The following is a 140,821-nucleotide window of genomic DNA, read 5'->3' on the forward strand; positions in this document are numbered from 1 at the left end:
AATTGCATTGAGTATGTAATGGCAATATACGAGGTGCATTGACTATGTTATGGCAATATACGAGGTGCATTGACTATGTAATGGCAATATACGAGGTGCATTGAGTATGTAATGGCAATATACGAGATGCATTTAGTATGTACTGGCAATATACGAGGTGCATTGAGTATGTTATGGCAATATACGAATTGCATTGACTATGTAATGGCAATATACGAGGTGCATTGAGTATGTAATGGCAATATACGAATTGCATTCAGTATGTAATGGCAATATACGAGGTGCATTGACTATGTAATGGCAATATACGAGGTGCATTGAGTATGTAATGGCAATATACGAATTGCATTCAGTATGTAATGGCAATATACGAGGTGCATTGACTATGTAATGGCAATATACGAGGTGCATTGAGTATATAATGGCAATATACGAATTGCATTGACTATGTAATGGTAATATACGAGGTGCATTGACTATGTAAAGGCAATATACGAGGTGCATTGAGTATGTAATGACAATAAACGAATTGCATTAAATATTTGATGACACTATACGAATTGCATTCAAAACATAATGGCAATATGCGAATTGCATTCAGTATGTAATGGCAATATACGAGGTGCATTGACAATGTACTGGCAATATACAAATTGCATTCAGTATGTCATGGCAATATACGAGGTGCATTGACTATGTAATGGCAATATACGAGGTGCATTGAGTATGTAATGGCAATATATGAGGTACATTAAATATTTGTTGACACTATACGAATTGCATTCAAAATGTAATGGCAATATGCGAATTGCATTCAGTATGCAATGGCAATATACGAGGTGCATTCAGTATGTTATGGCAATATACGAATTGAATTCAGTATGCCATGGCAATATACGAAATGAATTCAGTATGCCATGGCAATATACGAGGTGCATTCAGTATATAATAGCAATAGGTTTATGTATATTATTGTTATTACAGTAATATACAAGGTGCCATCAGTATCTTGTGTATTTTACTAACTGTGAACATGTACGTTGTAGAAGTTTCGTGGTGACATTTTCGCTGGTAATTATCGTGGTTCTGCAATATTTTTATTTAGCTCGGAGCATGTATGGTGAATCTGAAATACATAGAATTTTACCTCATATATTCACCTAAACTATCAGTTATTTAGAATACTAAATATTTACCGTATATATGAAGTTGTGCCTAAAATCATTAATGGCTATATATATTTATTGATATTGGTAACAATTTAAAAGCTTTATCCCCTTCCAGGTAGATTATCTACTTATTAAAGCCGATGTTCACATGGCTAATAAAATGCAGCATATGGCGCAGTAAGTTCTTGCAAAAAGATTCCAATAAATAATAAAACAGCTGCTCTGCGGTGCCCTGGAATTCTTAGGATTCATTTTGCGAAAATAGCTTATCTAGAACTAATGGGGATAAAATAAAATGTTTTTTATTGTCGAAGAAAGGTAGCATAAAGATTGTAGCTATTATCTGTTTTAACAATTATAGTATTCATAACATTTTATTACGACAGTTAAACAACGAAGTGATAACGGTCAGTAATAATTATTTCAAAATACTTGCATTAAGAGTAAATGAATAAATAAAAGATAGAAAAGCAATAAACACTATTCCAAAACTTATATATTACCAAATCATTAAATTATTGATGCATTTGCGTAATCCATACTAAGCTATGTAATAAGGCGACATGAAAAAAATATGATGTTATCTCATCCCAATGTTTGGGAATAAAACGTGCCATCCACATCTATCCTGCCGATCGAATTTCTTATATGGTAATTAAACGTAGTATTTACAACTATCCTGTCGATCAGAATACCCATTGATAATTGCATCGAAACTGCTAAATCCCATTCATAAATCATGGTTTGCCCTAGGTATTCGATGCCAACAATGTCTACGACCGAAACCCTCATATTAGATTCATAATATTAGTTATTATAGCTCTTAACTCGTTTTTATCTAATAAACCGACGCCTGTCTGTGCTGAAAACTTCCCGATATTTCTTAGGCATGATTATTCATGACGTATATTCTGTACTATTGCGCTATTGGTAAAGGATGAAAGGATGCTCTGGCCAACAACGTCTCTACGGTTGTGAACATTGAGGTGTCGGAGTCTGATAAGAATGGGAAAACACGATAACCAATGTTAAAGATTGAAACAGACGTAACGTGACCTAGTCGTAGGAGTAAAGTAACCACGTCTTGATGCGTATGCTATAACAGCATATTACGGAATTAACTAGAGAGAGAACAATGTGTTACTGTTGCTTTTTTACAAATTAGATTTTAAACTGTAAAATAATCAAAACGTGTGTGATAAAAGCGCCGTACGGAACGTTAAATGTTAAGTATAGCTTAAGTTCTTACGTTACTTGTCATAAATAAATGAACTGATGTAACGTTGGGGTTCGAGAGCGATTTTGTTTGAAGATAAAGTATTAACTTAATGTTAACATGTTGATATAATTGTGATCAAATTTGGATTAAGTTGTAAGATAACGAATATAATAAAGTTCAAAAGTGGATATTGGTGAATTTGAAATGAACCATATAATTATTAAAGCAAATTGTATATCTTGATTATTTCAATTAACCTTAAGGCGAAATATATCGGACGAATAAACTTATTCAATTATCCTAAAACTACATTAACGTTTACGGTGTCTCACTTTGTTATGAAAGACATCGGTCATAAGTCGGACAAATTACAAATTACTGTTTTCAAATACGTTTTCACCTAAAATAACAATCAGGGATAATATGCATATATTTTATTAAATCGCGTGTAAAATATCATGATACTTTAAAATAACTCATACTCGTTTGATGAGGGTTATGTTTCTGACCTTAGGATTTAAATTATACAATTTACATTCAAAAAGGACATATCAACGAAGTAGGATTCATACTGCGTTCGAAAGTTTGTCTTTTCAAGGGTATGTGATTTCAAGCAAGACGTTAGGACATGTTTAAGGTCATTTTTGTGTTCTTGCTGTTCGGATTACTCGGCGTGGCAATTACTCAAAAAACGGTGGTAACAACTACCGGAAGAAGCGGACTTACTATAGGATCACCGGAAGATGCCCACCTGCCGGCGGATATAGCGCAACTTGCCCGATGTCAGGCGCGGTGTTATAATGAGGTAAGAGACATACATAGAACTTTACATTTTATGGAAACTGGACACATGCGTCGCCTGTTAAAAATAAATCCAAGTGCGCATATACCACAGTTTAAACATCCACCGAACTTCTAGTATTTTATCATGATGTATCCTATTTGTAAAAGCACCTGTTATTTAGACAGGCATTTTATCGTTCTATAATGTGAAGTATAACTGCATATCTTCTAGTTTTCTCATCTCGTACATAGAGCAGATCGGTAATATTGGAAATTACCTGGTTAGAGCGGTGATACGTTATACTTATAGCCTTTCTCGAAAGTGGTGTACATGCATTTGTTCTAAATATAAAAATTCCTCTTAAAGACCAGTGAATCGTATCCAAGCCGTCCTAGTTCATTTAAATTATCGTTACCATGGTAGAAGAATTGCAAGTTGTATAATAATATGCATGCAATGCCGCAAGACCGTCCGTTTGTCATGCATTTCAACTTACCTTCTTACCGCGTGTAAACCATTTCTATCTCAACTCCTTTTACAATATACCATAAAACGTTTGTTTGTTCCCCTTGTAAGAGCGGATTTTTATTAGAATATGATGATTTAGAACTTCGGTCAAGATTCCAAACTAATCTTGAAAAAGGTAACTTGAAAATAACTCATTATTATTGAGCAATTACGCAAGTAGTTATCTTTGAGATATTGATACCTCTATGTAAAAGTCTTCAAAAATATCTCCATTTGATTTTTTATCTGCTGTAGGAATTTAATTCTTCATGCAGAAAACCAATATTTCATCTGAATTCTATTCCTAGGATTGTTAGCATCGACACCACGGAGTAAAATATTTTATTGACCTTTTTGATTGTACGATAAGGGCTTATTTCCTCATTTGTTCTAGTGAAGTATTCAAAAATAAAGGTAATTAAACAAGACCTTTTTCTTATAAAATGGCTTAAATTTCTGGAAAAGAAGCTTAAATAAAAAACAACAACAAAAAACATCATATTCATCTGCAAGCAAATTATCTGTCATAAAACCTTTCATCCACGAATGAATGTCAATTGAAGTCTATATTTAAGGAATGAATTGCAGGGTTGACGTCATTATCGGGGATATCCTTCGGACTCCACACACACTGACCAACCCAATTGCGTTCATATCCCCGATAATGACGTCAACCCCACAATTCATTCCTTATATTTACACCACTTGTTCATTATTTCATTCAAGAATTGTTAAAAAAATTTTTTATTTCATTTAAGAAAACCTTTCAGTAATCCGTTCCTACCCATTCTGTAAATAGAACGACCCGACTATAACCTGAAACATTTTTTTCAAATGACGTCACAATAACGTGGGAAAAGATCAACCACTTGAAATCACTTTGAAACGTAAAATTGAAACACTTCTGGTACCAATATATTTAAAGTATAATAAACTAACACTTTTAAAAATATTGATCTATATTTATGGGACCTGCAGACACAATACAATCAATAGCAAGATCATTAGTTTTCATGTATATTGTTATGCAATGAACTACGATCCGAACATATCCGAAGATGCTGCGTTCATCGATTGATGAACGCAATTGCCGAAAGGCAGTTCATTTAAGGAATGGAAGTTGAGGTGTAAATATTCTACATTTGAAGAAATGAGTAACAACAATAAATGTACCTTTACACAGTCATTAACAGTATCAGTTCTAGAGCATTTATTTTAAAGTAAAATGTATTTTAAACTTTTTTATCTGAACGTTTATATTTAATGAGTCTTAGCTAAAAGTCACATTTCAATTCAAGATTTTTTCGTATTGAAAGAAAATCTAAAAAAACGCCATTTTTGTCTAAGTGACCTGAATAACAATACAAAAGTGCGCTAAAAGTAATTTGTTTGATCAAGTTGATATCAACGATTAATCAGATGTTGTTTGCTATGGTATCAAACTTACAAAGATAAAACATCATGTTTGTGAAAAAAATATTATTTCAAGGGACATTCCGCGTTTCTGAAGTAAATTAAACAGTAGCACTTTCCTTTTGAATTTATTTTTGATTCTCTAAACAATGATTTATGAGATTGAATACACTGGAAAATACTTTTCTGTCAATTCTAAAGAAATGTCTAAACTTGATACATTTTTCGCATTGAATGGTTTCATTGGTTTCTATTATCAGCAAATCTAAAGCGGTTGCCTGTTTTGTATCACATTGTTTCCATTCATCCAAGAGAGCATGGTTTAAGACTTGTTCAATTCGAGATATTGCTCGATTATAGAAAGGACGTCAAGAAGGCATGGTTCAACATTTATTATTCTTTTTTTCTAATTTACCAGGCTATTTATCTTAATCAGATAAGAATAATTACTAAAAAAATTAAACAGACTGCCCTTTTCGGAAAAGGTATCAGTTTTTATGTATTGTTTTTTCTTCATCTAAGAGTTAATGCAAAGTTGCAAAATATAAAAGCATTTAATTTCAAATTCAATTAGATATCATGAAGTCGTTAAATCTGTTGCCGTTAAATTCTGTTTCCCACTGCCGTAAACCCCTCGATTTAATTGATAACGAATCAATTTATAAGAACACTATTACTACATCTGTTTTCATTATTTATATTTTGTTCTTGCAGTATGTACAATTCTTTTTCTACAAATTAATCTATTTAAATGATAACTGATAAAAAATGCATTCACAAATCGGAATAATTGTTCATTTAAGTATATTTTGTTTGCAAAATAGTTGGTGAGTTATGCCTCATTGCTTTTGCACGTGCTTTGCTTGCAGAATTAGATCGTTGCTTTAAACTAAAACTCTTTCTTTTAACGGACATCATTTTATCAAAACCCCAACGCATGACATTGAAATATAACTTTGAATATTTTTTCTTAGAAACCTTGAGGGTCACTAGAGCTGCACTAATTGCGAAAAACGTGAAAATGACTCAAAGCAAATGTCTAAGTTTTATGTCATTAATGGCTATTTTTCACTTAAATGTAAACATATTTGTGATAATCATAATTTCCTTTCCTTATTTTTCTGACAGCGTTAATGCATTTTTTTTAATAATGACACACTAATATTTCCTCTTACAGGACAGCGCTTATTCATATGAACGCTAGGCGAATTTCACCAAACAATATTGATATAAATCAAGCTTCGCACGATTGATTACTTTTTATTTGCGGTTGAAACAACATATAAATTAATTAAAATATATAAATTTAGCTTATGTGTTTAAAGAGTTGATACATTATTTGGTTGATACACACAAACACACTATCAAGTTTTTTTTTACATCACAACAGATACCTGCTTGATTTAACCTTTTAAGTCTATTTTTTGTTGATAAACCCATTAGCTATTGTTTGTATGTAATACACGTCTCCATTTTTTTTTATTTATAACTATGTTAATGTTGAAGGTTATGCCCCATAGATGCTTGGAGTTAGCTCCGGACAGATTGTATTAATACATTATGGTCAAGGGGAAATTAGTTCAATAAACAAAGAAAGTGGAATTATAGGTCTCAACTCACCCTTACCAAAACAAACACCGTTTATGCTGACGAGACTAGTTTATTTGTGGCAACAACAGATACAAAGGGGGTGACAACAACAAAAATCCAAACACAAAAATGTACTACAACTATTATTAACTTCTTTGCGTGTATATAAAACTATACTATCACTTTTACGTGTTTTCATACATAACGTTATAACGTTATAACATGTACATAAGTATACATATATCACCCCCAAACTGAGCATGTCACAATCCTATCGAAAAACATATGTTTCTGAATCAGTAACGTATGTAAAAAGATAAGATCGAATATTATTCTCTGGGATACTGGCCGTCCAGGAAAAACCTCGCTTATCTTTTTTAAATGTGCGAGGAAATCTGTATTCGTAACAATGCTCGAAACACGTTTAGTGTTTCTCAGACTAACCCTCCAAATATGAGACAACGAATATATCTCAACATGATCCATTATACCAATTCAAAAATATTATTTAATTGTACATACAATCTCATTGCGGTTATATTGTGAAATAATATAATTTTCACCAAATAGCATGTTCATCACGAAAATATAATTCAAGATTGATGTTGCCCGAACAGCAGTCTCGGTAGAAATGACCAAAGCCCACTTTACCCGCCTAACATTTGCCGCGCTTTATAGCGCCACCTACAAAACTGACCAAACCAGTTTTTAACAGGCTATTTTGAGACAATTGTTCTCCGCTATACGGTGTAACGCTGAGAACTATATGTCTCAACTCACCCTTACCAAAACAAACACCGTTTATGCTGACGAGACTAGTTTATAGATCTATTAGCAAATTTAGAAGAGTTTTTTTATATTTTCGTGATTCTTCATAACATATTATTACCATTTCATAACTTTAATGATTTTGTTATCAATAATTTCTTGTCAAATGAATCCTTTATATAACCGTCCTTTGCCTGGTCAGTTTTCCATCTACCGTGCCTCTTTATATATCTATCAGATATACCATCCGCGTTTGCTGCGGATGTAGCACCGCTAGCTCGTAAAGTATGCGTACCCAGCTTGAGATTTGGTGCTACCAATGATAATTTTGAAACAATACATTCCTTGGCCCTAGTGTAACTAATCTTTTTGTTTTTAGTTATTAATCGAAAAGAGGCCTTTGATTTTAAGACGGGTTTGAAAAAAAATTCATCTGAAGTTTCATCAAGTCCTGCCAAATTCATATAACGTTGTAACATGATATATGGACAAGTAATTGTGCTACCTTTAGCTATCAAAACCTCCCTTCCCTCCCTATAAATGTCAGTTTTACTTAATCTTATATTGAGCACTATATGATCAGTTTGAAAATTCACGTCCGAACAACGGAGGTTGCTCATTTCGTTATAACGAAAAAATCCAGCATAGCACAGTAATATCATAGCTAAATCTCTTACATTTGTTAATGACATGTCTTTCTCCATTAAAGTACACAAATCTATGAGCATTGTGGAATCTACAACATCTTTCTTATTCTTAGGTTTAGAACGTAGTCTTTTTTGCGGCATCACATACATGTTTCACAAAACTGCTATCCGTAGGATCTGCCAATCCGTGTATAGAATGAATCCATTTAATGGCATAAATTGCCGAAGAAATGACACTGTAAGATTTTCCATTATCAAGCATATGAGATATGTATGTTGCCACGGACATAGCATTCGCTGGTCGGCATGATAAATGCATTGAATCACAAAACTTTTCAAAACTTTTGAAACAACCACTATACTTCTCCATTGTAGACGGCGCCCTCGATTGTAAAACATAGCTTGCCATCTTTCCAGCGATATCATCCGATTTACTAATGTCTATGCCGACCTCTTTTATCTGTTGCAGAATTGTTGCTTTCAGACCAGGACCTGTCAAAATAATCAATGTATGAACATCTATCTTATACAAACTCTGTCTTAAGAACAATCATATGAAAAGGTAACGGATTCTTACTGAAAACCCCGTTATTACCCTTTCCGTTGCCAATCACTCCATGTTTTGGTAAAACCTTGTATTCTCATACATAACTTTTAAATATACCTTCTTTTGTAAAGGCCAAAATGGTGCCCACACCCAAAGCGGCACCACCAGCGTACATTCCGCATTCTCCTTTTCAATCTTTGAAATACACTTTACGGCCAATCTTGGGGGAGGCACAAGCCAATTGTTAGATCCTTTCCAAGATTGACTGAAGGCATCAATACCTTCCGTTCCAGGAACCCACCATCTTGAATTGAATCGCTTACATTGTTTATTGTAGGAAGAAGCAAATCTATCTACTTCGTATTTTCCCCAAAGATTGTCAAAATAACAGAGCCACGTTTTTGATAAAAACCAGTCGTCACAGTCTCCACATCTGCTTAAAAAATCTGCTTGACAATTATCATTCCTTGGAATCCATTCTGGTTCTATCGAAACATAATTTTTCTCACAAAAATGAAAAATATCAGATGCGATTAAATGTAAATCCTCTTTTTTGCTACCATTTTGCAAAATAGACTGTACGTTCTTATTATCTGAATAAACTTTTACAGTTGTATCCCTTATTATGTCCACTTGACTTACCATTACCCGTGAGCAACTTACTGCCCACTTCCGGGGTAGAGTAGATATTCCCTCACCACCCAATGACATAATATTGCTCGCGCCCAATGAAAACCTATTAGATGCAGTCTGCGTTCTAAGACTAACTTCTGTTTCTAAAATACCATTTACATGGGAATGTCCGCCTACTTCCGGACGCAATGGGCCCACTTCCGGGAGTCCTTTATTATCAAAACCCGTTCTCTCTATATAACCGCCGTATCCATCAGCGCTAGCATCACAAAATACTGCAAACTGAGATACAGTAACAGACGTCAAGCTTCGTCCCGAATCATTAAGGATACGCACGTTATCCTTCCAAAATATAAGCTCTTCAATGGCTTTTTGTGACACCAATACTGGCGAATTCTAGCTTGCCCTGGTGACTAAACAATTGTACATGAACATGAACTTTCTTGCCAACAACAAATTGCAAAGAATCTATTTGACCAATAACTGAAGCCAATAACCTGGCCTGTATCACACTACATTTATCTTTTAAGACAATGTCTAATACCTTTTGTAAAATATGTTCTAGTTTTTCAATCCTGTGCGTCTGTATATCCGAGCCACTCTGCCTTAAGACTAGGCAGCCAACTACATTTTTCGTTTGCCAACAAGAAACCAAAATCAATCAGATTGCTCAACATAATGGCTCAATTCTAGAGCTTCTGAGAATGTTTCCTTTCCGCCGATGCCGTCATCTAGAAACATAATGACCTTGTGTCCTTTTGACCTCAGAAAATTTACTACGACCCGTAAGACCTTAGTGAATATGTGACTAGCAACGGATACACCAAATGGCAAGGAACCATATGCAAAATATTTCGTTTTACCATTAATTTCCCAGGCGAACCCCAAAAACGACCTATGTGGTTCGAATATATCAATGTGATGGTAGGCACTTTTGAGGTCGTACGTGTACACATATGTTCCAGGTTTGAAAAGCTCATATGCTACATTTATGTCCTCGAACTTGACTCTAAACAAATGTAAATGAGGGTTTATATGTCTACAGTCTAGCACTAACCTGGGTTTTCCTGACTTCCCATGCGCTACAGTCAGTGGGTTTACGACCATAGGTTTTTCGTTTGTCTTAAACACCACCCCCTTGTCTAACAAACATTGTATTTCTTTGCTTACAAAATCTTTGTTTTCAAGTGCAGACTTATTGTTTTTTAATTCCGCCTCTTTAGGTAGGGTTTTGAATGGCAATTTGTAGCCTTGCTCTATGACATTTATTACGTAAGAATTATCAGAAACCTCTCGCCATTTCGAAACATGTGTTTTGAGCCTACCAGCAGGTGATTCCGCGGATTGAGTGTCAATCTTTTGAGAAATTACTTCTCTGACTTCTCGTGCCTTCTCATGCTGAGAGTAGTCCACCGTTACCTCGAGCGGTGTTATATCGACAGCTTCTTCGAGCTGTTGTGTATCTGCAGCTTCCTCGAACTGCTGCATTTCTACACTACTAAAACAACAATAACCAATACTCATCTTATTGTTAGAACTGCTAGGACACTCTGGCATCCAATGACCGGCCTTCCCACAGTTGAAGCACAACCCAGGCTTCGTTGATGTTGCTGAAGGTATGCTCGCAGGTTGAGCCCTTTGAACTGCTCTTCCGGCACCTCGTTGAAAGGGATGAAAACGCCCACGTGTCTTACGGCCCCTCTCCTCTGTCTTAAACTTCCGGGACGCGCAAGATTCGGCCTTCATGATCCTCTTTTCGTCCTCCGAATCCTCTTGCCAACGGATTAGACTCGTACTCATGAACTACGCGCCAACCAAGCTCGCTCGAATCAGCTAGCATCACCATTTTTTGACGATGCAATAGCATCTCCATGGCTAAAGAAAATAAATATAAGTGTACTTTCTTTATCTGTTCCAAAGATAATGCGCCTATTAGATTATACGATAATTAAACTATAATCCTTATTAAACACGTGCCCTGTAATTTCTGTTTCAATTATAAATAAACACTTCAATAATATTACTAAATGCACGTTTAATGTCTTACTTTGTATTTGTATTTTACACAATCCTAAACCTCTCACTGCCATGTACTTATTACTATAACGTGTCAAGCTGTTTAGCTCATGATTTCCACGAGTATTTTGAGCATGTTATTAGATCGTTTAACTGTAAACCTAAAATTCAAGATATCGGTAAAGAGATATAATACCTTCTTTGATGAAAGTTTTTGACTCTATCTGATCCTCTGTGTTAACTGCATTTTCTAGCGTCCTTAAAACCTTTCCATTAATCTTATATTGCTCCTCGTTCGATTTGCGTTTGAACTTTGGAGTTTCCGTAGAAATGATCCTACTGATTTTCGACAATTCTTGTGAATGAGAAGTGGTACTTAGCTTAAACATGTTCCCTATCTGCTCTAGCATATCGTTCTTATGCTGTGTCAGCCTGGCTTCTATCAAGTCATTTACATCAGAGCCGTCCAATGTAAGTAAAATACTTTCTACAAAAACAAAACAACGACTTCAAGTTTGATGTTGCCCGAACAGCAGTCTCCGTAGAAATGACCAAAGCCCACTTTACCCGCCTAACTACGTCATTTCCCGCGCTTTATAGCGCCACCTACAAAACTGACCAAATCAGTTTTTAACAGGCTATTTTGAGGCAATTGTTCTCCGCTATACGGTGTAACGCTGAGAACTATATCTCCTGCGCTATGCCATTAAATACATTTGACATATAGTCCGGATAAGCAACCTCCTTATTAATTTATACCATGACAATAAGCGTGGAGATGTTTCAGCAATTAATGTAAGGATAAGTAGGATAAGGGCTCTTTCGAATGCTCTTGTGCATATTTCCCTTTGTTTATATTAAGTTTTATTGAATTAGTATTTTTTATGTAAAATCTGAATAATGGCAGTATCACTTCGAGTGCAAACAAAGTAAACGTATCTTATCTGAAAGAATCATGTAAGTCGTAGCTAAACATTAACAGTTACAATCAAGACTTTACTCACATTGAACGAATTTCAAGGGTGATGTTTTGTGATTTAGGAAAACAATACAGAAGTGAGCTTATACCATGTTTCGGGATCAAGTTGATATCAATGTAAATAGCTCTTATCTCTAGACATACTTGTCTAGCATGATAAACAATTATTTTAACGCTAAATCAATAGTGGGATACATCTAAGAAAAAAGAAAGAAAATAGACACAAATGTTTGAGATATTCCTTTGTAGAACAAGTCACATTCCGTGTTTCAGTAGCTAGGTGAAACAATAAACAGCAACGCATTTAAATTTGCATTTAATTATTTTTGTCTAATCAATGATTCGCGGATCTGAATGCACTGGAAGATACGTAAAACACTCTCCTGCATGCTATTTCTAACCCAACGTCTAAACTTGTTTTGTGTTTGGCATTTTAGAAATAATTGATACTCAATGTTTGCAGTATTGTAAATTATATTATATAAAGGAATTCGTTGATGATAGTGTAAGATCATATTCTTTTTCATGAGTATTTGTCAGTAATCACGAATGAAAAAAATACGACCTTCAAACTGAAATCAGCAGCTTTTCTGTTTCTTAAATGCTTGTTTTTTGGAGATCTATTGGATTTTAGTTTATTTTCCCTGATTACCACTTTTTAGAAACCTCATATGCTACCCAGCTTACCCGTAATTAATTTATGCTCGACCTTATCTTTTTATGTAATGTTTTGTACGACAGGCAAATGTTTGGTCGTTAGGCTGTAAAAAAAGTCTCAACAATGTCATTTTCCTAACAAACGGACAGCTGTGTTAATTTCCAAAAAGGGTTATTTTAATATATTTTTTATTATGTGGGATCATTTCTTGAGATAAAATTATTCTTTTGACATTTTTGCTGGCAATAACATATCGGGGTCCTTCTATTTTTAGTTATGGTAGAGGATGTATGTTGAATCTGGAATATATAAATATTACCTTAAATATCCACTAAAAACTAGTATCAGTTCCTTTAACATATTGATTTTCCACCGTATACATGTGATCGTGCCTAAAATTTCAAAATTGCTCTATACTCAATTTTCAATTGATATGGGTAATAATTTTTAAAAGTTTTATCCCTTCCAGGTATAGTATCTGCCAATAAAAGCCATTGAACACACGGCTAATTAAATGGTACATAAAGCGCATCAAGGTCTTGCAAACAGATTCCAATACATAAGAAACAGCTGCTTGTTGGTGCCCTGGAGTTCTTACGAATTACTTTGCAAACTAAGTTGATGTTGCACTAATGGTTAAAACTAAAATGTTTCCTTTGTCGATAAATGGTTACGCAAAGATTGTAAAAATAATCTATTTAAGAGTATTATCCATACCTATTTATTACGACAGGTAAATAACGCAATGATATTGTTCAGTAATAACTTGATCAAAATGCGTACCTTTAGAATAAAAACAGAGACATGCAAGGATGAGTACTCTCAAACATACTACTACCTTAATTGATGACGCTTTAATTAATTTTTAGATATTATTAAATCATAATTAATCAAATAAGTTTGATGACGTATTATTTCATGTTAAAATTACAAAATCATTGAAATAAGGATGTATTTGCGTACACTGTACTTCAGTTATGTAAAGAAACAACATATTGGTATAATTATCTTATCCCAGTTTTTGGCAATAAAACGTACTAGCAAAATCTATCCTGAAGGTCATATTTCTCATTTTCCCGAAATTGCATCGAAATTGCTTAATCCTTTACATAAATCATGATTTGCCCTAGATATTCGATGCCAACAATTTGTACGACCAAAACCCTTATATTAAATTCATATTATTAGTTATTGAAGCTATTATCTCGTTTTTACCGACGCCTGTCTGTGCTGAAAACTTCCTGATATTTCTTAGACTTAGCATGATTATTTTTGACGTATATTCTGAACTATTGCATTATTGGCAAAGGATGAAGGATGCTCTGGCCAACAAAGTCTCTACGGTTGTGAACATTGAGGTGTCGGAGACTGATAGGAATGGGAAAACACGATAACCAATGTGATATATTGAAACAGACGTAACTTAACCTATTAGTAGGAGTAAAGTAACCTCGACTTGAAGGCGTATGGTATTTTGGAATAAACTAGAGAGAGAACAATGTGTTACTGTTGCTAATTCACAAATTAAATTATAAACTGTAAAATAATTAAGACGTGAGTGATAAAAGCGCCGTACGGAACGTTATATATCAAGTATAGCTTACGTTTTTACGTTACTTGTAATAAATTAATGGACTGATGTAAGGTTGGGATTCGAGAGCGATTATGTTTGTGGATAGAGAATTAACTAAATGTTAACACGCTGTTAAAAGAGTAATGAAATTAGGATCGTGTTGTTAGATAACAAATATAATAAATTCAAAAGCGGATATTGGTGAATTTGAAATGAACTTTATTTTAAAGCAAATGGTATATCTTAATTATTTAATTATTCTTCAGGCGAAATATATCGGAAGAATAAACTATTTCAATTATCTGAAAATTATGTAAACCTTTACGGTCTCTCACTTTGTTATGAAAGACATCGGTCATAAGTCGGACAAATTACAAATAACAATTTTCAAATAAGTATTCACTTAACATATTAATCAGTGATACCATGCATATATTAAGGTAAAACGCTATACTTGCTATTTTGAGGTGTAAAATATTATGATACTTTGAAAGAATTAATACTCGTAAATAACGCGGAACGGATATGAGGGTTTGGATTCTGACCTTATGATTTAGATTATATTACTGAACTTTTTATATACAAAAGGTACTTCATAGCTCATACTGCGTTTGATAGTTTGTCATTTCAAGTGTTTGTGAATTCAAGCAAGACGTGAGGACATGTTTAAGTTATTACTGGTGTTCATGCTGTGTGGATTACTCAACATAGCAGTTACTCAAAAAACGGAGGTTACAACTACAGGCAGTAGCGGATTAAATATAGGATCACCCGAAGACACCCCGATGCCGGCGGATATACTGAAACTTGCCCGATGTCAGGCCAGGTGTTATAATAAGGTATGAGATATTCATATTGTGAAGAACTTTACATTTTATAAACACTGGACACTTGCGTCGCCTGTTCAGTATAAATTCACGTGCTCATAAACCAATGATTAAACCTCCAGCAAAAATCTTGTATTTTATCATGATGTATCCTGTTCGTAGGATCACCTGTTAATAAGACAGGCATTTCCTTATTGTGAACTATATCAGATTCTGCATGTAGAGCAGATCGGTAGTATCGGAAATTACCTGATTTGAGCGGTTATTCGATTTTCTTACAACGTTTCTACAAAGTAGTGTACATACATTGGTTCTATTTTTCCAATTCCTCTCACAGATAAGTAGGTTGTATCAAATCCATTTTAGGTCATTTAAATAATCGTTTTCGTGGTAAAAGAGTTGCACTTCCCGATAGAATCATGCACGAAATATTGCATGACTGTCAATTAGTCTTCAGGTCAACTTACCTTCTTACTTTATCTAATTCCCTTCATTTCAGACGCATTTTTTTCTCAATTATTAAATGATTATATATAGAGAGATGTGTATAAAATAATTAATTCAATCAAAATATGTTCAACATGGCTATTCAAATAAAATAATTTAATTCAAATGTTACGCAATTCATTTTGCTTTCAGTGTTAATGCTCTAAACAATGATTTATGAGGTTAAATACACTGGAAAATACTCTAGTACACTCTAATTTTCTCCGACATGTCAATTACAAACAAATGTCTTGACTTGATACATTTTTCGCATTGAATGGTTTCATTGGTTTCCTCTTATCAACAAATCTAATGCGGTTGCCTGTTTAATTTCAACTGTTTTTCCATTCATCCTGGAGAGCAGGGTTTTAAACTTGATCTATTGGAGATATTGCTCGATTATAGAGAGGACGTGAAGAAGGCAGGGATTCAGCATTTATTATTCATTTCTTAAACTTTACCTGGCTATTTCCCCTATTCAGATTATAATAATTACTAAATACTTTACAAGTTTTCTCTTTTTGGAAAAGGTAACATTTTTTATGTATTGATTTCTTTGAGAATTAGTGCAAACTAGTAACATTCAATTAAAAGAATGAAGAAAATATCCTGAAGACGTTAAATTGGTTAACGTTGTGTTAAGTTCTGTTTAGTTTTCCACTTTCTTAATTCCAATGATTTAATTCATAATGCCTCAATATTATAGAACACTACATGTACATCCTTTGTCTATATTTTCACTTTGAGTTTGCATTATTGTAAATTTATTATTGATACATTAATCTACTTTTAATGGATACAAAATGAATGCAATGAGTTCACGAATGTGATGTATTGTTTAATAAAGTTCATTCTGTTTGCAAACTATTCTGTTATGTTCTTTTTATGTCTCATTAAGTTCGCACGTGCTTTGTTTGCAAAACTGATTCGTTGTTTTAAACCTTGAACTCTTTGTTGAACAAAAGTTATTTCAGCTAAAACCCTACGCACGCTTAAAGAGATATCACCTCGAATATTTATTTTTTCTTAGAAACCTTGAGAACCACTAGAGGTGCACTAATTGCGATAAACGTAAAAATGACAAAAGTAGTTGTCTAAATGGTATGGCTTTATTGCATTTTTTTATAAAAGATATTTGTGATAAACATACTTTCTTAACCTTCATTTACTGGCAGCAAATAATTCCTCTTATAGGACAGCGTTTATACATATGAAAGTAAGCCTAATTTCATTCATAAATGGATATACAATTACATCAATCTACACTAATGACCTGATTTAACGCTGCTTTACATCGGGTACATGTACATAAATTATCTGCAGCCTATTGTACACCACTGAGGATAATTTATCTAGAGGTTTACTGGAGCTTAGCTTGTATATTTAAATTCTCTTACAACTCATTCCGATGGTACATCAACATACAAACAACATATTGGTATAAGCCGTTGGGACTCCAACCGACCGCTTTATTTTGTATATAAAAATATAACGTTTGAAACCGTATGCATGATCATGATATAACAATACATGTGTAATACCATACGTACATCTATGAACTTAAATTTTCATATAGAAAGAAATCATATTTGATTATTATTAGTAAACATGTCAAAAATACATCTAGTAATTTAAGCTTAATACTATCTACTAACAAGACTTCAAAAACAAGTCTGCTCGACGGCCGGTCCCAAGGCTGAATGACCACTCAACTCTCAAAGCACGAAATTCTCGTGCAAAACTTATTCGCCAACTATCGGATTGACCGTAACAAGGGAAAATAATTTTCGTCTAATTCAATAATTTCAAACAACGAAAATTATATTTCCCTTACAACTCATTCCGATGGTACATCAACATACAAACAACATATTGGTATAAGCCGTTGGGACTCCAACCGACCGCTAAATATAAAAGAACGGGCTGTTAACCGCTGATATTAACAAATTATAAACCCAATGATTTTGATACTTTAAGCCTTTCATATACAGAATCTTTAACATAACCATCCTTTGCATTCTCAGTCGACCACCGACCATGCCGTTTAAATATTCTATCAGGGATACCCATGTTAGCAGCAGCAGTAGCCCCACCTGATCTCAATGAATGCAAACAATATTTACTAATGTTAGTAACATGTGGTTGAAATGCTTCTATGAACAATTTTCTCAAATAGCAATATGCTAAATGTTTACCATCTTCACGTAATTTATAGCCATGTTTGGTAGCCGTAAAATGAGAAAATATATAAATGTCAGAATTGCTATCTACGTTAGCCCAACTAAGATAACGTTCTAAATTCAAAACTGGGCACAACAATGACCCTGTTCTTGAAATCAATATCCAGGCACCATCTCGATATTTGTCAGTTTTACTATTTTCTATGAAAACACTAATATATGCTGGATTTATCAACACGTCACTTCTGCTTAAATTTAACAGTTCAGCACTTCTCATAAAGCCCGCAAATGCCAACAAACAAGCACATATAGTTCTTTGTTGCTTAACATCACCTTCTCTGTACAAAGATTTAAACATCTTGGATAAAAGTTCAATTGTCATTGGTTCTTTCTTTTTAACCGGCTTAGATAATTTACGCTAAGCAGCTTCTAAAACGTTAGCTATTAACTTCGAATCACATATCGTACTAAAATCGAATAAATCATGAAACCATTTAACACTGTAAAAAGCATTTATCACTGAGCTTGGCGAGTTTGCAGTTTGAATTAGAGACGATAGATATATAGCTATATGGAACGCCTTAGCAGGCAAGATATCCCTACTGGTAAGTCCATTACTCAAAGCCCATGCCGCCCAACGTCGGAATCCTCGTTTATAGGAATCACATTTGCAGGTACTTTTGGCTCGCGACTCTTCGAGTAATCCCGTCAGCAAGGAGACCTTGTCCACCAAGACGTCCGGCAGCTCCTCTATCTCTTCGCCATAACTACGAAAAAACACATGTAAAACAAATTACTCATTAGCATCAAGTCAACAGCAGCAAGCAAGTTTTACAAACATAAATCATAGTTGACATGCATAATTCAAAATGCTTACAAATGTGCATTTAAACGAATGTACAATAAATTTATACATTCCAAATGCATCCTATGCAAGAATACTCATGCACAGCACCAACTAGCCGCTACCGGCCTGTTGAAGGCAAACGCTACAGTAGTCACGCCCATACAGGCTTACTGTATACATCAATGTGATAAGCAAGAATTCGTATGCACGAATACTCCTGCACAGCACCAACTAGCCGATAGCAAACGCCACAGTAGTCACGACCTCACAGGCTTACTGTAAACTTCAATGTGATAAGCACGAACTATTATGCACGATTACTCATGCACAGCACCAATTAGCCGATGGCAAACTCCACAGTAGTCACGCCCACACAGGCTTACTGTAAACTTCAATGTGATGAGCTTTAAATGTTTGTACAATCAATGTACATTGCTAACATATTAAACTTTAAATCTTCGTTTCCAAACATACCAACGCCATTTTTGCATGGCGTGTAGGACTCCTTATTGGTGGGCAAATATATAACTTCACGAACAAACGGTCTTGTCTGACTATTCTCATTATACAATAATGGCCATTAACTAGCGGATTTCCACTCGGGAGCAACTAGTACACCCTTTGCCTTACATGTTACCATTTTTCTCAGCACCCTAGCTACTAACATAATTGGTGGTACAAACAAACCAATGTCCTTTGACCAATCAATCGTAAATGCATCTACACCAGAAGTGGTATAACACCAAAATCGGGAATAAAACACTGGTAATTTTGCATTATGTTCAGACGCAAAGTAGTCTACATCTAAATGACCCCAATTTGAATGTAACACTTCTAGGATATTGTCACCTATAGACCAATCGTCAACTTCGACTACCTTTGACAAATAATCCGCGCGACAATTGTCTCCGCGTGGAATCCACTCTGTCTCTAAGTGTATACAATGAGTGGAAGCAACATTGAAAATCGGCATAGCAACATCCTGTAAATCCTTTTTCATTGACCCTTTGTTTACTATACTACAAACGGCCTGGTTATCTGTAAACCATTTTACTCTGTTATGACTCAATATATGTACAATAGAGCGCATGACTCTAAACACAGCACACAACTCCCTCCACGTAGAGGACCGGCGAGCCTCCTGAGGCGACCACATACCATGAGATACCCCGTTAACACTGTTCACTTCATAACCCGCATACCCGACACCAGAGGCATCACTATACACAATCTTGATACATGCAGCGGATGAGGAAAGCTGCCGAATATTTAATGAATGTAATGTATTTTCCCAAAAATACAACTGGTGCCTACCCTCCTCTGAGACTCTACTATAGGAGTTCCATGTGAGAGCCTTTAAAACATCCATACGCAAATAACGAGTCATAATTTGAGCAACTGGACCATTCACTATTCCCATTGATATGATTTGACCAATAAAACTGGATAACGTACGCACAGGTACCCACTGAGTCACCTTCAAAAAATGAAGGGTAGAAAGAGCTTTCTCTAATCTTCGATCAGGAATGTATATAACATACTTTTTGCTATCTAAAACAGCCCCCAACCACTCTAGCACTTGTACAGGCTCCCACAATGATTTACCAGCTTTAGGGATTAAACCAGAATCAAGTAAATCCTGCTTGATGTCATGTGACAACTTTAATCTGCTCTGTAATGTACCATCAGTGCCAAAGCCATCATCTAGAAACATGATCACTTTCTTACCCTCACCACGCCATTTTCTAATGAGGGGACGAGTGAATTTTGTGTACAAATAAGGGGCTACCCCTAAACCGAAGGGAAGGACTAAAAATTTATAATAGAACACACTTCCCTCTTGATCTTGAAAAGAAAACCCTAAATACAGAGTATGATTATACCAAATATCCAAAAAATGATAAGCTGAGTGAATATCAAATTTGATCATATATCTATCTTTTTCAAGATACATTAGAGCAAGTCTCAGATCTTCATACTTGACGGACTGTTTCCATACGTGTATGTTTACATTTCTCAAATCCAAAATAAGGCGTTTTTTGCCACTATTTTGCACAGATACTGATAGTTTTTCACTACCGTTGGAATTAGCTCACATTTTTCTACCAACCCCTTATCTAAAAGATCACAAATAGCAGTTTGTACAAATTCGGGATCTTTCAATACCGATTGATTATTATGTAACAAGATTTTCTCAGGCAAGGAATAAAATGGAATTTTATAACCATCTTTAATTGTTTCTAAAATGAACTAACTGGCTCCAATTTTAGTCCAAAAATCTATGTGATTTTTTAACCGATCTTTTACGATAATTTCTTTTAAACTCTGTTCATAAATAGAAAAATTGTTTGTAAACCTATCAGTATCAAAATTAAAAGACAGGTTATCATCAAAATACTCATCTTTAACAGTCCAATCACCAGCATTATCTGTACTGCAATTTTCATTTTTTGCCGGGCTGCTCTGTCTGTTGCTGTCCCTGCTGAGCTCCCCCAAACCTTGTATACGGGCACGTGCGACGCACGTGGTTGTACTCGCCGCATCCGAAGCAGGGTCCAAGCTGCCCTCTGTTGCTGGGAAACCCCTGGTAGCCACGAAACGAATGTCCGCCTCCGGATTGCGCTTGCGACGTAGAGGAAGTACCAGCAAATCCGCGCGCCACAGCCATGCTGTCCGTATACCCCAAAGCTACAGCTGGTGATTTAGCCTTCGTTTTGGGTTTCTGCTGCTTACGTTTCCGCACTACTCGCGAGTCCGCCTTGAGAATGCGCGACTCGTCGTCAGAGTCACTCGCCAATGGGTTTGACTGATATTGGCGCACAGTCTCCCAGCCTCCTTCGGAAGTATCAGCAATACGTATGTGTTTGTTTCTTACGTGGAGCTTATCCGCAATGCCAGCCAGCATTTCCTTTGCGTAATCAATTTTCACATTTTCTATAGCCCACAAAATCTTCTTCACACTGTCCTCCAACTCGGAATTAAATTCAAACTGAAGCCGGTTTCCACTAAATTTCCAGGCAATGTCTTTAGTGGTTTTCAACTTTTTAACTTCATCTACAGCAAGTGACTGTCCGCGAACTTCGTCTTTCAGAGAGTTAATTTGCGACTTTTGTCCTCGCAACTCAAACAAAATTTCACGTAAACTATTTTGAATCTCAGGCTGCACAGTCTCCTGCTGAATATCAGCAGACGATAAAGTTTCCATCGTGTAGATAATTAGACAACAATAAAAACAAGTCTGCTCGACGGCCGGTCCCAAGGCTGAATGACCACTCAACTCTCAAAGCACGAAATCCTCGTGCAAAACTTATTCGCCACCTATCGGATTGACCGTAACAAGGGAAAATAATTTTCGTCTAATTCAATAATTTCAAACAACGAAAATTATATTGATACGATGGGTTAATAATACGTATTGTATAAATAATTACCAATCAATAGACAGTAGCGGCTTACTTTTACCAAACTTAAGAATTAAACAAGTTTGTTTTTCAGTTTGCAGCAGTAGTAGTTTATATAGACGATGCGGTATGACCTAACCAATCACAAAAATATCTTCTATCTGATACCGTGTTAAAAATAAGACTTTAATTCGTCACGAAATAAAATAACAGTAATATGATTGATTCATTTTGATTTCAAACATCTTATCTAGATTGTAATTGCTAAAATAATTATTTATTAATATTCGCTTCAAGATGCAATATTCTTTATTTAGAGCCAGGTATATAATTACAAAAATTAAACCTAAGAAAATTAAAGAATGAGTTTTGTTTACGATATTCACCAGTGATTTGGCAATGTAAATAATGCATTTTAATTTACAATAATCAGGTTGTTTTTTAATACATTCTTTGATTCATGTTTCTAAACAACAAGTGTAGAAGGTAAGGAATATATAGTATACGTATATTGTAACACTACCCTTTCTTAAATGATGTTGATACACGGGTTAAAGGTGAAAAGCTAAGGCTTACCATAAAATAAACGAGTCACACACAGCGTACAAGAAAAACATACAGTTCAGGTAATGTTTTGAAACCGATGTCGGGCATTTCCTTTTAAATATGCAGTTACTATGGCCCTTAGGTAACATATGAGGACGCCATGCATCGCCATATTATCATACAAATATATTTGATTGTTGAACAGTTAAAACAAATGTGAAATGTTGAACTTTACATTGAAAAAGTGAATCGTAATTTTATCACCTGGAGCAAACACCTGTTATAAGGTGTTTGTATAATTTAATATCAGAAACGTATTTGCAGTAACAATTAACACGGCTTATGCGACGAAACGACGTAACAAAATAGCACATCATATACAACAAAACAGCACACCAGACATACATTAACATACCGTTGATACAAGAAAGGCACACCGTATACGACACCATTGCAAAGGTAACGGCCGCCGTCTGTGAATGTGAATGTTTTTAGAACAATGATGAAAACACGAAATCACGAAACTTCGATAACGGAAACGCGGCAGTACGTTTTCATCATCGTACTTCCTTGTTGGCATCATCGTACCGTCGTGTTGGCATCATCGTACTTTCTTGTTGGTATCATCGTACCGTCATGTTATCATAATCGTATTGTCGTGTTATTATTATCGTACAGAAGCGTAATCATCAACGTACTGTAGCGATGTCATCACCATACTGTCGTGTTATCATCATCGATAAGTTATCATGATCGTACTGTCGTGTTATTATAATCGTACTCTCGTGTTATTATCATCGTACTGTCGCGTAATCATCATCGTACTGTTGCGATGTTATCATCATACTGTCGCGTTATCAGCATCGTACTGTCTTTTTATCATCATCGTACGATAACGGTATCATCATCTTTTTGTCGCATTATCATTATTCAACGGATATCATGTATATTGTTTACTTTCACGAATATCGTGATCAAACTTGTTTTGTGGAGAATATATTCAGGAAAAAGACTTTGAGCAGTGAAAGTTGAAATTAGATACATTATTTTAGGTGGTCAACATTATTGCATAATATTGCATTTAGTGATAATTGGGTTCATCATTGTTTTTAAATAACCTTAATGAACGCGCACGCTTTACATCAGTTGCATTGTGTCAATCTGTGTTGTACAGTAAAATAATATCACAAAACAATATTTGTACTTTTTCAGTTTCGCATAATTCATTACTATCTTAATTTGCAGTTGAAACACCATCTAAATTCATTTAGATATACGCTTATATTTTTAAAGATGTGATATATAATTCGGTTGATACACACAATTAACTATGTAATTGTTTTTTCATATCGAAACAGATAACTGCTTTAAACCTTTGAAGTACTCCGTATTACAGAAGCCGCTTATAAACAACCGCACAATACAATCCAGATGTCATTGTTTGTAAATTTACAGACCTTTATGGCTGCTTTTACTCTGAACAAAACATGCCTATAAATACAGGTAAACAGCGAAATGGAATGCTGTTTGCGGGATGTTAAATAGAAAATAAAGTCATATAGAAGACATATATCATTTTGTGAACAGTGTATGATGTAATAATACACCAAAGTAGCTAAATTTATTTTGTGGTTAGACCGCCTTTTGCAGTGGAAAGCAAGAATTGTTTTGATTGATTGTCTACTCAATTCAACTTATTAGTAACCCAAAACACTTTAAATGAACAAATGTTTGATTAAATTAAATTTAGCGATAATGTTAAACATAATAATACAAGTTGTATTAAAATGATATGAGTGACAATGACAAATGACAATGACAAAGTTTATTTGCTATAAGGCCACCGGCCCATTACAATATACAGACATACAGTATAAATTTACAATCTTGTGCAACAGTGCAATGAAACACATTGAAACAACTATACAGTAATATTGTTTTTATATAGGTATTGAATTTTAGAATTTCATTCTTCAAGTCGAACTTTTCTTTTATTAAACGCATGGTACAACTACGTAGATACACTTTTAACTATATTAACATTAGATGATACCATGAGTATTCTAAACTTGTTAATGCTAGGATTAACATAATATTTCTGTGGTATATATTGGGATCGCAGATCCTCGTAGAAATCACAAACAAGTAGAAAGTGGTATTCATTTTCAATACATTCAAAGTGGCATACTTTGCATAATCTTTGCTCCCTTGGGATATCAGTATAACGACCCTTTTCAATTTCTAAATCGTGAGAACTAGTTCTAAAAGATACATATATAAATCTAAATCTTCTGATATTTAAAATATCTAAATATTTTTCGTATCCAAATGATGACTTGAACCCGAAATATGAGCATAATATTCTACTATTACTAACTTTACTATGCCAATCTTGTTTAAACATGTCATGTAATCTATTTGTAAACGACTTAATAAAAAATATTTCCGAACAAACGTTTTGGTTGTTCCAAATGTAACCAAAACCTATTGATTGTAGACATACACGTAATTTTGTTACCCAGTTATTTCTACCATGTAGGTCATCATTACACATCATGATATAGCATTTCTTAACAAATCTATGATCAGGCATTTTTAGTATATTAAGCCAATATTTAACACAACGTTTATAAGATTATATAAACATTGGGTATCTACCACAATCCCCTAAAACAGTGTCATTTGTTGTATGTAACTTAGCACACATAAACCTTTTACATGCATAAATATGAACCCTTTCGAGGTCATCATATTTTCCGAGACCCCATACTTCTGCTCCATATAGGAATTTTGAGCATATTTTTGCATCAAAAAGTTTGAAGAATACTCCATTTGACATTTGACCACATATATATAAAGAACATAACAATGATACCAGCACACGTTTACCCTTTATGCAAAGTTCATGTACCATACAATTAAATGAAAGTTGTGGTGTAAATGTCAGTCCTACATAACAAAATTTATTGACCACTTCTAAAGGAGTAGTGTTGTAGAACCATTTCTCAGTTCTTGAGAGTCTTCCACCTTTTTTTAAAGACAACACTTTTGGTTTTATTTTCGTTTACCTTTAACTTGTATGTGACACAAAATTCTGAAAGTAAATATAACTGTTTTTCATCGGCAAACATAAGTAAAAACAGATTAACAGTCCCTGGATGAAACTGTATTCCATGGACATTATTACTTTCTAGAAAAGTAACTAATTCGTCAATAAAAAAAGAAAATAATATTGGACTTGCTAAACAGCCCTGTTTTAAACCAACAGAGCTTTGTATATAGTTACTACGACATCCATTACATCTTATACATGATTTTACAGAATTATACATACTAAGTAAAGACGTAAGTAATTTTCCTTTAACTCCTTTCCTATTTAGAACCTGCCATAGATAGTTTTTATCAATAGTATCAAAACATTTTTGAAAGTCAACAAAAGCAACATACAAAATATACCACAGTATATTTTACTCAATACATTTTGTAAGGAGATTCCTCTATAATTATCAGCGTTATTTATATCACCCTTTTTATGGATTGTTACAATTATTGACTCACACCAAGAGTTTGGGTATTCTCCGTTCTTAAAAAGTCTATTAAATAAATTAACAAGTATAACACATATTTCATCAATTGCATACATAAAAAACTCTGGTATAATGTCATCAGGTCCCGATGCTTTTCCGGCTTTTAGGTTTTTAATGGAAAGTCTTACTTCATCTTCACTAATGTCTGTATTAAATATAAATTCTTCTATCTCATCCAAGTGTTCATCTGTTTCAACACCTATCAAACGTTCATCTATGTCCGCCGCTATATTATTATTTAATAAATTACCAAAGTGCCTAACCCATTCTTCGGTTGATATGTTATTTTGGTTGTATCGACATTTGTTTGTAAGACGTTTAACTTTTGTCCAAAATGACTTAGAATCATTAAGGTTACTTGTTATGTTATCTAACTGTTCGCTATAATGCAACTGAGATTTATGTTTACACATATTTTTAAACGTTATTCGTGCATTTTTATATTTTTCTAAATTTCGCTCTGTTCTGTTCTGACGGTATTCGCGTAAGACTTTATATTTTTCCCTTTTCAAGTTATGGCATTCAGCGTCAAACCATGTTGGGTTAATAGAAGAACGTTCACTAAATCCTTTTTTGAAACTTTTCGCTACAGTTTTCAGATAGTCAGTTAGACAGTCTATTATATGATTTATATCCTGTGAAAAGTCGTTTATTAAATCACAAGTATTAGTTAATAATTCGGCAGTAAAGGTAGTGCGCATTCGATATTGAAACTTTACCTTATCATGTTTTGGTATATAGTACTTTTTACGTTCATCGGTCACAGTTTTGTTTATAGCTGTGTTTAGAAGTAGTCTACCTTTAATCTGCATAAATATCGGAAAATGTTGCGATTCACATCTCTCATTGATGTTAAAGTCCGTTATTAAGGATAAAGTCTAATCTTTACTTAATATATATAACTTTTCATAGAAAAACAACAAGCAAATTGCTTTTATCAGACGTGTAATTGTGATCTTAGCCGGCATGGTACCATATACAATGAATATGAATATAACAGTATTCATGAGAAATACAGAGCCAGTTACAGTACCCTACAAAATGATATTCAGCTGTGACTCGAATCGCCCACGAAAAACAAGAGATAAAACATAATGAAAAAATTCGCTCTGGAAACGTGTACCCATTTGTCCCTTTCTGCCGGTGAAAGGTTACGAGTCACAATGTCGGGCCTCATCTACTGAATATCTTAACAAAACCAAATAAAAATAATTTCAACAAATAAACATGATCAATTTCACATAAGACAAATCAATAACATTTTATAAAATATTTCTTGGAAAATTCGATATGAACGGTATGCAATCGTCAGGTAGAATGACCAAATTATCCAATATAATACTGCACGAAAATCTCGTGCATAAACCAATCAATATAAACCAGTACCGCATTAGACAATTTTTACTTCGCTATTCTACGAAACGCTCGTAAATACACGTCTAAACTTTACTTAATATATATAACTTTTCATAGAAAAACAACAAGCAAATTGCTTTTACCAGACGTGTAATTGTAGAAAATAAAAAGAACGGGCTGGGTGCGTTTATGATATAAGATTTACAAGTCCAAAGATCGAGAAACTTCCAGTCTCTTCTCAACAGAATCGGCAATATAACCATCTTTACTAGACTCGCATTTCCAGCGACCATGTCTCATCAGACAACGATCAGAGACTCCAGAATTTGCTGCCACTGTGGCACCACCTGAACGTAATGAATGCAAACCAAGCTCTAAGTTTCCTGCAACTTCTTTAAGCCTACTGACTAAACATTCTCGAGCTCTAGTGTAACTGAGCGGGTTGTCTTTGTATATCAATTTACAACTAGAATGAGATCGAAAACATGGTCGAAACAAATCTTTATCTAAAGATGTATTTTGCTCGGATAAATTAAGATATTTCTGTAACAAAATGTATGGACAAGCAACAGAGCTTCCTTTTGATATCAAAACTTCTTTACCAAATCTATATTGGTCTGTTTTACTCTTTCTCAAACTCAAAGAAAAATATGAATCGAAAAGCTTAACATCGTTACATCGCAAATTACTTAATTCATCATAACGTAAAAATCCAGCAAAAGACAAAACAATTATACACAAATCTCTTACAAAAAGCAAATCATTGTCGTTCAAATGGTTGTTGCACAATTGTATCGACATTTCTGACGAAACTGGCTCTTTTTTTAACTGTAGGTTTTGAACAGCAACGTTTAGCAGTCTCTAAAAAGTTTTTTATAAACATATTATCCGTAGGATCTGAATAGTTGCACAAATTATGCGCCCACTTAATAGCGTATACTGTTGCGGAAATTACACTGGCGGAAAGTCTTCTGTCAATTAAATCAGTCACATATAAAGCTACATACATGTATATTGGAGATGCTGGTAAAGCCGAACCGCCCTTCGGCATGATAAATTGTTCCCACTTTTTAAAATATGAATGGTATTTCACATTGGTATTGACACTTTTACTCCCCGTAATCATGGTGGCCATCTTCATCGGTAATTCCCCAAACTGGCTGCTGTCTACGTCACCACCGACAACTTTCGCCTCTATGGCCTGCTCGATGCGCAGCCCTGGAGATAGAACACATAAATCAGAATCTGCACTTTAATGCTACAAAACCGAACTTAAGCGGTCTTCTTGCTTCGTAAGTATTCCTGGCTGAAAAAATCTAATATCATTCACAAAGTGAACGCGATCCTGGTCACCTGCAAAAATCAATGGCCAAAAAGGCGCGCTACGCCATGCGGGCATAATTAATGTACATGTACATTTCTCTTTTTCAATCTTTCGAATACATTTACATATCAATGCGGGTGGCGGAACAAGCCAGCTATTTCCAATGGACCAATCCTGTACAAACGCATCAACACCGGACGTACCTGGGCACCAATATCTGGAATTAAAACATGCGCACTTTGCGTTATAATCTGTAGCGAACCTATCGCATGTGTGTGGACCCAAGGAAGCGTCCAATGACCTGAAAATCAAATCACAAACTGACCAATCGTCGCAATCGCCATTTCTGCTCAATTCGTCTGCCTGAACATTATCAGAACGTGGTATCCACATGGAAATAATATTGATATCATTTTCTAAACAAAAATCATTTATAATAATTGACAAAGCAACTTCTTGCAAGTAAGGCTTCTTACTACCGTGAGAAATGATCTGAACAACATTTTTATTGTCTGTGTTTACCATTACAGTGTTGCCTTCCAGCAAAGTGGATTCACTACGTACCACTCGGTGAATTGCCTCCAGCTCACGCCATGTAGAGCTCAAAAGAGCTTCCTCTACTGACCACAAACCCATTACCGTACTATCATCACAACCCTCAAGGTAACCACCGTAACCGGTAGAGCTAGCATCACAGTATACCTGAACACAGTCAGCTACTTTTGCTACTGCTAAACTAGAGCAATTTTCGGTTCTCAAATATTCCTTCCAGAATACAAGCTCATCTAGAGCTTTACTCGTCACTATGACAGGAGCATACCAGCTCGCCCTAGACAATATACAGCCTAACCACTGAGCCAACAGCGCTTTTCATCGACAATATCTGACCAACAATCTGTGCTAATCTACGGACCGGAACTAAAACGCCTCCAGCGACAACCCTACTTATAATTTCGCTCAGGCTCTTTAGAGCTCGTTCGATTCTATCCTCAGTAACATAAATCTCACCTGATCTCATATTCCAGCTATAACCCAGCCAAACAAGCGACAAGCATGGATCCCAGTGGGATTTTTCGTGAGCAATCAAAAACCCAAACTTTTCTAAATCTGATTTTACAAACTCACTAAGGGCTTTAGATCTGATGTAGTCTTGATCCCCTCCGAGCCCATCGTCTAGGAACATGATTACTTTGTAGCCTGCAGCTCTCCATTTGCATACAACTGCCCTCAGACATTTCGAAAATATATAACCTGCAGTGCAAAGCCCAAAAGCTAAAACATTGTAAACAAAATAACGGACTTTTCCATTGAAGTACCATGAAAACCCCCAAAACGTTTTGTGGTCCTCAACAATTTGAATATGATGGTATGCTGATTTTAAATCAAACGTAAAAATAAAATCTCCCTTTCCAAACATTGTCTTTGCAATTTCTTGGTTTTCAAAACAAAATTTGAATTTGTATAAATGCTTATTGATATGTCTGCAGTCCAATACAAGACGCGCCTTACCAGTTCTGCCAAACGCTACCGTCAGCGGGTTCACCACGTGCGGGACGTCAGTCACCTCACTAATGCACTGTTTAGCTAAAAGCTTACCTATCTCCTCATTGACAAAAGGCACGTTATCACGTGCGGACCTATTATTATTCAGTACTACTGTTTCTGGCATTTCCTTAAAAGGTATCTTATAACCATTTTTGACGACGTCTAAATTGTGAGAATTTGCCCAGCTTCAACCCATTGTGAATAACACGATTTTAACCTACCAACTGGGCTTTCAGCACTTACTTGTACAATTTCCTTGTCGTCTCCTTTACTCAAATTCGAACTACCAAAACTGTTATTTGATCTATCGACATCGCTTACAGCGTTTAGAGAGCATAACGAATGGCTACTCATCTGTTTGTTGTTATCCGGTACCGCTGCCCGCGCAACCCCGGGACGGGCCGCCACGTGGTCGCATCGCCAATGGCCGGGTTTGCCGCACTGGAAACAAGAGCCTGGGCGCCTGGTCGGGAACGGGACTGGATACGCTGATGACGCAGTAGAAGATACTGTATACGGCGCGAACCGCCTAGACTTCGCGCGACGCTCATCTTTGAACTTCCGGTCGGCCTTCAGCTGAGCTTTGTATATCTTCTTCTCATCGTCAGAGTCTTCGGCGAGAGGAAGCGCCTCGTACTCTTGTACAACCTGCCAACCGTGCTCAGAACTGTCTGCTATTTTTATCAACTTTTGTCTATGTTTAAGCAAGTCCATACCTTCCATAATTTTTTCCCGTGCCTTCGCGATAGCGTCATCCGGTTGAGCTGCGGTAACGTCCTGTAGACTGGAGCCCGCTTCCTGCAGCTTGTCGAGCACGTGTGCGTTGGCCTTGAACTGTGCTTCTTTGCCTTTCCTCTTGAATACATAATTATTGTTCGCTGACAAAGTATTCTGAATTTGCGAACTCAAATCCCTTTGCGTTAAATTTAAACGTTGCTCAAATTTATTGTCAATAAGTTTTTCAATGTTCGATAAAAGCACGTTTTCCGAATCCATGCCGGCAAAATGAACATGAACAAAATTCGATATGAACGGTATGCAATCGTCAGGTAGAATGACCAAATTATCCAATATAATACTGCACGAAAATCTCGTGCATAAACCAATCAATATAAACCAGTACCGCATTAGACAATTTTTACTTCGCTATTCTACGAAACGCTCGTAAATACACATATATGTTGAACATATGCAGTAGTCAATAACACTACATCCTATTTGAGATATAAACGTTTAGTTGCCAACACCTTTATCGCGACCAAACCGCTCATTTAATATGTACATGGAATATGTTTGACAGATTTCTATTAGTTGCCTTCCAGCTGTATTAATTGTGGTATCATTTGAGTGTCTATTATCAACAGGACTGTCGTAAAGATGGCTGAATTAATACAACTGTGGGATATTTCTAGTGACTCTACAATTATGTTCTTTATGAACAAAACATTAGGGGGCGGGGTGAATTTCATTTGAGTAATTAGAGAAATAAATAGTTATGTTTTCTTTCTGTTTATTCTTCGAAAACTTCCAACATGGATGGCTGTTTCTAGAAGCGATAGATGTTTCCCGAATACTAATTGGCCATGAATTGGCACCACATGTATGCGACTTTATTAAATCGGAAGGGGGTGAATGGTTGAAATATCATCATGGACAGGTTAATTTTGTTATGACATGCAAGTGTATTGTCCAATTTTGGCATCAGTAGATTTAAAAAATGGAAACACAAACACCAGTAGAATGGATACGATTGTATCATGAATATAGACATTTACGTTATGTATATCATGAAAATGTATTATGGAAAAATAAGATAATATAAATTGACAGCATATTTCAAAACATGAACAAATATGGTGACCACTTGAAGTTAGCAATGATCTCTAAATTGATGGACAAAAACCAGTTGCCGTGTTATGGTTCCTATGCATGGAATCCACCACGATAACATATTGCTGTAAATAAAGCTTGAAGTCAATACCACAGTTATGTTCGAGTTATACTTAAAACTTTAACAAAGGAGAAATACTCCAAAGCTATTGTTTGTTTGCAATACACATCTCCTCATATTTATATATATATATATATGTGTGTGTGTGTGTGTGTGTGTTAAGTCAATGCCTAAAAGATGGTTGGAGGAAGCTCCGTACAAAATGTATGAATAAAACACGGTCAATTGGAATACTTTGGTAAATATGCAAAGTAGAATTATAACTCTTGCGCCATGCACTTCATTAAAAAAAATCACCTATGGTCCGGACAAACAACTGCCTTATTAATTCATACCATAATAATGAACGTGTAGATATTTCAGCAATGACTGAATGTAGGAAAAGGGTCTTGCGCAATGCTCTTGAGCATACTTCCGCCTGTTACTATTTTTTAATCAAAAGTATTTATGTCAATTTCTGGACATTGACAGTATCACTTTGAGTACAAGCAAAGTAATCGTATTTTATCTGAAAGGTTCATTTTAGTCGTAGCTACAAGTTACCAAATACAATCTCTAGACATACATGTCTGGCATGTAAAGCAATATTTGAGCGCTACATCAGTAGGAAGTAGTGGGGTACTTCTTAGAAGAAGAAGTAAGACAATAGACACAAATGTTTGAGATATATCTGGGTATAAACAGTAAGCATGAACGGTTTTATTTTCGCTTTGTATTATTCTTCTCTAAGCAATGATTTGAGAGGCTGAAAACACTAGGAAAAACGTGAAACACTCTCCGGCATGTCAGTTCTAACCAAACGTCTGAACTTAATTTGTGTTTGATATTTGCGAAATGATTCATACTCAATGTTTGCACTTTTGTTAATTCATAATATTATAAAAGGTATTTGTTACTAGTAGTATAAGATCGTATTCTTTTTCATGAGTTGCATTCATTTTCTACAAACTCTTTTAGGAAAACCCCTCTGCTACCCTACGCTAAACCATTTATGTTTGTACCTTTCTTTTCATCTAATGTTTTGTCCGAAATCAATTGTTCGAGAATTAAGCTTTAAAAATCGTTTTAACAATGAGATTGTTATTTCACCAACAAACAAACAAATTAATTTAAACATCTGGGTTCTTTTCTAAAGATCAAATTATTCTTTTGACATAGGTTTCTGTGGCAAAAGTGAGAAATCAGTTCTGATCAAAGGGACGTAACTACAATTGATTTTCAAGAGCTTTTTTTAAAGTTGATATTTTCACTCCTTAGTTTACAGTTAAATATCACTGCTGTTATTTCAATTGTATAACTCCATATTATACCGAAAAACATAACATAAAAATAATATAATCACAATTGATATTAAATGCATTGTATACGTCCACAAATGTAGGTTATTTTTTACATAAGGACATACACTACACTGTTTTCAATATCGTTCGCGTGTTATGTTTCAATCCTTTTGCGCGTTTACGGAACCAGTTCGTTGTTTTTAATGTTAATACTATCTTTATTCAAAAGGTTTTTTTTACCAATAGTCCAACACACTATAATTAATATATCGATTTGAGATGTTTAAATGTTTGTTTTTAAACCTTGATTGGCAATATAGGTTGATGCAAAAGTGTTTTAATTTGATTGCATTTTCGTGTTCAACTTACTTGACTGTATTGATCAAAACAAAATAATGCATATGATTAGTGTAAAGATAAATCATTCTAGCACACCGGATAGGCATTTCCGGTGAATTCAGCCGTGCTGGAAATCTCCATCTGGCATTCCCCCATGCCAGATGAGTCACGCGCTGTGACGTAATAATTTCAATTTCTTTTATAATTCACTTTATGCAATCATTATTTTGAGATTTAAATAGATGAGTTCCATTAACATTAACTTTACTAAAATAAAATTTAAAAAAAAACAATACAAAATAACCCTTAAAAGACGTGATGTCGAAGGAACTTATTGACGTATGCAGTGAATACAAATTACTGCGCGTCATGACTTCAGTAAACATCATCGCACGCGCTTTTTGGTGATATGTACAAAAATGCGCTTTTTTATGTATTTTGTTCACAAAAAATGTAATTTAATGTAGGCTAGAAAAAATATCTGTCATGTGTTCCCGTTCCGGCTAGAAAAATCCGACCCTCGGGCACGCTGCGAAGCCGGTAACTCGGCAAGCCTCGTAACCTGGCAACGCAGGTGCCCTCGGGTCGGATTTTTCTAGCCGGAACGGGAACACATGACAGATATTATTAATATATTGATGTTTAGCGGCTTTTTACTGGGAAATTTTTTAAAACGTAGCTATTAAATAAACAAAACAATATAAAGCAACATCTGTTTTATCTGCGCCTAAAGCATACATAGTTTTTTTTTTTATTTTATCATTGAAGTTCAATGTGTTAAATATTATTATGCATTAACAATCTGTAAACAGGTCCGTTGCTGGTATATATCGGAGTCCTGCAATATGTATGTAAGGTGGAGAATGTTTGCTGAATCTGAAATAAATAAAACTTTACCTTAAATATTCACCAAGAACTAGCGTCAGTTGTTTGATATACTTGATTTCCATCGAATATTTGTGATTATGCCTACAATTAATTCAAATACATTATAAACAGCTGGTCTGTGGTGCCCTGGAATTCTTGGGACTTATTCTGCAAATTGAGTTGATTTGCGTTAATGGTTTAAACTATAATGTTTCCACTGTCGACGAATGGTTACTGAAAGATTGAAGATATCCTCTGTCTTAACAGTATAATTCATAACTGTTTATTACGACAAGTAAATAACGAAGTGATATTGTTCAGTAAGAATTGTTTCAATATACCTACAGTAAAGCAAAAATCAAACAGACACATGACAGAATGAGAACACCTTGTTTAATGGCGCTAAAATTTATTTTAACATAGCATTAAATAAAAATTAATTATATAGTATTGAGTATAGTAATACGTTTGATGATATATTATTGCTTGTTAATGTTATAAATTCATTGAAATAAAGATGTTTTTGCGTAATCTATACTTGAGTTATGTTAAGAAAAGAACTATTTGTAATTTTATCTTATCCCAGTGTTTGGCAATAAAAGTACCACCTATTTATCCTGTCGATCGAATTTCTCATTCATAATTGCATCGGAACTGCTAAATCCCATGCATAAATCATGATTTTCCCCAAGATGTTCGATGCCAACAGTTTGTACAAATGAAACCCTTATTCGATTCATAATATTAGTTATTGAAGCTCTTATTCTATATTATCTGATAAACCGAAGCCTGGCTGAGCTGTAACGTTCCCGATATTTCTTTGACTTAGCATGATTATTCTTGACGTATATTCTGTACTATTGCATTATTGGCAAGGGATGAAGGATGCGTTGGCCAACGACGTCTCTACGGTTGTAAACATTGAGGTGTCGGAGACTGAAAGGAATGGGGAAAAAAGATAACCAATGTGATATATTGAAACAGACGTAACTTAACCTTGTAGTAGGAGTAAACTAACCTCGACTGGAAGGCGTATGGTATAACAGCATATTACGGAATTAACTAGAGCGGGAACAATGAGTTACTATTGCTACTTCACAAATTGAATTAGAAACCGTAAAATAATTAAGACGTGAGTGATAAAAGCGCCGTACGGAACGTTAAGTGTCAAGTATAGCTTACGCTCTTACGTTACTTGTCATAAATTAATGGACTGATTTAAGGTTGGGATTCGAGAGCGATTATGTGTGAGGATAAAGAATAAACTAAATGTTAACACGCTGTTATAAGAGTAATAAAATTTGGATCAGGTTGTTTGATAACGAATATGATAAAGTTCAAAAGTGGATATTGTTGAATTTGAAATGGACCATGTATTAAAGTAAATGGTATATCTTGATGATATCAATTATCCTTTAGGCGAATTACATCGGAGAAATAAACTATATCAATTATCTGAAAATTACATTAACGTTTACGGTGTCTCACAAAAAACAACACTCTTTGTTATGAAAGACATCGGTCATAAGTCGGATAAATTACAAATAAAAGTTTTCAAATACGGTTTCAACTAACTTAACAAGCATGTGTATCATGTAAATATTTCAGTAAAGGTCTATACTTACCAAACTGAGGTGTAAAATATCATGATACTTTAAAGAAATCATACTCGTGTAAAAATCGAAACGGATATGAAGGTAATGTATCTGACCTCATGAATTAGATTATATTACTTAACTTTTTACATACGAAAAATCCTTAATACCTCATACTGCGTTCGAAAGTTTGTTCATTTCAAGGGTTTGTGATTTCAAACAAGACGTGAGGACATGTTTAAGTTATTACTGGTGTTTATGCTGTGTGGAGTATTCAGCACAGCAGATACTCAAAAAACGGAAGTAACAACTACAGAAAGTAGCGGACTGACTTTAGGTTCACTGGAGCTGCCGGCGGATATATCGAAACTTGCCCGATGCCAGGCCCGGTGTTATAATGAGGTGAGAGACATTAATATTTTAAACAACTTTACATTTTACGAACACTTGACACTTTCGTCGCCTGTTCAATTTAAATTCGCGTGCTCATGTACCAATATTTGAACCTCCAGCAAAGTTCTTGCTTTTTATTATGGGTTATCCTATTCGCAGGATCACCTGTTATTTAGACATGCATTTAAGCATTCTTTAATGTGAAATATAACTGCATATTTTCTAGTTTTCTCATCTCGTACATAGATCAGAATGGTAATATCGGAATTTACCTGATTTTGAGTGGTTATACGTTTTACATTTAACATTTCTCGGAAGAGGATTGTGTATATTTGTTCTAAATTTCCAATTCCTCTCATAGACTCGTAAGTTTTTTTAAACCCGATCTACTTAATTTGAATTATCGTTATCGTGGTAGAAGGGTTGTCCGTCGGCATAATAACATACATACTATGCTGCAAGGCAGTCCGTAAGTCTCCAGGCCATCGTACCGTCTTACTACATGTAATTCAATTCATTTCCGACGCACTGTAATAATATAAACATTTGAAGCATATGCAGTTTAAGGTGCGAGTAATAGAGAATATTGCTTAACATTTTATGAAATCCCTAGAAGGCCTGACCCCAATATTGCTTCAGTCACCGATTATAACTCATTTTATATCATAGCATCGAAAGGTTACTGAAACTCGCAATGTTTTTTATCCTTTTTAAACCTCCATTTTCTATTAGAAAATGTTATTTTTTTGTTAAGATTCCAAAGAAAAACTGTTTTACAGAATAGTATGTAATTGAGAAAAACTTACTGTATTAGAGCAATTACTCAAGTAGTTTTCTTATTGATACTTCTATGGACAAGACTTCAAATATATCTACATGCGATTGTTTCATCCCATCTGCTGTTGGAATTATAATCATTTAGCAGGAAACTAACATTGCCTCTAAATTATAGTCCCAAGTTTGTTAGAAACGACCCGACGAAGAGTATTTTGTCTTTGCCCTACTAACTGGTAACTGGTAATATATAATGATATAGGCAAAACACCATCTTCGCCTACAGGCAAATTATATATCATAAAATATTTCACCCACAAATGAATGACAATTAAGGTGAATATTAATCATTTGAAGAAATGAATAACAACAATTAATGAACCTTTACACAGCCAGAAATAGTATCAGTTCCAGAGCTATTAAATAAAAGTAAAACACATTTTAGCTTATTTTATCTGAAATATATTTAATTGGTCTTAGTTCAAGGTCACTAATGCCCATTCAATATTGTTTTTCTATTGAAAGGAACTTAAAACAACGCTAATCCCATCTAAAAAGACCATGACATTATAATCAATTGAATTTAAAGAGCTAAATCAGTTGGAAGCAGTTGTTTGGAATGGAATCAAGCATAAAAAATGAAAAGGAATGTTTGAGCTATTTCTGTTATAACAAGTGACATCCCGCGTTTCTGTTGCTAAATTAAACAGTAACGCATTTCATTTTGTATTGACTCTTGATGTTGTATACAATGATTAAGGAGACTGAATACACTGGAAAGTACGTTCATATGCTTTAATTGTCTCCGAAATGTGAATTCTAACCTAATGTCTTAACTTGATACATTCTTCTCATTGAGTGGTTTCATTGGTTTCGAGTTATCAGCAAATCTAATGCAGTTGCCTGTTTTATTTTATCTTTGAAAGTTTTCATTCAGCCGGGAGAGCAGTGTTTTTAACTTGATCAATTTCACATATTGTTCGATTATGGAGAAGACGTAAAGAAGGCATGGATTCAATATTTATCATTCGATTTTTTTTTTTACTTTTTTACTCACTATTCATCTTCATCATACATGTAAAATAAGTCATTGTATTACATTGATTTGATCACGGGTCATGTTGGCCTATTTCAAATATGTATTGTGTGATATATTTCTTTGAATAAACTTTCTTCGTATGAAAATTATTATTCAACACGTTACAAAGTGTGCCCTTTCCGGAAAAGGTAACATTTTTTATGTTTTGTGTCTTTTATTTTGTTTGTTTTAATGCAAGACAGTGAAGCATTCTATTCATCAAAATTGTAGTAAATATACTAAAGCCGTTAAAATTGTATCAGTTATGGTAAACCCTGTTTTTTACCACTTTTCTACACCCAAGGTTTTAACAATGGATGAACATCATTGAACACTACATGTACATACTTTTTCCAATTTCCACCTATGTTATAAGTATTGTAAATTTATTATTCTACACATTAATATATTTTAATGGATACAAACAGAGTGCAATGTGATCACAAATCTGATGTATTGTTTAATTAAGTACATTCTGTTTGCAAAATAGTTGGTGTGTTATTTTTAAATACGTTCGCACGTGCTTTGTTTGCAGAATTGAATCGTTGTTTTAAATCTTGAACTCTTTGTTGAACGGAAGTTAATTTAGATAAAACTCAAAACATGATAATTAAGATATCACCTCGAATATTTATTGTTTTTCTTAGACACCTTGAGGACCACTAGAGCTGCACTAATTGCGATAAATTTGAAAATGACTAAAGCAAATGTCTAAAAGTTATGAAATGAATGGCTTTATTGCACTTCAATGTAAAGAATATTTATGATAACCATACTTTCTTAAACTTCATTACTGACAGCGTTCATACATTACTATGTCCTGTGATAGGACAGCGTTTATTCAAATGAATGCTAGCCAAATTCCTTTCATAAAAGATATACAATTACATCAATCTACACTAATGCCCTGATTTAACGCTACTCTACATCGGGTGTATGTACATAAATTATCTGCAGCCTATTGTACAGTATATAATGAAGTCATCTAGAGATTTTTCATAGCTTAGCTTGTACATTTAAATCATACGATTGATTAATAAAACGTATTGGGTACGTATTAACCAATCAGTAAACGGTTTATTAACGGCTAGCTTTGAACAAATATAAGAATTTACAAGTTTGTATTACCTAATCAATCACATAAACGACTTCTATCTGTTTCCGTTTTTAAAACAAACATACTTTAATTCGTCACGAATGTCAAGTTTACGCTTAAAGTGACACTCTTATTCAAAGCCAATAAATATCCATGTAAAACAAACATAAATTTTACGTGATAAACCTTAAACTACTTCCTAAATAATGCATTTATGGAAAATATTAATTACTGATAACGAGTTTGTAATTGTGTATTAAATAGCTGAATACGCAAACAATATTAAATGATTGGTGAATGCTTAAACATTTACTGCGATTTGCTATTGTCTCATAAGGTAGAAATACCATGTTTTCTGCACATTTTTTTTTCAAATTAAACTCTCTATCCTTCATTAAAGCCATTGATTTCGACATTTATTCATCCTTTTTGATATATGAAAACAATTGTATTAATTGTGGTTACCATAAATTTGGGAGTAAGAGTGCATCTTTAAACTTTTGGCAACTGAACTTGACTCCGTAATTTTTTATATAAATAACGAAAATAAAACAACAACAAAGACATGTTATATACTATTAAGAGATTGATTTGGCCTTTTAGTACATTTGACCTATTGTCCGGACAAGCAACCCCATTATTGGTAGAGTTTAGAGTTTATTTCAGAATACAATAGGCAATACGCCTATGCGCACACAATCAATAAAATACGTTAATGTTTATAACATAGTCAATGGTCACTCAATCTTCAAATCATACAGTAGGTCTTGCATAATATATTTATCTATGTAAGCTTTACTTATATCAGAATACAATTAACATTCAAGAACAAGATTATATTCATCTTCCAGTAAATCACATAAATGGCATTTTCTTTCCGAATAAGGTACACAGCGTAATAATGAACGTGGAGATGTTTCAGCAATCACTGCAAGTATTATAAGTGTTCTTGCGCAATGCTCTTGTGCATATCATCATCCGTTTAATTACATCAGTAGTGTTTATGTCAATCTCCACTCAAGGGTGTGAAGCAAAGACGAAGACATTAGTGACCTCAAAAATGAATCATTTGACAGCATCACTTCGAGTGCAAATACAATAAACGTATTTTAACTTTTATCTGAAAGATTAAAGTTGGTCGCGACTAAAAGTAAGCAGTTAAAATAAATACTTTGTCCATGTTGAAAAGAAATCAACATTGACTTCAAGTTAGTGCTTTGTGTTTCAGGAACATGAAACAGAAGTGCGCTAATAGCAAATTTCGCCATCAAGTAAATATCAATGTAGTACCTCTTTTCTCTAGACATACCTGTCTGGCAGGAAAGCAATTCAATTTAAAACGCTAAATCAGTTGGAAGTAATGGGGTGCATCTTAGAAAAAGAAAGAAAAGAGACACAAATGTTTGAGATATCTCTGGGTAAGACTAGTCGCATTCCGCGATTTCTAGCTATGTTGAACAGTAACGCATAAATGTTGCACATTGAATTATGTTTATTTAAACAATTATTCGCGGGACTGAATACACTGGAAAATACGTCAGACACTCTTCGGCAAGTCAATTATAACCGCATGTCTAAAGTTTATTAGTATTTTGCATTTGCGAATGATTTATTTTGCAGTGTAAACATTTACTTCAATAAAGTTGAACACCGCTATTCCGAACATCGTTTATCCGAAATTATCGCTGTCTTTTATTTTCGATCCCGAAGTCATTCCTTATTTTAACTAAATGTTTAATCTCTTATCCGAATTCGCTGGTTCGAAATAATTGCACTCGGCCATCGGCATGAGGTGACGATGGAGCATAATTAGCACTTGTTAAAGGTTTACTTGTTGCTGGTTTACACAACCTGAATACCATTCGAAAATGTCTATCTCATTAGATTCGATCTCCTTATTGCCCACTCGACCCGCTACAGAACAAACCGGAGAAGGAATCAACAGAGAATATTGAGACATCACATCATTCTTTAACAAATAAGCCGAACGATACTGCGTAAAGAACGTTTGATTCAATTCTATTTAAACACGATTTTAAGAAACTGTGCTATGTTACAAGTGCATACATGTGCTGTCATTTAGTTTTAAATATTAAATGTTGTTTTAATAAAGAGGTATACTAACTAATAACTTGTCATTTATTAAATAATAATTCAACGAACATGTATACGAAAGATCCCTCAAACCGAATGTGTCGTATTGGTAATGTGTAACCGACATTGCAATTTTCACGACCTAATATTTTGTGCACGTCATCTATATTTCGCGAACGCTGTCTGAAAATTGTTATTTCGAAATATCGCTTTTTTGAAGTAATTTTTTGGTCCCTACGATTTTGGATTAACGGTGTTCAACTGTTTCGGCATATAAACTAAGGATATCTGTTGATTTCAGTGCAAGATCGTAATATGTCATAAAATATATGTGTCATATGAAAGCGACTAAAATCAAATACTATATAACACTGAGATCAACAAAATTAATATCATTTATATATATATATATCCGGATAATCAACACTTTCTGTTTCTTTAATTCTTATGTTCGGAAATTAATTGGACTTTAAGTGTTTCTTTATACATGTACCTCCGTTTCTGGATTTCCACTTCACTACTCTGTCACGGTGAATTAAAATGCGATCTAATAATGAAATGTTAGTGTTTCTTTAATGCTTACTCTCAGAGAGTTATTGGTAATTAATTTAGATAAGACTTCTCAATTACCCTCTTTATGTTATGCTCCAATGCTACCCGGCCTACTAAAAATAATATGTTTGAACAGAACCTAATGTTTTATACGGAAGTTAATGTTCGTGTATATCGCCGCTTTAAAACATTTGAAAAAGGGATTGTCATTTCCCTTAAAAACGGTCAGTTGTTTTTTATTTCTTATGCGCGCGTTTTTTTCAGAACCATTTCGTTGCTTTAAATCTTAAACGCTATGATTATACTGAAGGTTTTTTTACAAATAATCCAATGCATTTAATTGATATATCACCTTGAGCTTTTTAAATGTATTTAAGGAAACTTTGATAGGCCTTTAAAAGCGCTCAATATAGGTGGATGCAAAAATATTGGTTTAATTTTAATGAATAATCGTGCTTAACTCGCTATACTTTAATGATCAACACAAAATCATGCATATGATTGAGAAAGAAATATAAGAAAATTAGCGATGTTTTGGCGCGTTTTTAACAGGGGAATTTATAAATACGTAGCTATAAATTCAAAAATCCAGTTTGTATAGCTTAATATATTTATCTGCACCTATATCATATTTTTTTTGTCAATTAGGTCTAATGTATTTAATATGATAATGCATTAAAGTTTAAATTATTTCTTTTGACATCAAACTATATGTGCGCCTTTACAGCTGCTTTACTTGCGATAAACATGATATTGAGTTGAAGCAAATGTCCGAAAATTATTTCATTTATGGGTATATTTCACTTAAATGTAAATATCGTTAATAACCATACTTAAATAAGAGTCTTTAACTGATTAATATTAGTTTGTAATAATAACACCTTAATATTTCCTCTCCAGTGACATTTATTCATATGCAAACAAGGTAAATAATGCAATAGATATACAATTACATCATTCTATACCAACGACCTGATTTAACGTTGCTCTACATCAAGGATATGAGAGTACATAAATCTTCAGTCAATGGTATAACGCTTCGAATAAATTATCAAGATGTTATCATGAGCTTAGTCCGCACTTTTAAATGAAATGATTGGTTAAGATTGTTTTTAGATAAATATTGTCCAATCAAGAAAGAATTTGGTTGAGTTTGACCAAACCAAAAACTGTTAACTAATTTTATGCACTCGGCTGCAGTAGTTTATGTAAAGGAACCGGTATTATCTGATCAATTAAAGTCTTCTATCTGATGCTATGTTTCAAAACATCGGACTTATATTGTCTATTCAAGAAAAAAGCAATACATTATAACGTACATGGAGTTTTGATTGCATTAACCTGATGTGGATGGCAATTTTGCCAAACTAGCCATTCATTGTCTTATTCAATTTCTTTCCGCAATTTTCAAGGTTTATGTGTTAAAGAATATATTTAACATTCTCACTTTCATATCAACCATCATGCACGCTGATTTGTGTGTAACTTGGTTGATGTTTTCCTTTTTTTCTTTTGTTCTTTCCATTTTTGAGTAATTTCTGAAAAATCTGTCAATGATGCAAAAATCATTTAAAAAGTGTTATACATGAAACTATATATATTTTGACTGTTTATGTGTGTGTGCATTCTATATTTATGTTTATATTTGTGTAATGTGGCGATGAGCTGTATATGCTTAAGTCAAAAATAAATTTTCTGTTCTGTTCTGTTCTGTTATTGATAGTCGCTATACTGGTGATTAGACAATGCAAATATTGCATGTTAATTCACGTCAGACGGTTTCAATTACTAGAATTTAACGCCTTGATGTATGTCCATTAAGAACGACTGGAGAAGACAACGAAGATTTAATGTGCTTATACTTAAAGTGTAACAATGCTGTTTTCTTTATTGGTGTTATTACACAGGTTAAATACGCAATGCTAAGGCGAACAAACACTTAACGAGAGACACACCACGTACAAAACAACACAGACACCTCACCTAATTCATTTAAATACCTTATTGTTTTGAAAGAAACGAGTGTCGGGCATTGGATAGTATGTCGCTTTTATGGTCATACATTGACAGAAATCGTGAATCGTTATTTGGTCACATGAACCAGATACCAGATATGTTCTTTTTAGCAGCTGTTAGAATGAGAATATACAATCAGAATGTATAATCACCTGCAATTAACACACTTATACGACAAAGCAACACACCAGATTAAATATCGTAAACGCCAATTAGCACGTACCATATACAACAAAACTATACACCATTTACGACAGAAAATTACATCTATACGCCAAAACAGCACAACCTATACGCCTAAGAAACACATTTATATATATGCCAAATAACACACCATACAGGCCAAAACAACACACCATATATTCCAACATAATCCACAATATCCACACAGTAACACTCATTATGTTATGATAGAGAAAACAATTAACTCAATTATGTCGCAAAAAAGCAATCGGATCAAAACCAATGAAATTGTCTTAGATACTTGTCTAAAACCTGCCATAGTAGAGTTCTTCATTTGTCACAATATACATGATCCAAATTGATGGTAAATTCTTGGCGCGTATTAACTTTACTCTGCAAATTCCTCTCATTTCCCCACAAAAAAACACATCTCATCGCTCACAGTCAATTATATGGTCTGCACAAGAGGTCTGTTCCTTATCAAAAAATGACAAATAGCTTCGCAATGTGGGTCAGGACTGGATATTTCGCCATATTCTTAAATAACGGGAATAGATATCCCCATTATACAGAGATTCCATTGTATATGTCAGTTCAACTCAGTATCAAAATGATAATCTGAATGCATGTTTATGCTCATGTCTCCAAAAATGGGATCACCGGACAAACATAGAAAGTTATCGATGAGATCGACTGCCAATATTCCTTCAATACATCAACTTAGGTCATGATTATACTCTAATGAAAATGGGTGGAAGAAAAAAATACGAAGTGAGTTCAAATTTTGATAAAAGAAATTCGGAATCAACACTATTGTATTGTATCCAGTTAGTTGTAGTAACTTTATATTTTACTGACCGTTCCTAAGCGGTACCTTACAATCATTGATACACACATCTAGTTGTTATGTATAATATGTACTGTGTTGTTTGTTGAGTTTTGTGATGTTGTCCCATGTTTCGGGTTTGTGATTGTTTGTGTTTGTGTTCTATGTCTTTAGCGTTTAGCCATTAAGCGGGGTTTATATTTAAACTTTTGCCAACTGATCTTGTTTCTGCAGTTTTCATATAATGATATTTTTTTCATAAAGACCTTAATAAATCATGCACAAAACAATAAATATCACTTCAGTTTTGCACAATTAATTATTACCTTTCCTTGCGGTTGAAAAAGTATTTTAAATTCATTAAAACACACATAAGCCTAAACTTAATTGCTATAATAAATGCAAAGTGTTTAAAGATGTGATAGATTAATTGGTTGATAAAGACATTATATCATGTAGTTTGTACGTCACGTTACTTTAGGTTTGCAAAAGTTTGCATTGTATAAAGTAACAGATAGCTTCTTTAGCCTTTAAATTATTCCAAAATTCAGAACCTGCTTATTTACAATGGCACGTGAGGAAAGTGAGATGTCATATTCGGTTTTTGTGGATGTTTTCGTGAAAGTTTACAAATCTTTAAGGCTTTATAAAACATGGGCAAAGCATGCCTATAAATTAAGATAAACGGCGTAGTTGGAATGTTGTTTGCGGGATATTAAACAGAGAAAAACACGTCAAAACAACATAGCACGCAGTTATATCTGTGAATAATGTATTACAGTTGAAGGACACCAATTATAACTATTGATGTTAATTAACCAGTTGTAACCGGCCACCTTGAGTGAACTGATCTCAATTTAACTCAAAATACGTTTACTAAATGTTTGCATACAGTAAAACTGTTGTTAATACACGGAGGGACGTATCAATGTTAATGAAGCAATAAAATGTATAAAAGTCAATGTTCCCTAAAAGTCAAATACGCGATAATGTTAAACATTAAATTAAAAATTGTATTTAAAATTCACGATAGGCACTTAGTTGACGATTTTGAAATCTATATAAGAACGTGGTGAATCCTTTTAACAGGAATATCACAAGAAGCGATGGAATCCCCCCCAGATGCACTTGTTTTTTACATTACTATATCGATTAGAGATTAGAGATGGAGATAAAGTTTAGTTTTGCGAAAATAGCCGATGCCATCTCTTTTTGCGAATTATCCTTTGAAACTTTTTTTGTGCCAGAAAAGAACGCAACGGAGGTATCTTTCGACTACGATAAATTACTAAAAACCATTAGATATAAATGCCTTCAGTTTGCGGAACAAAAACCGACTAGTGTCATGTATCTAAAGTTTTTTTCTAGTATTCAGAGTTAATCTTGCCTAAGATAAGATATTATTATCTTTTCAAAATAACACCCATTTGACGCCTGTTCTTTTAAATTTAAACCTATGAAAAGTCTTATTGTATGTGGATTTAAACGCTGGAACGCGTAACTATAATAATAATACATTTTTCAAATGCAAATCTGACTTGGGATCGTACTAACCTAGCATTCCTTCAATAACAGTACTTCCGGTAGTTTTAAAATGATATCGTTGTAATAATGACCCATTAATAGCCCCTATTAGGTTACAAAATGAATTCATTAACATCTAATAAGTGTAATGTAGATATACAATTACATCATGTTATACAAAATACCTAGTGATTTGATGCTCTTATTCGTGATAAAGGTACACTAACATCATTCAATTTAAAAAGAAATGTAAAATCTAATGGTTTTTGTTTTTTATTTATAGTTTTAAATGTAGTTATTATTATCATTATTATTATTATTTTTATTATTATTATTATTATTATTATTATTATTATTATTATTATTATTATTATTATTATTATTAATATTATTATTATTATTACATTATTATTATTATTATTATTATTATTATTATTATTATTATTATTATTATTACTTCATTTTGTCGCCATTTTGTATTTTATGTAGATAAATGGGTTTATGACATTTGGGTTAATAAATGTTCTGTTTTCATACATGTAGACAATATTAAATGGCTTAGTTTTATTTCGTTTTTACACATGTTTATACTGATATAAGTTATAACTAGGCTTACTGTACTGAAAAAGCCACGAGAGTAATACAACAGCGGGAATTATGCACCAGTCAATTGTAACCACGCCCCCCCCCCCCGGACTTTCGGTCCAGCCAAGCCCGGGTGAAATCCCCGCCCTGCGGAGACAAACTGGAAGTAAAATCCCCGCTAATGCCCCCGCACCCCAGGGACCCTAGGTAAGGCTCATTCCCCGCTATATTTAGTGCGAAGACAAAAACACCGCATTCAACCGGTACTGCGGAGCCACCGGAAAGGTAAAAACACGGCCCATTTCCCCGGCTATCCCCGGTATACCCCCGGACCTGGGGCCGTGGTTACAATTGACTTGTGCATTACAGTCAGTGTATTGTTTGTTCTAAGCACCGTTCTGCTATCTTGATAATATATTTCCCAAACTATGGCTTATCACCTCAGATGAAGAAATATTCTGGACCATTAAATACCTTTTAAAGCATTTAACATTGAGATTTAAATCAAAATGTTGAACCGAGTTATACATAACTCTCGATATTTTATCATCCGCACCAGGGAATCAACCTCCACCATAATCATCACCAGTGAGATAACTTTAACAGATCGATGGGAATCGTTTCTTTCGGTCGTCTGCCTTCTAGGCGTTTCAAGAAAAGAAAAACAGGTTGATTTTTTGGGGGGTAGTTAAAGACATATACCACTAAACAGGCATATTCTTTTATTCATTTTATTTCTGTTTTGAACTTTAAATGTTGAGACATCCAGTCCCGCTAATAGATATTAGCTCATAAAGTGAAAGCTTTGAAAATTGAAGCGCCTATTTGACCGTAGTTACATCGGTAACATTGGTTTATTCTTAATAACCTGTTTGCTGTAAAATGTGTGCTACACTGGCAAAATTCCGGTTACTTGGACAATTCTCAAAGATCAAACTCAAAATTTGGGTTCCCGGCCGTCACCTGATCAGAGTAATGCGGTTACAATAGGAACAATGAGTAACAACAGTAATTCACAGTACATTTGTCTGTGTCTTCAACTTTTTACTAAATAAGCATCACAACGAACTATATCATAAGCAAAGAGAGAAAAAGTGTGTGGTTGAGGCTTTTCTGTTAAAGGCCTAGTTTTTTAAGGCCTTCTATAAGTGCCCAATCCCCCCAATCCGTAAACAGTACACATCTCCTGTGTATTGACCTTTATCTAACTGCCTTGTGCTGCTTATTAGATATCCGATCAGGGTGTCCAGTTGTGCACTTATAGAAGTTTCATTATAGAAATGGGCAATACATTTTGTCTTTTATTTGTTGTTATTGTTGTTTTAAATGATAATATTATTATTATTACAATGCCTTTTAATAAGAAGTTAGTTCACAAAAGTTTAAAAGTTAGTTTATATACATATATAGCCCAGGCCATAATTATGATTTAGCAGGATGCTTCACAATTGAGATATTACAATGATGACCAAGCATTTAACATGGATTTAAACATATATGTTATAGTATATCACTTTTAAAAACTTATCACTCTTATTTGTTAATTATTTATTTCCAGTCGTAGTAATTAATAGATACATTAGCTATGTATATTGTTTATATGTATTAGTGAAACAATGAGATAATCGACTCGAAAAGTGTCAACCGTAAATGTCCCTGAGCCAATAATCAAATGCACAGGAAATGGCCCCTACTGTGACACCAGTGCAATAAACAGGAGATGAACAGCAGGGGATTATCATGCCAAACATTCCTTAAACTAAGCCTTAAACTTACCACCTCCCAAGCCGATAATGTCAGTACATGTATATGTCCTTAAATGTTCGTGAATGATTTAATTCGATAACTATACAAACATTGAAAGACATTTCTATGGTATAATAATACTGGCAATTCCCACAAGAAGCTATATCGCATGTCGCTGTAATTTACTTATAACGCCGGCTGATCGATTAATAATTACGTTTAAACAATATAGTTTACCGTCTAGTCAATATGTTACTGCAAATAGCAACAGATAAATGAAGCAATCCGATTAAAACAAATCAAATAGAGAAGATATATATCATTCAAACTATAATAAAACGTTTGCTCATTATCTAAAGGTCAAAACAATTTCTTTTACGTAAGATGATTAAAAAGTATTTCCACTTTGGTCTCCTTGAAGGAGATTAATCAAAACCTGTTAGCTGACGTTGACATTTTAATTGTATTGATTAACTGAAAAGAATATTTTTCCAACACGTTCTATTAGTTTTTAAGTGGCATTTATTTCCATAGAAGCTGAGCCAACGCGATTCAGTTTGGAACTGTTTTCGGTCAGAAATTACTTCTTAAAATTCTCATGCTATAAGAGTATTTCGAACCCAGTCTGGTTATAGCACACATGGAGTCGTTAATTCCTGATACAAGTAGTAACTTGGTATTTTCAAATAGTATTGTTTTTTTTTGTTGTTGTTTTTGAATATATTTGCAACTTTTTAGCTGATCCCCTGTTTTGGCTTTTCTTCTATAGGTTGTGTGATCATCCGAATTGAGTAAATTGAAAAAGAGTTTCTATAAGTTTCTTTTTTATAAGTTATAAATAAATAAGGTTTCTTCGGCTAATTGGCGATAACCACCTTATTTAAAATCAGATAACCTCTATACTGAAGGAGCTGTCATGGCTCGTAACAATAGGTATTTCCATTACAGAAACGGCCAGGCAGTAACTGTAATCTAGATTCGAAATATAGAAGGTTAACTGGGCATTTCATGAAAAATCCCCGAATCTGTTCTAACACGATAATGTTCTCTATTTTGTAAATATCTGGCATTTATTAATTGAACTCCGCTTTCAACGCTGCAACATATACTGTTTGTTATGGTGTTTCCTTATTTTGAATTGAATGTTTTAAAGATAGTTGTTATATAAAAAATCAGTTCATGGTTTAACTCCTTCAATTTATATTTTGTTTATTTTATGCCTCATTCTTGAGTCATTTATGACAACCACTAATGCAGGATAGGGTTCGAAAAAGGATTCGCGTTTGCACATTTTATACAAAGTATCTTGTCTTGCATGCACTGAACTGGTTTCCTCTTTTGATTTTGTTTCTGTCCAATCGATTGTCTTGTTCGTATATTTATTGGACCCGTCACGAGTCGTCACGTGATACACAGTTGTATCCAACGAGTTCAGGAAATATGTTAGTAGGTTAGACTTTAGCTAGCTTACTGACATATTATCTGATCGAGTTGAAGACAATTGTGTATACTAATTATGATATGGACTGTCAGATTTCCTTTATCGAATGCTTTTCCGGTATACAAATAGCAAAAACGACCTACTTGTTTCTCCTGCTCTAGTGATGAGCCGAATACCACAATACAAGGCAGTATCCCGCTTTACATGCATTGCCGACATGTAGTACCCGGAAATATAAAATATGGTTATTAGTACTGCGTTTTATTCCGGGATGTTGTATTCGACTCGTGTGGATTTTTGCAGATCCTCGTGAAATCAAAATCTGTAAAAATCCACGAGAGTCGAATACGACATTCCGGATCAAAACCCAGTTCTAATAACCCTTTAAGTATATACATTACTGATTAAATCACTTAAAAGCCACATGTTTTCATAATAAATGTCATTTTAACGACGTACATTTTTGTTTTATGACGTCATTTTAACATCGCGCAACGTTACTTGTTATGACACAGATATATACGATCGTTTTGATATTGTTTATAAGTAGAATGAATATTAAGACGATATCCAATAATAATATCAACAAAACCGCGTCAAATTTTACGAAACTTGATTTGTTTTTAATTGTGTAATTGTATCCGTTAAGATGACTACATAACTTGTGATATTTTCATGGCATAAATTCAAGATCCAGTACATTAAATACCGACCGTCTTTGAAAATATTTTTTCATAAAATTAAGCAGAAATGCCATGCTTTTTCCTTAAGATTTAGATGAAAAATGTACTACTGTATTCAACTAAATACTGAATTGGCATGATTTTTCATTCGTGCGTTATCATTCAGTATTGCCAATGTATCGTCGTGATTCATTTCGTATCATTTTTATCAACAATACGTTCGGAAACATTGGCCTTTCCTTTAGTGCAGGGCCAAGTACAGGGCCAGTTTATGATTTTATGATTATCAAGAACCATAACTCTTATTCATGACATATTATCGTATTATCTGGTGTTGTTGAATTGAATCCTGGTCCAGTTATAGGCAACGCGGATTGTCTATCCATTGTACACCAAATATTTAGGGTATCAGTAATAAACTAGATGTTCTATAATGAACTAAACAGGATTCACGTCTGTCATAAGTATTCTCTTGCCTGAATATTTGCGGACTGAATAAGATAATAGTTATCGTTCCTACTTGCTGTATAATAAAGTTTATATTTACCTAGAAAAAGCACTAGAAGTTCAAATTTACCTTATTTTAGTAGGTGATAATAATGAGGACCTATTGAGCCCACTGAATCACAAATTAAGCTATATTGTAATATTGAATTATATGTTTAACACCACATCATTGAACCTACTCGCGTAACTCGAGATATAAATACATTACTGGATACAGTAGCAGTAACCAATGAACTATGCATCCTATATTCATGAACTCGTTTCGGGTTTTATGTGCACATATAAGTCAACGAACCACTGCATATAAGCAAAAGGTTTGGCATTCAAAAAAGATTTTTTCTGTAACGAATCTCAGGACAATTATTTGATAAAATGTTTTACCCTTTGATATCATAATTGTAAATATAAAACCAAAGTGTAAAAATAAATCGTGCCGGAGACCGGGTTCGAACCGGTGTCGCCAAAATTGCAGTCCAGTGTTGTATCCACTGTGCTACGAAGGCTTACCCTAAATGGTTGGAATATTTAAGCGATTTACCTAACTTGGTAATATCACGTGATAACATCGACTAGCCAATCACGCATAAGGAATGAATTCTTCTAGGTAGACATTACTAGAAATCTTTTTTAATGGAAAAATACGAAAAAACTGCGAAAAATAAATTAATTGTTAACTATGTGGTACTTCAGCTAGTAAGTTTTAATGCATTGTACACATCGATACCAAGTTTATGTCAGTTTTTGACAATTTTCTTTTTTTTTTCTATTTCATCATACGGAGTACAGCCCCTTTAATAAACTTAATTTATTAATAAGAGGAACGGGTTGGTCGCTTTTAAATACAGCACAGCAAAGAGCGACACAATCAAAACGTCTACGGATTGGAATGTATACAAGAAAATATATCAATCAAGACGCATGTCAAAGAATTATTCTTTAATAATCTGAAATTTCTTATTAAAATCCAAATAAAAAGACAACTGGAAAATTGTTAAGAAACATAAATTATACTCATGTATTCACAGATGACGAAAAAGCGAATATTGTAACGATAATTTCGTGTCTGATTTAAATAAGTCTTACCGTTCTCTTCCACCCTTCATTCCGAAAACAGACAATTACTTAGGTAACTTTCTTATCGGTGATCAAGAGGTTTAAGACAGTATTCAAATATACAAAACAACAAAGCAATTGTTCTAGATGGTATAAGACATAGGACATTGAAAACATCCAAAAGGGTTCGTCTATGTTTTCTGTTCAATAGATCAAGGGAAAAGGTTTGTTGGTAATGTTTCTGTAAAAAATATTGTTTTAACACATTTCTAATCATTTACATAGCAATTCTTTGATTACGAAACAAAAACACCCAGATTTTTGCGATATCGACTTTCCGAATTCGAGTGTTGTTTATAAATATTGCTCGAAGATATGGGTTGTTTAATTTGTGTGAGATTTGATGAATTAAATGCAACCAGTTATTAATAAAGTCATGAATTTATAGTTTGCAAGTTAAGGTAGTTTTATCTGCACATGGCTTGCTTGTAAATTCAGTTCTATTGATGATGGCATTGCTGTAGACAAGGACAAAAAGTGGACCAATGGTGTACTTTTGGAAAGGCAGCAGATATGGCAACGTTTTTTTTATTGTAATCCAGATAAAACAACTCCCTGTTTTATATTGGAAAAAAATAATCTTAAAGCCAAGTGAATAGCCAACAGAATACAACATTACTCTTGAGGTTTGAAATAAATCACGATGACATCAAGGGCTTGCAAGAATAAAACATACACAGATGTTCGATTGTTGACAATGTACTTTGGTGTCGTCTGAAACAAAACCAGATTGGAAACATTATATTGCATTGTGCTCCATATTTGCATTTGAAGGCATAATTGTGAATTTGCTTTAAAAATTAACAAAATAGTTGGTCTGGTTTGTACTCTATATACCGCGTGATCATGTAGTATTCTTGATAGGTTTGATGCCAACTTGACGAGTAAAAACTCGTGCTGCCAAAGATATGTCGATTGTGTTAACTCGTCAAACTGACTAGACTTCTTGACCACATCATAGGTTTATACAATGTTCGCTTCATAATATGTAACTAAAGTGGTTTCCATTTATTTCCATAAGCAAGGTTATTTTCGACTTCACCCCAACAGTAGAATTATAATTCTTATAATTTGAAACTTATAACATCTGTGGCTTTCTCGGCCTACTTATATAAACACCTTTACATTAAAGTGTTTTATTTCATTTATGGAACTACTAGTTTGAATTGAATTCGAGGGATGAAAGCGAAAAAGTTATACCTTCTTCTTTATTTAATGTTGCTTAGAACCTTTTCGCATTCAACCCTCGAATTCCTTGTGAAAACAAATGATGTTTTCGTCACAATAGCTCATTGAGTTGCCGAGAGAGAAACATCACTCAAAAAGCATTATTCTTAGAAAATGAGGTTACATCTCAGGTGTACCATAACACGAGAAATTGGCAAAACAAGAGTCCGTTTATACAAGTACATTATATCTACTTAAGCCTTTTCATGACAACATCAGATTTAGAAGTAGCAAGTTTTAACAAATAACAACAACAATAATGAACCATTTCCTTCCCTGTGATATTATGAGTTTGATAGCAATCAGATAAATCTTATTTACATATTTTATGTAAAAGGTTACAACTAGTTATAACAAAAGTTATCAGCTACTTATACAAATCCATGTTATAATATTAATTTCCAGTACAAATGATGCCGATTATTGCAATTTTGTTTTTCTTCCTATACCACTGATTTATTTTTTATTGCAGTGTATAATTATTTTCATTTAATGATAGTGGCTTCTTATCAACTATATTGCAGTTATTCAAGTTTCTTTCATAAATAAAGCTTAAAAACAACATGTTTTAGTTAACATACTGGATTCGAGACTTATCGATACTCCAGTAAGAACTGAAACAATGATTCCAGAACATGAAGTTTCCTGATCAAACAGATTTTATTTACAATCATTTTCATTTAATTAATTGTTTCAATTTCTTCTATTTGTTTACTAATAGCATAGAAATAACCCTTTTGCTATCTTTTGATGTGAATACAAAGGAATTCGTGTTTTGTAAAAAAAAGAACGATTGAATCAGATGATTAACAAGTAGAGTTGATAATGTTGACAATATATCATTTAATCAGTATCAAATCTCGAATTTAGACGACATTTCATACTGGTATTGGCTCCCATTGTGTCATATGACGTATTATTATACCTTCAATCCTGAACGAAAGCACGTGATTAACATCGAGTCGTTAAAAGTTCATCGACGCCATTTTTTTGGCATTACTACTCAGAAATAACCTTGTTATTATCATCAAAATTGTTGATGAATTTCGAGGCAAACGATCGTTTATATGAGATATCGTGTTATCAGATGCGATGTGTTATGTTATTTTTACAAAGTGGAGTAGCGGAACGCTAGCGATTTCAAATAATATTGTTCTTCAAGAATGCCTTACTTGTTAAATGCTAACTGCATCCGAAAATTGCAACAAATGCTTGCTTCATGGTTTTAGCGATTGAAACCTAAAGAAATAAAAATAAAGAAACACTTAAAATGGATTTTCATCACTTAACTCGACGTAAATCGAAACCCGGTCTGATGTATTGGGACAGTAAACAAGACAAATAAAAAACTAATCAAACGAGTAAGTGAATTAGGATTGTTTCATGATAGCATTCTCGAAAAAGTAAATTAACCTCTAAATCTAGGAAATAGCATGTCTAACTATATATGTTACAATCAAGTCTAAACAGGTAGTCTTAGTGCTATAAACTGTTTGTCATGTATCATATAATAACATGTCATGATGCATCACAAACTGACTGTCAGTCTAATGTAAAGTATCTCCGATTTCGCATTCAAATATCAAAGTAATGAACATACTGAAAGACGGATTTGTAGTTGCTTTGTCTTCAATGAATAAAACAAGCAAAACGATAACTAGTAAGGTACAGGTGCCTTGTTAGGTATCAAAAGAGATAAAATACAATAAACAAAACGATAACTAGTAAGGGACAGCTGTCACTTGAGGTATCAAGGGAGATGAAATACAATAATCAAAACGATAACTAGTAAGGTACAGGTGCCTTGTTAGGTATCAAAAGAGATGAAATACAATAAACAAAACGATAACTAGTAAGGTACAGGTGCCTTGTTAGGTATCAAAAGAGATGAAATACAATAAACAAAACGATAACTAGTAAGGGACAGCTGTCACTTGAGGTATCAAGGGAGATGAAATACAATAATCAAAACGATAACTAGTAAGGTACAGGTGCCTTGTTAGGTATCAAAAGAGATGAAATACAATAAACAAAACGATAACTAGTAAGGGACAGCTGTCACTTGAGGTATCAAGGGAGATGAAATACAATAATCAAAACGATAACTAGTAAGGTACAGGTGCCTTGTTAGGTATCAAAAGAGATGAGATACAATAAACAAAACGATAACTAGTAAGGGACAGCTGTCGCTTGAGGTATCAAGGGAGATGAAATACAATAATCAAAACGATAACTAGTAAGGTACAGGTGCCTTGTTAGGTATCAAAAGAGATGAAATACAATAAACAAAACGATAACTAGTAAGGGACAGCTGTCGCTTGAGGTATCAAGGGAGATGAAATACAATAATCAAAACGATAACTAGTAAGGGAGAGCTGTCACTTGAGGTATCAAGGGAGATGATATACAATAATCAAAACGATAACTAGTAAGGTACAGGTGCCTTGTTAGGTATCAAAATAGATGAAATACAATAAACAAAACGATAACTAGTAAGGTACAGCTGTCACTTGAGGTATCAAGGGAGATGAAATACAATAATCAAAACGATAACTAGTAAGGTACAGGTGCCTTGATAGGTATCAAAAGAGATGAGATACAATAAACAAAACGATAACTAGTAAGGGACAGCTGTCGCTTGAGGTATCAAGGGAGATGAAATACAATAATCAAAACGATAACTAGTAAGGGAGAGCTGTCACTTGAGGTATCAAGGGAGATGACATACAATAATCAAAACGATAACTAGTAAGGTACAGGTGCCTTGTTAGTTATCAAAAGAGATGAAATACAATAAACAAAACGATAACTAGTAAGGGACAGCTATCACTTGAGGTATCAAGGGAGATGAAATACAATAATCAAAGCGATAACTAGTAAGGTACGGGTGCCTTGTTAGGTATCAAAAGAGATGAAATACAATAAAGAAAACGATAACTAGTAAGGGACAGCTGTCACTTGAGGTATCAAATGAGATGAAATACAATAATCAAAATGATAACTAGTAAGGGACAGCTGTCACTTGAGGTATTAAGGGAGATGAAATACAATAATCAAAACGATAACTCGTAAGGAATAGCTGTCACTTGAGGTATCGAGGGAGATGGAATACAACAAGCAAAACGATAACTAGTAAGGGACAGCTGTCACTTGAGGTATTAAGGGAGATGAAATACAATAATCAAAACGATAACTCGTAAGGGATAGCTGTCACTTGAGGTATCGAGGGAGATGGAATACAACAAGCAAAACGATAACTAGTAAGGGATACTCGTCGTTTTAGGTATCAAGGTAGCTTGGTAAAAGTATAAGTAGAATGGTAGGAAGATTTTTGTTCAGGGTTGTCATAAAAATAGGAATATTAAAGAGAATATCACGTATTAATACTGTCAAAACCGTAGGATGTATATACATGTATTGTTCAGGAAAATGCGTGTTCGTCTCACTGATTTTCTGACATTTCATTTATGTTTCTTTATATTGAGCATGACCTTAAACTATTTCCATCTAAGACTGATTAATGTTTATTTGTACTGTTTAATTCTCCATTGAAAATGTGGACACTTATTTGCTTTTTTTTAGATCTATCACATTGGCTTAGTGGATGAACGAAGTATTGGCATATATGGATGACCCACACCTGCTTATCTTTCTTTCAACATATATCAATGCATGCATGTTTGGCTGTTTTTAAGTTAAGTGATTAAGGGCTTTTCTACTGAATCCAAACTTGTTTCAGGTTATCACTAGGGATAAGATTGAGGTTGTGCACACAAACGGTTTTAAACCCCCAGTAATTTTACATTTTACAGACCTTCCAAGGCGGTACCTATCAATCCTTGATAAACATACCTAGTTTTTTTATATAGTATGTATGCACTGTGCTGTTTGTGGAGTTTTGTGCTGTTCTTCCATGTTTCTTGTTTGTGATTTTATGTTCTTTGTCTTTGGCGTTTACCCAGTGCCAGAAAACCGGGTTAATGTTTAAACTTATTGCTACTGAGCTTGTTTCTGTAGATTTTCGCATGCATATTTGTATCAAGGGTTTCGGTTTGGAAACCTGTTTCGAAAGTTTTTGTTGAAGTAACAAATGAATGCTTTTGAGAGCAGCCTCAACAGAATGAAGGAGCTTCTGCATATAACCATTATTTCTTAATTTCTTCTAGTCAATGACACCGCAGATAGTCGTTTGTCAGTTTTAACTAACTGGTGTATCAACAATCATATTCGATCATTGTCTGTCATGTTGTTTTTATCAAAGTGAGCTAGTTTTCGGATCGAACGAACCGACAAAACCGCCGGAGAGAGTTTGAATAATTTCCAATTCAGTTTCAGTTTGTCTAAAACAAACAATGCCACTGGTTTCCATTTTATTTGAAACTTTCACAACAAATACAAAGCTTGTAAAACCAATATAGAACCAAACCTAATTTATTACCAAGACTAACACCCTCAGACAGTAAGCTCGACTCTCAGGAGAAATGAAAATAACAAAGTAACAACCTATTTGTTTAGCTATATACCTGCGCCATTAAAATCCAATCGAATTTTTGTTTTTGTCTCATTGAGGACATAGTATTGAGAAAGAATCCTCTCGTTTGTAGGAACGACTGACAAATCGACGGTAAAATCCTAGGAGCTCATTCAATTAGCTTTGTTTTAACGTCGGAAATGCGTTTCAGTTCCCAGAACTAAAAAGATCCCATCTTTCAATGACAATTCACTTAGTTTTGTTTCGACGTTTGAAATGAGTTTAGGTTCCCAGAACAGAAGAGATCCAATCTCTCATAGACAATTATATGATTGTCTGGACAACAGGCTTTGTTTTCTTATCACAAGTGACAAAAAGCTTAGCACTATTGTGAAAATAATGTGAATGCTGTAGCTCAATGTCCATATTTATATACAAATTATTTAAACTGGTCTTCTTACTGTTAGCATATGATTACGCATGACCCATTATGAGCTAAGAAACTTAAAGCCTATATTAATATCTGTATTAGTGGTAAGTTCTATCAGATATCAAATATGTTCAACCCAAACTGTCAGATATCTCATGTTGAATGCAGATGTGAAACGGTATAACAGACCCAGTATTTTTATCACCTTAATACTGCGATTTCGTTCATGTTTATCGGTGAAATATGGAGTTTTATCAGAGAAATAATAACAGTGAAAATATCAATTTGATATTGTTGCTGCGGTTCTTAGGAGTGAAATATCAACCTTAAAAATGGGATAGTTACTTGATCAAAAGAAGTATAATTTGCCAAAAAAACGTTTTTTAATTGCAAATGACATTGAACTTAAAGCTGGAAAATCGAGAATTTGCTTTCGAACAAAACAATTACGGGCGAAAACAACAGCTCGAACATGATAATGAATTCGATGTTATATAATCTATCAAATATCTGTTAAAATTGTATGTCTTTGTAAATTGAATGTTCCCGAAAAAAAGGCGTGGGTAATTACTGTGCCACTCAATTTCCGTTTTGCATAAATTTTGTGTTTAGATTCCCGAGAGTAAAATTGAAATCATTGAAAATAAAAAGCTTATTATTAACTACATACATATTTAAAATATTAGAAAAAGCTTATATTATCATTTTTGTTTTTTTCCTATTTGTTATGAGAGAAACGAAAATGAACAGCATGTTTTTTTTTTATCAATAAAATTGAAAAACCCAAATACTTTATAGCTTATTTTTCACTTTTTGTTTTACACTCTTAACAACTGTAAAGATAAATCTTTTCCTTGTTTTGTATCCCGTGGTTATTTAAAAATAAACACGGAAAAGAAAAAAAACCCTATTAGTTTGGGGTTTTTATTCAGTCATAAAAGAATGAAAAAGGATTTGTAGTCCTTTTCGTTTTTTAACGTTTACTTATGAAAAATCAACGAAAATACAGTTTTTACACGGATTGAAGGTACATATTATCATATGACTCTGTCGTACGAACTGATGTCTACAATTTTTATCCCAGGAACTAACACCATCTTTTGCGTAACGCGGTAGATATATGATGATGATATGGGTCACTCATGAAGAAATGATGAAAACCGCTCTGTTGTGATTGGGTTTGTTAATCAAAGCTGTACGTTTTGATCAAATCATCCAGCGACGTAAACTTTGATATAATGGCCTACAATATGAATGATACTAATGAATATATTTTTGCTTTGGGGATCTTTGTGAAGAATGGCCTCTTTTAGATTGCTATTGGCAACTATCCAGAATATAAAGCGGAGTTTTGAAAGGTTTGCTATTGCTTTTACAGATTTGTTTTATTAGACTACTGATCACAACGGACAACACAGCATTTGATCCTCATGAAAATGTCAGAACAAAAATAAACACCATTGTATATTGCAAAGTATACTGAAGGATTTATTAAATTGTTCTACTCATGCGTCGAATTTTAATGTTTAGGTGTGTGTTGATTTACAAATGGCAAGTACGACTATTTCACGTTCAAACTGTCATGAAAAATGCCCGACGTTCTCCTAGATTTATGTTCAATGTTAGAAGAAATAAAACAGCTGATATACAACTTAAACCTTAAGACATATATGGCAAAATGTAAATGCGTTCTGATGAAAAAGACGTTACGTTAACGCCTTGCTGATTGACATTTCGTCACCTTAGTGCAAGAACTCAATATCTGCTTCTTTTTCTATATGCAGTTATTGAATTATTGCACTAGGGTGACGATTTAATCTAAAAATAAAGTTTTGAATTTTTCTACACTGCCTTTAATTTTAATGCTTCAGAGCATGCCTTGAAAATTTATTTATAACAATGGTAAAAGGGTTTTGACATGTTAATCTTAAATATAATATTTATTAGAAATACTATAGTTTAGTAGTCACGACGCATTTTGAAATATTTCAGGAAGTTTCATGAAAGTGCAAACATGTTTTTATAAAAAGAGAAATTATGTATGGACCCAGTACTACAATAATGAATGCATGGGATATATATTTTGTTTATAAACATATAGTTATAAATTATCATACCCCGTGGATTCGGCCTTTTGTTTATAACAGGGGCGTAAATAGCCCTAACACAATTTGTAGGCCCGATGGTTCTAGGTGAGTTTGGGGATAAGATGCCCCTCCCACACACACACACAACATTTAATTCTAAATAAGAAACACAATTGTGCACTTTCGGAGCATTCCAGGAGAAAAAAGCACAATAAAATCCATTTATTATGCACACTACACCATCAATCCATAAACACCAAACTTGTTTTGGTAATACATGTAATAAAAAAAAACTATTGAATTTTTGTTTATTTGAACAAGGCTTTTATATAGCTACGCCACAATGTAAAAACAAAATATGCTATTTAAAAATGTTTGCGGGAAAAAGGTCAATACCAGTGTACACCATCAACATCTTGAGCGAAAACGTTTTGTTTTGTTCGATGAAAACCGATAGATTTATGTTCCAGTACAAATAATGTTGAACATTAAGAGTAATAAACATCTGAACTTTTAAAAAAAAAAACTTTTAAAAGAGCTCTTTCTGTGGCACCAGCGGTAAACTTATATATCAAGCGATTGCTCTTGGCATAACATACACTATGTAATGATTATAATATTTTGCTCTGTAAAAGTACTTGACAATATACTCAATTAACATAACCAGCACCTTGGAAATCGTCATGCATGAGATACTGCAAGTTTCCTGTTTGAGACAACTTAGGAACAACATAGTAATGCTTTTGAGTTTTTCTAGACATTTTCTGGAAATCGTTCTATGAAGTTTGATATATGCATATATAGCAAATGGGTGGGATATGACAAAACCAGTTTTGATATAAGAATAAAAAACGACTACTAGTATTAATTACACTGAAATAAGTGTTTTTTAGCCATTTACCTTTAACAAAGGACATTGAACACCCTAAAAGTGGCCATTTTGAGCGACAATTTGGTTCTATTTTGTGTCAACCAAGAACACATTTCGTATTATTAATGAACAATGTCTGCAAATAATTGTAAAATTGTTAAATTCATTTAGAATTGAAGTAATATGCTTTGTAAATGAGCTGCCATTTCTATGTTCCAAATGCACTTTGGGATAGCTTGTATATTTTGCAGAAGGCAAGGTATATATACATATATATATATATTATATGAATGGTAGTACTTAGCAGTGTTGTTAAGTGTAGATTATTATTTATGGATGTTTTACTGTACTGAAGAGAATGGAGAGATAACGGTATCAGATTCAGACGCAACGTATCAAAACAAAATATAACCAAGGGAACAGCCTTGTTTACATTACATTACGAAACATAAACTATTACGCTTGATAGGTTTTGGCACAAAGTATAATTTTGAAGAAAACCACGACTAATAATATAAAACATATAAAGACTTTAGTGTAATAGTAAATAATTACTTGTAAACATGACATGTCTGATTTCAATAGTTTTATTGTTGTCAAACTTAATAACTGGGTAAATTATTTATTTTGCTTCTTAAATACTATTTTAACTGTCGTTCAAATAAAAACGTGAAAATATAGAAACACATAGGGGCGTTATTAAAAGAAAAAATCTAATAATCGATAAAAGGTCAATAACATTTATGCTTACGATTAAACGTGAAATGAGGAAAGTATTTTTATATTTAATTGAGTTACATTTTCCATTCGTTCATTCGCTTTAGAAACTTGAAAATATATTTCATATTGCAATAGAGACAACCAGGAGAAGCACACAATCATCAAATTGCACAGAACAAATATAAACATAGTTCACATTAATATTAAGTAGTTCTTAATAACACAATAATAATACACTATTCCTGGGTTCATCTTGTGTTTCTTATTTCCAAAATTACCATTAGATCGGGGGAACGGTAAGTCTTGCATAAGGGGCTTCATTATTTATGAACGTGTTAATATGTACATACGAAATTTAAAGGTTAGATGCGACGCAGTCGCAAAACCATTTATGTTTTGCATGGTCAAACTAGCAACCTTTAACATTGTTAGTGGTGTACAATTCATGGGGAATACTACCTATTAAAAAAGCCAGGAACTGTTTATATATTTCGCTAAACCTAATAAAAACTAATATTGGCAGATCGCTGATTAACTGAAATAAATGTTTCCGACAATTTGAGAAATACTTCCATATCAGTGGACAATAGTTGACCACTAAGAACCTTATTAAGAGGGTTTCGATCTAAGACTGACTATAATAAACTATCAAATGCTGGCACTTTGAAAACTGAATTGATGATATCAGCATAGTTCCACGTACTGGTTGATACGAACATTTGTCCGAAGTCTTAACATTTCTACGCATACTTACACCTGTCTACGCATTTACTATTACTGGATGTTTGTGAGTTATAACTAATTTAGACAATATGCTGGACTATGAAGTGTGAAACGAATAGGAAAAAATAATTCGCTCACCCGGCCGCTTTTTAGAACTAATTGACAATAGATCAGTTGATTTTATCGAGTCGATGAAAAATATTGGGTGAGTTTTCATTTGTAAGAAAATTCGAGGAATAAACGGGTCAATCCTTGGCTGTTAATCACTTAGCTTTATTTCAACATTGCAAATGCATTTGGTTTCCCAGAAAAGAAGAGATGCCATTGCTCATAAACATTATATGGATCCCAAATGGATTGTCTATATATCAAACGTGACAATAACCTATAAATTGTCCCATATGACTGAGTATAATGTGAGTATTACAGCTGAATATCCAAACAGATACAAATTGTTGGCAAACGATCCCGATCCGAGTTTATTATAACGTTCCATTTTGTATAATATCCCAAACAACATTCAGGGATCCTGTGTTTCAATAAATTATCACAACCGAAATAGTATGAAAGAAACATTAACCTGGTGTTTCTTTCATGTTGTAGTTTCTAAGGCTATTGGGCTTGTACATTCCAAGTGAGGCTTCGATGAATGCATTATCTTAAGCTGACATACATAATTATTCAAGAAAGAACACAATATACTGCTCAACTCAGAAGACATAGGATATGTTTTTCTATGGTGACAACCACTCACTTGGGATTGGATTTTCAATTCAACGCTGTACATATTACCCTAGTTATCAAGGGATTCATATATTGATTTAATAGTGCATAGTTCTAGAAAATGCCAATGCTTGTGGAATCCTACAATCCCCTGTATGATTGAACATTTCTAAAATGTTTTCATAACAATATTGCTGGTAAATATTCGGAGTAAATATGAAGTAGAGTTGAAAATAGAAAACAAAATATCTAAATAGTGAACGCTTTATTTTAACCACCAAGCGATACAAAAAAAAATATTTCTACTTTATTTCTGTTTTTAATTTTCATACTGTAATCATTATTAATCACATGGCAAAATATCTACATCAGGTTCAAGCTGTCATATCATCAATATGACCGTTCTCCTGGATCCTGTTGCTAATGAATTAAATAAAAGAAAATCAAGATATCATTTTAAATAGTAAATGTTGTCTAGACAAAAAGCCTAAACAATCAAGAACCAAAACTGTTTTATATCTTTTAGTCGGATTCGAATGTTTATCGTTGTACGTAGGCGGAAACACTTGAACAAAACTCTTTAAATTATGAGAAAAACAGACCCTCGTCATAAGTGTATGTAAACAGTGATTAAATTAAGATAAACACAAAAAATGTTTTTTTTTATGATTATGTATCAGATTCCACAGACACGCGTTTTGATTTTAAATCAATAATTTTGTAAAATGAGTCCGTTTCTGATGTGCAGATATTAAAATATAAAACACATTATCTGAACCATAAACCCTGTAAAAAGTCGTACCTGTCAATAATGCAGTTAAAAAACTTATGTCCTTAACAGGACAATTGATAAAATTAAAGGTTACCGGGCACTAGGTCTATGGATGGTGTTAAAGACTGCCGGTGCTCTAGGCTTATAAATAGATGTTTAATGTTAACGGTGCTGATGGTCTACAGGTCGATGTTTTAGATTACCAGTGCGCCAGGACAAGAGTAGTGTTAAAGGTTGTGGGACCCCATGTATAAAAAGGTGTTAGAGATTGTCGGTTCTCTAGGTATATTGGTGGTGTTATAGGTTGTCGGTTCTCTTAGTCTATTGGTAGGTTTAAAATTATTGGTCTCCCAGGTTTCATGATTTTGTCCGCGTTTATGTGTGGTGCTATATATTGTCGGTGTTCTAGGTAAATTGGTGGTGTTAAAAGTTGTCAGGGCTCCAGGTCTATGGATGGTGTTTAAGATTGTTGGTGCTCCAGATATATGGATGGGGTAAAATGGTGTCGGTGCTCAATTGTTTTATGCTTGTCGGTGCCCTCGGTTTATGTGTGAATTTAGAAGTAGTTCTCCAGGTCCATAGATGGTGTATTAGGTCACCGATGCTTCAAATATATTGGTGGTGTTTAGGGTTGTCGTTGCCCAACGGTTTATGGGTTGAGTAAAAGTTTGTGCTTCTGGTCTATGGAAGATGTTAAGTTGTCAGTGTTCTATGAATATTTATCTATTAAATAACATGCCTATCATCTAGTATCAAACACACATGAACTTTAATAAAGAGATAATTACCCTTTAACCTTAACATTTATTAAGGTCAATGTCTATGGGCGGTGTTGAAGGCTGTCGGTTCTATATTTGTTGATATATGGTGTTTGTGCTCTAGGTTTTTGATAGTGGTCAATGCCCAATGGTATATGGTGATTTTAAAGGTCGTTGGTACCCATTGATTCATGGGTATGGTATGTGATTCCGTTCAATGATGATGTTAAAAGTTGTCGGTCATCCATGTCTTTTTTACTTGAAAACAGCTTTAGACCAAAGTACCTGACGTTTGGCATCAAGCACAATGTTTAAGGAAAAGCATAGTTCCTCTTAACTTCTAAAGTCAATTCCCACACTTATAGTACAATTTAAGGTTATATCGACACCAAAATATAGAAATACTCTTGCTATTTAAATAACCAATGGAATATCTAAAGTCGTTCTGTCAAAACAATGCCAATTACTAAATGTTCTGATGTCTTAAGTGTAAAAAATAATTTTGATATCTGGACGTTAATTAGAGTATTTTGCAATGAGCGAGCTACTCAGTATTCTGTTCCAAATGAACTTGTTCATGGATATTTCGGATGCTTTGTTTCAGTAGTTAGATAAATCAGTGTATGTATGTATGTCAAGACTGAAATTAAAGAACTGTTTATTCAAAATGAGCTTCATAGTTTCCTGTTTCAACTGCACTTGTTACTGGACAATTTTGATGTTTTACAGATGGGTACATATAGATTCTATATTGTGATAGTTATAACCCAAGATATCTTGTTTCTGTTAAATGATGGATTATGATATCAGTTTCAGATACTTCGATCAGACATTTCAATATTGGTCTGAAAATTTATAAATATTGCAACAAAGGAAATTGGAAGAAAATATGGAAACATTTACTATTACGTTCATTGAATTCGACACCAGATCTGCCCAGAGACAATAACGTTGCTCAATATGCAAAAATTTCGCATTACAAGTTAACTTTGCTTAGGTTTCTCTGATTTAGCATGTTTCATTGTTCAAATGTTTATCAGCTACAAAGAGCTGTTACGTCTAAAATGAAGTAAATGATAACAGTCAATCTGTCATTCGTATACAACACAATTATAAGCAGAGAAGATCCATAGAAATGATATAAGCGCAACGTTTTAAAGCAATAGTTTTTATAGTCGTGTTTACCAGTTACGTGCCTTTTGAACCCGAGCAGGTTACTTCCGTTCTTAACGATAATCAGATAGATTATATATGCCTTATCCTTACAAGCATAAGGCTGTTTAACAACGTGTCTTCGTTTGTTTGAAGTTGTCTCCAATTAAATGACAATTTGGAAATAACAGCGTTTTGGACACATCTTTTAATACGAGCTCAACGATGTTTCAGGTTTACTCTTCACGTCTGTTTAGTGGCAGTTATTGACATCTAGAAATCTCCAGGCTTCGTCTTAACATCAAGCTGCTTTTAGCTCTCACATCAGTGTTTTACATGCCTTTCAAACACCAAGGAATGTTCAGAAGAATTGCTTCATATATCATTAATGTTAGAATGATTTCAATATTTGTAAGTTTGATTCTTTGTGAATCAGTGGTGGAGACTACTAAGAGATATTTTAAACAGAATCAAATACCAATATATTTTTGTGGGATATTTTTGTCGAAAAAGTTAACTTTATATCATGTTTATAGAGTAAATTCTCACCCTCTAAAAAACTAATCATTTGAATGTTTATTTACAAACAATCGACAAACACGGTCTCAGACTGCTGATATTTGATTCTTGTTGTCTTCATATCACTTGGTGCGATTTCTTGCAAGGGCTGAAAATGGCCTGATGGAAGAGATGTCAATGTCTCACTCTCAAAACAGCGTCGTGGGTGCAAAATAGACAAAGAATAAGTGATCTTACCTTCCCAAGAAGGACTGTGGTACTTATGTATAGCAGGGAACTGAAGCGGTGACATAGTTCATACAACATGCTTTTGTACTGAGCTTTTACAAAACAGTATCGACTACTAATATTTCGCCTTCTTACGCCCAAAATATTGGTGTAAGCTAGGACAGCAATGTCAGTGTATCTCTTTCTAACACCCCGTCACATTGACTTTAGCTGTAAGCTGGGACAGCAATGTCAGTGTATAACCTTCTAACGCCCCGTTACATTCACTTTAGCTGTAAGCTGGGACAGCAATGCCAGTGTATAACCTTCTCACGCCCCGTCACATTGGCTTTAGCTGTAAGCTGGGACAGCAATATCAGTGTATAACCTTCTAACGCCCCGTCACATTGACTTTAGCTGTAAGCTGGGACAGCAATGCCAGTGTATCTCTTTCTAACGCCCCGTCACATTGACTTTAGCTGTAAGCTGGGACAGCAATGTCAGTGTATAACCTTCTAACGCCCCGTCACATTTACTTTAGCTGTAAGCTGGGACAGCAATGTCAGTGTATCTCTTTCTAACGCCCCGTCACATTGACTTTAGCTGTAAGCTGGGACAGCAATGTCAGTGTATAACCTTTTAACGCCCCGTCACATTGACTTTAGCTGTAAGCTGGGACAGCAATGTCAGTGTATCTCTTTCTAACGCCCCGTCACATTGACTTTAGCTGTAAGCTGGGACAGCAATGTCAGTGTATAACCTTCAAACGCCCCGTCACATTGACTTTAGCTGTAAGCTGGGACAGCACTGTCAGCGCATAACCTTCTAACGCCCCGTCACATTGGCTTTAGCTGTAAGCTGGGACAGCACTGTCAGTGCATGATTTTCAACGACCCGTGACAATGGCTTTAACTGTTTTAGGCAGCGTGTTTTGCTGTTGAACGGATAGAAACATAGGCAATATTTATCACTGAGATAGATCAATTGTCATTGCGTCGTACTCCCAACGGATGAAAATCCCATCCTGATAGAGTGTCGTTAAAATCATACAAGCAGACAAAATGCAAATGTTCAAAATAATAATAATAATGATTTCTCAATTATACTTGTCTTTAGATGTAGTATGTCTGGTATGTTAAATCATGTTGATTTATGTCTTTCCTGAACTGGAACTAGCGCTATATGCATTCTTGTCTATTTCACTGACGGTTGTATGTACACTGTTGAAGCAATAGGAAATAGACAAATACAAACATACTATAGAAGACATTTCTGTGATGTGATATTCGAAAAACCGGTACCGACACCTTTACCATGTCTTACGCAAGGACAAAATGAAATCGTTGTATACAACGAACACGGCAGCAATTACATAAAATAACAAACTAAATGGTAACAAATGGCTACGTATATAACACACGATTTTGATTTTGGGTCGGTTTCACTTTGCCATTCTGTGTAGAACTCTACACACATGCATAGGTATTTACGGTATGATATCAATGCATCATCGCTTATTTGATTCAACAGCAATCAAGCTCTTGTCGTGTGGATTGCTTTCCTCAGCAGTTCGTTAAGATGCGATGCTGAGAAATCCAAAAGAAAGACAGTGAAAGGGTCCTGTGATTTCCGTAGTTTCATCGAGTAAATGCATTTATTTACAATTGTGATGAAAAGAAGTAACATATGTACAATAAGAGTGATTAAATAGAGCGGGAGGGATGGAGTCTGCCTTGTTGATTTTTTTTTAAAGGAATAAGAGAACGAAAAACGCAACGTGCTTATTTACAATGACTACTTTTAAATAAGTCGTGTCCACTCATTCTTAGAAATATAATATGAATGTTAAACGATACTAAGTTGAATTAAATGTTAGATGAGAATTGCATGATTTTTTAGGGTTAACTGATCAACGGCTTTAATTATTATACTGCACTAAATAAATGCGACATTGCAACTAAAATGTCATATGTGCCTACGAATTCGTTAAAATATAGTTCAAATGAGAATAATAATACCTAACTGACGATTGCAGAAATGCTGATTAATGACAGTAATTAGCATTTAACCATTTACATATATATCACTTGGGAATACATAATTGGTTCTTCGTTCCGTTACGTGTTGTGAGATGAAGTGACGTGACCCAGTGCATGGTACATTTAATGTAAATATCGGCATATGCTCGGTTTGTAAGTGCGTTATCAATGGTCAGGGCACCGGCAGTTTTATACTCTAATACGCCAATGTCAACGGTTTTTAATTTCACTAACTTTCCGTTCCAAATATGATTAACACGATATCTGACAAAAGATAAATAATATTGAAAAAAAACTATAACCTGCACACACGGAAATAATTGTGTAATATGTTAAGTAGGGTGATTGAAAGCTCATTCTGCATTGTATGTTAACGATGCAACGTACGGTGAGACAAAAAACAGTGTTGTAAAAGTAACACAAAATGACATTTATCATTCAATTGCTGCAGCAGTCAAGGAAGATAAGTGACATGAGTTCGCTGCATGTTTCATGTTCAACAGAGTTCATTGAAATATGATCATGAACTAGTTCACAATGGATAGGTCCTAAACCATGCTGCGCAGACTTATATAATTACGCCGTTTAAAATGATTCATCTGTATGTCTGGAAGTTGCTTTTGCGACGTGCGTTTTACTCATACTTAAGTATGCTATTTTAACCTTGGCATACAGGATAAACATCAGCGATGTTGAGGCCGCAATCCCGCGGAGCTCATGTTTTAAAATTTATCTGACACCTAGGGTGACAGTTTTTAGAATTCAGCTTATGAATACTGTATTCAGTGACAACATTTATACGAAAAACTACAGAAACAAGTTTGCAAATAATTCATGCTCAGTAAATTATTCGTTCCAATGTAGATTTAAATAATGTTAAAACATGCAGTTATCTTATGCTCTGGAATTTGTACTTCTCCAAGTCAATAGTCTTTTATCAAGCTGAAAGTACCTCGACGCACGACATGATTGATATTCGTGTTTGGTATGGCAATGGAAAACGATATTGCCACACTGTCAATTCACTTATTCATGTTTTTTTAAATGTAAATTCGATGGACGGATTGATGTATGAATGAATTCAACAATGTCACTTTTATATTATATTAATGGAAAAGTTTTGTAAGTTAGTGTGAAGTTTTCCATTTAAGTTTTGGCCATAAAGTGAAATATCATTATTTTTGTAAGTGAAGACATTATAAAAGATAATGATTATCTTTTATTGAAAAATATTTGTTTCCGGAGCAAAAAAAACCCAACTTTTAGTAAAAAAAACTTCGTGACAGACTCATTCGGAGGTCCCTGTAACAGTGCAAAAGTTGATAGAGAAAAGAACAAATTAAAACGTTTTAAAATTTCATGTTTTATTTAGTTTTGAAGAACGATCGTTTTCGGTAGTAAAACACGAACTCTCTTGGACAACTTTAGGAAAGTGAGACCAATTTTTGTTTCTTTTTATTTTGGATAAACAACATTTTTTTCGGAAAAATCTGTCGATATTATGGCTTTGATTTTGTGTCAACATGCTCGCAACTACGTAATCAACAATATTTTGTGTGTTCTTCATTATAAGCTTTTCAATAAGCAAGAGATTCAATACGATAACGAAAAATAGTGGATTATATTCATTTCCTGATAACAATTAAGCAAATATCTTTTCTTAAAATAGCTATAATCACCATAAAGCCTCAAGACGTTCTTATTTCAAAAACTTATTCATTTAATATTAAACATTTCTAGGAAAATGTTTATTCATTATATGATTGGAAATCTGATAAAATTTTCTTTCGTAAAATTTGCTCAACTCCTAATTAAAGATACACATGTTGCAACGGACATATGAATTAAGCTAAATATTGAACGACAAAACTAAATAGAAATGGTTTAATTTACCATAAAACTTTAAACCGCAATATAGGTAAACAGGATGAAATTCCATATATTTTCTGAGAATTAATTTCGTTGGTTGCATTTCTAAACTCATAAATGATTCGTGTTTCACCATATAAACAGCTGACTAAGTACGATAATTCATATGACAAACGGATATTATCGTCTAGTTGCTAGTGTAAGCATGCTACTACTGAATTTTTTTAATTCATATCAAATTTCAATTTCGCCTGATACGAATGCTATGAAACAACAGACAAACGTTCCTCCTGAGGAGAAAAAAATTCTTTATTATCCGAATTACTTTTTATCAGATATAATCAAATATTCGAATAAACATGGTCAATAAATGACCCTTAAAAGTTTTCTTAGGATTTGAGTTTTATTACATGTGAATATATAAGTAAAATAAATAAAATCACGCTTATTGCGTCTACATACGTTCCACACTTTTAACGCTATCATTTTCTCTGCTCAGTCGTCTCGGGTTTCAAAAGTGGCTCACCATGATTATTTCCGTGGCCGCCGACGCATGGTACTGGGTGAGACACAACACCTTTGTGAGCTGTAATGGAATGTTTTCTGAGCGTTTAACCTTCTTCAAATGTGTCTGCAATGCATGCTATCCTCGACTACTGCTCAGCAGAGCATACTTGTTACAAAAAAATGTAAACTTCTACATTCGTATGATCTATTTTAAAGGTTGAAAAACGGTTCTAGAATACATCTAATATAAAAATTTGAAATAAGTAATCCCCACAGACGTTTGTTTCTTTCATAAACATTCCTTCAATAAGTTCATTTAAACTGTGGGGACGCCTTAGTTTTTGATCCTGCCGTGGTAAATAATTTATTATATAAGTTAATATGAAATATACATCGGCATGCAACGTTCCGCCGATTTCAAACAAGAAAATACTGCAGTTCACAACAAAGTGGGGAATGTGAGTGAATTATCAATGGAACAAACTGCTTAGTAAAACTAATAATCAGATGCATCTATTTGTATGCTATTTTTATATCTTTAGAATAGAATAAAACGTTTTATTCATACTGGTGATATACTTTTAAATCAACATGTCTGCAATAGAGGATGATAACAATAATTTATGTGTGTGTGTGTCGTTTATGTTATTCTAAGATTCACATCTGAAAAATAATCCTGTTGACACTAAATGAGACTCACATATACATACACGGTGTTTAAGATTTATGCACATTTTTAAACGAGCAGGTACTACTTTATTCCGTTTATAATGGGCACAAACACCAGAAGGATTTTGCAGATATCACATGTAATAAAAAAAATCAGACGAAACAACGTTTTGGAAATAAAAATATGAGTTTAAATATTTAACTTGTTCAAAGAAAAAATAGTCCTCACATAAAAGATGCACTCTAACTCCCAAATGAGACTCACCACAAAAAATACAATTATTTAAGTTTACCAAAAAGGATAACAAAATATCGAAAACAATGGTTCTTATGAATGATAACATGCTTAATTTAAAGGACAGGTGCAGAAAACACTGTATTTCTACCTTATCAGTTGACATATGATCACTGTAAATATTTAAGGACTCACCAATCATTCAATATGTGTGCGTTTTAGGCCATTAAGTTCATTGTTACAATCTTGGTATTAGTAATTGATAGTTTCCATAAATGCATTATTTAGTAAGTAGTTAAAGATTCATCACTCAAAATGTATTCATGTTATGCATATGTATGGGTTCAAATACGAGTTTCAGTTTAGCACTTGTGCTATAAAATGAATATTCATATAGCACCCCGTATTACTTATACTTAAATGAAACTTGCTCGCCATAGATAAAGAAATAAGGGTAATATTGCATGCAATATAATTTCTTTTAGCCATTGAATACAAAATACCTAAGTATCTAAAATAGGTTATTTGTAATTTAGTTAATGAACCATTTTTAAATCATCTATTCATGCACTAATTTGCTAGTAATGCGAAGACTAATTTGTCACGTCATTAGCTTTGCAATATGATTTAAACTTTGTCTGATGTCGTTTTGTACAGAATACAATCTAATGACAGTATGGAATAAGATATGATTCCAAGAAATCTATACTTATAATTTATTTAAAACTATGTAATTGCAGGGTTGCCGTATGTATCTACGTCTATACTTTAAGATACACTCTCATTTCTTCTAATATAGTATATCACCAACGTGACATTTCACAATTGCGTACAGCAAGAAAACAAAGTTCTAAAAGAAGGTCGTGAAGGTCATAAACGTATACATTTTACGGCAATGATAATTGCAAAAGAACAATATGCCTCAGATTGTATTAGAGCATTTAGTCTGTTCATTAGCTTCGTCCTTAAAGTCCATCGTCATTTTCAGACACTTGCAATTCAGATTATACATTGATACCGAAACGTTACAAAAGGCGGAGAAAAACACAACAGCGGTTTATGTGAAATGTTGATTGACTGATTGAGAAACTGATTGAATAACGTATTGACTGGAAGATTGATGTCTTTGAAACTATGACCTTGCTCAGCATGACGTCCTTTACTGATTCAGCCTAAGACATATACTTCGACACGTACAACATAGGCATTACAGATTTAAAGTGACCTCTCCAATGAAAAAAGAAGAATAATGAACAAACCCCTGTTATGAAATCGTTTACTAAACAAAAAAACTTCAAAGGTATCTTTAACTGAACAAAATACTGCTTTGATATCGTTAACTGAACAAAATACATGCTATGATATCGTTTGCTGAACAAAATACTGCTTTGATATCGTTAACTGAACAAAATACATGCTATGATATCGTTTGCTGAACAAAATACTGCTTTGATATCGTTAACTGAACAAAAGACTGCTTTGATATCGTTAACTGAACAAAATACTGCTTTGATATCGTTAACTGAACAAAATACTGCTTTGATATCGTTAACTGAACAAAATACTGCTTTGATAACGTTTACTGAACAAAATACTGCTTTGATATCATTTACTGAACAAAATGCTGCTTTGATATCATTTACTGAACAAAATGCTGCTTTGATATCATTTACTGAACCAAATACCGCTATGATATCGTTTACTGAACAAAATACTGCTTTTATATCATTTACTGAACAAAATACCGCTATGATATCGTTTACTGAACAAAATACTGCTTTGATATCATTTACTGAACAAAATGCTTCTTTGATATCAATTACTGAACAAAATACCGCTATGATATCGTTAACGTAACAAATCACTCTAATGGTATTGTAAACTTAACAAAACACGTCTTTGATATCGTTTTCTAAACAATACACTCTTTGCTTTCCATTCCTGAAAAAAACCAATGCTTTGATTTAGATAACTGAACAAAACGCTGTTTGATATCGTTACCTGAATTATTGCTATCATATTATTAATTTAGCAACACACTCTATTATATCGTTCACTAAACTGAGTAATGCTAAGCCCATTTAATGACACATTCAAATTACTTTAAGGAATGCATTTTGTCGTAAAATAGATATTAAATCACTAATCAACGACATCAAACAAATCGTTATGCATAGTTTACATTTGATCTAGATTTCAAACACTGGGCTGGATGTATGACATTCGTTGTGATGATATTCATGAACTACCAACTACAAAAAATGACTTTTGCTGTCGAGCTAACTTATTGCTAATCTTGTACTGTACTGTATGACTCAATTTTTGATATAAACTAACAATAACATACAATTGATAAATCATATAATTAACTAGCAGTTTTGAACATAATTATTTAGGCTAATTTAAAACAACAAATGCAGCCAACGGAGTTTTCTTAATAGTCAATCTTGTAAATTTTGAAAGATTCCTATCGTATTTTTTTTAACACACACAATCAAAGGCAAACTGAAAAAGAGATTTTAAACACATAAGTGTATTTTAATAATAACTTTGAAAACTTGCTTTGTATCAACTATCTCAAAAAATTACCCAGTAAATTTGTTCAACGTATGCATTGCATTACACATTTGAAAAGGTCAAATATTATATGTGTCTAGCATTACTTAGAAAACTTGTTTTTCTTTTATCCACAGTCACAAAAAAAAACAATAAATGTTTCATAAGGCTGTCATTATAAAACCCAGACACTTCTTAATACGACAATATACTGAACATGACAGTTACATGTTCGGATAAACGATATACATATATCGTTCCCTTGGTTAAAAAAGTATGAATTTCTTAACCACCTATGGAAGAAACAGCGTTAAAATCATCTACGGCTGACATGTCATGAACATATGTAAACAATCATATTTTGTTTTAAAATTTTGGAATTTAATCATCTTCTTTGTATGTCGCACTGCTGTTATCTTAATAAGATGTGTCTGCAGTGATAACAAATGCTCTGTCACAATTATTTCATTATCTAATGCAAGGTTCCGGGAACCTTCGCGATAGATGTAAGTGATATTATTACTTAAGCAATAAAAGTGGTTTTCATTGTTAGTTCATACTTCTAGTATGCGACTTTTAGGCCTTCAAGTAACATCTCCATGGTCGTTCTATCAGTCTGCTACTACGATATTTAACAAACAATATAAAATAGTGATGAGACTCTTAACAAAGTGTCGCTTTTAAATGCTCTTCTTTTTTCAATATAAAACAAGTCTCCATTTACTTTAATAAAGCGATGCTACAAATGTTTCAACAAGGATACATTTTATTCTTGGACGTGTGGTTATTACTCATGTTATCATCTGACAGCATTGTTTTTTGTTTAGTCGTAACTTACTCTCCGATATCAGTTTACTGGCCTTTTCTTGGTAATGAGTTTATTGCCATTCAGAATAACCTATTTGACACCAACTTTTCAGTTTTTTATGACAAAAGGAAGAACGATATTTTATTACACTACAAACACAGTTTGAAGGAAGGTGTAAAGGGTGACCATAAGGTCGGTAAAACTTTCTCAGATTGACTGGAGATGTGGAACAAAATTCTTCCACAGATTAAATGGCTTCACTGAACAACCACAGTATTGGGAAGTAGTGCCTAACGTTTTATATATGATGTTTCATGTCCAGAGTTGTGACCTCGTGGATATCGTAGTTTCAAAGTTGAGGTTACTTTCTAGTTCGTAAAGCAAACTTTTACGACAATTGAATAGATCTCACTCTTAATTTCGGTACACATTACCACCAAGATGGATAGTAGTACCTGGCGTATTTTTATGACGCATAGCCATCGTTTATATTGAGCGCGACAGTCTCGTTTTGAATGTTATACCAATCTACACTTAGATTGTATGTACGAATCAAGGTTGACCTTGTGTGAATAAGAATTAATTGATGTGATATTATAATGATTTGCATAACAACCTGCCTGAATAGACCAATAACATCATATGTCATACGGTGGTTCAAGTTTTAGCAATGCAAATAATGTTAACTAACATTTTCCACTCGATTAGCACTTCCTAAACGGCTTTGTCAAAGGTAAAGATAAATGCAATTAAACCAGAAAGAGCCCCATTAGCAAAAACATGTACATTCCGTATGACAGATATTTAACTGAAATTGATCATTCTACATCATTTTCAACGGTATGTGCACCTTGTCTATGCAAGTAATCAATCCATTTACCACCATGTGATCCACGCTTTAATGCCAATGTATGGTGTTTTGCTAATTGATAGTTTGAATGATGAAGCATACGCTGATTTGTTTTTGTCGGATGTTTGTTTGGCAAGACATAAACTTACAGTAATGAGATTTTCCCACGAATCTTGGTCAATGTCATTCAGAGCTAGTCGTTAATAATTCAGACAAAATACGCTGTTGTGTTCAGACGTGGCATATTTTGAATGAAGCATCCACTTAGCAAATTGTGGTTATTTGCTGGAAGATTTTTTATGTCCATGCCTCGTGATGAATGCCTTGATTTCGTTTTTGCTTGAATCTCCGAAATAGCAAAAAATAGAATTCATGCAATACGACTGGCATCTCATAAAACACGATTAGTTATCGGAAATGTAGATAATAATAACCGCGGTTATATTAATTAAATGCCAAATATTAGGCCTTAACGTTGTGTCAGGTGTGAAGATCTTGGCCTTTGTTTGGCGTGCACAGTTCCCTTTTAATTACAGAGTGCAAAGATTATTCAATCATTGGCTGCTTGTAACAGTTACCTGTGTTTCTGAGAAAATGTAGCATTTGGTATGTGCATTTATCTTCTACCGTTGCATAACATTTAAGAAATGCAGAGATACATTTGTCACGATGTTGCCTAGCCAATTCATTTTAGCAATTTTATTTTTACTTGTTCTAATCACGTTGAAATGCTGTGACAATGCATTTCATAAGAAATCATATATGTTTCTAAGACATCTTTTAAGGTGTGCCATTTCAAAACTATTTTAGGACTCATACTGAAAAGGATAAGCTGCATTAAAAAGTAAAATGATATTAAATAGCTTATGATACATATTTTTCACAAAGGTTACATTGTTTACCACATTCCTATTACGATGGCGTAGTTATACATTTTACGATAATTACCTTGCATAAGACATCTTTTCATGAGTTCCTGTTAAAGCATGTTGGCTGTGCATCAGCTTTATTTGCAACGTTGAACTCATGAAATTTCACAAACACTTGCAATATATGTATATGAACAGAACAAAACCTAGAATAATAGAAGCAGAGGATAAAAGAAAAGTAGGTGAATGTATCATAAGTTGATTTTCTTTAATTTAACCATTTAATTATCTAATTGTGTTTTAATTTAAATTTACATTTTATCATGTTTTAGATTGATAGATGATTTGAATGACTGATTAAATTGGTTTATCGATTTGTTGTTTTATTGAATACTACACAAATTAAAGGTATGTACTGCGCTGTTCATTCAACTTATCGTCAACATAAAGCTGGATTGAGCTCTTATTGATATGATTTTATACAAACAATGCAATATATTATCATGGCTTTGTGCACTTTTTCCATAATCAGAAGCATATTCATATGTTTGTATGACCGTATTCGTTCAAGATTATAATAAGACATGCATGTAGAATTTTAGAGCCCCTCTCAGTTTATTTTTTAGTAAAATGGTTAAATCAAAGCCATAAAACAAAATCGCAGTGATTACCACGCGTTGAGCTGACAAAAATAGCGCAGGTGACCTCCATGATTGATGATTAAAAAGATAATGGTATAAACTATGTTTAATTTCCTTCTGTCGTTTTACCATGTTTAACGATCACATGATTTGTTCGCAAAAACTCACCGGTTTCTGTAATGTATTACTTGAATTATATTTCTATTAATATTTATCAGCAATTGACAAGTAATGAAAGGCATCATTTGATAGTTAAGTGTATTAAACAGACACATTCCCTTTGCACAAAGCCCTGGATTGTGTTGAAATCCCTTACAAATATATACGGGTGGTTGTTTCTGATATTCGAAGAGTATAATTTTACCAAAAACATGGTTTATAGCATGCATAAATAATGAAGGAAAACATGTTTTGCTTATAACCAAAACAATATTAAATTATATTTAGTTGGACAAGTCATAAAAACTGTAAAAACAACATAATTAACTGTTTGTCATTATTTATGCTAGTTCGTGTCACAACGCTGAACTGTGTCTGCATGCATGACTTATGCGCCGTTACAGTTTCTAGGTATTTCCTGACATCGTGCTTCTTATCATGCATTTATTTGAAAGCTCCCGGATGTGGTGTCATTTAGTTGTAGTAGATGATTTCGTGTACAATATGAACCTATACCTACACCAGTTCAAACATTCTAAAAGAAATAGTCCAATAAGCTATGGCGTGAGCCTTACCTTATTATAACAAAATATCAGAACATGTATGTATATATAAGTAATGTTTTTAACTGTATATGAATGTCAATAGTCCTACGTCATGGCGTGATACTAGTATTATAATTGACAATCACAATTTTAAGACGTGATACTAGTATTATCATTGACAATCACAATTCCATGACGTGATACAAGTATTATCATTGAAAATCACAATTCCGACAAGATGAGCTATGACGTGATACTAGTATTATCATTGACAATCACAATTCCGACAAGATGAGCTATGACGTGATACTAGTATTATCATTGACAATCACAATTCCGACAAGATGAGCTATATGACGTGATACTAGTATTATCATTGACAATCACAATTCCGACAGGATGAGCTATGTTGTCTGATAGGAAATGGTTCTCTGATATTTTCACTTCAACAATCAAGTGTTGTTGTTTATTGCATCCTGAATAATATTGGACAACTACGTCTAGAAAACAACTTATTTCTTTTAGTGAGTACTGAATAACGGTGTTGTCGAAATAATTTAGCAAAATGCAAACAATACACGCATAACTCAGCCAAGCAATCAACTTGCAATATTCATGTATCCCAAATATATTTTAAAATGAGAAACTGAAATAACATGTCTCCGCAAAAAATCAAACAATTTACCACCATGGAGTTCACTAAATTGATAATTCAACGCCAATTTTACATCTGTTTTGAAAGTCTTTAAGCTTGTAAAATGTAACGGACAAGTTTCAATTCCGCTTGAAAGACCTTCCCCATCAATGTTTTTTTTCTTATGCCTTGTTTTTTACATGTTAGGTAACCGAGGCTTTCTACTTAGGGTTAGCAACACAAACCTTTATTTAAGCTGACACGACTTGCTTGTAATGAACGATTGTTAGCGAGGAGAAGGCGAGTAATTAATGCGCACACATGAATGTCATTGTGTTTAAGACTTTGAATATATATTTTCCAAGGACAAATCCCAAGATATATAAATCAGCACATCATCTGAAATGATAATATTGAGATGTTTGTTCAAGTGTCGATTCAGCACTCATCCGAAAAACATATTTCACAAAAATGACTAAGTCACCTGCGTTTGCTATGGTTCGAGGCCTCTTGTATTTTTTGAACGACTATTCAAACACTAACGAATATGTGAGATAAAACGACGACACATGTACGAGTGATTATTCATATGTAATGTTACCTTCTCAGGAAAGTGAGAAGGGATCCCTTAATTACATAAAGTAAGAAATATTTCATGTGTTTTTTAAATTTAGTTTTAATAGCCAATGTCACATTTATCTTATATGTGTCTTGTTACAAGTCTATGTTTGTTATTTTCTTATTAGGAGACAGACTGATTTTGTTTACGACTTTTCTTTTAGTTTAAATATGTGAGTTAAATATCATTTAGATTTTCAAAACTTCACAGTTTTATAACATTGTTATGCATAACCTGAAAACGTGTCCATGACATTTAAGTAATTACATAAATCATTCAGTAAGGTATGCCGTACAATGACTGTCCTTGTCACACCAGAGGAGAGGTTTATGTAACTATAATAATTAACAAAAACAAATTTAGGTGTACACCTTTCGCAGTTATATGTCAAGCTGTAAATATTTGTAATGCCTTAAACATACCAAGATGTCCCGTAATTTCCTTGTATTTGATGAAGATTTGTGGGCTTGAAAACAAATGTTTACATATCATTAAATACTGGTATGTGTTGGTGTTACTTTTCGGAGACAAAAAAGTTACAATATTGAACAAAACATTGTCTTGTAACCGATTCTTTTCTGTCTGAACCAATTACTTTTATTGCATGCACATTATTTGAGGCCGATGTTGTCAACAGTGACGTTAACATTAACGTTAATAAATCACTTCAAAGGTAGTATTCCTCTGCAGGTGTTGAAAAATGTATACAAAATGAGGTTTTGCACATGGAATGTATATCATTTCTCAAGCCGTCTATGATCGTGTTTCACGGAAGTGACATATTTGACTGCTACTTCTGCAAAATGTTCGTTCTTATGTATGGTGTGGCCGAGTAGCATTATTGTGTAATTGTGAATTATGCTTTTGGGGAATGTTGCGCCTTTCTGTTTATGCATGCACTTATTTCTAATCGATAATGAGTCAATACCACGGTTAGGGGCACATTTTAACGTTAAAGTATGTTATTACACCATCAGGCAAATACCAGAATGAGACTGGTGATTTGCCCAATAAGTACAATCAATTTGACATTATGGAAACATTGGATCACATGCTTGTTTGGGTTTTATGCTGTGCTTTTGGTGCAGCGTCATTAAAATACGTTTACCTATAGTCCTCATGTAACACGTGCACCATTTTAACATGTGCAAATCATTAAACACAGCTTATAAGTTTTCACTATAAGACAAAATGTACAGCTCGGCTACTAGCTACAAACAATAAAAAACATAATTGTAGTTTTATCAACTATTAATTCATGGTAATGGTGCATACAAGCAACGGATATATATTAACTATTAGAAATAGTACATGTTTCTTCCTTTATACTTTCAGTTTGGCCGAAAGCAGAGCATGGAAGACATAAGGAAGTATGATGATGTTAGACAGTCGTTTTGTGATACTACAGAATGCTCTGAGGTAAGCGCATGATCTTTTGTTTTGACATTTTATTTCGATCGTTTCCCCGAAATAAGATGCATTATAAGCGCAGTGAGCGAATCAAGCTTGTATTGCACAATATTATAAAGGAACATTAAAATCAACAATGCCGTCATCGACACTACAGCGGCCAAGTAAAAACACTTAATGTCGTCTAATAAAAATAAAGTCACCCTATTTGTAAGGGAAATAAAATGCGTCATTTGACATTTAAACTGTTTTGTTAAATACAAAGATTTCAAAACATACTTGGCAATCTATTTTGATAGGCGATTTTGCATTATATGTTAAGCCTCTGTTTTGAATAATGAAATTAATAAACTATCATTATGTCCTCAAAATGGTCATTTTAAACGTCATCAAACAGGTTTCCTTAGTAGGAATATTTCAGAATACGCATTTGCAATTTTATCAATTTTTATTATCATTTTTTTTTTATTAATAAGAATTTATTAATTTATCGTTATTCCCATTGTATTATAAGTCAAGCCTTTGTTTTTTAATAATGAAAAAAAAACAAGATCAATATTACTTCAAAATGGACATATTAAATGCCCTACAACCGGTCACATCAGTTGGCATATTTGAGAATATTCACTTGCAATTTTATCAATAAGAAATAAAAAAGAAATCATTATTTAAATTTTCTAAAATTTTCTTCTTCATGTTAAAAGCACTATTAAATAAAATTTCAGGTTTAAAATCATAAACGTAAAACCTGATCTGAAATTTTTGAAAGTACTTTAAGTGCGGATGAAAATACATAATAATGGAAATCGAAAATTGAAAATGAATGAATAAGAAACGCTGTGCTCTTAAAACGCTGGTTCTTCAGTATGTGAAACACACACTTTAGTATTTGCATAAAAGAAACAGACGGGAAAATGTGCGTATTATAGCACAAAAACAAATGATTGATAACATAGATCCGCAAGACTTTACCAACAACAAACTACCCAAATCTCATCTGCAGAGAATGTTAATTGGAGTATGTGACAGCTTGTTTGTTCATGGGTGGAATTATTTTCTTTAATCAGTCATGTCCTCTTCCCATGGACTATTAATTTATATAATATACGAATGTTGCTCATGGGTGGAATTATTTTGTCTTATCAGTCATGTCCTCAGATGGACTATTAATTTATACAATATACGAATGTTGCTATACAGGCGGCCTGTGTTTACTCACAATACAATACGTTTAAATACTCTAAGTGAGACATTGCACCCCCGATCATGCCATCATTGAGACGTATATGCACGTCTAGAATATTTTAACAGGTCGGAACAAGTGGTATTGGAATAATTTGAAAGTGTTGTCGAGAAAGCACACACAGTGCCGATGAAACCGTCTGGGTTACATATTGTTAAACAATCAAAGCAGTTCATCAGATCTGACACTGAAAGTTCATCTTTTTTTACAATTTAGAATAATCGGAAATAAGATTATCTTGTTATTAACTAGGTTCAAATATATAGGTAAATGTTGACGGCATGCTGTTTCGTCAGTTAGACCGACAACTATTAATAGGAAGTCGAAATCAATACAACCATGATTTTATTTGTTTCTTGCTTTTAGTTTAGCAACCAACAAAAGTACAAAGGCCTCTTAAAATATTATGATATAGAGACATATGAACTAATATTGCATCTGATGAATGGACCCATTTCACTAAAGATCGAAGTGAATTAACTTAACTATAATTATCATTTTAATTAAGTGCATATTCAAATTGCCTTTGTTATGATTTAATACAATAAATGAAATATTTACCAGAGCTAAAATTGGAAACACAGTTGTAAAAGAATGAAATATGAACTTGTTGCCGACGTTCTTAAAAATAATGTTGAAATCTCTTAATCAGGATACAAAAAAAAAACAATAATTAGTAATGTTGATTAAACATGATACGATATTGGCTGAGGACGTTTTGACTATTTGTGATACGGTTCTTATGCTAGATGTTATTAGCCATACTTATCTATTACCCTCAGTTCCTCAACTCGATTTATTTAAGATTATTCGGCTTGTTTTCATTTTTTTAGCGTTGAAATATAATGACATATTTAATAAAGGGGTATTTTAACTCGCACGATCTTAAACCGCATATCACCATACGTCACATTCTGTTACCCCGGTGCATTTATGTTTTGAACATGTCGTGTATCGGTAAGATCAAAACGATGAAACGAGAGATGATTTGTTGTAAAATTAAGATGAGAAATTAGTAAACTTTCAAACTGTGTTAAGAAAGATACATCTTTGATAACTGCTGGCGTATGTGTTTAATCATGACCGTAAAACGTCACACTGCATTTCATCCGTGATGTATTATCAGGTCAATTTTTAACATTGTAAACGCCAAAGGGAATCGCGAATTAAATATATTGACTAATATGTTGTATTTCAGCATTGCTTGTACGTTACGTGTGTATCTCTCAGATTCAATTAGACCTTAACCTTCTGCTTTCAAACAATTATTCTAATGTTGTTATTGGTTTGTTGTTGTAATCTTCATTGTGTTATTAAAAGTGCATAAATGCTACATAAAGCGTTTAAGAGGAAATCTTGCATATATAGTTACTGCCAAAAAAAGTTTCATTCATATGATTTTCATGCAAGGCGACTATTTAGCATAGTATAATTGTTTTTGGACTTTAAAATAATGGTTAAGTATAACTAATGTTGTTTTTCATTTCAGTGTCTTCTGCCATGCGACAGCTCTATAAAACATACAGATCAATGCACTGATAGTTGCTCAGTATGTGTTTGTTTATAATATATAATGAATGCCACAATTACTTGTGGTCTATATCTTACAACATTTGTGTTGGAAATAAGGAAATATTCGACTTGGACTCAAACGATCCAATGGTTATGAGTTCAATGCGAGTTGCAATCAGTTAAATTTAAAAATAAGTAAAATCAAATGACATACTCTTTCTTTTCGGAATCATGTTTCACTCTTTAAGCTTCTGGGAAACTCAAAGTTTTGGTCCTATATTTTAGAGTGACCAATGCAAAAACAGTTGTCATGAGCTGCTGTCTTATCAAACAGAACTTAAACAGGGTAAGCTTCAACATATGCAGAGCAATTTCATCATAACTGATATCAACTATATATAATATCCAAACTCCTTCTATTGACGACTGCTACAAAATATTTAAGCCGAAAAAATCACTTTTAAAAACAAATACATCTTTGTGTTTTTTTTTTCAAAAGCAACCTCATTGTTCTATAAGTTTTTGTAAGCAGCATTCATTTACTGTAACACTCATTTAGCGAACAAATGCATTAACCTTATTTACACAATAATTCGCTTTCTTTTGTTTAGATTTATCCTCAACGTCTTCAATAAAAGCAATATCAACGCCCGTCATTCTTTGTAAGAACGTGGCATATAAGAGTGATTGTAAGACTCCCCAGGTAGCTGTCTACCTAAAATGGAAAGATACTATTACACATTCAGTAAGCCATCCACTGTATGTTGTTAGAAGTCGACAGCTGTACGTCAATGGTACAGCCTCCGACTGGAGACTTCAGAAACTGGTAAGACGATGTGAATAGTTGTGAAACGAAAGTACATTTTTTTCGAAAATAACACTGTTTTAACAGAAAAAATAGTGGAATATTTGACCTGTTTATGACATGGTCATTAATGATTTTTTTAAAGACAACGGGTTTTTTAACAGAACATCCGATCCTTTTAACAGAAAAAATAGTGGAATATTTGACCTGTTTATGACATGGTCATTAATGATTTTTTTAAAGACAACGGGTTTTTTAACAGAACATCCGATCCTTTTAACATGCTATCTTACAAAAATTGCTAGTTGTTTTTTTTAATCAAGACTTCCCACACAACGAAATGTTAAGACACAGCCTGAGGTTGAGGAAAAGAGCGGTCTTGAATGCCATATATACCATGTTAATAAAATTATTTTAATGATATGCTTAATAATTTATACATTTTTTTTTTATATACTGCAGACGTGTAAATGTATATCGATTTTTTATCAGTTGATGGAAACTTCGCTTCTTGTGATTTTTTTTAAATATCATAGGCGGCAGTCCCTTTTGTTGAGGCGTCAAATCTGTACTGTGACAGACAATACCAGTTCCAAATAACAACTTTTTTACCAACTGGTCAATACGGTCGCCCAGAGGTGTCCAAATGGACATCTACTCCACATAGTAAGTTGTTAAATAAGTGAGTTTGTGCCTGTTATTTCTGCCTTAAACGGATAAAATATAGTCATGTCATTATTTCTGTCTAATAGTAATCTTCAACTTCTAAACCAACATATGGTATTTTCTTGTCGTTGCTGTTTGATGAATATGCACGTATCGACGTTTGCATCCGATTATCGCAAATTACGTATTGATTATATCATTACATGCCAAGCAAAATAATATATATTATAACATACACCACGTGATCAATCTGAGATACATCTTTTTTAGATTATACTGACCCTGTCACGCCCCTTTCCATCCATATTGACAATGTCACGGTACTCAACCAACGGCCCAGCCTCACTGTGTCCTGGGATGGCGGTAAAGGTACATGTTCTTTTTTAGAACTAAACCATTATGATGTGCTGTATTACAAACAAATATTTTTCAATATCGTATTAAAATAGTTTTACTTCATTATCAAAATAGGTGAACACGATTTAGATATTATCTGTTTGTGTTCTTTACAACTTTTGCTTTGGACAGTAGTTATCATTTTTTAAAAACATTAGTAATTATACTACCATCCCTTGGAATAAAATTGTTGCGGATACTGTCGGATTGGAAAAGAAAGATCAACTGTCAATGAAGATGACCGATACAGTACTAGTTTCTTACCAAATGTCAACGATAATCTAAAAACTAAAAAGAGTGAACAGGTAGAATGAAGAACATTCTTCCTTTGATAACCTTTATTGATACAGTATGCAATTTTATTAATGGAAAGTGGATTCTTGTTTCCAAATCTCGATTCAATAGAACAGATAAACAGAGCTGCTTCTTTATCAGTCGTTTATGTTTCCCATTAGTCCTTCACACAGACGCATAAATATAACATTTTCCTAGTTTACATAACGGATAAGTAATCACCAGAAACAGTCTGCCTATAACAACAATTACAATAGCTCGCCACAACGAATTTCGCTTTTTTTCCCAGAATTGAATGTCTTGTCTGAGACAGCATTGTTTAGAGATTGCATCTATATGCCCACTTTTATCTGTCGCAACTTATAGTTATAACATTTATTTTCTTCTAAACCGCAACAACAATGTAGGCTTTGGGGAGATATAATTTCTAAATCGTCTCAGTTTCTGCAAATAGCTTGTGGTAAGTGTTTGTCATTCCTAATTCCTAACAGAAGACAGTTACAACTTTTTAAAATATTTGTGCATCATTTGTGTACACAAGCTTTGTACGAACCAATGTTTAAATATTTTACACCGCGAGTATTTTACACCCCGAAGAGAGGAACATCCGTTTGACGGTCCTTCCGTCCGTTCGTCACACCCTCGTCCGGTGTATAATTTGCACATGAACCACGTTCTCTCCTCTTAATCAGTTTTCTCATATTCAGTCCTTTTCCATTTCCCCTAAGCCTGTCTTTTTTACGATAATGAGTGCTTGTCCGGGCAATGTTTTGGACAAGGGATTGAAATGGAATTTCATTTATAGATAGATGACAAAAGAGGAAGTGCCGTTCTCTATACGATATTTCTTTTCTTCATATTTATTTCGTTATCTCCATTTAACGTCATATGTTTCCATAAAGAAACTTGGTTTATAGATAGATGACAGTGACTTATTAAAAGATTTGAATATCCATATTCACGTTTTCAACGAAATTTTATTTCATTCACTGCTCCTTTTTTTAATATCATTGCTTGAAATCCTAAAACCGGCTCATGTTAAAATCTCGCATTACAAAGGTTATTTTGCGAAATGCAATAGATCATTTAGGCTCTTACCATTATAATCTCGGAAACCGGTTGTTTTAGGTTATTGAGCAATGACTTTTGAATTAGTGTGCAATCATACTTTTGCTTCTGTAACCGTTTAAAAGATTTAATTACGATTGAATCTTCAGACTTTAATTAACTCATATTTTTCATTAATTTTGTAGACGCATCTTGTTACTACATTCTATGGTATCTTGGCAACACCCAAAAGCTGGAGGAATTCAAGGTAATGCGTCACATATTTGCTATGTTATCGTTGTAATGGGGTTTATAAAACATACAGTATATATATATATGTTTATACATATTGTTGAATATGTTATGTCAATTTGACCAAACCCCATTATGATAAATATGTACTATTCGAGGTGTGTTTTGCATGTTTCTTGGCATATTAAAGACAAATAAATGCATTTTTATTAAACGTATATTGTTTTTACAGTACTTGAAGGCTGTTTCATTTTAACTTAATATGTAAAATATATCCCGCCTGAAATCCTATAATCTAATAAGACAAACATATCCAATCAGGTGACTGTTATACCTTCGAATTGTAGTTGCAAAGTGATCAGATTGTTTGATAATTCAGTGTGTCGTAGATTAGATTTTTATTCCGAAACCATTTCCTGGTATACTGTTAAGTTTTTATACTGTTGGTTATTAAGAGCTATTTATTTCTACGGCTTTGAAATCATTGTCGTTCGTTGGTCAATATCATTTTCGTGAATTTCGTTGAAGGGCTAGTTAAGAATGTCCGATCTAGACGACAAAGTTGTCCCCTTCTTCCACTATTCTTCCACATATGGAATAACAGAATAGATAGGGTGTGAATATAGTCCTGAGAACATTGTTCTGTTTTAACAGTTCAGAGGATTTATCAATTGTTACTTATTGACACGTTTGATCATTTGTATCCTTTTTAGCTCTACCCCTTTTATTTCACTCATTTTAAAAGTGCCTTGGACAATATCTATATTAATTTTCCTATTATAACAACAGCAAATGAATTAACATTATGATATTATTTAGATTCATACACTAAATCGTCTGCATTGGATCTCACATCAAATATGATAAAAAAATCTAGCATAAACTAAACTAAACTAAACTATAATGCAACATCATTTTTCTGTGCATCAAACAATGTTTTGTGTTTACTAGTTTATATCAAATCACAAATTTGTGTAAATAGTTCTTAAAGGCAAAAGGCAATTGTGGAACGGTACTTATAACCCAAAACTTCACTAGGTCATGTAAATAACTACAAATTTGCATAAACGTATTAACTTGTTAAAATGTTAAGTGAGGCTCAACAATGTTTTGTACCATTTAAAATCAATTCATTTTGTTCAGCAATCAAAAAAACATATTGGGGCTAAAGTTTAAGTGATACACCATTTCTTTAAACTATATCCCTTTACCGATGTGTTAAATATGCGACACTACGGTTTAATCAAATGAACTTGAAACTTGGATGGAGACAATAACAAAAATACAAAGTAATTTTACATGTATAAAGCATATGAATAATTAAAGGAATAAAAATAATGAACATATAATCTCAATTTCTTTAAAATGAACAAAAGAAATGAAACAATTCATATACTAGATAATTTCCAATGTCATTTCACTGATTGCAAAGCTTTTCTGAGATTTTATACGATAGGAATGCAAAATGTGGCTGATGTCATATTTTTTATTCCATATGATAAGGTGCATTCGTTAATGAAAAAAAATCTTCCTTAATGGAAACCATCCATCACCATTTGTCCTCAGATAAGGATAATTATGTTCCGTTGACACAGTACTGTTATCTTTTGAAGTGAATAATTCCTAATACATCTAAAATAATAATAATTTTCTTTACTCTGTAAACAGTAAATCAAATCGGAGGACAACTAATATTAAGCCGTTTTAGATCAATTCCTTATGAATGCCGTTTACAGCCGTAGCCGTTCAATAATTAAAGTTGATTGATTAAATGCAGTCATTACTTCTGACATGGATTGTAGGTGTGTATTTCCGATGATTTCGTTTTGATGTGAACTATTTTTCATGTCTTTGATGTCTCTAGTTCTTTGTCTTTTTGGCTGTTTGGCTATTAACCGTTGATTCATATACCATTAAATGAGGTCACATCCCCTTTCAGAGTTTCCGAGCTTGTCACTGTATAACCCCTCTGTATTGCTGGTTAAGCTAATGATGCACGTTTGCTAAATGACATGACAAATGCTCAGCTTACACAATGCATAATAGCCAAACTTCATGAATGATGGAACACCTTATAAAATAATGGCTGTTTCTTTCCAGGTACCAAAACAATTCAGTCACCAAATAACTGACTTGGACTATGCCACCAATTATTCAATTCAATTGACAAGCTACGACGAAACATTTAAAGACAGCAGCCCTCAAAAAAGGGTCATTTATCACGTGACCCCGGATTGCTTGAAAGTAACAAATTACAACCACACCATTTGTGGTGAGTTACAAGGAAAAACCTTCCTTTATGAAATATTCTGAAATGTATTCAGTTGTAAATGTAAAATAACTGCTGTTTTCAATTTTCTTTTTAAAATGGAACTTGATGTATTGTGTCAAAAAACGTGTTGTTATTCTTGGCCAAGTTGTTAGATTTTTTTTATAAAAGTAACATACAGTTACTAGTATAGAAAGTATAATGTAAGTTATCTTAGAATCGAATGTTTTACTCAAGAAGATATTATTTTAATTTGAAAAAAGCTCTTTAATGCAAATGCAAAACTTGTGTCGCATTGAAATTCAAAAATGTATAATTTTCCTTTCAACTGTGAAGCAAATACCTTTTGGCGTCATATGGCGCCATGTATTGTCGAAAGATTGGTCTGGGGTTGATCCGAAGTTAAAATACCGTAGTCAATCTTTATTCATTTTGTAGCCCCATTGCAACCTATGGATCTAAAGGTTGTCGTAACAACACCTGATCACGAGGATAAAGGCGTTCATTCAGTTAACGTAACCCTGACTTGGAATCCACCATTGCATACACATAACGGAAGTGATGTCACGAGATACGAGCTAGTATACAGCAAGAAACCTCCAAACGTACCACATTTGGTACAACCTGACCACGGGACTAAATCTATAGAGGTCAGTCAGAAATGAACATTTTTACTGGCAAAAACATGTTCAGTCTGGTACATTCTTTGTAAATTAAGTTCAATGATAATCCATAACACTTAATGAACAATGTTTCTTCTGTTCCGTTATCAAAACTACTTTGTGAAATAAATTGCATGTCCAATGTCCCTCAGTGTTCTTTTTTAAAAGATAAACATGTTTTAGCAAAATTTGCAAGGTGTATATATTCTATTATAGGCCCATCAAAGACATTTCAACCTTTCCAATCTTCACAACCATAACTTGTATAGTTTCAAGCTCTATGCAGAAACAAAAGGTGGTCGAGGGGAAGCTGCTGAAATCGAGAGATTTATCGGTATGTAGCCAAGTGCTTTTGAGATTTTATCTAGGCAAGTGTTCTAATTAATATATAGTGCTATAAGTAGCATAATTAGCTGTGTTGATGAATTAAGTAATTAATGATATATGCGTATTTTGATAGGCATGTTTCTTGCATGTTCTGTTTCTATACGATCTAGAATTTTGCACAGTTGCAAAGACATGAATATGATGAACGTATTGTAGTAAAATAATAAAATTAAATAGACAAATAATATACATTGAAACACGTTATACCATAAAGCGGTAAAACGTTTTACCGCCAAAACGTTTATCATTTTCCATTTTGTTAAAACATGTAATATTAATTGGTATTTTTGAGCCTCCAGAATAACATTCTTTTTATTGTGTTTTTATCATAACTTATACTTACTTCTTTTACCAGTACACTAAACGTTAACAGCTATTACTCATTAAACTTCTAATAGTTATTACCACCTTACTAGTAGCACTATATAAAAGTCGCATTCAAAATATTAATATCTAAACATTTCGCACAAACAATCACGACTCTTATCCATATATGTAATACACATACACACTGCGTAGATTGTCATCTTAAATCTTTATGCTTGAATAAGTTAGCATATCTACAAGTAATGTGCTATGAACTAACGTTATAAGTACAACATTGTGTAAAACAATAATTTTCATCAACTTATGCTACAATGACTTTAGAATGAATATAGAAAATGCACCTCTAACAATTACTCTATCAACTTAACTGTTTTTCCTTAACAAATATAAATTGTTCCAGTTTAGAAGAATTTTAAGTTCATGGTGTCTACCAGAGTGTCAGAAAAAATGGAAAAAGGAAAACTCTTGGTACATTGTATGGTGTGTTTGCAGTATCATTAATGCTTACTTGATTGTCTGGCAATAATTATTGAATCATTTCAAGAACGGAGAGGGTAACGTCGATCCTGTTTTAACTGAAGCCAACGCAATCGTGTGCTATGAGTTTGTTCATTGGGTCTGTGTGTTGCACAAACTGTTTTCCATTGCAGGAAATGATAATGTATCGTTTGATTCTGTTTCATTAACCGGTGAGCACTCAATTAAAAATAACTGTTTTTAAGTAATTTTATTGTGTTTCCTTTTATTTGGCTTTTAGTGTGTTTGGCAGACGTACTGTTAACTTATGTATGGGTTTATCATGTTCATTTGCAATTTAATAAGTCATTTGTAATAAACTGTTTATATGTTATTTGATTTTATATGCTTCTTGCTTTGAAAATGTTGGTTAACTTTTCATGTGGTATTCATGTGGTATTTACTGTTGTAGTTGGCTGTATATACTGATTTTGATTTACGTTTGAGCCAAGACATGGTTACTGTCTTTATCGCGAGTATAGTACTTTTCTTTTCACGCTCTTCTTCTTTGAACATGTTATTTATTACTTACAAAATACTAAATGTATGTTTTGGACATAATATTTTGTATAGATACAGGATATATATATATATAATATTAGATACGATTTCAATGTGTAATATATTAAATAAAACATTATTATAATGCGTAAACATTTCAAGTTGTGTAACCATTCCGAGTTTTGGTTTACTGTAATGCATTTGTTTGTATTTATTTTGGAAGGTTTAATGTTAGGGTTATGACTTCATTTCGTGTAGGAGTTAAGGTGAGAGGCGCTATAAGTTATTAGTTTCACCGATATGAATGTGTTATGTATCAATATTTGGCGTGAAAAGTCTTTGCATTCTATACTTTTATTTGTATTCAATTGTCTGCAGATAGAGTTAGGCTCCCTAATCATAGACATACTTGGGTTTAAGTTTTCTCAATTAGATGCATACTTTGATTTTTCCATTTATGTATTTAATTTTTTCGGGATTGTTGGGAGATGAGTGGGTTAATTCACATTTAACTGACTGTTCCAAGGCGCTTCCTAACACTCCTTGATAAACACCAATCGTATTTAGTGTGTTGCTGATGGAGTTTTGTGGTGTTGTTCCATGTTTCTTTTTTGTAATAGTTTTTTTTTCTGTTGTATGTCATTGGCATTCACTCTGAGCCATTAAACGGGGTTTGTGTTTGAACGTTCGACTTCTGGACTTGTTTCTGTAGTCTTTATACTACCTCCATTTAAGACAACTTTGTCTGCTCTCGACAGTTGAACAATCGAGTGTTTCTCCTCAGCAAAATTCCGTTGCGCATGAAGAAACGCAGTTTTATTACTTTGACAATTATTTGTATTAATATTAACCAATAGAATGTTACAGTTACAAGTCACCTTACAGAATGAATCTTAAGAGAAAGTTTAGTTTTCTGTTTAAGAGAAGGAAATGGTGAGAAGTGTGTATTAGATGTAGCAGAAATTTACAAAGGCACTATAGATGATATTTAAAGTTTATTTTGAAGTTGAGCTTCTTGTTTAGAGACTTAAAATTACCGAATTAAAAAATTAAATATAATAGTTCTTCTCTTGCGTATACTATTATGTAAATTTATATTTTTTATTGTAATTATGTTCAATCTGATCAGAATTATTAACGTGATGGAATACGATATATCTAGAGAATTTGACTTTGCAGAATATGCTCAAGTCTTAAATAGTAAGGTTAAAATAAACAGTGATAGTGTCAGGGGAATCCGACATACGGGATCAAATACGAAATCGGATAACTGTTGTTGTTGTTGTATGTATTGTTGTTGTTGTTGTTGTTTGTTGAAATGGGGGGGGCATATGACTAATATCACTAATTTACTAACGCACATTTCATGTTTAAAACATGACAGATCGGTTTAAGAGAGCACTATATTGGATCTAAAATATTAAAATAATACTAAAAACATTTGCTTACCCGCTTAGTCATTCACTTTGACACTACGCCATTTCATCAAGGCGCTTTTCAGCTATAACGTTATGGAAGAAAATATATTGACACTTTAATTGTTTTGTTTAAGGTTTGACTGCTTTTGAGGTTAATGACGTCATACAAACCAGACCCACTCCCGAAGAAGGTATGTTAAGATGAAGCGATTATATACTATAATAGTTTAAATTTTCAAACAGAAAAATATGGTTATTCGTAGTCATTTATTTTATTATTTTTACTATTCGATCCAAGTCATACGGGATGGTTAGAAAATAGATTTGGCAAACTATTAAGCACGACTAAGTGTTCTGCGCAGTTGTTAACGATTATATTACTGTAACTGAAATAAAACGCAAAAAAAACACGCAATTTAACATACTTTAAATCATAGTTCATCAATTACCAATCTAAATTGCATTTGTATAAAATAACTTTACCCAATCACATTCAATTGCTTCTTATCAGAATACAGGCCAGCGCACAATACATATTTATACATGTCTGAAAATATCTTATTACAGGCGTTAGTAAGAAAGTAAGATCAATTAGTGTTATTTAGTGAAAACGTCCATTAAGCCCGGTTTAAAAAGAAAGTTATAAATAGCATAAGATTAAAAGCAGACTATGTGAACATTTTACTGATTGGTTGATATCCCTATCTTAAATTGTATTAGAGAATTTCAGATAGAAAAGCTATTTCCTGTTACAATAACAACCGGTCCCTAGTTTTAAGACAAACAGAACCAATAAGAAAATGTATACACCGCCCACCACCCCATAATAAGCAAACATAACGCCAGATGGTCATAAATGCGTGCTTAGTTTGGTATGCGTGTTACTTTTTGTCCTGAACTAATCCAGTGAAGTATGCGTAGCTCAATAAACATGTCTCATTGCAGTAACATCACACAACCTTAATGCCGTGGAGCTGCTAGCTGTGGTTTTAGTGCCAATCGCTCTATTCTTTGTTCTGATTTTTGTCGTCTTCTTCGTGTTTTTGAGAAAGAGAAGAAAACTTCAAAACTACACTACGTCTCCAAGACGCTTTGGGCCGGTAGAGGTAAGACGTGATGTCGTTTTGTTTGTACCGTACTTACTACATTTTATAGCCTTAGATAGGCAAAAACGCAATCTATACATGTTTTGGATATCGCATGGAAAGATGAAAACACTTGGAGACTACACCATTGTTTGATCACTCAACGCTACAGTTATCTTCTATGTCATAACTAAAATTAAATTGATACTTGTTTGGCCTTCCACCGACGCACTTGACCGTTGTAAGTCGTTCTTTGAATACAGACGTGTTCATATAGTAATTGTAGTTTTCTGATTGAAACATGATGATGTTGATATCATTGGTATTCATACCTCCTTTTCCACAGGAGCTAAATCCAATTTACGACGGTGCTTCTGTGCATATAAACAAGGAGAGAAAGGAACAGTTTAATGCAGACGGTTACGAGATAGATTACGCATGCCTGGACTTCATATCTGTTGTTGGTGAGAAACTGGCTTATATAAGTTATAAATATGAAAACAGCAATAAGATGAACCACTATGGTGTTGTATATCTAGAAGACAACTAAACAATAATGTATTTTATGGGAGGATACTATAATGTATCCATAATTGCTCTTACTCACGCTCTTTGATGAGATTTGGACACCTTAACACTTAACCGACTTCGTCCGACAGATCAATCGCTCCAAACAGGCCAATTTCATATTTACATTTTTTGTGAAGTAGGTATATTAACAAAACAGCAGATTGTATAGTATATACGTTCTCTGTGGCAAAAAAGCATCCACGTGAAACAAATGAAGTAACCATTATTTGCTGAAACGACCCTGATGCCGAATTAACGAGTCTGGTATTTGGTCACTATAGCGTTCAAGTAATACCACTTCATACAGTTTCAAAATTGCTGAGGACAGGACTGTAATTATTTGAGTTGTTCTCACTCTTTCACCTCATTTATTAACAGTAAAGATAGTTCCTAGTTCATAGTTCCTATATGCATACTCTCTGTAGTATGGCCTCCTCTTCACATGTAAAAACTCTAGTGAACATTGTTGGCATATATCAAATCTGTAACTTGTCTAGTCCGCCGTATTTACCTATCGGCAAACTTCTACTTGCACCCGCAACGTGGATAAGCAGTAAGTTACCAGTCTGCCTGTTAAATTACGTGACTTTAAACCCATAGACGTTCCCACAACAATTGGCGATTTTGAAAATCATCACTAAGTCATCATGATCGGAATTTCAAGGAGAACACATTTGCATAATTGATGTTTAATTGGGTTAGGGGGCATTTCGATTTAGGTTCCAATAAGGGTAATCAACAATTATTGGCGAACATTGATACATTAATTAAATGGTAAATTTAACAAAGTCACTAGCTAAGTTCGGTAATTTAGAAAGGAACCTATTTAAAGGCCCAATTATTAAGCCAAAAAACTCGTTTTACGTGTACAATATGTAACCGCGTAAATTGCATAACTTTGGGATGCAAATTTAACACACTTATAGTTAATAAATCGTGTTTACGTTTCAGGCGAAGGGGCTTTTGGAAAGGTAGTTAAGGCCGAATATTACCCTAACCCAGGTGATAGGGATGCCAAGACGGGGAAAATTGTGGCTGTGAAGATGCTTCGAGGTGAGCATAATTACTTGCCATACATTGTGTGTTACTGTTTATTACAAGCGAATGAAAGTTGAATGTTATTCTTCTTAATGCCTTCAATGTAGCTGTATAAACATACTGTAACCAGTTTGCATATCTTTTGTGACAAAAAGTTCGAAGAGTTCAAATCCTGTGCTTAGCGATATCGCAAATAATGACGTGGTGTTACGCCTTTCGATTTCAAATCTTAATACTGATGTATAAATAGTTGTAGGGATGAATTATACTTACTGAATTATTTTAAATAAATTGCATGTGCCTTCAATTTTCCTGAATGTTCTCTGAATGTTTCTAATAAAATGTCTGGTATCAAATCTTGACACTTCATCAATATCAAGCCTATTAGTTTAGGTGTAGCCAATGATTGCCTTGTTAATGAGAAAACCTCATTTAGTGTCTGAAATAAAACAAGTGCACTTGCATTTTGAGCGATATGCCCACGTCAATTCGATCGATATACAGTGTTGGAATTAGTATATATTCCTATTTCCTAAAAGTTTAGATCAAATAAAGTGTGCTATAATGGTGTATATAGCATTCTACTTCTAGTCCCAACGAACTATATTCTAAGCTATTAGCTCGGAAATTTAAACCATCTCAGACATTAAATAAGTATTCACGGTGTACATATCACTTGTTAAATACAAGTCATAAAACTGTAAACACAACCTTTATGCGTCTATGGCACTCATTTAAGACCGTCAAGATCGAATTATATTAGTTGTTTTCCTAGAGGCTTTGCAATGCGATAACGGTAAAGAAAGGATGATCGCAAAGCCACATTTGCTAGAATTACTTATTTCTAATGAAATTTTGCATAGCCAATCGTCATACATTTGTCATGCAATTGGTATGTATCATTGTGTGTTCATAATTTGTAAATAATTATACTGTTATACATTTATATCCGACAGAAACAATTCGATTATATACCACACAATTGACATAAAATTATTGATTTGCACTACTTGATTTGGATGCTTGTTGCGTGTTAAGAACACAGAACCTAGTTATCGGCGAACCAGGCGGTGTTGTATTCTTTTGATATTAAAAATCAGATGTGTGCAGCCTTGAGGACACTGCAGTATGTACAAATGCCACTCATACATACACAATATGATTCGATTGGCAGATTTTTACACGGGTGATGAATCTCGCAGCTTTGTACTAGAGATTCAAGCAATGAAAAATCTCGGCCACCATCCTTACATTGTAAGCATTATCGGATGTTGCCTTACGGGCCCAAAGCTGTGTCTGGTCATGGACTTTTGTTCGCTCGGGGACCTTCGTAATTATCTCCGAAAATACAGGGAAAAGGTAGGTGAGCGCAAGGCGTTACCACAAAGATGTTAATGTCGTTTATTCCTGATAGGTCGAACTTTACCCAGCGTCTCTTAAGCATTGAATTGTCCCTACAACAATAACCGAAACTTGTTAATGATCTGTGGCTAATACCTGTATACTTTTGATGGAATCTTGTTGCCTCCGATTGCTCAATTAGAATGTATCTTTAGGTGTAATTAAGGAAATTAATATTTTTTCATTATCTTAGCTAATGTACACTGTATCTTCGCCGTATGGTATGATGTCAAAAGCCCAGAAGTGCTACTTACCAGATCAACTCTTTGGTGAAAAAGAAAAATGTAACAGTTCATCAAGTAATAATTCAGGTACAATCTATAATGCAATTAGCTTGTAATAACGCTCGTGCATTTGAGCTTTTTGTATGTATTTTTATCATTGCATGACAATCTTTGTTTAACAGACAATTATTTTTATATTTCCTAATTCATCTTAAATATCCATGTTGATACATCCGATAATATCGAACATTAAAGGATAGACAAAATAATTATTACGTATAAAACGGTTTTCAAGACGATTTTAGATAATCTCTAGAAAGCCTTTTGTTTTCAGCAGACGCAGATGAAATGTCGGATGTGTCCGAAGCTCAACTGCTGTCATATGCTCGGCAAATCACTATGGGAATGGTAAGTTTCAATGTTTTCTACGGAATTAATAGATGTGAAATAAAGGATTGGTGCATGAACGGATAGTTACAGAACCTGATACTAGATGGAAACTTTATAAATTCAGTAATGAGATTTCTGGCTTTTATCATACTGTCAAGGGCATGTCAATTAAGAATCGTATGTACAAGCAAGTTCTGTTTTGATTTAGAAGCGTCCCAATTACCGAACAATTAAATAGATAACCGTTATACTACGAGAGATAATGTTCAGATGAAAATAAAGGAAACAATATCCAATGTGGAGGAAATACCTTTTCCGAAGGACTATCTGCGAACTATTTATCTTAAGTTAGATTTCGGAAGAGATACAAAATAGAACCATATACCTCAAACCAATATTCATATTTAATTTGTAATGCCTTCATATTTACATATATCTTATTAGAACACAAAACAATCATTTATGCTATACGTAGTCTTCATTTTACTTATATTCAAGGTTATTCTTTGCGATCCAAATCAAAACAGCGTTTTCAATATGGCCGTTTTTCATGCTCATTGTATACAAACGTTGGACGAGTAAGACGCACAGCTTATTGTTTGTTGACGGGTCAGGGTTACATGTCCTTGGCACGGCAGTTATCTTTGTTTTCATTTCAGGAGTTTTTAGAGGAACGAAAGTTCGTTCACAGAGATTTGGCAGCCAGAAACATTTTACTACTTGATCAGAGACATATCAAAATATCTGACTTTGGGCTTACACGAGATGTTTACGAAACAAATGTCTACCAGCCAACTTCTGCCAGAAAGTTGCCTTATAAATGGATGGCCATTGAATCCTTGTTCAGTCAACGCTTCACTATAAAAAGTGATGTGTAGGTATTTTTTACATCTGAAACACATTCTTTTCTCCCCAGAAAGGATAATGTCGTAAAATATAAAATGCATGACCCAGGGTAATAAAAAATAAATAGGTACATTAATGTTATGTCACAATTTAGCCACAAGTGTAAAACAGTGGTTAATTATAAGATTGCTTAATAAATCAAAAGTGTGGTACTTAAGACCAGGTTAATGGTTTCTTTATTTTATAACTAATCTTTTGACTTACACCAGTAAACTGGTGAAGTGTTAAAGTCTAAGATTAATTACTAATTGTTTGATATGTACGTTTATTTGAAAGTTTTCCTCAAACGTCGCTAATAGCCTTTTGTTTAACGCTGTCCCGTTTTAATAACGTTAACGTGGGAGTTTATTTATAACAAATACAACTATTACCAGTTAGAATTGAACGTATGTTTCATAGAAAAAAATACTAGTGTTTTGTTGTAGTGTTTAAGGTGCACTCTTACAGATTTTGGCAACTTTTTTATTTTTTGTCTTGGAACGAGCCAATTTTTGCAAACAGTTATATAAGACTTCTGACCAAAAATGAGATGGCATTTTTTTATATTTAAACCTGCACTCGTACGGGATGAACGTTTCGACAACTTTTTTTATTTTTTGTCTTGGAGTGAGCCAATTTGTGCGAAAATCCATGGGAACTATTTATATAAGACTGCTGACAAAAATAGATATCGGATTTATACACTCAAAAAGTTCAGAAAATGATTTTTTATGTATTTTTCTTTAACCGTTAGTAACGGTTTAAGCCATAAAACATTAATTTGCGAACAGAAATATGACAATCTATGATCTGAGTTTTTGTCAGCAATTTTAAATCATTGGTTTGCAGATTTTTACGCAAAAATTTGCCCTTTCCAAAATAAAAATAATAAAAAAGTTGTAAAAATGGTAAATCTGTGAGAGTGCAGCTTTAAGTTCAAAAATTGATGTTTTGTGCATTTTTCTTAAACCGTAAGTAACGGTTTAAGCAATAAAACATTATTTTCGAACGGAAATATGAATATCTACGATCTGATATTTTGTAAGCAATCCTATATCATTTGCTCTTTCCAAGACAAAAAATAAAAAAAATTGTAAAACTGGTATATCTTTGAGAGTGCAGCTTTAAGAGAGTTTTTTTTTAAAGAATTCCAAGATTTTTTTTAATTGTTCATGCTCTGATAATTTAGTTAAATGAAATGATGTAATGCTACAGCTGGTAATGTTTCACAACCAATAAGACTACGGACGTACCATGTCAATGTTGTTAAAAAGTACACAAAAAACAATTTCGTTTACTATCGCAATCATAACCATAACTTGTGTTACCCAACAGATGGTCTTTCGGCATAGTACTCTGGGAGATTGTGACGCTGGGTGGTTCTCCCTACCCCAGTATACCTCTCAAAGACCTGTATGGCCTACTGAACGACGGATACCGTATGGAGAAACCAGAGAATTGTAGCACAAAAGTGTAAGATAGAGTCCATTATAATACAAGTGGTATATCTGAAGTTGTTACCCATCGTGTATTGTAAATTTATTATAATCATTAAAGTACATACTATATGATACATAATTTACACCCAATTACAATTGTCCACTTGGGCAGATGATAAGAATGTTATCTCATTGTTTTATTTAGTGAGGTTAAAAGAATGCTTGAGCTGGGTGACACACCTGTGTCTAACAAACTATGTTATAAACTACAATACGAATTATTTGTACGAAACATATCATATAAGGCTGTCCCGTTTGCACCAAAAATCTCACTGCCTGTTGGCAGCTTACACAGCCGCTGTGATATAAATCACAAAACAATATTTTTATAGATAGTAAAACTGTATTTTTACGGCAGGTATCAAATCATGCTGTCCTGTTGGCATCCTAACCCCCACAGCCGTCCTACTTTTTCACAACTCAGACAAGAACTTGAAAAACTCTTAGAGGAGACTAGATCCTACATTGACCTTTCTGTAGAAGTCAGCGAGGATTATTTTAATGAATCTACAAATGAGTAAGTACGAAAAATGTATTCTTATTAAACAATGTTACGATCACAACAGACAAAAAATAGAGAAACAAACTACGAAAATTAAACTACAACAGTTACATGTACATGTTTTACCATCAGTTTAACAAAAGTGATATCAAATAGTTATTGTGAACATGTAAATACCTTGACTAGGGTTCTAACTTGTTCTAACGTTCATAAGGTACCTTGATATTTTTTAATGTCAACAAAATATAATCCATCTGAAATGATGCAAACACTATTTTCTAGCAATGATGAAACATTCATACATTTTTAAGTTACGAACAAGACGCCAATGCGGCAACGCCGCATTAAAGCCGGATTTTTTATTTGATGATGCAATTTTGCAAACCTAATATTTGAGCTAGTATTTTTAACCAAAAAGACCCATATCTATACTTATCGGAGATATCGTTCATACAAATATTAACCTGATCAACAGAAACTATTCCATTTGTGTGAAGAAATAATGAACATTTTATAAAAACATCAGCTTTTCCTATAAAATCTGTCCCAACGACCTAGTTTTTGACCCTAGACAACACACTTTATCATCTAAGATACTTTTAAAGTTAATAAAAAATATTTTTTTGTAAAATATGGGTAGATATGAAATTCATGATTGAGATGTGTGTTTATAAAATAGCAATTTAGTTGTTGACTGATATTGATAGGTTTGGTAAGTATTGTGTAGTCATGATTATATGAAATGGTTAACCTTAAATGATAATGGTAAACACTTAGTAGGCAATCCGGACAGCTTTGTGGTCATTCAAGAAGGTTTCCAAGACATTTGTTTTGTGAGGCATATCTGAGACATATATATAGTCCATGCCAGAGTGGTAGTCTGTAGTTTCACTGTGGTGCTGACAGGTCAATGGTGTGTGTGCCAGTGTGAAAGCATGTGTGCGCGTGTGTTTGTATGTAAAGTAACACAATGTCATGAAAATTGAAAAAAACAAAACAATATCCTGCAGGACAAAACTGTAATTTTTGCTATTTTTTTTATTATACTTTAATGTGACTAAGATATCCTGGAGAAAAATAAATTGTAAAAGTTCATGAATTTTTTTTTATGACATTGGGAAAATATTTCCTAAGATTAGATCTAGTTTTTGATCTGAGGTGACCCATATTCACAAATGTTAAAGACAACAAGTAGACAAATATTCTGAGCAAGTTTCATTTGACAAAATTAATGAATTTTTATGGCCGTGGAATTGTTTCTCCTAAGGCAGTAACTCTGTAATTAGCTGAAATAGAATTGCAATTCCTGTACATTATACTTCCTCTCATTATGATCTATCACTGTATGAAGTTTTATTAAATTCCATCCAATAGTTTTCAAGTTATGCTCCGGACAAGGAGAGTAACAAAGGGCACTAACTATGTAATAAGCTGAAATAGAATTGTGGTTCCTGTACACTGCACTCCCTCTCATTATGATCTATCACTGTATGAAGTTTTATTAAATCCCATTCAATAGTTTTTAAGTTATGCTCCGGACAAGAAAAAAGTAACAAAGGGCAGTAACTCTATAATAAGCTGAAATAGAGTTAAGGTTCTTGTGCACTTCACTTTCTCTCATTGTGCTTTACCATTGTTTGAAGTTTTAATAAATTACATCTATAAGTTTGAAAGTTAATGTCAGGAAAATAAATTGACAGCAAAAAACAACAAAAAGGGCAATAACTCAGTAATTAGTTTTGGTAGAGTTATGGTTCTTAAACACTGCACTTCCTCTCACTGTGCTTTACCATTGTATGAAGTTCCAATGAATTCCATCCAGTACTTTTCAAGTTATACTCCGGACAAAAAAAGTAACAAGGGACACTAACTCAGTAATAAGCAAGAATAGAGTTATGGTTATTGTACACTGCACTTCCTCTCACTGTGCTTTACCATTGTTGGAAGTTCCAATGAATTCCATCCAGTACTTTTCAAGTTATACTCCGGACAAAAAGTAACAAGGGGCAATTACTCAGTAATAAGCAAGAATAGAGTTATGGTTATTGTACACTGCACTTCCTCTCACTGTGCTTTACCATTGTATCAAGTTCCAATGAATTCCATCTGGTACTTTTCAAGTTATACTCCGGACAAAAAAACGTAACAAGGGGCAATAACTCAGTCATAAGCAAGAATAGAGTCATGGTTATTGTACACTGCACTTCCTCTCATTATGCTCTAACATTGTATGAAGTTTGATTACCATTGGATAAAAACTCTTGATTTTATTACATAAAATGAAAACTTGTTAACGCCCGCCCGCCCGCCCGGTTTTCGCCATTCTATAAACCGTAAATTTTCGATGAAACCCTAGTTCTGAAAAAAATATCGGACAAATAAAGTGAAAACTCCAAAATATCCTTCAAAATTTCTTTGGAATTGTCATATTTTTTTAAACATCTTGTTTATTCTAACACAAATAATAAATTCTAGAACATGTTTATACTTTTTTAACAAATACATTTTAAAACTATCATAGTAAAAACATAATATTAATATAAAACAGATTTAACACTTAACACTGAAATTCTGAAATTAAATTACATGTATATAAAGCAATAAAGTGACCCACAATTTCGCATATATGCGTTTATTTGGACATTTTGAAATAATAAATTCATGGCCAGAACATTATAATGTTTAATGATCAAGCTAAAATAGTTCAGTTCGTTTTATAGTATTCATATGACAGATACGTAAAAAGGTTTACACTTTGATTCAATAAGTTGCAATGTTGTTTTAGATCAAATTTGGCATGCAGTACATCAGAGGATAACTTGGGAGACCATCATTTAGCTTCACCTACCTGTAGTCACGAGTATTTAGAGTCAACAAAGTTGTTTGTGGATGTCCATGAAACCAATGAAAATACGGATACTTTAGACGAGAAGGCAGACACGGAAGTTGAAATGTCTGAGTCTCACAGACTCCTGCCTTATAGCGAAGAACAAAATAATGGTGAGGCTAGAAAACCCAATCGAAATAGTTACTGTGAAATGGCATTAACACAACCTGACAATAAAACAAAATATGAACTGAAGGATGAAGCTTGCAACCAACCTTGTGACAATTGCAGCACAAAAATGAAATTAACAAAGTCGTACAGTTGTCCGCCTAAAGACAATGGACAAATTAAGACATCTCTGAAAGATAGTCTACGAAATGTGATTGCAAACGTAGGGAAGATGAACTATACTGGATCGCCAAAACCGCTCTCGAAAAAAATTCACAGTACCAAAAAGTGTGTCAGTTTATCTGACATGACGGATTTAAAGGACGTTAAAACAACGGCGTTATAATAACGTGTAAGACACAGCATGCATGTACAAATACTTGTTTGTGTTCAGTTACTCCCGGACGCTAAGAAATATTGAAACTCTAAGTTTTCTCTTTGGTATGGTTCTTGTACCCTGTTAAATCGATCATGTAAGACAGATAAATATGTGCCGTTACAGGAGTTGTGCCACAGTTTCACTTTAAAATGTATGTCACCAGAATGGCAAACACATATGTACACATCTGTAAACGTTTAAGCATTCGAATGACAAAATGAAATAGTATTCCAAAATGTACCATTCCGTGTCAATTACTGCACATTGTATCACCTGCTTTGTTTGGTTTATTTCAATGTGTTACGTTTTTATGCCATACAATGACATTTTGAAAAGTCTGATGTAGCTCGTCTGTTTTTCGAGGGATTGTGATATTCTTGGTGTCGTTGTCCGCGTCGGTGTCTTCTGCGCCATCGTTGTGCAAAAGATCACACTTTTAACTTAACTTAACCAAAACATTTAATGGTCAAATGATAGTTGTCAGAGACAACTTTTTATTTTCAATTAGTGGGCGTTTATGTGTAATTTTGTAATATGAACAAATATTGTATTAACAAATTACTTTCATGTAATTTTAATATTTTTAAAAAATGTATATCAAATTCACTTTACCTTAACTTTAATGTATTCAGATGCTGTTTGTGGGAATTAAAGAAATGTGATTAACTTTCTCAATTCTGTCGCTTATAATGGTAGTAGTCATCCATTACATTCTAAAGATAGTTCTTATATTATCGTATTACATTTTTCATGATAATGCTCAATGTTTTGTCTGCATATATTCATCTCTAACATTTATTGCATGAACTATTTCTTGCACGAAAGCAATGCATTGCAAACTTTTATTGTAATTTTGCAATGATTGAAATGTTGCACTTCTTCGAGTAACGCCCAGGTCATGAATTTAAAAGGTTGCTAAAAGTTAAATTTAACGCTGATTTCCTAGCATTATAGATGACTTCGTGAATATAAATTCAAACAAAATTCACCCAATTTGGACCTCGTGCAAAAAATAAAAATAAAATCGACGGATTCAATTTCATTCAACTTGTTTATATCATGAGTGCATTTTATGTCCTTGTCTGTTGAAATCATTGTGATATTTTATGTTAACTTTGTTAGGGTCTAATCTTATTGTGTGTAACAATAGCGATGAAGAATGTTTTGCTTGTCATTACATGTCGCCACATAATAAAGAAAATTTATATAATCTTATCGCTTGTTGAAGAAATCTAGAATGAAATTCTAGCATACCGGCTAAGCAAGTTATATGGGGGTTAAAAGAGCTGTACACACAAACGAGTCATTGAATAGTCATGTTAACACACTATCGAACTTTACTGTGCAGGCCATCAGTTTGTAGATTAACAAATACATATTTAATAAAACAATGAACAATACCGAACAGACACCAACCAGAATAAAAAAAACGCACAAGACAAAAGGCCATCCATTGTGCGGATGAATATTTCGTATATTATTTCTCTTTCCATCATGTTTTAACCATACCAATTATGTTTGAATCTCGTGTTTTGGTTTATTTTGATGTGTTCTAATGGGCTGATTAAAAGTATTCACCAATTGTTTGCAAACTTTGCCCGCCCTTCTTATTTATCTATCTAGTTGCTAGAGGATAAAATCTCGACATCATTGAAATTGAATACGAGCGAACAATGCGGGGTTGCATGTTTCCAATCATGATGGCTGTAGTAAGTGTTATGTACGGTGTTGGTGTTAATAGAAGGCGTGTAGTGATTCACATTTAGAATTCACAAATTAAGAAAAACGGAATCGTATGAAATTGCTCTCTCATGTTGAACCTCCTGTATAACTTGTTATACATATATATATATTCATGAAAGTTGATGTGTGTTTCACTTGTTCCGAGTGTCAACATGAATTGAAGACCAGAAAAGTTGCATTTGTAACTCTTGTCATTGGATCTTTTTCAACGTACTTCAAACAATTTAAAAATTAAGATATAAAAACATTCAAATTTCATTACGAAATGAGGATATTCACAAAAATAAAAGCATATTCGAATAACATTGCGATGGATACCCTTGATCCTTATGATGACATTCTAATCATATCAAGCGTCAACTTATCAGACAGAGTTTGTGTAAGGATCAAACTGGAAACGAATTCTAAAATAGATCACAAATTTGATAGCATCGTTTTATGACAAGGATTTCGGTATAAGTAATTGCTATCTTTTCGTGCAAATACGCTGAATACTTTTAAATCGGTTAATTTTCTAAGAGAATTATTATGTTAATGTTTTAATACAGCATGCATGTATTTGCAATAAATATGTAAAGTACTTTTAACACAGATAAAGACCTTAACGGAATATCCACGCTAAAAAGAAATTTAAGTCCATGTCTTTTAAAGGTTCATTACATTTACCTGTAATAGTTGTGTGGGTGGCTTGAGAGCCTAGCAAAATTTACAAAGGATATTTCATTAGATTTTGGTCCAAAAAGCAATTGCAATTACCACAATAGTTTATCAAGAATAGTAATTTTACAGAAGGAAAATGTATGACATGTATGACATTTTCCCATTAACATTTTATTGTGGCTTAATGATAATTACGTTTATTTTAGGACAGGTATGTGCACTTGTGTAATCAGTCGAAATAAGTAACTATTGTTTACTATTGTTTATTGGCGATTAGACTGCCTGGAACAAAAATAATGCAAGAAACACATTCATATTGTAGAACGGAGTTATAACAAATTTCTAGTAAACATCCCTACGTAAAAACAGCTCAATGTTTTATTACTCAAACACATGTTGAAAGGAGTTTTTACTTAACTCTGCTTTGAAAAAGCTTAACTTTAAAACAAGACAATTATTTTTTTTAAACTTTATCATTTTAAGACCTCTTCATCAACAATGAGCTGTAACACAAACTGATATTAATGAGATGTTGAATGCCAGTGACTTTAGGAGTTTAAAACGAGGTTTTGTTCTTTAGAAAGCGCCAGCCTATAATCCAAGATGGAAGACTATTATGCATATTTATGATATAATGTGTCTCTCCATTGTCACCTGAATCATCTATTCTCTACTTTTCGTATTCAAACTTTGTTTAAACGTTTACCTTCTTCAACGTGTTACATATTAAACTAGTACATTTTAAATGTAAACTTGAATAAGGTTTCCTTAAGCGTAGATAAGTTGAAACAGAAATGTAGTGGTTCAAAAACATAATTATATATGATCGTAATTTAATTATACCTGATAAGTTGAACTGTCCTTCTTGAAATGCTATGAAGTTAAAACATGTCAGAATGTTACAAGGAGAAATTGGAACGATAGAGCCACATCACGATAGTACACATATTTGTTAAAACTAAACTAATTAATATCAAGTATGACCTTGACGGCAAACAAGTCAATATAAAACTTATCATATCGTATCAATCAGCTTGATAAAAGACGCATATGTTTAGGTAATACAAGTGTCAATTAGCTTGATGAAAGACGCATATGTTTAGGTAATACAAGTGTCAATTAGCTTGATGAAAGACGCATATGTTTAGGTAATACAATCGAGGTACTGTTTCATTCAAACTAAACAACAGGAATTAGCAATTATAAACAAAAACGAAAACGACATTCATGTGACTTTGTTAACCTTTTAATAGGCGAACGAGAAAATAACCAATCCACATACACATGCTGAAATATGGATCCACCAAAAGCATAAGATACACACATCGTTTGACACCAGCACTAATAATCTGAACTTAATTATAGCATTAGTAGTGCAACTGCACTTGTACATCATATTGTCGGTTTTAATAAGGTTATGTTACACATTAAACTAAATACTTTATCATCCTTTTAATGATTGCATTCAAGTAAATTGGTCAAGTCGTAACGAAAAAAAAAGGTCAAATTATGCACTGGTCAATAATATGACTGTGTAATGAAAGAAATCAAATTCAAATTCCTTTAAAGCGTACTTTATCAGTGCCTTAAACATTTACTAAGGGCAGACCTCTCTTACGCTTGAAAACAATGACGTGGAGGATTTAAGTTAGTGCTAATTTATTATTTTTGCTACAATATATCTGCAAAAAGCTACAGAAACATGCTCAGTAGCAAAAAGTTTAAACATAAACCCGGTTTAGTGGCAAAACAAAATCTTTTAAAGCAATATCGTAGCCCTCTAGTAGTGACTGCGCCTTTCTCAAAAATTCTGTTATTTTATTCAGTTAGTTAAGCTGGTGAAGCATTTAATATAAATCATATTAAATAATTCATTTACAAAATTAAGCAAGTTCTATGTCCCACTGACGAACAGAGTACTTGGTAAATAAAAATGACATTATTCAGGTCAGACAGTTCCGATATATTTTAAATTTATATACCAAACATAGACATTCCACGGCACACATGGTAGACACTGCTTCCTTGTCATCACTCACAAGTGTCATAAGGTCTTACATAAGGTGTTAGAACGGAGATATATATATCGAATAAATCACCAATTCGTGGCATAGTGCAATCATAACATTGGACACTATTGAAAGCGCGAATAATTTATGTGCTAATAAATCAAACAATATGTCAGATGATAATGTCCATTTGTTTGCTTTCAACAAATAGAGGTCACGGGAGTTTCTAAAAACGTACGACAACAGCATTGAAGCGGTCTGTGCTAGAATGGCAGTTAAGACTGGTATAAATAATACTCTTAAGTTACTGTAATGAAAACAAGCTTGTAAATTTAAAACATCTCCATCGAAAAACAATGCCAGGCACATTTTTCAGACTTTAAGAACACCTCAAATTCGTTTCTCATTTGTTTTCTTTTTAAATAATGTTTTTCATGATACTAAACAATGTCAACTCCGACACAAAGGGAGAACACTTTTGACTTTTACCTAAAACATAGGAAATAATTGTATTAGTACCTAATCAAAACATTATACTAAACAAACAAAGGAAGCAGCTGTTTTATTATCTCATCAAATTTTATTTGATCAAAGTTTCAAGGCATTTTATAAGAAATACATGGAAACTGAATTAAAATGATAAGCCGTTTTATAATAAAATTTAGAAATTCCAATGACGAAATAGCGTGAGAGAGAAACAGTTTTAACTATTGTCCGGGGAATAGTTCAATCCAAGACAAATGGATAGCCTTCATGTAAAACAGCAATGAAAAACGATTTGCATTCATATAACGCATCAATTAAAAGCATATCGCAGGCAACCACGATACTTAATTCCGTTATACTTTATAAATACCGTTGGGCAATTGACTGACAAAACCTGGTTTTAATAAATTTGCATAAGGCATTGAAGACTACTCTTCTTCCAATCAACTCGCTTCGCGGCTTGTAACAATTAATTGTTCTTCAATAACCCTAAAGTATCATGGCCGAGTAGTCTTGACTTCTGACAAACATTAATGTACTGAAAGGGTGCACCCGGTTCAATTCCGGCTTTCGCAAGACTATTTTAAATATAAAGCATCTGATGCCTTGCGGTGCCAATGAAACTGTCTCAATACATATTCATGATGACGAGATTTTCAATATCAGCCATGGAACGCAATGAAGCATGGCGTATTGGTGTATCGGGGTATACGAATATGGTAGTAACATAACTGAAAAATTAAATATTGGTATAGTGATTTTCCCTGGAATTGAGTGGCTGTGAATCGGTCGTTTTATTGAAGAAAGTCGCACTTACTCCTACGAAAGAAGGGTACACATTACCATCGGTCGGTGCCTGTGCCCATGGAAACGATGTGTCTCTAGATTGAACAAATTATCATTTGCAACATTTTTACAAGATATGTGTGAATAATGTTGAAAAAGACTAGTGGTAACATATTTTCAATGATCTTCAAGTCTTCAGACTTGAGTCTTGAGTCTACCCGAGATATGAGGTCTTAGATACAGTTATTGTCGTTCTGGTACTGTATTGTCGCCAGCACCGAATTAAGAGGCTCATTGAACCCGCAGTTACCTAATGGGTCAATTAGCACACATGTCATGCAGAAAGCGCAAACCTTAATCACTGGTGTATCAAAGATGTGTTTCTAGCGAGAATGTCCAAAAATGAAAAACTGTTTTGTTGTTCTGAATAATCCATTTCGATTACGAGGATAGATTACGAAGAGACGAACTTTTTCCGAGTCGTTATTTGTTTAATATTTGACTAAAGTATCTTAAAGAGTATGTGTCATCGCACTCGCCCATTGGGTACCGAAATAATATTTCTTCACTACCCGAATCATGCATTACATATAAAATTGGGTGATTTTGAGAGTCAGTGTTTTCCAATATAAATCAAAGCCTTAGCGTGTCAAATAATAGCGTTAAATTATTTGTTAAACATTTTTTTTGTGCTTCCTTTAAAAGAGTGGCCATTTGGTCGATTTCGCTATATACACCTGTCTTTCTCTGGCTTGTGCTTGTTTCGACTATAAGGGAGAACAATAATATAAGTCATGTTTTTTAAAACAACGGATACAAATACGTAATTATTTGCATGATAATAGGAGTGTTTTCACATGTTTTATAGTTTAGAATACAAAGGCCTTTTCTTTACCTTGACGAATACAATACATTATTTACGCATTAACTTATCATCCTTTTAATGGAACATACTAGTACAAACAGGCCAAACGAAGTAAGATTTACATCACATTAATGTAAACAACATGGTATTATTAATGACAATCATAGTTATGGCATAAAAGTCGTAATAAAACTGTCTCCCTTTTTACTGACATGTGCCGGCCAAGCTCGGTTCTGGTTTGGAGGATTCAATGAGTGCTCTGAAAAGTAGACAAAGAATGTCAAAAGCAATTATCCCTTTTTTATTTTCTGCACAGGTTTAAAACCTTTGTACTTTTGTCTTGTTCAGGGGTATATATATATATATATATATATATATATATATATATATATATATATATATATATATATATATATATATATATTTTTAAACAGATAAAGAAAATAGGTAAAACACTAAACACATAAAGATATGATGTATCACACATCTGTTTAGATATACAGCTTTTACTTAAGGGTACAAAAACAAAATCATTAATCAATTTATAAATGTATTAACAATAACTTTACTCATTTGTAATGACCGCGCCATAGAAAAAGTAATTAAAGCGTACTTGGAGATTACATGCGCAAAATTATTTTAATCTTTTTGATGAGTGTTTTTAAAGACTTAAACTGTTTATGGCCATTTTCGTGTGTACCAAGTAAAATAAACTGAAGCAATTCGTATCAAAGCGTGTAATCACTGTTTAAAGAGCATATTATAGGTTCTGTCTGATGGGCTTGGTCCGCATACAACATCTGGCATGATGTAGAACACTAGGTTAAATATTCAAGTCAAAAGTAGCATTTCCGCGTGAAGTATTTCACAAAAGAACTGGGTCGGAATTTGTCACTACAGTCATTGTGCAAGTTTAATTGCAGTCATTTATCTTGTTTAAATTAATGGATTAATTAATCAATGGAAAATTATTAAAATAACGTAAGGTGGCAGAAAGCTTGCATATGTCTAATCAAACTTCTGCGAAACGAACCAGCTGTTGTAATCATCTATGCAAATTTGCATCTGTCCCATTTACATAATTTAACATTTCATCATAAATTTCATTTGATAAATGTACAAAAACACACGAACAAATATATTACATTCAATTAATAATTTGAAGAATTTTAATCTTACGAATAATATATCAAGAAATGCAGAATTGTATAAAAAGTAATAATTTCTGTGTGTAAACCTATGTGTTTTTAACAAGTCAATATCACAACCTATGCAAATTAAGGTACGGAAAGAAGCCTTTACTTAAAATGTTTAATATGACAAATCTCCCTCGTATTTCAAAGTGAAAATTCTAAATTGCTTGAAATTTCTTGTTACATATTAGACAGAGCATATTTTCCACAAAAAATGAAAAATGAAATAAAAGACTGCGGTGATAGTTGCGAGATCCAGAAATGCATATTTGCTTGCATTCTTTGAAATTATTAATGTCTAAAGTGCGGATAAAATATTAACCAAACTACGTTTATTACAATGAATTTTGATGAAGATAAAACTTTGTTATGTTATTCAAATTCCATTTCATTCTAAAACGTTCGTTTTATTTTCCGTTTTATCATATACTCACGTGACAAATCTATATATGAGGAGAGTATTCTTGGAATTAAAATTGTGATTGAGTGCAATTTAAGATGACTTAAACTATAACAAAAATGAACGAAAATTTAATGTGCATATAGTTACGTAATCTTTCGAATTATGTGATTAATATTGCTGCGTAGATATCAGAAAGTGTAAATACATACGTTCAAATGACTTTCAAAAAGCTATGTTTGAACCCTTCTAAACAAAGCATAAGACATCATTTTGGTCTAACAGACAAAAAAAAATAACCTTTTGGTCATACTTAAAAAGAATGTGGGCAGAATAAATCAATATTTAAACAGACTTATCCTCTAACTTGGATCACATTGACTACCCAGCTATGTTTATTTTGACCAAGAAAATCAGAAGCCAAATCATATTGAATAGCTTACTGCATGGCCACATATCCCCGTTACTTGTGAATGGAGTGGTCCTCGTTTGAGGCATTTGTCAAAAAAGTTAATATAATCTGAAATTCCAAATCGCACATAAACAAGACAGAGGTCATTCTAACATTATTTTGCGACAACATTTCGGATAGATTGTTTAAAGTAGTTTACAAATTGATTTAACATGCTTTCCTTCAGCTCCAAAATATGGGCGTAAGCGATATTTAGCCATGGTAACACACGTTCCTCATTTTCTTTCGCTATTGCAGTAATCTTAGTTTAAACTTATTTAGTTAACAACGATTGTGAAACAAGTTATAACAATATTATATTAATCACTCTCGTTGGCACGATATAACGCGAGAGTGTGGTTTTGTGTTGTGGGGGAAATCGGAGCACCCGGATGCAACCCACTTGTCCTGCTTGGTGACCACAAACCAAACTCGCATGCGCCAAGGCCGGGAATCGAGCCCGGGTCGTCTTGGTGAGAAGCGAGTGCGCTTACCACTGCACTAACCGAACATTCTATGCTAACCGGACAACCTCGCTTACCGGACAACCTAATGCTGCAATTTTGTCTGGAACATACGCGTAAAGCTAGATTCATGTATGTTATAACTATTTGTATAATATATCTGTGAAAATGTCAATTAAGACATACATGATATAATTATTTTATACATTTAGCGTAATTCATAAATCATGAAAGAACATCTAGATTATTATAAGACGTATAATGATAAATCCTGTCTCAGATGTTAGGGCCTTGTCTGTCTTTCCTTATTATAAGAAGTGCTTTAAAGACATTTGATTTTATCCTCTATTTCGTGATGCTTTCCAGTAAGATTATCTGAACCCAATCTCTATTAAGCGTTACAATGTCTCCTTCCGCTGCAAGGCATTTTATCTCATCTTTATTGGTTTCTGCAAATAATCGGTCATTTACGAAAACTTCGTTTCTGTCGGTGATCAATAATTTACAAGTGTATGATGACCTATATAAGTAAAGAGCACCATCTATGTAATAATATAACAACATGTGAGCTGCACAATAAATGGTTATAGTGTAACAGAGGCTCCAATAATTTTGTTAAAGATGCATGTATTACAGCTCTATGATAATAATAATTATGTTAAAATGTTTTTATGTCATTATTTCGAATAATAACGCGACATTAAGCCAAGTGCATATCAACTTGTCTACTTATCAAATGTTTATGTCGACTTCATTGTGTCGAATAAATATATATATATATTGATATTTTTGGTATAACAGCTTAGTAATTTTTGAAGACAAAAGACGTCATTAAAAAAACAACAATTATACTTAGAAAATAAAAGCGGGCCATTCCCCTAAGGGTATATTAAATGAACATTGACAAATCCATCATACAAGTAAATAATCTGCACTTTAGCCTTGTCATGGCAATGACAGGTATAGAATTAGCTAACGACAGAAAAAAAACAACAGAAAAAACAACAAAAAAAAAACAAAAAAAATATTAATGAACCATTAGACACACCATGCCAGTGTCAGTTTTAAAGCAGCTTGATATATTGTACTTATATATTTTATGTGAAAGGTTACAACTAGTCAACGCAAAATGTATCATTTAATTATAACATTCAATTACAAGTAATTGTAATTATTTCCAGTGCCAATGTTGCAATTGATGCATGTCTGTCTCTGTTGATACGCTTTGGGATCAAATCTATTTATATAAGATGAGTAATAGTAAGGTACAGCTGTTTATTTTAGGTATCACGATAGGGGAGTATAATTTAACATGTTTCCGAGTACTTTTCTTTCACTATGACTACTACATTCTGTGCTCGTTTAATTATTCATTCATTAAAACGGCGATGATTGACGCTGAACGGTCCAGGACATTGGTTAAAAACACGAATATTTGCACAATGAAAGAATGCTCGATAACTATACTCGTATAGGCTTTAAAATAAATATTTTCCTGGCTTTTAAATAGGTAAGCCGCTTAACAGCTAGGAACACTTACTGACTCTTAGAATTGTAAGGCAAAACCCTTTTGAATTCGTTGCAATGAAAGGCTACCACGTTATTGGTGCGTATATGGCAAACATAACATCATTTACTTCAAATACGTATCCTGTTGTATGTTTTTACTTAAAGTTACTTCATATGACATCATAACAAAACTACAAACATGTGTTAATGCAATAATCTAAATCCATTCCTAATGCATATTAATTCACATTTACAGGTGTTTGTCATTTTTAACATTTTAAAACCGTATGCCCGAATCTCAGAGGAAATATAAAAAAAAAATGTTATAGCCTTTTTGCTGTTATTATTACGCATACACACGAATAGCACGTTTCGTAAATATATTGAATCAGGACCCCTTATTTCGTAAGCCCTCGTGAAACTTCTTGGCTCTAAGGACAGAAGAGATTCCATTCCTCATACACAATTGTATGGATGTCTCAACAAAATTCCCGATCATTATCATTAAAAGTGACAAATAGCTAAGCATTGTCTCTCATGAATATAATGTGAATCTGTTAGCTGAATATCCATTCATATATATCTGCGTTGTCAGCAAAGCATCTCTCTACTTTAATTTATAATATTATCACGTATGCCCAAGTGTTTGCTCGCAAAGTACATGCCAATATTTCAGGATAAGAATAGTTTGAATTATTTATATCTTCTTTCGGAAATAAAATATGTCCAACACAAACTACCGCCAGAGAACTCATGTCGGATAAAGATATAAAATTGGTATAAAAGACACATTAAATTTCCGTCTCCTTGACTGTTGTGGGTTTTTGGTCACGTAGCTTGTACTTTACAACAGTTTCTGCGTTAACTTCAACTGAAATGTACTTTTTGTTCAAGGAAATAACAAAGCCTAAAGGTTAACATGGTGATAAAGCTGTGGACAACACTTGAAGAAATGATGAACGCCACTCCGTTGGAATTGGATTTGTAATTTACCGTTGTACGTTTCAATTCAAACATCCAGCTATGCCAAAGGTGATATAATAGACAACGTTACGAAAAGAACTTCAAAAACGGATATTGCTTCAGAGGTCTTACACTTATTTTGAGAATTGTCTTAACAGTAATACTACTGGCAACTGTCCGGAATATATGTGTGGTGGAGTTAGTACAGGTTTGAATTCGAAAACGGAACAAAAACCTTCTAAATAGCAAATGTGTATATGATTGATCACATAGGATATCAACGGTGTTTGAATCACAGGAAAATAAAGAACAGCAGCAACAATTATGTTACAGTGTGCAGTACACTTTAGCGTTCGTTAGATATTTTTCTCTAATCCGTTGACAATTAAATGTTTCCGTGTTTGTTGCAAGATGTAAATAAATGTAAGGCACGTTTAAACTGTTAAGAAAATGTCCCAACTATCTTCATCTTTTGTTTAATGTTCAATGTTTGAAGAAAACAACGGTGCTATATACCTTAATTATTATGACCTAAATGGATTGCAGGCTAATATTAGTTAAGATTTGTCCAGCAAAAACAAATCTGTCTAACTACTCGTTAAGGTATGATTAGAAACAGATGTTTCACTTAAGAAATAAGACACCAGAAACTGGAACGTTTAATGAGTTTTGATATCATGTTTTGTATGTATGTCAAAATCAATTACTATATCAATATCAATTTGATGGAGATGAACTATTTTTCATATAATAGCAATTTGCAAACATGACGTGACGTGGTTTGTTTATTAATTTTCATTATCGGTAAATTTACGAACTTAAGTTCTTGAAATATTCCCGTTTTAACTTTTACAGTCAGATTGTAGATGTATAAAAGACTCAAAGTAAATCATATTCATGATAAAAGGATTTCAATACTTTTAATCAATTACTTTTTCACTCTTTTATTTGATTAAAACGTGAAATCAGGCGATTATTCTATTTTACAATGCAATGGAGACTTCCTGCAGAAGCCGTACAGCCTAAAGCGTTATGTTATATCGTATTATGGCACCGGAATCAAAGATTAAAGCCAAACAAACAATCTTCAAGAGCGTAAATACAACCACTAAGAGACACGGAATATATACGAAATTTACATACTGATATAGCTATATTTCTTTCACACAAAAAAATTACAAAATTTATGTTCTGCTTCTTTTCACAAAGGTATCATTTAAGCAGTTTGGGGAACATGCATTCTTCATTATAAGCCCTTTTATTATTTACTTATCTTTAACAGATTATTGCCTCAGAGGGTTTCGGTTCTAGACTGTTTATCATTAAATATTACTTTTATTGTTGACTTTAAAGGTGGTCAATGCAGCAGAATCACAGGGGAGTATCACGTGATCGCCAAAGTACATCGGCCGAACAAGATGGCGAATAATTCGCCCGCTTCAACGTATAATTTCGGCATTTACAGATGGTGAATATTAAGGTAGGATCTTCAGAATAGGCGCAGAGTACCCGCATTGTAACACAGTTTACTCTCGTGTTTTTTTTTTTGTTTTTCGGAGGTTTGTTTAGTTTAAGCCTGAAACTCGATACAGATTTTATTTCTGTGTGTACATTGTCCGTATAAGTCTGAATTCAGTGTGTTTTAGCGCCAAAAGCAGGTATATGAAACAAATGTCTACAAAATATTGATTACGTTTGCAAATGAATACTTCGTTGTAATTTTCAAGTGATATTTCCGTGTTTAACAAAAGTTCTGGACAATTTTCAAAGCGAGTACAATGTCCGTACAAAATATTTACGAGTACATTGTCCGAACGATTTCATGTTGAAAGCATTTCTCATAAATAATTATATACTGTTCTCTTCTTTGTAGATTATGCTGCACCACAAGTATGTCCATACTTGAATTGATTTTCCGACAAGTTCTCAAGTGATTCGGATAAAGATTTCATGTACGTAAGCACTATTTCATCTGTTTTAAATGTTCCTTCGATGTATAAGTTAATATAAATATTCCCTTTTATAATAAACCCCTTTACCATAGGCGGTAATCACGTGGTATATTGTTTCGATACCAAGCATTAAAAATGGCAGCGCCCAGTGAGACGGTATGTATTTTTGTTTAGTTTCTCTCAATAATTAAACAATTAAATTTCGTAACATCGACCATGTTCCAGTGCCCAATTTTCCCCGTTATTTGGTACCTTTGTTTTGTTAGACAGTTCTGTAGTTTATTTGGAATGCGTGTCACAAATTTTCAATCGAGGCGAAATGTGCTTCGGAAATCTTAGAACCAAGCATGAACTGTCATTTATTTTTAAATGTTGGCCTTAATATACGCAATTTCGTTTATAGAGCTATTTAAAAACATTGCATGAACACCTATCGGTATGCCCTCAGTTTTGTTTCCACAGCAACGTACGTATGTTTCCGAAATAATGTTACAATCATTTTTAGAACCAACCACTTACGAAATACTATTAGAACCAAGCACTACGTAATCTTAAAGTGTTTTGAATTTGTTTTTTAGGCTTATAAACTAGTCGCTGAACAGCTGAAAATGCATACTACTTCTGCAGCATAGTACTATACAGGTTGTGTATCTATTCTAATATCAATTCTAATATTGTTTTAGTATAAATAAGAATTCTATTGAACAGTCCGGGCATTCGTTATTTTGTATTGAAGTAAAGGTTTTTTAAAAATTGTATAAACTGATTCTCCGCCCATAGTTATGATAACCATAAACAATTATAACACTTAAAATATATATATATATATATATATAATAATAAATGAAAGCAAGCAAAATCCATAAATGTAAATATTGACTATTTATTACATTATGACGAATGTTGATTAACCTTTGAAGTGGTTAAAATGGAGTTTTTGGATGGCCATTTCCTTCATTTTACGATTATATAGAAGTCAGGTAAAACGGTGAAATAGACTTGACACAGAGTAATATAAGCGATTAAAAAAGTTGAAAATAAAGTTTCCGACAATGTATAAGTGGTATTTAACTTTTCACAATTGTAAATATAACACAAATGTATTTTTCAGATCATGGAAAAAACGAAGTCGAAACTGAGGAAGTACGTCCGGCGAATAAATTTAGATGTTTATTTTTATGAGAAAAAGCATGCAGTGTGAAAACAACATGCTATATTCATGTAATAAATACTGTAGAATAATACTTTAACTTCTGGAAATACATACTATCATGAACATATTACAACAATTTAACATAGATCGAGAACTGTATAATCAACATATTAATCACAAAAATGAAACGTCATTATCACAGATTTATATAACAATCACTTGGATTAAAAGCCATCATCGCAAGCCGATGATAACACTAGTCTGTTGCTGTTGTTTTTTAATTAAAACAGGGCCACGTGTGCTTATGCTCGCTGTAACGACATAAAATACTAAAGGTTTTCTTGTGAATATTTTGAACGACGACGATAATGACTCCAGTGCTATGACAATAATTCCACAAATGCTTAAAAACATAGGCGAGCTTATAATCACAGAAATTATTTTCAAGATTAACAATGGTATTTATTGCACATTTGGTGCATAAAGTTGGACACCGTGTATAAATGAAGAACTTCTAAATTTATTTGTTAGATTGCCCCCCTCCCCTTAACTGACCTACATCCATACTTGTTTAATGAACTTTAATGACTTAAATGTAGTTTACAAAAATTATCATTGCTTTGAATTTAGAATGAAACCCAAACTGAACAACAGAATATCAAATTGAGAAATGTTTTTGAAACTTAAAGACTCGGTTAACGCAAATAATTACTCTCTTATCGTTACAGCAATACACTCTGTATCAATGCACAACATATCCAATATATTGAATCAAAAACAGTTTGAGCCCAATATAAAAAAAGTACGAAACAATTACTAATAGTCCTTCTTAAGGTTACAAAATAACAAAGCAAAAGATAACAGCCGCTCCCCGGCCTTAGCAAAACAAATATAAAAGAGATAATTTAAATTATGACGGTATTAATGACAAAATTGCACTTCCGGTGCTGAGCAAGGCAACAAATAAAATGTGTAACAATACATAAACAATAAAATCAATACAAAAGGTACATGATAAGTATATCGCCTTTCGTTGTAACTTTACGATTCCGGAAAAAAGAATTAAAATACAAGTTTTGTTAAATTTGTAGTAGCGTTTTAAGTATTTGCCATAACAGAATTGTACCATGATAAAAATGTATTTAGAAAATTAAACAACAATAATATAAAAATAACAGTTCACATAATCACTCGTTTGTGCACTTTAACTGAAGAACAAAAGTCCGCAACATCTGAATGAGGCTGAGCCTGTATGTTTTCTTTCATGAATACTGAACGCGCCTTTCGTCTTGTACGATTTCCCACAGTGTCGGCATAACATCATCTAAAAAGAAATTAAGATTACGTAGTGCTTGGTTCTAATAGTATTTCGTAAGTGCTTGGTTCTAAAAATGATTGTAACATTATTTCGGAAACATACGTACGTTGCTGTGGAAACAAAACTGAGGGCATACCGATAGGTGTTCATGCAATGTTTTTAAATAGCTCTGTAAACGAAATTGCGTATATTAAGGCCAACATTTAAAAATAAATGACAGTTCATGCTTGGTTCTAAGATTTCCGAAGCACATTTCGCCTCGATTGAAAATTTGTGACACGCATTCCAAATAAACTACAGAACTGTCTAACAAAATAAAGGTACCAAATAACGGGGAAAATTGGGCGCTGGAACATGGTCGATGTTACGAAATTTAATTGTTTAATTATTAAGAGAAACTAAACAAAAATACATACCGTCTCACTGGGCGCTGCCATTTTTTAATGCTTGGTATCAAAACAATATACCACGTGATTACCGCCTCTGTTTACATCTTTAAACAATTTTTGATGTGCAAAGTAAACGGAGTACACTTTTTGTATGATATCACATGTACTATGTATTGTATATGTAGTATACTATACATACAGTAAGAATATAGTACAAAACATACCCTATTTTCGATACAATTATTATTCTAGAAATGCAGTAATTTTAAATAGTTTATAACTATATTATACCTGTATCCCAGCAAGCAAGGCTCAATGGGTCCCATATGGGCTGAATCTGGGCAAAAAGGTCATAAAGGGCCCATATAGGACCCATATGGTTGAGAATGCCCAGATGGGACCCACATAGCTGCTCATCTATATTAATTGGATACACACATGGAAACGAAGATTATTGTTATATGAAAATATGATTAAAATAATACAGACAACACTCATGTTCCTGTCTATCCACATATCTTCATCTTAAAATAGCGCATACTTGTTTTCCGGGTTAAGTAATACCTGTCTACGAGATACAGATGAATATACCGACGCTAATTTAAAAATAACTGGGACTAACGTGGTAAACAAGTAAATTTGGAAGGCCGATAGGACATCATTTTTCATGATTAAAATAGTAAACGCATATCATATTGCTTATCTAATCTTATTGGCAAAAAACTGCGAAGATGCATGTGTTGTAACCGATTTGGTACAAAATGTGCCAAACGTTGCACTTTACGAAGTTTTTTTTATAAAGGGTTGTGACATTTTTCGTGATTTTTTTCTTAATGCAATTGTATCATCTAGTATCGATTGCCTTAAAAAACAGATACTCTTTTCTTTCCTTCCATGGCGAGCTAGTTATTTAAAAGCAATAGAGTATAAGCAATTTCAATGTCGTGCCTTTTTGTTGATTGAAATGTTGTTTATGTCGAAATAATTGTTCATAGTATTTCGTACTTTTCAAGTGTTAAAAAAACCAACATTTAAGAGATGTCTATGGATCTCGCAGTTGTCCTTTTGAACCGATGGTAACTTCTTGGATCCAGTTAAAAAAATAACCAGATAGGTATTTTTTTAAATATGATTAGATGAAACTAAATTACATGCAGTGATGGCATTAAGTATCCAGCTTCAAATTTAACAAATTCATTCAAGTTCTGGAATAGTAACGGGGGTCCAATAACTGGCTTAATCTAATCTAAAACCAGCTAACTATTTTTAGCAATAATACTAAAGGGCTGAATAATAGTTACAACACCTACTACCCGATTAATTGCTATTATACGCGAGGGCATTTTATAAATGAAATATATATTTGAAAATGTTTTTTTAACTTTTAATTTAACTTTTGCCTCAACCAACACGCATCCTGTGTCATACGCAAACCAAAAAGTAATTGATTTTCGTTAATATTTTTACGTATTATGAATACAATATACACTTAACATTTTCATTGTCAAACTTTTCTGCTAATGCGCATAAGTATAAGATAATGACTTGCACGCTATTATATACATCTTTGTATACGTTAGCTTTATGTCGAAAAAAGTATTAAAAAATAAAATATACATAGTGTATTTACAACGCAACATTTTTCTGTCAAATAATTTATTAGACATTAGATTAAGACGCTTCTATTAGAATATTACACAAGTTTTTCGCGACAAAACATGTAACAAAAGAAGAGACAGTAATTGTTTCCCAGATCATTTCGAAACATGAACTGCAACATAAAATTAGATTTGGCACCAGAACTCTCAACAGACAATTGCGACTATTAATATTAGGGATTTTGTCATAGAATAACTAGTTATAAATATTGCTTGCCCCGCTGTGTTATAAATTTTTCACTGCCGTAAATCTTAACATTTGTCAGTAATGAGCAATTTTGATTCCAATAAACCAAACAGTGACAGTCAACATGCCATTTGTATTATCGAAGGTAGAAAAAATCCCTAAAAGTAAAATGTGTTCAACTTAAAAGTTATTTTTTATTGTCGTAAAACAAGTTCGACAGTAAATCGCTTATTGGACCGCTAAGATGATATTTCTTTATAACAAAAGGCAGACAGATTTTATACCTTATCCAAGTTTTCATTAGGCTGCTCAGCAAGAAACATCCAAAACAACCAATCTTATCATTTTAACTTAATGGCCATGCAATTTAATGTCTGAATGTTTGTATTTTCATGAAAGGTTTCGTCTGGTAATTTATATCGAAGCACGCTTTCCTGACATTTATATCCAAAAATGGTTTAGCCGCAATGAAGTCGGTTGTTTTCACTTGGCCTATGTTAGAAAACTCATTCATACGAATAAAAAACGGATATGAAACAGTGAACAGTGTTATTTGAAGTTTGTTTTTTTAGCAAGAAGATAAAATCGTAGTAGTTGATGGCAATTGTGCAACCAGCCCTTTCACTGAATTTTATATTGAAAACAATGTGCTGGAAACAATTATCATCCTTCTTTCTTTCATAAAAATGCAGCATTTAACAAATATACATCAGGGCGCAGTTCTTGTTATTAAAGTTATGCTAAAACAGGAAAGAAATTAAAATAATGGTCATCATGTAGAACCAGTGTGAGGTTTAGATTTAATTTACCAATTTTACTACCCAGCAAACAACGTTTTTACACGATCCGACTCGTTACCTTAAACATCTTGATACTTTATGTTTATTTAAATTAAAATGGCATACGATCTTGTGTGTACTGCGTCCATGTTTTGATACGTGTAATAGTTTTAATAATTATGTCAAAAAGGCATGTTTTAAAATGGATCAACATACTAATTTTTTAAGAAAATAAAAACATTTGAATGTTAACATTGACCATTTATATAAGTTTATTGTTAACTGATCAGCTGATTGGCGTGTCCCTAATCATCCTTGTAGTTTCCATTATAACACCAAATTCATTATTAAATTATTTATTGTCGCATACTTGTTGACATGCTACGAAACACACTTGAACATTAAAAGAATCTCTAACCCTTTCCCGTTACAAACCGTTTTCAACCCTTTTCAGAATATAATTGAAATTGACAGAAGGAACAAGTTCAGAAAGGTTCCAGTAATCTCGAGGGAACAGTTGTGTTAATTTGATTTGAGTATACAGTGCCAAAAGTGGTGCAGGTTCGATGTTCCTGTTGATACAGGCAAAACAAAGTGATACATATCATTTCAAGTTTACGTCTCACTGATGTGTATTGGTAGTTATTGCTATCAATGAATCTCCCGTTTTTATATTTTCACCAGAGCTGCTTTTAGCTCTCTGATCCAAATTGCAAAGGAACGCTCAGAAGAGTGCTGGATTTATACGTAATATATATCTGACTGATACGACGATAAGTGATTTGCATATGTTAGTGAGCAAATAAATGCGTGAATAAATAAATGTTAAGTACAGATTTATAAATAAATAGATATTTTTCCGAAAGATAAACATAAGATTATTATCATGGCAATTCTAAATACAATGTATCGGCTAGTGGGATTACCCGAAATTCTCTTGCACGATCCGCTTCAAGCCGTAAGAAGAATTTTTTCAATAGCTCTGTAAAGCATTTCGCTGAAATGTAAAAAAGTGGATAGCTATGTAGGTTAGCAGACGGTTTAAAGGTTTTATTGTAAGATATTTTAGTATATGCAGCTTTCGAACCAGTTCTGTCATGCCTTCAATAGAAAAAAATGCGAAAGGTTAGTAAGAGATATAAACCAGTAACTTTCCTCCAGAAACACTAAAGGTTATCCGATTTCTAATTGTATGTGCAAAATTCCTCTGACATAGTCGTTGTTTATAATAATCTTCCTGGTAAAGACTTCAGTACAAGATTCAAGGTTAAATTCCGTAGTTAAATGGTAGTTAAAACGTAGTTAAAACCAGATAATATCAATCCTAAAGACCGTGGTTTAGTTAGCGAGTTATTGGATCATTGGCTAAAAACATTCAGTATTATTGTTCGGATGCTTCAGCTGCTGATATTTACGTTTAAACAGACGGTTGTTTGGAATGTTAAAAAAGGATTTAGTTTATGAAACACTGCATAACTTTTATGAAAACTATTTAAAATATTTTAGCTGGTAATTCATCTATCATACTGAAATATCATTCACTTGCTCTAACAAGCATATCTTTTTCTTAAATAACTGTGAAACAATACCATGTCATTTCTTAATGCACGACGTTATTTTGCTGCTTCAAGGATACACCCGAAGCGATTGTTTTATAGTCAAGGGAGGACTAACCGTCCATGCATAATTCTGCAACAGGTACATTTTCGAGTTATGTAAAACCATAATGCTCTAAAAAAAAAGCAGCAGGAACCATTCGATGAAATCCTGCGCTCTTTTTTTACTTTTTGTCGATTTCCAAAGAAGAACAATTCAATGATAATGATCATGATAATGTATTTAGCGAGAGTGTTAGTATCGACCCCCTTGATACGTCTATTTCAATTAAAGATATCACGATATGTATGTACTGTTTTCTGTCTTATATATGAGTATTGTGTTGAGCCAAGCTATTGTTCAACTGGACTTATTTTCCCTATATACAGAAAGAGGATAAGCCAGACCCTGCAAACTACATAGCTATCACTTTAGTCAATGTCAGTTGTTCTCTTTCCGCCGCACGCTATTTTAGAAAGTCATTTTTAAAAAAGTTAACACTAAAGCATGACCACTAAACAATTAACAGGTGAAAATTCCAGAACGGAATTCAAATCTACGATCCTCTGAATTTTAAGTCTGACAATCTGATAACTATTATTATCCACGGAGAAAACATAAACAGTATTAAATTAGTTTCTCATCAGCTTTGCCTGATACCTAAAAAAATAACCTACAAAATATTACATATTCCCTTTACTTCTCTAGGATTTGTACATTGTCAAGACATCAGAGAATTTAGAAACAAGATGGTTCTTCAATTAAAAGTAAGAGTTATTTCAACTCAAATAAATAAAATCGTAAATAAAGCTGAAGTTAACAACGTTAAACGAATCAAAGGATCGCTTTTCAATGTCAGAAACGTTAAATGTCAATACACACAAAATCAAGTAGATGCATTAAAGCATCAAACAAATTGTTTAAGAGATAAACTTGCATAAACATCTTTAGCATTTTGTAAAAAGAATTTTGGATTAAAATTTACAAGAAACGTCAATTGGAGTATGTATACTTAGAAAGCGGTTGTTTTAAAATTCAGATATTTTGTAGTTAGACATTATTTTAAATCGGTGGAACATAAGTCATCATAGGGCTCGTACAAATATTTGGCACGACACCAGATCAAGCAACATATTTTGAAAAGTAGGTGCAAGAATTTCTTCTGAATGTCCAATAATTGCCACAAACTATTAACATATACGCAGACAATAATACACAGACAATATTGAAATGATTCCACCGAGGTCTTCATTCCTGTTTCTGTTTAATATAGAATAAATGTCATACCAATAAACCGTGGCTGAATAGACTAGACATAACGATGCCATCTCTAAACAACAGAGTCCTAGACATGAAATGAAATGCTGGTTGAAAAGCAACAACCTTATAACAAGCTTTTGTCAGTGCTGTTCTAGGCACATTGTTTTTGGTGATAACTTATCTGTTATGTAAACACTTAAATTACGCTATTCAGATGTAAATGTCTGTCGGGACAAAAAGACAAAGAAAGACTCAGCTTTGTTTTATATATAATAAGGAATCAAAATAACTGTAACCAGGATGAAAATGTATATTGAATCAAAACAGAAAAGATTTGTACAAAAATAATTATTTCGTCTATATTTTCAACAATAAACCTTAGTTTATCACTTTATCACTTTATAAGACTGTACTAAAGTATAGGGTCGAGCTACACACAATGATCTTAGGTGTAAGGTTGTTTTCTAATCCAACAGTATTTGCATGCCGGTTTTATTTAGGATAGGTAATAATTTAACATATGATCATTGAGAGAATGTACTATATACTTTCAGGCTGTTGAAAGAATGTCTATTCTGTCTTTGAAATAGATAACCCGTCTTACAGAAAAGAAAACTTACTGACTCTTAGAATTGCAAAGTTCTTTGCAATCGTTGCAATAAAAGGTAACATCGTTACACTTGTGCATATGAAAGATATAAACTTCTTTAGTTCACAAACGTATCCCGTATGTTTTCTACTTTTAATAGAGTGACTTCATATCACATCATAACAACTTGTTTATATGCAATTCTCTAAATCTTACGCTTATTAATTTACCATAACAGGTGTTTGTTCGTTTTGAACTTTTTCAGACAGTATGCTAAAAACTCAGGGGTAATGAAAAATAAATACAATGTGTATGTCGACTCCTTCAATGTTGTGTTTTGGGTCACGAGGCTTGTACTTTGATGACATATTGTTCTGGTCCAAGAAAGTAACACAGTCTACAGCTTAACGTGGGGAAATTTCTTTGGGTTAATCTTGAGGAAATGATGAAAACGGTTTGTAAATCACAGCTGTATGCTTTAATCAAAATATCCATAGATTCCAAATTTGATATAATAGAAAACGTTACGAATGGAACTTAAAAAAGCATGAGAGATCTTGCAAAATTGATTATTGTCTTTTCTAAATAACTTCTGTCAACTGTGCAGAATATACATGTACCGGAGTTAACAAAAGTTTGCATTTGAAAACAGAACAAATGCCTTCTAAATAGCAAATTTGTATATGACTGACCAATACGGATTTAAATGGTGTTTGATCAACTGAAAAACATCAAAACAACAGCGACAATTAAAGTACAATGTGAAGTACACTTTTATTTTTTTTAACTCATCCGTGAACATTTAAATGTTTCAGTTTATTAAGAAAAAACACAAGTGCTGTATAATTATCTTAAATTTCCTCGCTTCATTAACGTTATATTAAATGACTAAGAATATCAAGTTATTGTATAAAGATCAAAAGCATTTTCTTTCAAGTTTCATGCTTTTTTTAATCAGATTGAATATCCAAAGAAGACTCAAAGTCAATTATACTCATAAAAGAAGAGTTTTAATATTTTAAATCTTACATTTTCCACGCGTTTATTTGTTTAAGAATGTGAATTCACGCGATTATTCCATTTTAAAATGCAATGGAGACAACCAGGAGAGGCTAGAGCAAAACAAACTCCAAGAGTGTAAAAACAAGCATCAAGAGACTCAGAATATATAAGCAATTTTATAAAGGTAAGGCTATAGCTTTTATTATACTATAATATTACAAAATCTCTGGATATGTGTTAAAAACATTCTCCTTCTTTACACAACGGTATCATTGCAGCAGTCTGGGGATTTTTTTTTGCATAATGAGCGTTATCAATTTTTGCTTATCGTTGATAGAACATTGCTTTAGAGGGTTTCGATCGTAGACTGGTTATCATTAAATAGTACTTAGAGGCTTATCTGAGACTATTATTGAATGTATTCGCACATTTTTTCTTTGGACGGAGGCGTGTCCTGGCAGGGGCGTACCTGAATCATTTTAACTGTACATGCCCCTACACTTGCGCGAAATGTCAACATGTAAGATTGTACTTTATGATGAACTGTAAATGTAATGTGAGGAGAATTCGACGGGGAGTCCAATGTCGAAGATTTTTTTCCAAAATTCAGTTATTAAAATGTCCAAATTTCAAGAACGCTTACACTCAATCACATAACAACACAGTTGAACACATGAATGTGTACATGTATAAATGAAATTAACCACCTAATCCTTCGAGTTTTACTCCTGATGTCGATATTAAGAGTATGCAAGTTTCGCAACTTCTTTGGATTTGCACCCAAAACTAATAGTTGTATTCGAGATGGAAAAGGTGCTTTTTGGTGTACACCTAGAGTATTTTAGTCATCAAGATTATTATCAATATGCACTTTAGTACGTCCGAGAGTCTCCAAATCATATGTACTATACTTATTTGAAAAAAACACGATCCCTTACTGTAGATCGTTCCAAAATGTTCTAACAACCGTTACTCTATAGGTTTCATTGCAGATTTGAATGTTCAATATTTATTTTTATTGTTGGAAATAAATTTAGGGCCCGGGTGCTACAGTACCTTTCGGAGCTGCGCAATGGTAAGTGTGTAACAGAAAACATCGGCAGTAATAGGTGATTTGAGATCACAATGGTTGAACGTAGTGCTTGTTGGGAACATTTATCCGTATTTTCCACCTTTGTTTGTCTACAGACACCTGTTGCCTGCCATTAAGCCTATATCAAAGGAAGTCTAACCTGGTACAGACAGTATGAACGAGTATAAAATGAAAGCAATATACAATAACGAATATTCCTGCACATCTGCCCTCTACTTCAGAAATGATGCATGATAATATATGGATAATTATTCCTTTGTCAGAACTATAGACACCTTAACGGAACCACACCATACTCTTATTAACATTAAGCTCTGTTTCAACGCTGTAAATGTTTTCCGAGAACAACAGAGATTCCATCGTTCAAAGAGTATTATAACGATAACAAAAGTCCTATCTCATTATCAAACGTGACACTTAGTTACGAAATGTCAAACATGACTAAACAATACTAAGTCGTATGAAAGGCATCAAAGACGCTGTGAATGCTTTTGAAACATGGCAAAAAGACCTAAACAATTAGAGTGCTGGTCAGATTTTAGGAACCTCTAACAAGTTCGAGGTCTTACGATTACAATTTACAGTCACAACGAACTTGACCTTCGACCCCATGAACTCAAAAGCAAAAGGCGACATCTGCTGGTCATTACAACCCTGCCTACACAGTTTGAGGTCATTTGGCCCTAGAGTTCTTCAGTTATTGATTAGAAAAATATTTTCAGCTGAAGATCCACTGACCTGAAAATTAATATGGTTCATCTGCTGGCCATGTCAAATCATGCTACCAGTTATCTGAATATTAGTGATGTTTATGGTTGACGGTTACCCTTATAGTTTGGTTTTCATTATAGTAGGAACTCCAGTTGTATCGGTTGTAAACGGTTATAAGGTACACGTCTATGTTTTGCCGTACTCCAGGTACATCGTCACTTTAAATGTTGTCACTGCACCATGGGTTGTGTTAATGTTTGGCGTTTTTGCATGGCTATGTTGCTGTTAATGGTTGTCAGTGCCATATGTCTGTATGAAGTGGTAAAGGTTGCGTTGAACAAACATATGCGTGTGTTGTTTTTCGGTACAACAGGTCAATGGATGGTTCGAATGGATGTCAGTGCACAATAATTTAGTTTGATTATAAAATGGTCGCTGTTTCACGTCTATGAGTGGTGTGAGTCGGTGGTCTCGGTCTATGTGTAGTGTTAACAGATGATGGTGCTACATGGTTCTGTGTTCTGTTTTCAGTGCTCAATGTGGTTTAAATGGTGTTGGTTATCCAGATTTATTGTGTGTGTGTATTGGTCTTGGTGCACCAGGTCTATGGATGGTGTCAAAGGTCCGTAGGTGTTAACGCTCGCTGGGGCCATTGGTTATGACAGGTTTTGGTCATTCAGGTAATTGTTAACCCAAGAACAGGCCTTTTCGCATACCAACGCTCTTCTCATTAGTTAACAACGACGAACTGTAAGAAAAATAATAAAATAGGTAAACATATCAGTATAAGTTAACAGTGGCATAGCAGTCTCCTTCTTTAATCAATTTAGTAACATACACTAGTAATTGAAATTAAATGCGTATATATTTAGCTCTGATCTCGTTTTTAAGGGAAAATAGTCATTTAGTCTCATAATCTGGGAGTCGTTGTTGTTGGCGTTGATGTGCAAAATTGTTAACCACGGCCATAGCTCACGGCACATATATTAAAAAAACAAAGACCAAAGCTGTTTTTACGATATTAAATTATGGAATAGAACCCAAATGTTTAAGCAAACGGCAAATACAGCATTTCCTAAAAACAAGCGTAATATTGTCAACTCGAGCTAGTTGGAGGCCGATAATACATCATTTCACATGATTAAAATATTAAACAAATATTGACAATTTTCCTTTTTTCCTTGCAGTTGTATCATGTAGTGTCTATTCCCTTAAAAATAACAGACAATCATTTTCTTTCTCTCCACGGGGGCGAGTTGTTTTGAAGCAGAAGAGTATAAGTAGTTTTAATGTCTTACCAGGGAAGCTAAACTGATTACAATAGGAATTAATTAATATCGATGTTGTTGTATTTTTGTCAAAATAGTAAATAATCTTTACTTTTTTATAAGTGTTAAATACTAGCCAATATGGATTTCAATAATGGATCTGAGATTGTCTTTGGAAACGATGGACATTCTTGGATCAAGTTCCATAAATAACCATTAGAGACATTTTAAGGTAAGATGGAAAGAAAATGTATTCCATACAGTAATAACATTAAGTTTCTAGGTTCAAATTAAACCAATTCATCCAGTGGATGGATTATTTACGCTTGTTAAATTTGACTGACTAAATCTGATATAAACGGCTCATGATTTTAAGCAATGAAACTTAATGGCTGAATATTAGTTACAACATCTACTACCTGATTAATTGAGATTATACGCGAGGGCATTTTATAATTGAAATATTTTCCAAAATGTTTTGTTTATTTTTTATTTGACTTATGCCTCAACTCATCCTGTGTTAACTAAAAGGTAATTGATTTGCCTAAATATTCTTACGTATTACGAATACAATATACTCTTAACATTTTCATTGTCAAAATTCCACTAATGCTCATAAGTATAACAAAATGACTTTCAAACCATAATATACATCTGCGAAATCATTGGCTTCATGTCGAATACAGTATAACAAAAAATGTAGATAGAGTATTTACAAAGCAACATTTTTTTGGCAAATAATTTATTACGGCATCAGATTCAGACGCTTCTGTTAGACAATTACACAAGTTAGGAAATTTCGAGACAAAACTTGTAACGAAAGAGACAATAATTGTTTCCCGGATCATTTAGAAACAAAAATATAAAATTAGTTTTGGCAACGGAACTCTCAAAAGACAATTGCGACGATCAATATGAGGTGTTATTTGAATAACTTGTTATAAACATGACATGCCATTCTGTGTTTTAAATTTTTCACTGCCGTAAATCTTAACATCTGTCAGTAATGAGCAATTTTAATTCCAATAAACCAAAGAGTAACAAACAATAAATGAATGTTATTTCGTATGATCGAAACTACAGGCAGAGAAATTCCCTAGATGTTAAGTGTTTTTGTCGTAAAACAAGTTCATTAGTAAATAGCTTTTTGAATCGCTAACATGACATTTCTTAATAACAAAAAGCAGACAAATTTTAAACCTTATCCAAATTTTCATTAGGTTGCTCAGCAAGAAACATCCAAAACAACCAATCTTATGATTTTAACTTAATGATCATGCAATGAGTTGTCTGAATGCTCGTATTTTCATGAAAGGTTTCGTCTGTTAATTTCGATCGAAGCACGCCTTCCTGACATACGTATGCAAAAATGGTTTAGCCGCAATAATAGCCATTGTTTTCACTTGGCCTATGCTTGAAAAGCTCAGTCATACTATATGAAATACTGAACAGTGATACATTAAAATTAATTTGTGAGTTATATCTTAATAAGAAATATACCGTATTTTGTGTGTTGTGTTTATTTGCCATCTTTTCATTTGAAGATTTAAAAAGTTAGTTTTTTTCGTTTTGTAACTTAACTTGGTATTACTTGAGCAAGAAGATAAAATCGTAGCTGGTTGATGTCAATTGCGCAACCTGGCCTTTCACTGTATTTAATGGGGAAATAATTGTTCTGGAAACAATTATCATCCTGCTTTCTTTGATTAAATAGCAGCATTTAAAGGTGCACTCTTACTCTAAAATAAGACTTACCACAATTAATACTATTGTTTTAATATTCCAAAAAGGATTAATGGATGTCGAAAACAATTGTTCTTATGAAGGATACAAAGTTCAATTTGAAAGAAATGAGCATAAAACACGCTGTTTCTACCTTATGAGACTATAGTAGAACACAGTAAATATTTTAGCATTCACCAATCATTTAATATTTTTGCACTCTCTGCTATCAAATACACGGTTACAATTTTGTTATTATTAATTAATATTTTCCATAAATGCATCATTTATTGATGAGTTAAAGGTGTATCAGTCGAAAATTGATGTTTGTTATACATGCGTAAGTATGCGAAAGAAATTAAAATAATGGTCATCACGTAGGACAAGTGTGAGGTTAAGATTTGATATACCAATTTAACTACCCAGCAAACACCTTTTTTCACACGTTGCGACTCGTAACCTTTAAACACTTTGAAAATTTATGTTTATTTAAATACATGAGCAATTTTAATTTGTGTTGTCTAATAACCTTGTGAGGATTGCGACCGAAACCTTTTTTGATTTATAAGAGTTTTAATAATTATGTCAGAAAGGGATGCTTTAAAATTCATTAATATATAAAACAACGAAATCTTAAAAGATCTTAAAAACATTGGCATGTAAACATTGATCATTTAAACAAGTCTATTGTTAACTGTTCAGCTAATGGGCGTGTCCCTGATTATCCTTTTAGTTTCCATAATTACACCAATTTCATTATTAAATTATCTACTTTCGCATACTAGATCACATGCAAACACTGGCACCGAAACAAACTTGAACAAATAGAAAATATCTTACCCTGTTTCCAACCTCTTTCAAAATATGATTAAAATTGACAGAAGGAACAAGTTCTGAAAGGTTCCAGATATCTCGAGGCAACAATTGTGTTTATGTGATTTGAGGATACAGTGCCAAAACGTGGCATTCTGTGTTTATGTCAATTCGTCGAAATGGGATGAATATCGAAACTATGGAGTTTAAGACCACCATGTGTTTTATTTAAATTTACTGAAAACGGAGTTGTTGACGGTAACTACTTTTTTTCTGGAAAGTAGGGCCTGGTTGAACACATCTTTTTAAGAATAGAAAAGGTTGTGTGTGTTTTTCTTGATTTGAAATCATGTATTCCGATTAGACCGTGATATCAAACAATCAGAAAAGTGTTAAGCCGGGTTCAATAGACGTAAGCAATGATCTTTCTCAATTACTTCTGCCAGGCTTGGGACATGATAGATATATAGGGGATATTACGATAGGAAGCTTTTATGGTGACCTGTATCACGTCGAGTTCGGTGTGTAAACACGTATCCGCAGGTCGAGACGGATACATGTTTACGCACCGGACGAGACATGATGCAGGTCACCAGAAAATCATTTGATCGTAATATTCCATTTATTATATACCGGCCTATTTAATTATTCCTTTTTATTTTTCGGTTTCAAATTAATTTACATTTACCACCATCTGTCAAATGCGCGTATGAATTCGAATGTGTTAAGTAGTCTTGTGTAATGAAGTCAAGGGAGGCTACTACAGCAAAACGAAGTCAGAAGTTACAGAATTTATTGTATTGAGCAAAATAAGAACAAAATAGTTTATGATTAGCAAAATAAACAAATTGCTCACACGAAAACAATTATTTAATGTCACAGCACAACAAACAACAACAACAAAGAACGCTACTTATTTTACGAGTATACACTAATCGTCATTTCCTGTAGACGTTACGCGGCCATTTTTAACAAAGTAAATATTCTTGGGATTGTTTGACGATCATAATATGTAGAATTGAGGGAAGTTCGTGAGACAATCGCTTTTTTTATCGATGACGCAAATTCGCCTTCTTCTTTGTATTGGCGAGCTGCTCATATTTATGATAATAAACATGGATAATGTAACAATGTATGAACGAAATGGCAAACAACTAGTTCACTAAAGTAGCTGTCAAGATAGATTGAAAGAGTTCTCTGTTTCTTTATCCTCATGGTTCTTTTAAGAACATGAGAACCATGTTCCCGAATAGTTCGCGCTTCTGGAGCGTGAGTCAAGTTAGATAATATTATGTATTTTAAAGTTGACAGGTTTTATCTCTTTTTTGGTCACGCTATTTTTACCGCGAAAGTAGTTCCGAGATTACACACGGTACGCGCATGATACGGAATCAGAAAACGACATTATCATGATACGGATTTTTCAATACTGCGTGCTGTGTTTTCACTGTTTGATTTGAAAAAGGAATTTGATAGGCATATAATAATTTATTGTTAACGTGCAAAGAGGCCTCATTCTGATAAGCTTATTTAATTTTAGTACAGTATAGATTCGCATTGAATGTCAAATTAAATTATGTCATATATTGGCAATTTTATTTACTATACGAACGATAATAGTTGAAGAAAAACGATCTGAACCCTCATATTACTCTTTATAGTTTTACTTTTCAATCTTTCGCATTATCAGAATCGATTATTACATAAAAATGCATGTGAACAAACATATTTTGATATTTAAATACTTAAAACGCTTGTTAGAATATTATCACTTCTTCAAATCATACCTTCTTCAGGAGAGGGTGTGCTTTGTATGACAATTTGATCTTCAAAAGAAGTCAAACCTCATATTGCCCCACTACCAAAGCAAGTATTGTATAGCTTAAAAACAAAGCATGTCTATGAAATGGTTAAAAGTGAAAAGCTATGTAAGTTGGCAACAGGTCTGTATGTATTATTGTTTTATAATTATTTTAGTATCTATTAAGGGATTTTTGAACCAGTTCTGTGATGCCTATGATAGAAATGAAAATGCGAAGGATTTTTGAGAGATATTAACCAGTTACTTGCACCCCAAAACAACAAAGGTTATCCAGATTCTAATTTCATTTGCAAAATTATTTGACTTTGTCGTTGCTTATTATACACTTACTGGTACAAACTTCAGTACAGGATTCAATGTAAAATTCCGTAGTTAAATAGTTTCTGATTAGATCTCTTTTAATGACAAGATTTAAAACAATTCACATAATTTAAATTTTACAAAACCATGAACATATGGATAAAGAAAAATGATAGAAGTTTTACCGGTAGCATGCTTTTTAGCGAGTACCACCCTAAAACCAGACAATAGCAACTCTTAAGATCATAGTTTAGTAAGCGAGTTGTTGGATCATTGTCTGACTACTATCAGATCAGTATTATTATTTCATGATATTTTACGTACAACAAAATATGTGTAGAATGTTAAAAAAAGAATTAAGTTTATGATACGCTGCATAATATTTATGAAAACTATTAAAATATTTGAGCAAGTAATTCATCTATTGATGAGTTCACAAAAAAGAAACAAAAGCCACATACTTTTAACAAATAGGCAGACAATAACACCCAGACAATATAGAAATTATTTCCCAAGAAGTCTTCATTTTTGTTTAATAGAGAATAAATGTCATACCAATAAACTGTGGCTGAATAGACTAGACATATTAATGAAGTATCTAACCATCAGAGTCCTAGACATGACATAAAATGCTGGTTGAAACACAACAACGTTGGAACGAGCTCTTACAAGTGCTGTACTAGGCATTTTGTATTTGGTGAAAACTTATCTGTTATGTAAACGATGAAATGATAATATTCATGTGTCTGTGAAAAAGACTACCAGGGCAAATTAAAGACAAATACAGAAGCAGCTCTGTTTTATGTATAAAAAGGAATCTAGATTACTGTAACCAGATTGAACATTTTGCTGTATCAAAACAGAAAAGAGACTTTAACAAACATAGTTCTTTACTCAGTACGTTCAATTATCAATTTAAGTTAATCATTAAATCATTATAAGAATTATTGTAGTATAGGGTCGAGTTACACTCACAGACCCAAAGTTGATATGTTTTCTCAAATCCAATAGTATGCACGTCTTTTTTTAAGGGTATGTAATAAAATAACAATTGATTTGGAAATGATAACTACTTTCCAAAGCATTAATAAAATAATTATTGTTACAAACGTTTCCACTCTTCACTGTTCAACTATTTTCCAACGAATTTAAAAAGATCATTATGCAATACAGCATATTGACTTGGATCAAAAGACAACTTGTAACTTAACTGCATTCCTAGATCAAAGTGATCGGTGTTCACTAATGTCTTAAGTCTGAGTTTGAAATTTCTTGTCAATTCTTATGTGAAAAACTATAGAAAAAGCTGTAAAAATTCTATTACAGAGCAAAGGTGCTTAACAATTTTGTACCTGTAACAAATAATATACTAGACAATCAAACAGACATATTTGTATGAAAAAATGTTACATTATAGATTTTTGAAAACAATTGTGGTAGTTTTCTGAGACTCAGAAATCAGTAAACTAGGACTCTGGTTAAGTACCTGCGCATTGGGTGCGCAACTTAGCTTTACCACATGTCTCCTAGCGCCACTTAGCTTTACCACATTTTCATTGGGTGCACCATTAGCTTTTCCACATGTTTTAGTGCACCACATAGCGTTACCACATGTCTCTTGGTGCGCCGCATACCTGAACCACATGTTTTTGGGTACGCCACATAGCTTTGTCACATGTTTCTTGGTGCGCCACATAGCTTGACCACATGTTTCTTGGTACGCCACATAGCTTTTTAACAAGTTTCTTGGTGTGCCACAAAGCTTTGTCACATATTTCTTGGTGTGCCACATAGCTTGACTACATGTTTCTTGGTGCGCCACATAGCTTGACCACATGTTTCTTGATGTGCCACATAGCTTTGTCACATGTTTCTTGGTACGCCACATAGCTTTGTCACATGTTTCTTGGTGCGCCACATGGCTTGACCACATGTTTCTTGGTGCGCCACATAGCTTTATTACATATTTCTTGGTGCACCACATAGCGTAACCACTTATTTCTTGGTGCGCCACATAGCTTGACCACATGTTTCTGTAGTACCCATCAATCACATTTACAAAACAAATGCTTGCATGTTTACATTACTTCAAACATCTTTAGAAAGATCCGTTATTATACATATATTTCATAACGAATATCGCTAATCTAAGTAGTTGCCATGTGGGTTTACAACTTTATATTAAACATATTGTAAAACTGTAAATATAACACAGAAAGGATACCACGCTACATACGCAAGTATTTTATATTGATGTCACACTTTAGACCCTAGCTTGAATATTGCATTTTGTGGATGAAATGAAACGGATGATTGTGAACTTTTGTTTCGTCGTTGATAAACTAAAATTCCAATCGCTGAAAGGAACAATATTGTCTCAAGAAATAATCTTGTTTTTCTTTGTCTTGTAATTGTAATTCGAATTCCGTTATCAAAGGTGATAGAGCTTAGGGAATTTAATTGAACCTGTTGGGTCAAAAAGGAAAATTACGCTAAAAAAATAGTCCGTAGTCGGAAAACTTCTCAAAAGCAATACGATCTAGCAGAGTTTCTTAAATCAATTATATGACGAGTTGTATCAAAAGAACACACCATTACCTCGAACGAACGAAAACTGCTGGAGGACCTTACATTGTGGTTGGTATTGCTGTCTGACATTTACTGCCGATTATCTTTTCATGAGGGTCCGTGCCCAATGGGGATGTGTACCGTATTTTCGTCTTTTTTTGCCTGCCTTAGATTGTGGATCGTCCTAGATAGTGTTCGTTATCACTTTTTTAGAAATTATTCCAGTATTATTGGATTTGTTTTTATGGGGTTTAAAGCTCGAAAACATGACATTAACGTTTAGAATATATAATGAGGGTCTTGTTTTAGCAGAAAAATTCTCGAAATCGAAGCAATAAATGACATTACTCGTAGTGTGTTGATTTGTTTGATTATGATTTATGAAGCACAACTTTTAAGGTCGTTCACATTTCTGTCATGGAAAATTGTATTGATGATGCCATTTCTCACATACAGCATGGCAGATTCAGAGCTCTTCAACGATATCCGAACTGAAGCTGCAAGGTTATTTGTTGAATCTCTATTCACAAATAATTTCAACCGTATTTAAGAAGGCCTAAATTAAATTAAAGGATTAAAACGTGTCTATGACATGTCCGAGCGAGGTGACATGACCAGACATGTATAACACAGACACACATTGAATCATGTCGGCCGGACACTGCTCTTTGATGCATAAAGATACATTAGAATATTTGATTTTATCATTAAAATGAGGGTATTGGCATAGAAATATTGAAATATTTTAATATATTATTTATATTATTATTATTATATTATTTATTATATTTAGGACTGACGATTTACGATTCGTTGGTGGGATCGTCAATCGTAAACGGGGCGTTGATGAAACTTACTCAGGCACGTGACTATATGATGACAGGCATTCGGGGGCTTGAGATTAAGTGATTTAGAAAAGAAGCTAAAAATCATGGAAGAGGCAGGTTTAAATGGCCCGTTTTAAAATTCGTATTATTCAATGTGGGCGCAAATTACTTAGCCTTGTACACTCAATCTTGCTCTGGCGACTAAATATGTAGATTGTAGAAAACGGTTCAAAATCTCTGTTACTGTATTGTATGTCCGAATCTTAACTATGTTACGTGTAACGATATCTTATAAACATTGGTCCTGTATAATATCCTTGACTTGGAAATATCTCAGCGCATCAGTGTTCATAAGGACTTGCCAGTTGCGAACTTCCTCAATCTTATCAGGATCTGTCTAGATTCCGCATTCACACACGTTATGTTCATGGCACTTAAGTTTCATCTTCGACAAAAACACTTCTCAGTTCCTTATTTCAAATGACAAGATGTCAACTCTTACAAAATGAAATCTAATCTTTCAAGATGTTGTTCCAATATTTTTACTGAAAATGGATATATCACCCAAATAAACAAGGCAATTTTCTAAAACTGTAGGCAACGCAAATAGGCTTGGGAATAATGTTTCCTTGCATCAAACTATTTGTTCTGTTTACAAATATGTGCTTTTCCCATATATAACTGAAATATATGGATGCTTTTCAAAA

General features: G+C 33.3%; 1 protein-coding gene across 4 annotated transcripts; it reads left to right on the top strand.

Moving 5' to 3' along the window:
- The first annotated feature begins 2,202 nt into the window (after window positions 1-2,202).
- On the top strand, window positions 2,203-107,096 carry LOC128210222 (ephrin type-A receptor 5-like). Of its 4 annotated transcripts, none has more exons than XM_052914425.1 (22): window positions 2,203-3,193; window positions 82,241-82,324; window positions 85,048-85,107; window positions 85,356-85,416; window positions 85,682-85,896; window positions 86,412-86,541; window positions 86,812-86,910; window positions 88,485-88,546; window positions 90,631-90,802; window positions 91,238-91,449; window positions 91,678-91,795; window positions 94,745-94,801; window positions 95,556-95,716; window positions 96,042-96,159; window positions 97,217-97,318; window positions 98,478-98,662; window positions 98,898-99,015; window positions 99,266-99,336; window positions 99,978-100,192; window positions 101,539-101,676; window positions 102,061-102,219; window positions 104,990-107,096. In XM_052914425.1, the coding sequence occupies exons 1-22, from the start codon at window positions 3,017-3,019 to the stop codon at window positions 105,543-105,545; spliced, it is 3,270 nt and encodes a 1,089-aa protein (XP_052770385.1). In that variant the 5' UTR covers window positions 2,203-3,016; the 3' UTR covers window positions 105,546-107,096. The 4 variants fall into 4 exon arrangements, with proteins under 4 accessions (XP_052770385.1, XP_052770383.1, XP_052770384.1 ...); XM_052914423.1 differs by having other exon boundaries at window positions 99,263-99,336; window positions 104,990-107,095; XM_052914424.1 differs by lacking the exon at window positions 2,203-3,193 and adding an exon at window positions 15,044-15,342 and having other exon boundaries at window positions 99,263-99,336; window positions 104,990-107,095.
- Window positions 107,097-140,821: the final 33,725 nt, after the last annotated feature.

Source organism: Mya arenaria, chromosome 12, assembly GCF_026914265.1.
Source record: "Mya arenaria isolate MELC-2E11 chromosome 12, ASM2691426v1".
In the NCBI taxonomy this organism is placed as follows: Eukaryota; Metazoa; Mollusca; class Bivalvia; order Myida; family Myidae; genus Mya; species Mya arenaria.

Excerpts from the sequence above, each read along its gene's own strand:
- LOC128210222 (XM_052914423.1), top strand. The coding sequence starts at position 3,017 with ATGTTTAAGGTCATTTTTGTGTTCTTGCTGTTCGGATTACTCGGCGTG. Across the intron at positions 85,897-86,411 it reads ACTGGAGACTTCAGAAACTG|GCGGCAGTCCCTTTTGTTGA; the intron begins GTAAGACGATGT and ends TAAATATCATAG. Across the intron at positions 100,193-101,538 it reads TTCACTATAAAAAGTGATGT|ATGGTCTTTCGGCATAGTAC; the intron begins GTAGGTATTTTT and ends GTTACCCAACAG.